The 116,771-nt window shown below is 41.3% G+C and overlaps 5 protein-coding genes and 1 non-coding gene across 21 annotated transcripts in view; 2 read left to right on the top strand and 4 right to left on the bottom strand.

Annotated features, from left to right (window-relative positions):
* The window catches only part of LOC120557854 (vitamin D3 receptor B), a 31,092-nt gene extending 1,623 nt beyond the window's left edge, over nt 1-29,469 (bottom strand). The window contains exons 1-10 of the mRNA XM_039798500.1: nt 28,994-29,469; nt 28,627-28,699; nt 17,920-18,067; nt 15,178-15,308; nt 13,729-13,925; nt 12,335-12,434; nt 10,072-10,252; nt 3,960-4,111; nt 1,947-2,063; nt 1-1,370 (exon numbers count right to left, since the gene is read on the bottom strand). The exon at nt 1-1,370 is cut by the window's left edge and continues 1,623 nt beyond it. Coding sequence (XP_039654434.1) covers nt 1,117-1,370; nt 1,947-2,063; nt 3,960-4,111; nt 10,072-10,252; nt 12,335-12,434; nt 13,729-13,925; nt 15,178-15,308; nt 17,920-18,065 — 1,278 coding nt within the window. The 5' untranslated portion in view covers nt 18,066-18,067; nt 28,627-28,699; nt 28,994-29,469 and the 3' untranslated portion in view covers nt 1-1,116. The remainder of the gene's footprint in view (nt 1,371-1,946; nt 2,064-3,959; nt 4,112-10,071; nt 10,253-12,334; nt 12,435-13,728; nt 13,926-15,177; nt 15,309-17,919; nt 18,068-28,626; nt 28,700-28,993) is intronic.
* Nucleotides 29,470-36,925: 7,456 nt separating this feature from the next.
* trnaq-uug lies at nt 36,926-36,997 on the top strand. The gene has a single exon. It is a non-coding gene; the product is annotated as a tRNA-Gln (tRNA).
* A 252-nt stretch (nt 36,998-37,249) lies between these two features.
* On the bottom strand, nt 37,250-61,663 carry LOC120557853 (tensin-2-like). Of its 7 annotated transcripts, none has more exons than XM_039798498.1 (26): nt 61,552-61,663; nt 61,373-61,410; nt 49,132-49,164; nt 48,992-49,041; nt 48,640-48,823; nt 48,229-48,279; nt 48,005-48,127; nt 47,848-47,912; nt 47,420-47,503; nt 47,184-47,296; nt 46,960-47,020; nt 46,493-46,568; nt 45,680-45,809; nt 44,852-44,917; nt 44,647-44,763; nt 43,160-44,560; nt 42,879-43,026; nt 41,597-42,462; nt 41,376-41,507; nt 40,410-40,502; nt 40,120-40,197; nt 39,843-39,920; nt 39,466-39,634; nt 39,214-39,282; nt 38,878-38,907; nt 37,250-38,681 (listed from the first exon to the last, which is right to left on the bottom strand). In XM_039798498.1, the coding sequence occupies exons 5-26, from the start codon at nt 48,799-48,801 to the stop codon at nt 38,537-38,539; spliced, it is 4,257 nt and encodes a 1,418-aa protein (XP_039654432.1). In that variant the 5' UTR covers nt 48,802-48,823; nt 48,992-49,041; nt 49,132-49,164; nt 61,373-61,410; nt 61,552-61,663; the 3' UTR covers nt 37,250-38,536. The 7 variants fall into 7 exon arrangements, with proteins under 7 accessions (XP_039654432.1, XP_039654433.1, XP_039654431.1 ...); XM_039798499.1 differs by having other exon boundaries at nt 42,879-43,023; XM_039798497.1 differs by lacking the exons at nt 61,373-61,410; nt 61,552-61,663 and adding an exon at nt 57,555-57,669.
* Nucleotides 61,664-71,988: 10,325 nt separating this feature from the next.
* On the bottom strand, nt 71,989-87,347 carry eif4ba (eukaryotic translation initiation factor 4Ba). Of its 9 annotated transcripts, none has more exons than XM_039798482.1 (15): nt 85,792-85,903; nt 85,115-85,255; nt 82,190-82,395; nt 81,596-81,712; nt 81,284-81,338; nt 80,987-81,133; nt 80,425-80,556; nt 80,050-80,223; nt 77,967-78,252; nt 77,238-77,326; nt 76,635-76,896; nt 75,447-75,484; nt 73,823-73,952; nt 73,234-73,306; nt 71,989-72,952 (listed from the first exon to the last, which is right to left on the bottom strand). In XM_039798482.1, exons 1-15 carry the CDS (start codon nt 85,886-85,888, stop codon nt 72,875-72,877), a joined length of 2,025 nt encoding a protein of 674 aa, XP_039654416.1. In that variant the 5' UTR covers nt 85,889-85,903; the 3' UTR covers nt 71,989-72,874. The 9 variants fall into 9 exon arrangements, with proteins under 9 accessions (XP_039654416.1, XP_039654417.1, XP_039654418.1 ...); XM_039798483.1 differs by having other exon boundaries at nt 77,967-78,249; XM_039798484.1 differs by having other exon boundaries at nt 80,056-80,223.
* Nucleotides 87,348-90,399: 3,052 nt separating this feature from the next.
* LOC120557851 (keratin, type I cytoskeletal 18-like) lies at nt 90,400-94,264 on the bottom strand. 2 transcript variants are annotated; one of them, XR_005639029.1, is made up of 7 exons: nt 93,704-94,264; nt 92,301-92,383; nt 91,835-91,991; nt 91,557-91,721; nt 91,341-91,466; nt 90,826-91,104; nt 90,400-90,689 (listed from the first exon to the last, which is right to left on the bottom strand). XR_005639029.1 is itself a non-coding variant. In XM_039798481.1 (7 exons), the coding sequence occupies exons 1-7, from the start codon at nt 94,166-94,168 to the stop codon at nt 90,650-90,652; spliced, it is 1,257 nt and encodes a 418-aa protein (XP_039654415.1). In that variant the 5' UTR covers nt 94,169-94,263; the 3' UTR covers nt 90,400-90,649. The 2 variants fall into 2 exon arrangements, 1 of the variants encoding a protein (XP_039654415.1); XM_039798481.1 differs by having other exon boundaries at nt 90,884-91,104; nt 93,704-94,263.
* Nucleotides 94,265-108,239: 13,975 nt separating this feature from the next.
* Nucleotides 108,240-115,953, top strand: LOC120558156 (keratin, type II cytoskeletal 8-like). Its single transcript, XM_039799080.1, has 9 exons — nt 108,240-108,778; nt 111,235-111,443; nt 112,251-112,311; nt 112,424-112,519; nt 112,661-112,825; nt 112,964-113,089; nt 113,705-113,925; nt 114,048-114,088; nt 115,108-115,953. The coding sequence occupies exons 1-9, from the start codon at nt 108,329-108,331 to the stop codon at nt 115,398-115,400; spliced, it is 1,662 nt and encodes a 553-aa protein (XP_039655014.1). The 5' UTR covers nt 108,240-108,328; the 3' UTR covers nt 115,401-115,953.
* The last annotated feature ends 818 nt before the right edge of the window (nt 115,954-116,771 follow it).

Below are 116,771 nucleotides of genomic sequence, written 5' to 3'. Positions count from 1 at the left end.
TCAATACATAGGCTTGAGTAAAATGTGGTAAAACAGTGCGTAGGATACATGTGGTAGTAATTAACTATTTACATGGAAACAAACAAAACGAGAAGAATAATGAAAAACATTTTTAAGAGCGTAACAAGCCATAATGCCGGCTTGGTTTGATTGACAGTTAGCAGTGTAAAAGTAGCTAACACATTTAGTGGCTAATTCTCATCTCAAAACCAGGCACCCCAAAGTCCTATCAAAACCTCACTATATTACAGACCGTTCTGTACTCTGCAGTATAAACCTAAATAATGACAGTTTAGTTTTCATAGGCTGTGAGGCTAGTCAGACAACTTGCTAGCATGTCGAGTGGCTGCATGCGTGAAACGAGCCATCAAGCAGCAAGGCTATTTTTAGGTACTGGAAGCTTTTTGAGAAAGTAGTTGACCATACCTTTGGTGAAAGGTATGTGTTTTGAATGGTATACACAGTCATATAGACGCTGCCTTGGAGAGAAGCAGATGAAAAAAAAAAAATATGAAATTTTGAAACATCAAAAAGTCAAAGTAATGTGCAGGCACTGCTTTTGCACTGAAAAATACTGAACTGTCAGTATAGTATAGTAGACTGTATCTAAATTGTCCGTGTAAAGGTTACTGTTTTACATAGGTGATGTAAAACAACCCCAGTAAAACAAAGAGGTAGCTCAACTGAATGGCTAAATGAATAACTGAGTATGCTTGTTGTGTTGGTGTGTGCACGTCACGTACACACACAAAATGTCCAGGCATTTAAAGCAGCTGCTTGTTGATTTAAATAGACAAAAACACTGTATATAAGCAGAAGTTGTATGTATAGTTGATTTGTATTATATGAAGTTTCCTTGTTTAGTCTCTTAACATCTGCTTGCTCTCCATCACACACACACACACACACACACACACACACACACACACACACACACACACACACACACACACACACACACACACACACACACACACACACACACACACACACACACACACACACACACACACACACACACACACACACACACACACACACACCTCCATTTAGTCCCATCCAGCGCATCCTCAACTCCCTCCCTCCATTTTGCCTCACTGAGGTGGTTCAGAGGTTCTAGGAGACCTCGCTGCCAAACACCTCCAACACGAGCGGAGTGAGCTGCATGCTGTGCTCCGGCTGGAAGGAGAGCGAGCGGTACTGTTTGGAGTGCTCCTCGTTGAGGCTGCGCAGGTCGGCCAGCTTCTGGATCATCTTGGCATAAAGCAGCTGTCCCCCTGGGTGGCGAAGCTGGATGTAGGCCTGCAGGGTCTCTGACAGACGGTCTTGGAGGGCTTCGATCCGTGCATGATCCTGCACACCTGGGCGGTCTGCAGGAGGGGGAGAGGAGACTCTTAAGATATTTATGGTTGTTACACAAGCTAAAAAGCAACCAAAATTAACTGTAAAATTGAAACGACATTGAGCAAAACTGAGCATCAAAATGTTTGTGTTTATTGTAGAATAGTATTTATCCCACAAAACAATCATAGAAGTTCAAATGTAAATAAACATAATTGCGTGTTCTTTGTGTTTGTATTTCTACTGTTCGGGTCAGGTGGCTTGCTAGGGAGAGCTCTCTCTCTCTCTCTCTCTCTCTCTCTCTCTCTCTCTCTCTCTCTCTCTCTCTCTCTCTCTCTCTCTCTCTCTCTCTCTCTCTCTCTCTCTCTCTCTCTCTCTCTCTCTCTCTCTCTCTCTCTCTCTCTCTCTCTCTCTCTCTCTCTCTCTCTCTCTCTCTCTCTCTCTCTCTCTCATTATTATTATTAACTAAAATAGAATATTATTATTTGTTTTTGCTATAATGAATGTATTCTCAATTAGAAAAAAGAGGCAAACAAGATCACCCATAAACAATTCATCTTGACCCTCTATAGGTTCCTTCCTCCACACAGTCAGACCTGTGGTACCTGGAGAAAGCAAGCAGATGGCCATCAGCAGCACATGTTCCTCCTCCTGCAGGTTGAGCTTCTTCAAGCCCACCTGGAACTTCACCAGTGGCTCCAACAGCTCCAGAGTGTGGCCCGCTACAGAGAATGCAACACATCATTACCGTCCGTGCAGCACATAGAATCAGCTCCATACCATATCATAGAAGAAAGGCCCTCCAGGTCCCACTTACTCATTTTTCACTTTGTCTTGCATGCTGTGCATTCTCAAGAGGGGGGGGGGGGCCTTATGTAGATACATAAATAAGAAACCCTACAAATACTGATTACATGTTTTCATTGATTATCACGACTGTATCTTCATTTCCTTATTTCATGCCAGGGGCTGTGAATTAAACCTTAATGTTTTCTGAGTATTGACTAAATTGTATCTGTAGCATGGAATATTTGAGAGACATATGTTTTTTAGAGGATTTAATTTTTTGTAATTCCTTTTTTTTTTTCAAATCCCAACCCCAGATTCTATCTCGCTTTGGAAGGAGCTTTTTCCGCTTGGCATTTCGCCTCACTATATTTGCGTATTTCCAGAGGCTGTGTCCATCATTTTCATAGCTTCCTATTGGATGTGTGCTTATGATAGGTTTATTCCTTTTTTTTTGGAGTACAGCCTTCACACCCTGTGCACTGTGGCTGGCGGCTATACACCAGTTCCCAAAAGCCTGACACCCAGAAACGTCGAACACACCAAAATGAAATTTTCTATTATAATTATAATTAAAAAATATATATATATATATTTTTTTTATTGTTTTTAAGAAAATCCTACTCATGCTGCCTTTAAAGATTTTTTTTTTTTAAAGTTGAGTTTAAAATGTTTTTTGGAAAAAATGTGTTTACCAAGTATTGAAAAGTATCACTTTGATAGGTATGGAAAAAAGGTTGTATTGGACATTTTTAATGATACACAGCAGTAGCTATGACTATGTTACACTACAAAATTACTAATGAACTGCAACTGTGAAACAAGGGGATTAATTAAATTAATTAACAGAATTAATTTGAAGTACCATGTAGAAGAGAGTTAAAACTTTTTTTTAATACTTGTATAGGCCTGTCACGATAACAAATTTTGCTGGACGATAAATTGTCCCAGAAATTATTGTGATAAACGATAATATTGTCGTTCTGAGACCATTTTCATCCAATATAATGATACTGGCATAATAATGCAGGTACACCTTTTCAAAATCAATAAACTTTTATTTCTAAAGAATATTTAACACTGGAAGTGGAAGACATTTTAAATATCCACAATAAATGAACAAAACAACCAAAAACAATAAATAAAATGGACTCTTAGTCTCGGTTAACAAAAATGCACTGGAATAAAAACCAAACACAATCAAAAATAATAAATAAAATGGAAATGTTTCCAGCCACGATAATTTTCATTTAAAAATGATCAAGCTCATTTTTATTTATCATGATTACATTTTTTTTTTATCATGATTAATTGATTTATTGCATATTGCGACAGGCCTATACTTGTATACTATTAATTACTGCATAAGAAGAAGAAAAAAAACATTTCTAGTCATGTTCATGTCAACTATTTAGTGATATTTTAAGAAGAGCACAACAGAGCTGCTTCTCCTGGCCCAGACAGGGGTCGTTTTGTTTGGTGAGCAGGTCAGGAGTGACATTCTTTGGTTAATCCCAGAGAGAGGGGTCTTGTGTGAAAGGCAAATGAAAGCCTTGCCCCCAGGAGCCTCTGTGAATATGTAAGACTGGTGTTGCAGAAAAATGTGTATTAGCATCCTTTTCCTGTGGGGTATGTAGAGAGGCGACCGTCCGCAACCTTTTCTGTACTCCCACGCTAATGATCCTGTCACTATCCTACTGCCAGACTGCTTCCTTCGAGCTCTGAATAGAAGTATTTAGCTGAGCAAAATGGGTTGATGAGCATGCACATGCATACGCACTAGCTAATTTTCACGGCAGTCAGACGGTACACGTGGCAGAGTTGACACTGACCTTTGGTGACATCACTGATCTGGTATTTAAAGTCAGGCCCACCACAGCTCCAGGACATGTCTTCCAGGTTGAAGCTCTGATTTGAGCGCAGCATGATCACCTCAATGGCGCTGGACTTAAGCAGGGCAATCTGGTCCTCTGCCGTCAGCTCCCTGCAGGGAAAGATATCACTTACTAAGTTAGTGAACCACATTCATGTTTAATTTGAAAGCAAAGTGATACAGCAACAGGTAACCAAGTAAAGATCCAAACCAAGTACATTCCCTTTCGGTGTAGTTTATGTCAGTTCATCAGTTGTATAATTCATGTCAAAAGGATTTTGTTTATCAATGGTTTACTGACTACAGGTTCGACATCAGTCACATTCTTCAAAGTTTATCAGAAGCATGCTGTGCAGGAAGACAAAAACATCCACAATATGGCTTTCGGTTTGCTTCCTCCTGCTGTGATGGGTCCCTGTGTACGGATAACCCATTTGATAAACCTAAATCGTACTGATGCCGTTTTAAACGCCGTGACTGTCACAGTAAATGTAGCCATGTTATGAAAGTTCTTTAAATGTTTATTAAATGAAACTACTGAACTAGCAGGAGACATGAGCTGAAAGCTGCAGATCTTCAGGGGAGGCCTGGGGTGTTTTTCAGGGCTTAGCGAGCAGATCATAAGTGGACAAACATTCCAAAGGTAATCCGACCGCATCCATCACTCGCTGCCAGTGGGAACAACAACTTTCAGGAAAAACAGGCCCCGACTCGTTTTAGAATTGACTTTGGGGTGACCCCCGAGACCCTGAGTGTATGTCCCTTGTCAACACGCTGAGAGACAAACGCGCTGAAAGGCCGCAATTGCAATGTGAGGAAGGTAGGAAAGAAACAATGAAAAAGCCTTGGGCAGCTATTCTGCCCTGCAAAGGCAAAAGACCTTAACTCACTAGAGTGTGAAACTGAGAAAAATGACTTTAAAGTTTCTGTTTTGTCCAGACAAAAGTATTATAGGTAGAACTCCCAAAATTTGACAACTAGTTGTTATAATGAAGAAATGTTTGTATGAAAAAAATCTTGAGTTCAAAATTGACCTTTGACCCTTGTTTGGCAGTTACTGTACTCTGCCTTTGTATCATGTGCCAAAAACAAGGAGTCATGCAAAGGCAAAAGGCAGTAACTGACATATAATAAATATTTGCTTGCTGTTCACCATACTTACATCCATTATAAGAACACCTAACCAAGGTCTAGTCATCATGGTATTTGTTTTAAATTATATAGAAGACTTTTGGTTGTTCCTATTTACTGCTATAATGATCAGGATAGTGTGGCAACACTAACACAGTTGAACAGTATGACAGATAAGTTACTTTGCAGTACAGTATACAGTATGAATAAATACAAGAAATATTTTCTCAATAAAGATAATTTAATTATAATTGAATACAAAGGTATTTTTATTGTTTAACAATAAATATATAATGTTTAACACTTTTGCAAGGCACTGTATCTGTGTCATATTTTCATTAGGGGCTGAGCCCCCCTAAAGGTCTGATCCTAGAATCGCCCCTGGTTAAGGGTTAAGGGCCACCAAACTGCTCAAGATGCACAGTCAACTAACTCGACTTGGATTACTACTTTTTAATTCTGAGATAACATTTAGGTTAGCATACTTTGTACGGACGTTAGCAATAACTAGCTTAGTGCTTTTATGGATTTGTGTAAGATTTGACATGAACACCTGCAAGAAGGAAATATGGCTTCAACACGTATGGATTGTTGTGGATACAGCAGATGACGTGCATTTCTATGGATTATATCTTCCATGGATTATATCGGATTGCTTGGAAAGGTAGGATGCCTGTGTATTTAATGATTCGTTTTCGGCGTCTGATGTGAGGCTCCGCAAAGTGAGGTGGTGTGTCAGCATCACCGTTAGCGCTACGTGATAAAGTTAGCTAGCTCCGGGCTGTCACTGACACTGACAGAATAGGAATCATCGCCACTGTATTTGAAAGATATGTCGTGTGTATGTTACGTGGTTTGGTGACAATTAAAAGCGGCAAACTTTGACAGTATGATGAGGCCAGAGTACAGTAACCTCACGGTGTCACAGTAACCTCTCTCTTGATGCCTGGCTAAACAAAGTCAGAACACCTTAACTCAACTTCAGCGTGCCCGGAACAAAGGCAAAGAGCCCTAACAGCTGTTACGGCGTTCTGCTGTGGTTTCTCGTATGGTTTTGGATGTTACGGTTGTCATAGCGCTTTATTTTCTCGTTAAAACAATCAAATTGACTCACGATATTTATTCACACGATAAAGGAGGTCTCAAATACCCCAAAAGTGACATTAACTCATTTTTGCCCAAACATGTTACAGCGTTTTGCCTTTGTAGGGCAGTATTGTTATTTTGCCTTTACAGTTACAAATAATGTGCTGGCTTGTGTCTTCCAAAGGTATTTTATTCTATTCTATTTTCAAGGTGATACTGCATTCTCCTTTTGTATCTCTTAAGGATCGACCTTGTGCCATTCAAACTTTCTTCCTCTAAAGCCAAGGCCACTTACAGGCAGATTGTGGTCCGGACCCAGATGCCATCTGGTTTGGACCCAGAACTATAACCGATAAATTGAGATTCATCACATTTTTGGCGGAGCGTTTCTTTTCCAACCAGCGCAGCTTTTCCAGCCTTTACTGCACTGGTTTAGCAGCCCAGGAAACTCACAGTCTACTTCTCTCACTGAACAAGAGAATTTGGAGGAGTGGGATATCGCGATTAATTGCATGATCCCCAACTGACTGCCTGCAGCAGTGCTGCTGCGCAAGAGGACAGAGGGGGAGAGAGCAGCGCTGTTTAGTGTTTAACCAAGGATCTGTGGACTGCATGCATTGGAATGAATTACAATAGAAATATATATTGAAAAGTCTGAAAAGTCACGAAATCTAGCTAGAAGTTGGCAACACTGTTCACAATGTTACCGCTGCAGCTTCCTGAGTTCCCAAACTAGGGATGGGCGATATGGCCTAAAATCCATATTGCGATATACAATGCAGCCTCTTACGATAACGATATATATTGCGATATATAAATTATAATAGAACCATTTCAGACCAGGTTACATAGACCCTAAGGAAAACCAAACTGCTAAATATATTTTTTAAAGAGAAAGAAACATAGTATGTAGTTTTGAGAACATTTATTGTTCAAAACTGTAATTATACAACATAATGTTGCAGATGAATAAAATTCAAGTACACTAGTTGCAGAGACTTAGACAAAGAAAAAGCTTAAAGTATTGGGTGTCTTCTCTTTAGTGCAAACCATTCTAAAAGGCACTACACTTAGTTAGTTTAATACACTTAGTAAGTTTAAGTCCTTGGTTCTTAAATGCCACCCAAGATGCAGAGAACAGGACAAACTGGTGTCTGTTTAGTTAAGGAACAGACACTATACTGGAAATACTTTCAGTATTAGGCAAAGATGCACAGATACTTTAAATAAAAACATATTTCAAACAAAGTTTCTTACCTGCAGCCTAATGTAACGCATTTGAGCGCGCGCACACACACACACACACACACACACACACACACACACACACACACACACACACACACACACACACACACACACACACACACACACACACACACACACACACACACACACACACACACACACACACACACACACACACGTACGTTATATAGTGAATGGTCAGGCTGGTGAAAGGCTCCGTGAGTGCGGCTCGACCACAGCTCCGTTGTAGCGGCTTTAATCCAAACCAAGTCCAAATAATGGATGTTGCACCGGTCTTTTTCACCAGCTCCTTGTTTCGCTTTTAGTCATGTTTACTCAAGATGACGATGACGCGTTGCAGCTCGTGGCTCTAAACTTTGCGGGAAGATTGCGTCATCAACATGATTTATCACGATAGTGCAATATAATTAAAATCTCTATCGTAGGCCAATTTTGTATCGTTTATATTGCATATCGTCTATATCGCCCATCCCTATCCCAAACTATGGAGTAAATCATAGAACGTCCGTGCGTATTAAAAAAATTGTGGCGTTAAAAGGAATTTGCGTTAACTTGATAATTTTGACAGCCCTAGCTGAGGTCGTTACTTCTGCCACGGAGGTTATGTTTTCGGTTCGGTGTGTCCGTTTGTTTGTCTATCAGCAGAATTACAGAGAAACTATTGGCCCGATTTTCATGAACCTTGGTGCGAGGGTGTAGCATGGGAGGAGTTCCAAGGAGATACTGTAGGACATGCCTTGGCGGAGGTCTGTGCTGTCCAGATGCCCTTCTAGTTTATTATAAATTTTGGTTGAGACTGTTAAAATGTGAAATGGAGTTAACAAAAAAGAAGAAAAAGGGGATCTTTTATTTCATTTTTGTAAATGAAATACAAAAATGAAATAAAAAGCTCTACATATTTTTTTTTTTTTTTTTTTTTTTTTTAAAAAGGCAGCCCATATTTTACTTTAAATGACAAATTAACAATCCCTGCAGTTCAATGTAAAAACTGACAATACATATTGTTGAAATATTATTGAATTGTTTGTTTTCTTTTTTAGTCAGTTATTGACTACATCACACGTTGATAGAACTTACTAGGCTACTTTGATATTTAAGGAACTAAATCGTAACGCTATTTAGACATATGATGTTCTGGATCTTTGCTTGAGGAGATTTTCTCTAACTAGACCTCTTTGAATTTGAATTAAATACTCTTGCTGTAGTTAGACAATCACCTACTAACACACTTAAAAGGGCTGAACTTCACCCCAACATGATCTGGCAAATATATAACCTCATTCAGTGAACGAACACCAACATAAAAATATTTTCCACAATATGTTAGCCATCCGTAATATACAGTCTCAGTAATCTATGGCCTTTAGACCACAGCCATCACTGTGACACAATATCGACTAATCAGGCAGAAAAACAAGTAGGTGTACAAAGTCTTCGACGCACATTTAGGTAAAAAGTCACTCAATACAAAATACATGAGGTCTGAAAATGGTGTTGTTGAATAGCACGATAACAATGTATTTATAAAAAAATATATATATATATATATATATATATATATATATATATATATATATATAAACATTCTAAAAGCTAAAATGAAAGATATTTAGATTTTTGTTTTCATATACAATTAATAACTGTTGTGATTTAGTTTCATGGCATAACTCGTTTCAACTCAATTCAATACAAATCTGACAAACGATTATTCAAATTAAAATTTGTTTGTAATTACTGTTACAGAGCTGAGATAAATCCTGCCCTGACTTTGGCTTTTGTGTGATGGAACATGTGGCTAATCATCCTGAGTTGTATAAATTATAAAGTAGTCCTGCCTTTCTGCTGCTTTCATTATACTGCTAAAATACAACAAATTGCTTGTTGAATTAAAAAACTGATGAATGAATGAATAAATATCTATCTATCTATCTATCTATCTATCTATCTATCTATATCTATATCTATATCTATATATATATATATATATATATATATATATATATATATATATATATATATAAAGAAAGAAAGAAAGAAAGAAAGAATGAAAGTCAAATTTTAAAGTGCCGTTTTCTACAGAGACTCAACTATCTTAAAAATTCCCTGAGCGTTTTTGGCAATGTGTTTTTTGCGCAAGTTGACATTACGATGACGATATAAAAACAATATATTGTGCAGCCCTACCATACGTCTTTATTCAGGCTATTACCTTTGCCAGACAACAATATGTGTTTACTTGAGCAGTCTATTCTATATGCAAACAGAAAATCAACAAAGAAAATCAGATCAACAGAAAGTCCAAAGACCCTCTCCTCTAGCTTTATGTCACAGTAAATATGCAAAACAGTACAGCCCAAGACTAAATTAGCAACATGTCATTATTCTAAAGTAATTATTTTCGCTAACATGTTTTCTTGCCATCTTATATTGGCCATTGTGAATTTGGAAAGACTATATTTTTTGCCAACTTAGGAATCACATTTTCTAGATGATGCATGTGTTTTTAACATCAGTTGTTAACCTTTCCCAATTGGTTGAAGCCCTCTTACGACCAACCTGTGAGTGACACACACACATACGCATACCTGAACCCAGGGATCATCTTGGCAAAGCCAATGACTTTCTGGATGCTATAGGAGACCAGGTCAGCCAGGTGGGGCAGCATGGAGAAGCTGGAGCCCTCCTCCTCGCTGGAGTCAGGGCTGTTGCCCTGCTCATGGTACATCATCAGCAGGTTGTTGAAGTTCATTTTTGTGTCGACCGACTCTGAAGTGAGCAAGAAGAAGACAGCAAAGCAGAGAGGAAGCAAGAAGAGACAAGAGGAGAGAGAGAGAAGGGAGAGAAAAGTGGTCACACACAAAGCATGACAATGTCACACTATTCCTCCATGCATAGACACACTGTCTGCTGACCCACTCTGTGCTGAGTGAATCGAAAGAAATCATGGAAAAGAGAGGGCCTTGTTGATGGAAAGGATCATCTGAAAATACACAAGCGTCAGGTCAGCAGGAGTGAGATGACAGCTATGACAACATGTGAAGCATGCAGAGCTTGCTGGGGTTGTTTTGAGTCATTTGTCTCTGCTGAGTGTTGGCGGTGGGCCATGGCACCGTGTTCCTCGCTGTGTTCGCTCCATTAGTGGCGGATGCATTAATGAACTGATGTTTACTAGTAGGAGTCAGGTGTCTGGGGGGGGGAACAGGTCATTCACAGAATTTCCACTGGATTCTCAGTAAAGGGGCGTAAGAGATTATATACGCCAACATGCAAACAGCTGAACTGGAAGAAATTGCTATCTTACGTCAAGTATTAACTCTTTTGATAATATTTTTACAAAACACTAGGCCTCTTAGAATTCCAAATTTTGCTGGTGGATTGTCTCAGAAATAATTGCGCTAAACAATACAATTGTCTATTTCCGTTAAATAATACATTCTTTATTTATTTATTTCCTTTTCAAACTAATTCAAGTTTAAATGAATCCCAAGATACATCTTTTGTTATGTGACCCAGATACGTAGGTTCACAGCCTACAAAGTAAACCACGCCTCTTTATTATCATAAAACATTGTAATTTTGCTTAAATTAACAAAAAAAATGTAAATAGAACATTTATTCCCTTCAATAAAAAAAAAAAACAGAACGTGTTTAATTTCTCTGGCATAGCTAACAGTCAACAGTCATACCCCTTAGGACCTTAGCAAAAGTTAACAAACAAGTTGTTCTGTCCAGATTAGAAAAATAAAAGCACAAATCCCCGTGGAACTACGTTAGCATAATGTTAAAGGTCCCATGACATGTTGCTTTTTGGATGCTTTTATATAGGCCTTAGTGGTCCCTTAATACTGTATCTGAAGTCTCTTTCCTGAAATTCAGCCTTGGTGCAGAATTACAGCCACTAGAGCCAGTCCCACAATGAGCTTTCCTTAGGACATTCCATTTTTGTGTCTGTAGCTTTAAATGCTATTGAGGAGGAGAGAGGGCGGGCAAGGTGGAGGGTGGGGGTGTGGCCTTGACCAGCTTGCAGCCACGGTTGTAGCTCTATTTCCTAATGGGGCGGCAGCTCCTGTGGGCGGCAGGGTAAAGCAGAGAAAGGGGAGGTAACCTTGCTCCTTATGACCTCATAAGGAGAAGATTCCAGATCGGCCCATCTGAGCTTTCATTTTCTCAAAAGGCAGATCCGGATACCCAGGGCTCAGTTTACACCTATCACCATTTCTAGCCACTGGGGGACAATGGGCGGGCCAGGGGAACTCATATGAATGTTAAAAAAAACATCATAAAGTGAAATTTTCATGCCATGGGACCTTTAATGAATGATGGCCATTTCCGCTACAGCGTCATCATTTACGGTAATGTTACTAATTAAACAAAGCACCATAGAAGATTAAACACCACAGACGGACTAACTACATTACTTAAACACATGTAAAAGGTGCTTCGGTGGATTTTTAACGTTTGAATGCCGACTGGACTTGCAACTGCGGGTGGGGCGTCCTCTGGTAGGAATCCATAGCATCAGAGGCTAGCTAACGTTACTGTTAGGTGATGCTACGCCAGTATTGCAAACGCGTATGATGGATCCAAACAATGGTGTGACCAATCTCATGAAAAAAAAGAAAAAAAAAAAGAAATGCGCTAATGCTTTAATTGCGGATGGACAATTATTTAATAATTGTCACAGGCCTACAAAACACACCTTATCCCACCTTTTTTCAATGTAAAATTTGTTTCTAGATGATTCCTACACAAGGGCAAGTGTGCAGGACAAACTAGTTTCATTGTAACCCATGACTGTCAGTGTTTTCACTTGATGTGACTGAAGTCTCCATAGTGTGTGTCTCTTACCTGGAGAGTGACTGAAGGAGTCAGAGGAGGCATCAGACAGAGAGTGGAGAGAGGCCGCTCTACTGGCGCTACGCGTCACTGGGCCCTCGCGAACAGGAGGCTAGACAGCAGAAAAAGACACCGGAGGATTTTTAAATAAGTCTAGTCACCAAAAATAAAAATGTGTCTTCTTTCACAATCTTCATTAACACACAGCCAACAATTTTGTGTTCATAATTCTGACTCTCATTCAAAAATACAGAATATGCAGTTTTGTTGAATATCTGCTGAAAACAATAGGCTTAAAATTACTGGACTTGAGTATGTACTGTAAGTATATTTTGTGTGGGATGAACTACAGGTTAGATGTCTGAAAGGACAGAGGTGTTTAAGGGGGATTCAACACAGTTTTGGAGGAGAAATGGACCACTGGGTTTAAGATTTATGTGTAAACAATACAAAGCATGACTTTTGTTGACAGGTGGTAGAGCAAGGCTGAAGCAGAAGGAAATTCTGATGTGAGGAATCAACAACACTGAAATGCTGGTTAATGCAGGAAATGTAAAGATGCTTCTAAAGCAGCATAATACTGGTCTAACAGAGCTAGAACTGTTCCGTCAATTTAAAACTATCATAATGGGCCCTATCTAGTGCCCTGCGCAAGTGTCTTTGCTAGTTTAAGATTGACGCAGTTTTCAATTTCCCGTCCAGCGCCCACGTTGTTTAAATAGCAAATGTACCTGCGCCCATCTGTGCGCCCATGGGTGTGTTGGTAGGCAGCAATTTGTCACGCCATTGACCAACAAAAAACCTGGTCTAAAGTCAATAACGCAGCATTTCATTGTTATTTTAACAGTGCATTAGTAAAATGCGCACAGCGCGCACACTATGCTTGTTACACACACACAAACACGCAAAAGATTAAAAAAATAAAAATATTACAATGTGAAATAGTATTATGATATAATCTGCTCGCAAGCTTTCACTTCACGCACGAGCAGATCAGTTTCTTCTCCTGAAAATCTCTCCTTCCTGCTTAGCAAATCTGCCATCATAATAGCAATACAAGCGCGCCTGGCTTTTAAAAGGGAATGGGAGATGACACTCTCGTTTACTGCATGTTACTCCCAAAACACACCTATGATTAATTAAGACACTAAGTACAACCCTTTTGAACCACGTGCCCGGCGCACTGACCCTTTTTCCCGTCGTTACACTAGCAAAAGCGGATTCGTACACGCCCCAAACGCACCTGCGCCAGGCGCTTCACAGCGTACGCTTAGATTGTTAAAATAGGGCTCAATATCAGAAAGATTTCTATTCAGTTTGAAGTCCCACGAAATGTGTGAATTGAAATAAATCTGACTGCAAAATGTTGACATTGATGATGAAGATAAGTGTATAAAGACACAAACCCTGAAGCGGCAGAAGTCAGAGTAGGAGTCGTCATATGTTTTGTGGTGCGCTTCCACCAGCGTGGCGATGACCTGACTCTGTTCGTCACTGAGCCGGGGCCGTCGCGCCTCCTTCTCCGCTTCACGCTGTGCTTCCTCATCCTTCCTCCTTTGAATCAGGTCCTTCTTCCTCTGCACTTCCTCATCTGTCAGAATGACTGAGGATGCAAGTATCAAAAAGGGAGAGCGAAAGTGTTTTTATATACAAATTTATATATGATATAACCATATATGACATGAACTATATAAGCACAAAAAAGGTAAACTAAACATTGGAAAACACACGCATGGCGGGGAAGAATGAGTTTAAGATATAACTGAACACAGGTACTGTATATCATCAAAACTGCTTGAAGGTACGCCACTTTTAAAGCTTTTCAGTATGTACTTGTGTTTTACATTGTGATGACAGCTATGCCAATGTGGTTTTGGGTGGTGGAGGGGGGGGATGGGGGAGTTGTTATTCTCTGGAGGAAGAGAATGGGAGGGGACAGGTCCATATGGAGACCCCTGCTGCAATGAACAAGTGAATGCATTGTCTTTGTTCCGTTTGCTCCTTGTTGTTCTAACCACTGAATTAGCTCACAGAGACAGAGAGAGCGAACTAGCGAGAGAGAGAAAGAGAGAGCGAGAGAGAGAAAAAGAGAGCGAGAGAGAGAGGCGGGGTCACAACAACATGCTGCTGTTTTTGCAACAGCAATGCCACTGGCTCCTCTCCACGTACAGTAAATCGCAGTGTCTCCCACAACCACTCAGGGAAAGAACATTCAGCTGGAAGTGAGAGGCCTGGGGACAATATCCGGATATATTGGGAGAAAACAAGATAAAAAAAAAAAAGAAAATGTACCTGCTATTTACAGACCATGAAAATAAACAAGACTGTGTGGAAAGAAGAGGCCTCGTTAGATTGAACATAACAGCAGGTTTTTAAACTTCAGATGGAGTATACTTACTCTATACACAATGTGGGGAGGCTCACTATTTCAAACAGAACATGTCAACACTCTAATGGGGGCAAAGACCCAGAGATATCTGACCCCAGTAAATATTACATAACATACAAGAGGAACAGTAGGCCCCCAAAACTGCAATCAGAAGTTGTGTCAATTTTACTATAAATTCAAAAAAGATTAACAGATTGAATGTAATTTATATGCAGTATTTTATATTAATGTCTAATTTGTCTACGTGGGAGGGTTGTCACATAGTTTTGATCCACTTTCAACAGTGTTGGGCAACCACAAAACCGTCAATAACGTTAAACTAATAAATACAATCACTTTTGTATTGTTAGTACCATGCATTTAACCCAAAAGGGTTACTCCCTATTTGAATACATGCAGTAAATCACAAGGTGTAATGTTAAAGAATATTGCCTTGAAGACATATGGGTCACCTGTCAATACTTACACTCTTTCATCATGCCAATGTCCACACAGCGTTTGAGTCGGCATGCCTGGCAGTGGCGCCTGTTGTCCTTGGTGATGGTGCAACTGCCGTTAAAGGGACATGTGAAGGCGGCCTTGCGCTTCATACTGCGCCTAAATAAATTGTATACATTTCAGTCTATTAAAATACACACACAGTTATCAATGTATAAACACACACACACACACGTAGAATTCAAAAGAACTCACTGAAGTTACTGAGAATTTGAATCTGAATGTTGATACGAGGGCAAATCAATTGAATTGAATAAATCTACCACTGTGGCACCTTTGACAGTACTGTGCACAAATAATAGTCATGATAGCACTGGATGAATATTTTTGTACTTCAAGACAGCATAAATATGGATGAGTGCCAAGGAAACACGGGGTAAAAGAGTCTTGCCAAACAGTGACGCAAAGCATAGTGATTTAGTCAGTGACGGAGAATACATATGATCATTTATACACAGATGTGTGCAAAAACACACAGATAAGCATGCTTGGTAAGAGTTCAAACAAGGGCCAGCTGAGAGACGAGGAAGGAGATTAAACATCCTTCTTTTTCATCCTCTCCCTTTAAACATCAACACTGCCGAGAGGAACAGGCGTAAATGGGCGGATACATCTCACACACACACACACACACACACACACACACACACACACACACACACACACACACACACACACACACACACACACACACACACACACACACACACACACACACACACACACACACACACACACACACACACACACACACACACACACACGACTTGCTCTAGTTTTGTCTTTAATTAAATTGGAAACTCATGTGTGTATCAATGGGCAGGCATCAGCCAAGTCATTAGGAATAGGAAGGAGCTCATTTGTATTATCTACCTGCTGCTGGGCATTACTCTGATGTTGTCAGTGGTTTTGTGTGTGTTCTTATGTAACTGTGGGTGGTAATTATAGTGTGTGTGTGTGTGTGTGTGTGTGTGTGTGTGTGTGTGTAATTTTTACATATTTCTTTTTTTAAGCACAGGTTTCTATGCCATTTTTAGACTAGACTTTTATGCAATATAATATCTGACCTTTGTTCACAAGTTACCACACTACACTGTCAAATTTAAAACATTTATCAACAACATAATGTAACAATAACTTACATCTTCAGTCAATTGGAAACAAACAAAATAACCTGCCATCTAGTTTCTCTTTTGTAACTGCAGTCTTCTTCCCAGAAGATGACATTCAAGTTCACAACATAACAAACAAAAACAATTAAACAGCCACATCCATAGTCTTCTCTGAACAATTAAGTGTCTGAACAAATTATTTCCGAACAGTTGAACATATACTACTCCCTGTGTCTTCCATTTCTACATCACCGAGGCAAGCGTAGTGGAATTGGACAGTGACTGTAGCGATCGCCACTTTTTGGTCCTACACGTCCTGTGTCGCAGACACACACCCCCAGTCCGCCTCGATAATTACGCCGGCAATTGCAAACTAAAATGGCGCAAACGCTCACCCGTTGATGAGGCCAATTCCATCCAATGAGTGGCTCCGTAGCTTTCCAGCCCTCCAGGACGAGTAAAAGGTCCCATTTTTTTTAGTCTCATTCTAAGCGGATTACTCCTCTTCCTTTCTTCCTCTGTGATTCTACCGGAAAACCCCAACCTAGGGTGACCAGATTTCCCAGAGCTACAACCGGGACACTTTGCGCGTGACCGTAGTGCTTGTGCACGCACACACTTTTTAACGTGAACATGTGCCAGCCCAGGTCAGACGTATACACAGACAGTATATGTCTGACAGTATATAAATTAACAAAATTGCAGCAATAGCCTTTTTCAGGTTAGTGTGAGATTTATGTTGAGATTTGTGTTGAGATCGTGTCATTTATTCCAATAACAGCAAAAAAACCTGGCTTTCACAGCTTTCCTCACGGAGAGACGGTTGCTAGGTGATAGCAACAAATACAGCATGGTCGGACCCCGCACGTAGCTGCCTGTTCTATTCGTCTCGGAAAAATAAACTGGACAAAGTTACATTTGGGGCTACACTCAAAACATTCGGGGCTGAAGACCCGGCAAAATCGGCTGACGCCGCTCCTGGTGTAAACCGGGACATTTTAGCGTCCCAACAGGCTTTTGTCAGGACTCGGGACAAGCACTTCAAAATCGGGACTGTCCCGGTCAAACCGGGACGTCTGGTCACCCTACCCCAACCCCACGCTCACAGCTGAATGAAGAGAACGGCTGCAGCATTTCAACACGTGCTTTTTTTCCGCTTGGCAAGCCGACCAGACGTGACATCGGGGCGTGGCAGCATCAGCGATTCCATTTTTTTATTCAAAGTTCGAGATTGTGACTTAATTTCGGTCAATTTTGAATTAAAATCGAAATCGTGACGCCCTCTGTGTGTGGCCATTATATATATATATATATATATATATATATATATATATATATATATATATATATATAGTTAGAGTTCAGACCTGTGTTTGTAGGCCGCTGTCAATATGCATCACTTTGTTTTCATCGGGGTGATATGAGCAATTGTGCTGCAACACAATGCCTCTAGAGTGTTGTGTGTGTGTGTGTGTGTGTGTGTGTGTGTGTGTGTGTGTGTGTGTGTGTGTGTGTGTGTGTGTGTGTTTGTACATTGAAATTGTCAATTTGTGTGTGCTTTACAACAGAACTGTGACCTCACATTTGCAATTGTGTACCTGAAAAAACCTTTGCAACCTTCACAGGTCATGGCATTGAAGTGGAAGCCGGTGGCTTTGTCACCACACACGCCGCAGATCCGCGGCACGTTTCTATCAAACTCATCAGGGGCCAGAGTGGACGTACTCACAACTGTTGACTCCATCACTAAACAAAGAGAGGGCAAATGGAGAAAAATAAGAGAGAGAGGAAAAAGACAAACAAAATCAGCTCCTGGTTAAACAAACTGTTCACTTGCTCAATAACTCAATAAGAAAAACATTAGCCGTTAACCTCTAACATCTGTAGTGAATTTAAGAATATTTCCTTAAAATTATAATCTGTTCAATCAGTGTTGCACTTCATGGAAAATATGTGAAAACAAAACAAGTCATTTAAAATAACTTGTCATATTTTTAATGAGATAATGTTTTAACGGTCATGTTTTTTCTTACAAAGTTGCTGTAAAAACAACTCTACAACAGGTGAGATACATCTCTTTTCACCATGCCGACCAAACAGTGTCCCTTCCTTCAGGACATATTCAAGTCCCCAGTCTCCCCTTTGGAGGTGAACTCAAACTCAAAGACTTTTGTCCAGGGGTAAGGAACTGGAGCCATATCAATCAAGTGGAAAAACTCTTGTTCCACTCCAAAATGCTGGCTCTGGGTTACATTTGATTACATAGTGCTCCAAGTATCTATTTCACTGAACGGCCTCATGAGAGGAAGAAAAAAAAAGGCATGTCACCGCAAGGCTAGAATCCTCATAAACAAACAATCACTGTCCTTTTCACAAAGCTCCTTTCTTATTCTCTTCCTTGCTTCGACTGCAGAATGAAAGCGAAGCAAATGACGGAAGTAGATGGAGGGCCAACGGAGGGTGGGGGTAACTAAACAATACGATACAATCTCACCAATCAACATCCAATACGGTAAGGGCCTAACTAAATAATTCAAAATGTTTTGACATGTCTAATTAAAACCACTAGTTTGCTTAAAAGGTCTTACATACTCCTGTAAATGTAACAACTGTATTCTTATTTATGTTTATTTATATTTAGTAAAAGTGAATATGAACCGTAGGACTTTAAACTAATGTCTGCTCACGTCCAATTATATTAAATCAGACATGCAGTCCTTATTAAATCCAAAGAAGAAAGGAAACAAGAGGATCTTTTCAATTCCTCACTGCTGCAGGCATCATGGACAGCGGTGACTCAAGCCTCTCTACAGTATGTTGACATCTTGTATCCCAACCGTAAATATGCACGTGACTGGAAGGAACAGCAACTGACAGCAACGATTTGTGGAGGGAACTGACCAGACAGGTTGAACTGAACTCTGATCAACAACAGATCACAGAGAAACTTATAGGTTGATGGGAAATCACTTCAAACGATTAGTCTCATCACTGAGCTCCGGGAAACAGTGGGCTGTGGCCAACTGATGTAAAGAAAGCTGAAAACTGAGGAGGTAATTTCACAAATTGTACAGAAACAAAGATAAACAGATGTAGTGGGTTAAATCTACGCTGCCTGACAAATTTTAACATTTTATTTGCTCTCAGTTTACTGTCTCTCTGCATGTTTTGTTACAGTAATCAACTAGTCTACAGTGACCGAATAGACAAGGGTGTCCTAAACTCTCCTGTTTTTCCCAATTGTCTCAGTGCACAACTTGTTTCCTTCTCCCACCAACCGTCTCACACATCAGCTGTGCAGAGGTAAGGTACACGAGTCAAAGGTCTCTCAGAACGACATACCAGGCTATGACGGCTGCAGTAATCAAGATAAGCCCTCTCTACTATTTACTATACAATAACACTTGTCATTAAGGTGATGTAATATGAATGGCCACAGGTGTTACATTTCAAACATTCACACTCTATGTAGCCTACAAAATGTAAGTAACCCTGCTGGCCAAGCCTCTGACGCTAATTGGAGTTTGTATAAAAGCACTGAAAATGAAGTGCAGCACACCTGGGGCCCGTTTCAGAAAGCAGGTTTGGTGAAAACTCTTGAGTTTGTTAACCCTGAGATGAGGGAAACTGGGTTTTCTGTTTCAGCTCCCTCTCTCCATTCACTCTCTAGCATGCTCGACCACCGCTGTGCTCTCTCTCTTTTTGTCTCTGGCACTTAGGATGAGGAGCCAACTTTGAATGCTGTGTTTACAAAAAGTAAGCTCTATCTCCTACATATTATACCTTTTAATAAAAACAGATTTCATGGGAAAACACAACTTCTATGTAAGACCAAACACAGAAATCATAGTAAGGGTCTCCAGGGGGAAAGGTCTGGTGTTCATTTTTTAAACAAGACCTTCTGGAGTCCTGCCGACATTTGGTGAGGTTACACATACCAACATACGGTACAGAGTACATCTACAGTATGACCCAACAGGTCACAGCTACAACATCGTTATTGCTATAGTGTAATGTAATGTTACATAATACTGACCAGTATAAATGACACAGCCCTTTGTAAAACATCAAATCTGTTCTACTGCATGTAGGCAAACTAATCCCACCAGGCATTCACACTCATCACTCACTGTGAACCAACAGGGAAAACACCCATTTATTTTACCATATCATCAACTGGTCAGTGATGTCAGTCCTATGTGACTGCATTCAGCGCTGACAGGCCATTACACTAAATGCACAGTAGTATCGAGAGAGCGCTAAATAATGCACGAGGTTATTAGACCAGATCTGTACTCATTCCTGTGACCGGGCTCGCAAAGCCAGGGAACAGGTTTTGAGCTTTAGGCTTCTACTGAATGTCTCACTCTTAACTGATTTACATATTGTGTCTCCTTTGTAATAATGTGAGAATATTACTCATGTCTCATATGTTGGCATAAAGCCTAAGGATAAAACAGTAGCACTGATTTCTGATAAGCTTACAGGGTCGAGTCCTGATCCATTACAGGCAATTAAGTATGCATTTTTCACCTCCAGGTATAATTAGTGTGCTTGTAGATTTTAACAAGTAGGGCTGCAACTATTTTCTTGATTATGCGATCAGTTGTTTGGTCTATAAAAATATGTAAGAAACGGAAAGAAAATATCGATCAGTGTTTTCAAAATCCCATGCTGTCGTTCTCAAATGTCTTGTTTTGTCCACAACTCAAATATATTGGGCCCTATCGTGCACCCGGCGCAGCGCAGAGCCCCACGCAAGTGTCTTTACTAGTTTAAGACCGACACAGTTGTCAATTTCCCCGTCCAGCGCCCACGTTGCTTAAATAGCAAATGCACCTGCGCTCATCTTTGCACCCATGGGCGTGCTGGTCTTACAGCAAGGTGCGTTCAGGTGAATTCTTGGTGTATTGCTATCTTGAGGCAGCGGGAAGTGATCGCACCATTGACCAACAAAAACCTGGTCTAAAGTCAATAGCACAGCATTTCATTGTTATTTTAACAGCGAATTAGTAAAATGTGCACAGCGCGTGCACACTATTCTTGTTACACCCACTCACACACACACACACACACACAAGATTACAAATAAAAATTTTACGGGGCAAATCATAATCATAATAGCAACGCGCCAAGGTACAAACGCGCCTGGCTTTTAAAGGGAATGGGAGATGACACTCTGATTGGTTTATTGCATGTTACGCCCAAAACACACCTACGAATTAATGAAGACACTAAGTACAACCCTTTTGAACCATGCGCATGGCGCACGGACCCTTTTTCCCGCCGTCAAATCAGCAAAAGTGGATTTGGACGCCCTAAACGCACCGGCGCCATGCGCTTCACACCGTGCGCTTAGATGGTTAAAATAGGACCCATTCAGTTTATGGTCATAGAGGAGTGAATAAACCAGAAAATATTTCACATTTAAGAAGCTAGAACAAGAGAATATTTTTCATAAAAATTACTCAAACCAATTAATCGATTATCAAAATAGGTGGTGATTAATTTATTAGTTGACAACTAACTGATTTATCTTTGCAGTCTCTGGTAAATGGACTACTTTACCAATTAGAGAATCACTGCCATGTGTTTTTCAATAGTGCATTGAAATAGGATAGACATTTTTATATATTGCCACTGACTGCATTAGTTTAACAACTTCCAGAGTCCAGCAACTTCTGAAGCAAATGTTGAACACCAACCTGTTGGATCTAAAAACTTCTCAGGTGGTTAACAGATTTGTTGCTCCCTGCAAAAAGGAGCAGCATATTTTTGGCAGAAATATGTTAAGAACACGCTGAGCATACAGAGAGACAGTGAGACTATGCTGCAGAAGGGGTTTGACACGTTTAAATGGATATTTTGATATTCCGGGTCATCAAATTTACTTTTTCTCCTTCAAACCAAATTCCACATTCCACAACTTGAAGAAAGCACGAAAAAACTGTAATGCTGGAAATTAAATAGAATTGTATAATTGCTTCAGGATCTCGTTTATTTTCAGTCGTTTTGACAAAAAAAAAAACTTTTGGCTGGGAGTTAACATTGGAAAAAAAAAAAAAATCAACCTGATTATAATAAAAGTACTGAAACTAGGGAAACGAGGCAAAAGTAATTTGAGAGTCCACTTCATCTAATTAATTTAAAAAGGGACTGACACATTAGGAGTTGCTATTAATTGTAACATATACAGTATCTGTGTCAAAAGGCTATATTTAAAAAGGATAAGAAAGATAAAACATGGACAATTATAGTTGCACGTATACATGGGAGGCGTGGAGAGCAACTGAGGGTTGATTAAGATAGCTCAGCTACGTGACTAGTATGAGTAGGAATAAGCTTACACCAGCTGAAGGAAACAAATCACCTGAACAACTTCTAATTCAGCATTATGGCCGCCACATTAGTTTAGGTAAAATACTTTGAACCTCTTACGTTGTTTGGGGTGTTTATTAAATGTGTTATCTCTCTCTCTCTCTCTCTCGCTCCTTCAAAGCAGTGGTACCATTGTACATGAGTGATTTGATAGCTTTGTGTATTTATCAATTTAACATCAGAGTCTGAAATCTTCTCACCATGTTATTGAGGGGGTCATGTGAAGGGCACGTTTTTAACTCTGCTTCTTATGTGTCCATTACACCTCACTACACAGTTCAGATGAGCTCTCACCTATTTCCCTCTGAATGGCTGTTTGCAATCAGAGAGAGGAAGTGCTAGGCCGTTACAGTAGGGTAGGAGGAGAGAGGGATGCACGGCAGAAGCATGCTAGAGAGGGGTGGGGTGAAGGGGATGCTGGAGAGATGGAGTAAAAACAGATATGGATATATACATAGATACAGCGAGTAGGGGAGGGGTGACCTCTTTGTCCCAGTGGCTTTCTGTGTCACAAGGCATACCCTGCTGGCTGTTGTGGATGTGACAAAAGGGATAGTATGAGGAGCGGCACTCAGCCGTGGCCCAGAAAGAAGCAATCAACACAAAGATTTTGTTATCTAAAAAGATGGCTAAAAATACACAGTTATAAGCACTTCAATTACTGGCTAAATATAAATAAATGTCTTATTTCTGACAGCCTCTCATCTTGAGAAGTTACAGAGGAAAAAGGTTTGCTATTCATGTAAGAATCACATTTTTAGTATGATTTATCTCTGTTTTTTTTTTAAATCAAGGAGCAGATTTTGTGTGCGTTTGTACACTTGTCCATGTGACAATGAAAAATCGGTTGGTTGGCCAACTACATTGTACTGTATGATAATGACTGGTATTAATACATTTCATCTTAATGCAAATCTATTTAAGGTTCAAGCCACAGAAAGGATCGACAGCCACCACACCCCCCTGCTCACCCAATGAGCATTGGCAATGAAAACCAGGACAGTTATTCCGTTTTGGGGGTTTATAAGGATGTTGGATTAATCTGATGATAACTTCCTCCTTTGAACCTTACAATGGCACAAAAATAGGGGGAAATTACTATTCCCTGAAACCCAAATGTCTTGTTTTGTCCGGCCAACAATGATACCAAACTGAAAAAGACAGCAAATCCCCACAAGTGAGAAGCTGATACTAGGAAATGTTTGGCATATTTGACTTTGCTTTAAAGTATTGACAATATCAAAATTCTTAAGAGATAGAATAATTGATCAGGTAGTGTAAAATAAGCACCATTTGCTCCACAACTAAAGATAACCCTTACATAAGAAGTAATTGATGAACTCTGCTAAATCAAGGGGTAAAAAGAAGGAAAAGCGGTGTGTACTGGAAGCCTGGGGTTTAGGAGTCTGAGTTGCACAGCGGCAGTGGTCGATGAGCAAGAGATGAGGCCTGCTGTAATTATGCGCAGTACCGCAGACCTGACTCTGGCGTGTCATTTCAACTGGGTGGTGAAAGCTGCAAAATAAAGACATTACCCTAATTTTGGTGGCGTAGCTGGAGGAAAGTCTAGGGAGTTTCCTTTTCTTTTTACCCAACAAAATAGCGGAGGCAGAACAAGTGCTACTTAGCATGCAGTGAAGCAGTGACTCATCTTTTCCTCCTTTGATTTATTCACATCATGGCCGAAATGACACGCGTGTGTCTCATAATCCAGGGACTGACGGGTCCCAGGTTGGATTTAAAGACACAACACTGTCTGCAGAAGCATTAAACATTTCATAGGTCATCAATTCTAAAGACTAATGGTCTAGTGCTCCTGGTGGTCTGGACTAAATTAAGATCAACGTGTCTGAAAAAACACCCTTTTCATATAAAAGAATATCTTTTAAAACCTGCGCATAACCTACACTACAAGTCCAGTGATTAAATATTTATTACTGAACATCTGGCCAACTTTTAACTCGTAAGGTGGAGTTGAAGGAATACCCCACCAATTTTTGCATGAAATGACACAACCTGTGTCACATTTATCAGTGTAAATTGTTTGCACCATCTGCATCCCAGTGTCCCAAATGGATACGTCTAACTTGCACCTTCTAATTAGTTGACATTAGATGTCAATCAGTGGGTAATTAAGTCTCAACTACAGATGGTGTGAACCTGAGGGACAGAGAGTAGAAACTTGCTAATATAAGAAATAGTAACATTTCATGCCGACGACATTGCACAATGAGTGCATTCGTTAGAATATGGTCATATGTGAATTTGAGTATTACTGCTACAGTTTTAGTTGCTGTGAGATATTCATACAGGGAGGGGCCAAGGTGGACCATGGCAGAAGTCCAATACCACTCATAAGGTAGCTTATCTCCTTCTGGTCTACTCGCCATTTCATTTTGAGCTCCTCCATTGTCAGATTATGTGATTACCAAACAGGAAATACAGGCCATTGGTTTTCTTTCTGTCAGGTGCCCTGCTATTTACAGAAAAGACACAAGTGAAAACTCAGCTGTAAAAAAAGATTTGGACCGCAGCCTAGGTGTTAGCTTAACTTTCATCAAAGTCAATATTAAGTGATCATAAAAACCCACCGTCCACCAACACCCACCATCTAACAAAACTAATTAAGTGGTGCTATTAGTGCCTGGGCGTTGAAATGAAATGTGATTGAGGAAAGGGCAAGATATAACAAAGTGGGTAAAGAGAAGGATCCAGACAGCATTTCAAAGAGGGATCATTTTAACGACACACAGACGTGCAGAAGAGAAAGGGGAAAGAGGGAAATAAAAAACCTCTGGCATCACGTTCCAAGAATGTCAGCAATGAGCTTACAGACCACAACACAACACAAAGAGTCAGAGTCGGAATCACATCCAGACTTATAACAGCACTGGAGGAAAGAGAGGGATTGCTGTGGAACGCCTGAGTGGGAGAAGGAGGCCCTGTCTGACAGTCCAATAAGCATCCTCCATCTACATCACATGACGCAATCCCACAAATGGTTCTGAAATTGTTCCATGCTGCCAAAAGTTTCTCTTAAAGGGAAAAATAGAGAAAGAGAAAGAGAAAGAGAAAGAGAGAGAGAGAGAGAGAGAGAGAGAGAGAGAGAGAGAGAGAGAAATATGATGGAGAAATGTAGAGAGGCTTGGAGGGAGAAGGGAGATAACATTAGGAGATGTGTTTTACTGCATACCTCGGACTGGGTCACTACGAGTACAGAAGAGACAAAACAAATCAGATCTGGAATGACCCGGGCTGCAGAGAGAGCTGGGCTACAATGGAAATACATGGACTTGTGATTGACACATAGAAGTACATTATGGCCCACAATAATGGCAAAAAAGGGTGGGTGCAAAATGGAAATTTAAGAGGAGGAAGGTGGGAGTGAAGAAAAAAAAAAAAAAAAAAAAGCAAAAAAAAGAAAACATGATCTGGGATTTGTGACAGAAGTGTAATTCAAATATGCTTTGTGTTTAGAAATTGCCTAAGAAAAAAAAAAAAAAAAAAAACATGGGGAGAACAGAAAGAGAACAATGGACAAAAAGAGACAATGTGGACCTAACAACAACAAAGCAGACAAACTGAGTCTGTAATGCAGCTAAACAACTGGCTGAGCAGACTAGTCCAGTCCTGTACCTTCCCTTCGCTTCCCTCTCTCTCATTCTACCTCACGCAGCCTCCACGGGTCTATCTCATGCTCTTTTCCTACGATCACAGGGAGCATGTTACAGCAGCAGTAATAGCACATGACAAGGTGACCTGTGCCCCACACAGGATGGGCTAAACTGGGGTGGAAGAGATGGGGGGGTCACATGTCCCGTGTACAAACGCTATAGTCTCTGCACCACCTCCCCCCTGCCCAGGCCCCAGTGCTGGCCTGCAAGGCAAGAGAGAGGCAGTGGCGGCAGCCTGCCCCCTTATGCTGGGCCCCTTGCTGGACTCTGGAGAGTGGAAAGAGACGAAGCAGGGAGAGGGCCTCTCCAACACACACCGAAAGTCCTGTTTATGTCTATGCCGAATTTGACAGAGAATGCACATTCTCAAGCACACAGAGCCAACTGGACAGAACCGGACAGCAAAAGACATGTGGGTGATGTGGGTACAAATGCAGTTAGCCCACAAGTCAAAGTTAAATAACCTCCATAAAATGCAGAAAGCTTTTGAAAAGGTGAAAACAATTATACTAAAATTTCATCCATAATCCAGTTATACACTGAGATTTTTAATTTTAAAAAGAAATCTGGATATATATCCACCGTACTGGATATCATATAGTAACTTATATTTTGCTTTGCAGGAAGATATTTTTCTGCATGGCTTGTGCTGCACATACAATAAATATTGCCTGTGTGATGTGTTTGGCCTAGAAACCATTAACCAAGGGAGGTAATTGAGGATCTAAAGACATTAGGGGGAACTTAACACTTCATTAGTCTCAAAGGCAACTGAACATATGCGGCAAACAGCACGCATGTACAGAGGTACATACAGGAGGGTCTTTACAGTTAAGTACAGCAGCCTCTTTCTATAGGGTTACATGTGAGAGGAAGCAACCAATTACTGTAGTCACGAAAGGGGGGTGGGGGCAGGGTATTTCACTGTACAGGAGACCTAATGGACTGTACCATCACTACAGCACACAGTTCCATGAACAACCTGCTACAGTTAAAGTCAATAAAGACACCAACCATGCCCATTTTGTATCTTTTTAATCACATGTGCACACTTAGTTCTACTTACAAATGAATTGAAAATGTATTCAATAGCTGAAGCATATGTGGTCCTCATTGGGGTAGAGTCTCCCATTCCGGCCCAAATAATATGGTTATCTCGTATATTTCCACATGATATAAATTCGGAACATGTGTGACCGTTGATCTCAAGTGCAGTGCACTGTGTTGTTGATATTTTTTTCCAAAACAGGCGATGCAGCAGCTGACATAAAAACCACATCCTATCTGCTACTTTTTTCAGGCGTCCAACTTCATTATAGCACGAAGCTCATTGGGAAAATAGGTAGGAATACATCAATGTACTAATTGCCATTAGATGTATTTGGTCCACCTCAGATTTACTTTGAAGTGATGAGCAGCAGAGAGAGAAGAGCTGGAGGCGGTTTACATTTCAGATGCAAGAAAGACAAGAAGCTTGTAGTAATTAATTATAATCAGTATTAGCCAGTGGCTCAGTTCTCTACAACTAGGAAGTGAGTGGTTAAGTTGTAAAAATAAAAATAATTGTAGATATATAAATAATTCTTAGAAAAAAAGGATTGCTTTATGTGGTTTAAATGTATGTTACCAGAGAAGAGGGTATAATTCTGCAGTGATTAGTTCAGATCACTGCAGCTTATCCTTTCTTTTTTTTTTATCATGTACTAACACAATAAAAATGTGAGTTGATACTTCACGGATATTAAAAATGGCTAACTAGCTAATAGTAATATTAATAATTTATGGGGGGAATGTTCACTCTGTAGCTGTAAGATATAATGTTCTCATTGGGACAGAAAAACACCCTATACCTAAATGGACTGTATTGATAAATTAATATTATGTTGTGCATTTTTCATTACACAGCCCTTTGAGTCAAATGGACAGGTCACTTTAAATGAACCTGACATTTTCAATTTCATTTCATTCTTCAATATACCGATATTACAGTCTTATTCCTTATATTCTAGTTCATGGATTATACTACCTTAATCTTAGAGAGATTTATTTTGTATGATTAGAGTGAGTGTATGTCTAGTGTATGTAGTATTATAGATGTGAAATCAAGAGACTGCAACAATCCCATGAAATCTGTGCAAAAATGTGTAACTTCAAAAGCAACATACATTATATATATCTTTTTTTAAAAGACAGCAAGCTATCAATATAACATTACACGGGGAATGACTTAAAAGCAAAAGAAAAATATCTCACCTGAGGTTTTTGCATGCCCTTATACAATAGTAAGACTTGAAACCGTTCTTCAGTTTATCCCAAGTTGTTAATCCTGTTCAAAACAAAAGCAAAATGGCATGTCGCAAGTCACTGAGTGGGCCTATAACGTCGTAGCTGACCTGCAGCTGCTCTGTTTATGTAACACTGCATTACTTTCAACAGCAACATACACACTCAATGGCAATCATCACATATATATAGCAGTAAGGCAAGTATGTAGGCAAATACATTGATAAAACATACTTAAAACTATGATAAAGCTGTTTCTATGTGGTCTTGAGCAACAGAAATCACAATAACTCAAATCCCGACTCTAGCATTCCTGCTGTGCATGCGAGTTTCATACCTCAACTCAACTTTTCCCCATCAAGACCGAGTTGCTTTTAATCCTCTTTAGTCGCCGTTTGTCGTCGTGTTCATGCTCTTGCAAAGTGTGTCCCCTCCATGTTGACTGGGTGGGTTAGCTTTGAGGAGAGAGGACCGCGTTGTACTAAACTCAAAAATGTGAGGAGACTTGGGGAGAAAACGTCAAACTCGTACGCCCTTCCAGACGTTGGCTCACACAGCAGCGCTTGTAGTAGCTAACGTTAGCAACGTGGCTAGCTGGTTGCTTTAACCCTTAAACGCGGCACCAAGTTCAGCCAGCTTATTAACCGATCTGCGACCGCGGCCAACGAACATCCAACGAAAAAATGGCTGAGACGCAACTGTATTTCACTGACGGGCAAACGTACACACGAACATGAAGAAAACTCAATAGTCCGACGTGAAATACCCCTCCTTCTTCAGGACCCAAATAGATGGTCTTTACTTTTTGTTATGCACCGCCCCCTCTACAGGACCTCTACGGAAAAGAGGGATTTCCCCCCCAGCCCCTCCGGTAACCAATCACAGGTGGGCTCGTCATGTCTCCCGTGTTGTGGTTGGTGACATTTCGGCCCCGACCGGCTTTGTTTGGTCGGCTGCGGTGTCCATAAGGCGGAGAGCCGCCCCCTCAAACAGGGGTGTGTCGTTACGTCAGAGGTAAGGAAGAGGTAAACAACTTTGACCGCGTGAGGTTTAAAGCAACATCGTTTGCCTCTAATCTCTGAATCAATGGACACCGTGTGGGGGGTTACCGCATTAACATTAGATACGTGTGGTGTCTCAATAGGTGGAAATAATCCAGTTGAGGTCCTCCTATGTCTTTTGCAGCGGAGTGTCTTTGTTTTGCTGCTACAGGCTTTGAGCCCTATATTTGAAATACGCCACAACACCATCACCGTCGATATCACTCAGTTGAAATAATAACATGAGCTATGTCTGGTCCTAAATCTTTAATTTAATGCATTTTGCTCCATTTTTTCTTTGACTGATTATTTCTCTTTCAGATGTGTGCAGTGAGGCGTGTGTATTGGAGGGGTGTGTCTACTCTGCAGTACAGTGGTAGGCTGGAAAGCAATGCCGCTGCATGGCGATCTTGCCATACATTTGCAATGCATGAGAGATGGCCGAGCTTATGCTAAAAATAGACGATTAAACAAATCCTCTACACGATCAAACTGGGCAAACGCTGCTGCTCTTCACCAAGATAAGATCTCTTGTTTTTAGGTGACATTTGTTCATTCACGGTTGTGTGCACAAGGAGCTCTGGTATGTGGTATAAATGGTGGGTTGTTTGTGTGTCTGTGTCTGTGCGAGCATGTGTGTGGGGGGGCAGCGGAGGGGGCCTGGGTGAAGGTCAGGGGTGTGTCTATAATGTAAACAGTAAAGGCGACAGATACGAAGGGGAGAGGGGGAAAAAAGAGAGGAGGCCCCATCCGGTTTCATATATCCTCTTCCACCTAATCGTTCTTTACTTCTGCGGCAGCCTGAAAACAAGAGATAGGCCTAGATAGGGTGCAGATTGTAAAGAGAATACAGCTCTTTACAAATTACAGAGATTGTCATATGATATAGAATCTGCCTTTCAAGCACATTCATTTTCACGTTTTTTTTTGTTTTTTTTTTAAATAGCATCTTTTACTATGGTAAAATTATACTATTTCTATCCCATTTTCTGTTTGTGCTTTTAATTTGAATTGATCTTTATTTTGGTCTTTAAGTTTGAATAAAATATTAAATAGGCTACTGGAAACAGCTTCAACTCATACCTGCCAATGGGCTACACTTGGTTTTCAAAATCCGGGAGATTTGTGCGGGGGCATGGCGGCGCGACCGGGGGGAGGGGAGGTGCTGCTAAGTGTACTGTAAGTGTTAGTGTTAAGTGAGGTCAGCTTGCATCACGGCCTCTGTCTGTCCTTTCGTGATGAGGGATAAAATCGTGTGCCCTTATGTGCCTCTTCTGCGCGATGGTGCCAGTGTGTTTTAATGTGCTGGGTAATGACATTTTTTTTCCGCCGTGCGCTACATTAAAATCAATGCGACACACCTTACAAAAAGCGTGGAGATTGTCGATATGACTAGGTAAGATGCATGTAAATTGATGTGCCGTACACAGCTATATTTCGATTTCTTTGCGTGAACACCGCCTTCACCTGTCATTTTATCCGCTCGCTTTCGGGTCTGACCATAGACAGTATATAAGGGTCTGACTCTGAATTTTCCGCGAAGCTTGCGCAGAGATCAACTGCGCAACTGGGTTGCCAGGTTGAGGTGACAAACGGGTTGAAAATTGTATATGGTGTGTGGATTGTGTGAATAGGATGCGTTTCATAAAAGATCTGGCAACTGGTCAACATTAGACAAATATTGGTCCGATTATTTATAAAGGAGTTTTGGCCATGCAAATTACGGGAGTTTTCCGGGAGAAATAACAAACCGGGAGAGGTCCGGGAGATAGGGCTAAAAAACGGGAGAAACCCGGGAAAAACTGCAACAGATAGCCTAAGTCAATGAGTCAATGTCAACAAATGAGTCGATGTCAAAAACAGATTATAGGCTACCCAAAAAATGGAGGCTAAAACTAGCTATATTATTGTGCCTATATCCTTACCCCTCTTACAATTTAGAAAATGTATGAATAAGCTAAGTCGCCTCTGTTGTGTTTATCAAATGTGTATCAGACATGTATCCCCTACATCCCCTGATCTATCAGTCATCATTGTGCTTAGAGCTACAGTGTGTTGTACACTGCTTTTATACTTTCTAAATCCATTGCCAGCACTGCCTTGTCTCCAAAATGAAAAACAAAAAACATTCATGACAAATACAAGTCAAGAATAATAACCTTAGAATTAGCATATCCTGAGCCCTCCAGCACCTTAGACATGTGTAAACTTGTTGGTCAGTGTAACGCTTATCAGTTCAATTTTCTAAGCACAAACGGACATTTGGAAAAACAGAAAAATGGGTTCAAATATCAAATATTTCATTTTTTTCCACCTTGACAAATAAAAAAATTGGATGTTTAACCTGTTTTTCCAATTTTCTGTTTTTTATTCAGAGGATCAGAAATTGAGAAAATTACAAAATTGTGTCTGAGCTCCAATTATTCAATACTGCAATGATATTCTCTTCCTCTACTTTGCAGAATATGCAAGTCATTAACTGCATATGGACCAAAAAAAAAGAAAAACTGATAGACTTTGGGGTCAGAGGTGCTTGCAACTGATGGTTTCGAGTGGGGGGTGGGGCGTAGCTAGGCGGAACGAGGGAGGGAATACCATTGCAGTATTGAATAATTGGAGCCCAGATACAATTTTGTAATTTTCTGATTCTCTGAATAAAAACAGAAAATTGGAAAAAACTATTTTTTAATTTGTCAAGGCAGAAATTTTTTTTTAAATTGGATATTGGAACCCATTTTTCCAAATGTCCGTTTGTGCTTAGAAAATTTAACTGATAAGCGTTACACTGACCCTTGTTGACTGTTGATTCATGTAGAGTAACTGGTGGTAAAGTGTGTGGGTGTTAGGTTCATGCTCATGGAGAGTTGATCCTTGTCCTGCGACTTGGGTGGTCTCCAAGTGTGCCACCAGCTCTGGATCAAGCCGTTCTGCTAACAGGGATTTATTTGGCTCCACAGCACCCATGTCAGGCATGTATCCTTGTCCAGCCATTTTGTGTCATCACATGCGCCAGCCCTTAACAGTACACTGGCTTGCTGTTTGGAAATCAGTGGAAATCATAAATCAGTAACATCCACTGAAACTATGTGAATATGTATTCATGGCACTGGAGCAGGGACATAAATAACTTGCATAGTAACAGCACATACTGGAACATGCCTAACAGACAGAGTTAACTTTAGGCTGTTCTATAGTGCAAAGTACAGGACAGGTAAACATCAGTTGAACATACATATTGGAGAGATGCTTTATTTGTAAAGTGGAACATTGGTCCATTATGGTCAATTATGGTGCATTATGACGTTGTCATTAACGCCCCAATAAGATGAATTAAAACATTAAAGATTAAAAGCATCATTTTCTGAAGTGGTGGACTATGCAGAGTGAAATTACACAGGACTACAGGTGTGAGTTGTGTGCAAAATACTGTTCATGTATTGTAAAACTAAATAGTAAGGTCATAAACAGTAGCAGGGTAACAGACATTGAACAAATAACATCAGTGAAAATAGATTGTCAGGGTACAAAACTGTCATGTTGCAAGGAAGCAAATCAGATTTTACGATTTTGTAGAGAAAAGCTGACATACACATGCACACACGTACACACATTTACAGTAGCTACAGCTGCAGGTGCATGCACATCTGATAAGATGAGAAATATAACAGTAACCTTTTTTATCTTCAATATATACATGAAAGCGTGACCAAACATCATGTGCAAAAAAGCTTTCTTGACTTTGTCAATCCTCCATTACTTACTTACTGAGAAAAGACACAGAGCCACAGAGGGAAGCCTAGTTAAGCGTCACATACCTCCCTCCCAAATAAGCCAAACACATCCTACACATGTTTTGATAATTACAGGATGACCCAGTATGTGGGCAGATCACTCAGGTGCACCAACCCCCTTACAGCACCTGAAAGCATCTCTGGCAGAAAGCATGTGCTGATCAGCTGGTAGCTGTCCTGTGGATACACTCAGTCTTTGCCCTTTGCTCCAGTTTGTAACGTTTCAGTGCAACATGCACGGTGTGCCTATGAAACCTAGGATATCCTGCCTGAGGGACTCCTACCCTATTGCACTTATGTCTGTCATCGGGCTGCTGGTCAAAACCCACAACCCGGGCAATCTACACAGTCTGAAGCTAGCCTAGAGCAAATAGATCAACTGCCATCACCGTCACCCCACACTGCTCTTTCACATTTAGTCATGGAGAGCATATATGTGAGAATATTGTTGATTACAGCACAGTCTTCAATACAATTCTCTTCATTCTCAGGGACTATGTGTGAGCACCATCGTGTGCGACTGAATCTCGGACTTGCTGAAAGGCAGATGAAGATTTGACACTTCCTCCACTCATTCTCAGCACTGCAGACACCCAAGACTGTATGCTAAGCTCATCATGCCATTACTCCCTAAACACATATAACTGAGGCACAGCACGGCCCCACTGTCATCATTTTGAGAATGACACCACAGCCATCAGCATTTAGTCGCTTACCAAGTTTTCATGAAAGAAGAAAGAAAATTTGATTCTTTTTTGGCTTTCAGCAATAGCCTGATTTCTGAACCATCATCTTCTAATTAGTAGGTGTAATATTCAGAATCATGTACATAACAAAATAAGGAATAACAGGTTTCTTAAACAACATAATATTCGGAATGCACTTGCCACGACTAGGTTTAAGTCAGATGAATGAGGAGGAAACAAGGAGGAAACTCCTGCATTCTCATCAAGCCCTAAGTGTAGACAGTCAGCAGTTTCAAGTCCTTTAGAACAGCAATACCGCGGGATGTTGAATCCTTCTCCAGTACACTGGGAGTATCTGTAGCAGCTGCATCACTGTGTGGTGTTCAAGCTGCACCACCCTGGACTGTAAAGCTGTACAGCAGGTGATGTAAACAGCATAGTTTCTCACAGACAATAAACAACCAACCCTCCAGGACATTTACCACAGGAGACGCTTGATGGAGGCCCACAGAATCATCAAAGACACAAACTATGAAGTATTTTACCTTCTGGGAAACATCATCAGAGTATTATTTCCAGAGCCGACAGTTTCAGGACAGCATAGTCCTCAATGCCATCAGACCGTTAAATGTGTAGCCAAATATCACTCGCTAATATATCTTTTTTTCAGTTTGTTCTGTTTTTGATTGCTCGGTAGTTTGTAATACAGATTTGTACTTGTAGTGTCCCGTACTGTTCTTTAGTTGAAGGTACAATTAAATTAAATTAAATTCTATTTTATGTTATTGTAATGCTGTAGCCAGTATCACATAAATTATTTAATATTCACCTGGATTATTTATTTTTAATTGGCCACAGTTAAAAATAGTGCAGTTTAGTATCATCTGAAATGTAGTGACGTTAAATTATTAAGATTCACAAAACATTGAAATATTGAAATAAAGCAAGTACCTCAAAACTGTAAAGTACTTGAGTAAATGTACTTAATGTTCACCCTTGATGCTAGGCTTAATAATATACAATAAAATAACCACAGCCAATAAAGTTTTTTATTATTACAATAATAAAGGTGAATGATACACACATTTACAGAAGTTGTTTAAATGTGTGACATATAGTTTAGTATTAGTATTGTGTGAGTTCATGTGTTTTTTCTTTTCTTCAAAGTTTTGTATTGCAGCAAATACAGAGCATTATTAGAATTCATTTTTTCTTTTTCAAATATTGACTGGAGGAACCAAAGGTTATTTTTCTTTTTAATAATTCCTCAGAAGGTAGCTACGAGGGGGTGGAAGCTATTCCTAGACTCCCACAGTTCTTTAACTTCATAAAGCACAAAAACAACAGGGCTTATTGAAAACAGGTATTAGTTGCTACATGAGCCAGCTCTCCTCCAGAGTTTAGACGGGAGCTGCAATATGGAGATCTGACTACGCAAGAGGATTACCATGGTCTATTAAAGTCCCTCTAGTCCCCTCTTCTGGGAGGATGTGGGACAACATATGGACACAGTGATCATCCATTAATATGTACTATCATGGGTCCCTGGGCTTTAACAAACAACATCAGTACAGTGCTAAATCTTAATGTTGCATTTTGTCAAAATGGCACAGAGGACATCAGCCATGAATCCCAGAGTGACTGCCATTAAACTGTGCTGCTATGCAAGCGGTTGAGCAGCTGCTTCCAAGCTATCGCACCAAAGTGGGCCTTAATTGTTCCTCAACAACACAGGAAAAATAAACAAGATGTTATGCTATTGTAGTATTCAAGATGCAATAACTTTATTGTCAACATGCAAGCCCAATGTAATTGCAAATAATATATTAGTGACTACCCCTAACTCATTATATCTCCCAACCCAGTCAACTGGATCAATTGTTCAGAGTATTGCTGGATTGAGAACCTGCAAAACGACTTGAAATGGGCTTTGGTGGGTGTATACATTGTGATCAGCATGAGTCTGTGCAGGATGTGCTGCTGGAGTGTAGGGGTTATGAAAAGGAAACTGAGATGAGCATTAAAAGAAGCTAAGATAAGCTTTACAGTAGAAAATGTACTTGGAGATGCTGCATGGGGAATGCATGCTCACATCATGGTTCACATTATTCAATATTTGAAAGAAACAGGGTTGTTCGAGAGAATTTAGTTTAGTTCATCCTAATTTAGTTTGGTTGGTTTGTTCGTTTTTGTTTTATTTAGTTTTTGTTATATTTTATTATTTATTTTTCCTGCTAATCTACTGTTCCGCATTCCAGTCCGGTAGGTGGCGGTAATGCACCTTAAAATGGTTGCCAACCGTCAATTAAAAATCTGAAGAAAAAGAAGAAGAAGAAGAAGAAGGAGAAAACAGAGCTTTTATTTAGAGGAGCCCAAATCGGTTAAAGAGTAGCTAGCTAGCAGCATGGCTTGCAGACATTATTGAAAATAATTGACGTGACCCTCAAACCTTAAGTAATTTATTTAAAAACACATATTGCTAGGATCGGTTAGACAAACGTGCTCGAATGTCTGCACCTGCCTGATTTCACACTCCGTTGCTGCAGCAGTCTCTCACCACACAGCGATGTTCGTTAGGTTTTCAGAGTTAACGTTAGCTAGGTTAGCTTTCGTTAGCTAACTTACGTTATTATTGCCGAAAACACGGGATAGTTGACTTTAAGATTAACAGTAACAACTCACCAATGATACATACTACAGATCAGAAAGCTGGAACTACAAGTACGGTCCTGTGGCTTTCGTTGGCGGAGATGGTCCCATGGTGTAATGGTTAGCACTCTGGACTTTGAATCCAGCGATCCGAGTTCAAATCTCGGTGGGACCTCATCCTTTTACCTGTCACTCACCGTTAAATTGTTATGAACGAATGCTTGTCATGAATCCTGTTGTTTCAAGGGGATAGGTAACCCTGAGAAGATGCGTAAAATGATACAAGACTCTAATGAGATGTAGGCCTACATTTCCATGCGCTTAGCTAGTAACAACAGAAGGTAACAACATATCTTATTTGGTCCGCAAATACAACATCTTAAAATATATTTTAGATAAAGCCTTTGAATGATGAAGCATACACTTGCATTTTATTCAATTTTATTACTTAAATGTCCTGTCAAATATGACAGATATACCATTCTTCATATGGGCCTAAAATATATTACTTCTTTTACATAAAAATCCATTATGAAAAATAATAATTGTGCTGAAGTCATCTAAAAACGGTATCAATTTATAGAAAACACACAAAAAACAAAAGCGTATAGATAAAAAAATCAAACATTCAAAATATCTTTACACAATAATGAAGTCTTTGGAGTATCTGTTGCCATGAATATTGGTTACTTAAATAAGGACATAGACAGGCCAAGACTAATCTGTGATATGGAGAGACTTTTCTATAGGGCCTACTGGCTCTTTTTATAATGTCATCACTAAAATTGCAGAGATTGTCATATGAGAATGTCCTTTGGTTCCATCACATTTTTAACTTAACAAAGTAAGGCTTTTTCTTATTTAGCTGTAGAAATGTTGAAAATATTTAGGTCCTGTCCACAATCTTTTAAATTACATTTGTTAACTCTGTTTTAAGGCTGACCCCCCTTTTACTTGCTTATGTAGTTAGTATCCACATAACATTTTGTTAAATCATCTATCTGTCTGTGTTTTAATTTGGAGGCAGGTTTAGCATAATACACTACTACATCTGTTGTTATCACTTCAACAAAAATACACTATAGTTGCATCAAGAACAAAGTTGATTGTTACAAATGTATGTAGTAGTTAAAATGTAGCCAAAGACGATTTCTTCCCGATAATCCAAATACATGATCTCTTCCATATTGAATTACTTCATTTACTCTTTCTAACATTTCTAATGACCACAATTTCATCTGGTCACGTTACACATTAAAGATGACTCTTACATTTTACTACTTGTTAAAGACTTCTTAGCTATATTTCCTTTAGCTCTAACTTTAATACAAATAGCAATGTGGTACTTTGTTATACAACATTTGAACTGTTTGAAACAGGATTACAAATTAAATAACTTTATCAACAGCAAAAAACAAAAACAAAAAAAAAGACCAAAACTCTCATTTCAATCTCATTTGGCAAAGGTTACCAAAGTTAGGTCAGTCTTTGGCTTATCAAACTTTTCCTCTCAAGGTTATGCACGGTGTGCTTTGTAAACTGACATGTAAAAAATACTTTGCCCTACAGAGCAGTGATCTGTCAGAACTGGATTATGTTATAAAAACAGCCACAGTCGAGCACAGTCATGCCACCTGTACAAATGCAAGTACAAATGTAGTCACACACACACTTCATTAAAATTCATATTAACATCTCCCCCAGATCCCCTCTCTCATCTGCGTAGTTGTGGTCCCAGCATGACTTTGTTGATAAAGTTGACAATGGCCACAGCTGGCTGCTCGGGGTCCATCTCTGCAAACAGGTGACACACGTTCTCTGTAGCGCTGCCTGTCCTCCTCGCAACAAAGCCAAACATCCTGCAGCAAAAAGGAGACGTAAGAGGTAAAAGAAAACGGGAGAGCTATTAATAATTGACACTGAAAGAAACCCAGTTTTGTCTCATGAAGTCAAAGTGACAAATTGTATTGTGATTAACTGCCATGCAAAGTAGCACATTGTACCAGTCGGTAATATCACTCGCCAAGAAAGACACACAGTGAAGCAAGCACTTACTTGCTTGACGTGCTATCAGAATTAGTCCACCTGAAGCACGAGCACACAAATAGAGACACAGAGACAAAACGTAGGGAAACATGAATAACAAAGACATGAAGACAATGACTAGCAATCTACATTCACCTCTTAGAGTAAAAAAAGCAGACAAATCATAAATATCTTATATTTATAAAATATAAGTCAATACAGGAAGTATTTGTACAGCAGCAGCAGGCACACAGATGTTACTGCCTGTACTAAAGATAATCAGCGGTAACACGTACAAGCACAAATAGTTTTTTTATTCAATTATACTGTGAATGTCTGTTTTATCAATATTTCTCAGTGACCCACCTCTGGTCTTGGGGGTTGAGACTGCTGAAAGTCACACTGTTGATTGGGTAGTGTCTCCTGAAAAATAACCTTTGTACACACAAACAATATGATGACTCATTTGTCTTTGGCGTTGGTTTTAAGTATCCTATCTGGAAAGTTTTCTATGAAACATTGTACATACTGTGTCAGACCACTTTTACTTACGTAAAATGACCAGTTACATCGACCGAATTGAAAATGTTAATAATGTTGTCAAGAGGTAAGATGTACCTTCTTTTGCTGTCGGTTAGAGTGATGCCCTGAGCAGACACTTTGAAGTGGACCACTGTTGCCACTGGACGTGGACTCAGGGCCAAAGTACACTTGGTTGCCTTTGAGATTGCCTCAGGGCCCGTCAACGACTCGGTTTCCACAGAGTTCAGGTACAGCACGTTGCAAGCTTGTTCATGAGAGAGATGAGAAAATATAGATTAACATAAACATACAGTGTGTGTACTTTCAGCTCGGTACTATGAACATATGAGGCTTGAGCATTCTCTGCCGGTCGAAGGTAAGAACCGCAACTTTTGCACTGCATGTGATAGGTCCCGTATGGAGGTTCATGTAACAACGGAATCACCAAAAACAAAAACAAGCCCATGTACTACCTGCTCCTTGTTTGAGGAGGTTAGCTGCTGTGCTGGTGTTTGTTGCACTCTGCATCTCCTGAAGCTCCCCAACCAGATCTGAAACATCATAGTCTTCATCAGTTACATAACAACACTCTTACTTATTGAGGGTCCGGTCTGTAGCTGTTGTAATAACCTGTTATTCTTTGAGTGTTTCATTGTTGTCTCATAATAAATAGGTATTATTCAATTTTTTATATATATATATTTTTGGAATAAAATTCATGGCGTCTAAGTGTAATGGCACTGATTTGACCTTTTTCTGGGATGCGAAGGGCACATGGCAGAGAGATGGGAGTGATTGAATGCTGGTACACCAGGGCAGATAAACTTCCTGAGATGAAGACAGAAAGAGAAAATACGCAACACAGATTATGATAATGACAGTATAGAAGGCATTAAAAGGAAGATAACTGGGGACTTGAAAGGAGGCAAATAAAAGACACTTTCTTTAGGTTCACAGGTTAAAACGATCAGTTTCAGTGTCTCGTACGTAACAAAATTTGTTAAACATATTGCGGCAGTTGTGTCTCCCACGTAACTGACCGAAGTAGGACTCGTTCTGACAGCCCTTGATCTTCACTCCCCGTGGCCCTGTCTCGACGAGGAAGTGTCTAACCAGCTGTTCCAGAGGGTCCCCTGGGAGGGAGGAGAGGAGGGTGAGAAGGGAGGGAGTGAGGATGAAAAGTAAGTCTGTCTTGCTGAGAGCATATTCTATAAGGATGCATGAACAAACATACAAAAAAATGTAAGATTCTGATTACAATAGACTATCAAAACCATAATGTAACAGCGTTGGTTGGTCACGACAGTGCCTAATTTGTGTTTTTCATTTCATGAACAGAAAGCCTATCAATATTGCATGAAAAAATATGGTCTATCATCAACAAACACACAGGAATGCATAATAAAACATAAAAAAATCACTTATTATTTATTTTCGTACCTGTGCCATACATTTGATAGTACTAAAACTGTGCTTACACATTACATAATTGTTTTTCTTTTTCATTATGACAGAATACATGCAACTTAAGATAAAGGAAATCACACATTGGTTGGATCAGAAACTACTTAATAAGCACTTAAACTACTTGGATTGGATGTTTTCTGTGGTCTTATTTGTTGGCAAGTATCTTCCTCGCAAACCCAAAGGTAGTTCTCAAACCGTGGGTAGAGATACTCAGATTAGGGGGCGGTATATTCTAATGAGCCTGCATGTGACAAAGGAAGGGGAGCCAAATCTGAATGGTTAGGTTGAATCCCATGTTTTCTGATCTAGGCATTCTAGGCTTTCTATACATAGTTTGTTGAATGGGAATTGATGTGACTTGACTGGTGCCCAGAAAAACACCTACCATAAGCCTTTTTCACAGCAGGCATTAGGAACAGCATAGGTGTTGCTATTTACATTAACGATGGCTCTGTTTTGTATTCAAGAGTCAAGTGTGAGGCTTGGCAGTGTGACAGTGAGCCAACATGCACAATACCAGGACCCTGGATCATGGATACCTTTACTGCCAGTGACGTTGGCATTAGCAGGAGGAGTGGCCACCTTGAGGGCCAGGCCGTAGGCCCCCTGGAATGAGTTACTGTCTCTGATGAGGAAAGTTCCTGGTTGCTTGTCCTTCAAAACAGCTATGGCTACGGTAGAAAAGACACATTAGAGTATGGGTGTAAAATAAGAGACGCAGCAATGACAATATATCATCATCCTTTGTTTGAACGCTCACCTTGGTCTCTGGAGATGCCTGGCTTGTACCAGAACTTGGAGCTGTCCTGGACAAACTTAGCATTGACCCTGATGTCTGCCTCCTCCCTACAGCTGTGTTGTGAAGATCCCCATCTCTGTTCTCCCACAGAAGTGGAGAAGGTAACGTGGTGCATAGGGGAAGGAGCTGAGGAGGCCCTGAGTAGAGAGTTGTGTCCGTTTAAGGATCCTGGTGTGGACGAAAGCCGTTTCTTCTCGGGAAGCGGTGGCTGGATGGCGGGGATGGTGACTGCAGTGTACCCAGTGTACGGTATGTGAGGGACGTTTAGTAATGGGTAGTAATAAGACGCTAAGGGGAAGGTTGGTGTATGATATCCTTCGGGCACAGGTGATGGCGGTTTGGTGTCGGCTGAGCTGTCTCTTTCCGGACTCAGTCTTTGTCCCGCTATGTCTGTAGCTGATGTAGAGCGCTGAGGAGAAGACTGAAGGTCTGGGGAGCCAATAGGAGAATTTGGGGAAGTGGTGGAAGGGCTAGAACTAAGACTGACAGAAGGGTTCATGGATACACCTCTGCTGCTGTCAGATGTGGTATCACTAGGAAGGGCAGAGCCATTCAGTTGCACTTGGACTGGAGTGATGATGACAGTGGCATAGCTTGAAGTCTGTAATTGGTTAGATCCCTCTGCACTTCCTGTGATCTTGGCTGCTCCGAGCGTACCATCGGAGCTCGAACTCTGCTCGCTTGATGGTTGTGTGGAGTTTATGGATATGTTGGAACTTTGGGTTTGTGCTTCTCTTGGTACTGGTGTGATGGCTTTGCTGCTATTTGAGCTGGACTCCAGATGTGTAGAGGTTTCTTGGCTTTGAGAAGGACTATCAGCAGTTAGACTAAGGAAAAGGCAAAGTATGGAAAAAAATTGATAATTATCTACAAATATGTATAAATTAGGGCTGCACGATATGAGGAAAATGCGGTATGCAATAATGCTGTTTAATATTGCGATAATGATATTACTTGCGATAAAGAAACAGATATTAAAGTGTACTAATTTCTGCATTTCTGCTGCTTTCAGTATTGTGCTACCTTCCAACCTTCTTTTATTTAACAAATTGAACATTGAATTGAATATACAGTAAAAGGCAGCACTAAAAAAGAATGACAGTTACATTTTAAAGTGCACTTTTCTACTGATATTCTCTTTCAACTAACACAAAAAAATCTGTCTTTTGCAGCCAAAGAATAAATGCAATTTTATTTTCAGCTTTAGTATGTAGAGTTGTCAAAAAATTTAAGTTTCACCCACCTGTCTTCTGTGTGTGTGGGGCTGCTGCTTCCAATGATTGTGTAGTCAGGATCAGAGTCCAGCCCAGGGGTACTTGACTGTCCATTAGAGTCTGATTTACCCTCTGAACCCTGGGATTTGTCATCCTCCAAATCAGCCTTGGCCTCTTCCATATCGAGAAGTGAGATAAAACAAGATGAGATAAAGGTATTACAAGGAAATGAGAAAAGAAGTAACAAACATGTTATTTCAATGTTATAACAGCAACAATCCCTACTGTATCCATCCATCTATCCAGTCACCTTTGTGATGCTGAGCGTGCTGCTGGTCTCGAGATCCAGAGGGAGTCTCGGGCAGCCTGCCTCTCCCAGGAGAGGGGCTACTAGCAGGCAGAGGCGAGGCTGATCCAGAGTGGTACCCTGAGGCGTAACCCCGGCTCTCATGGCTCTCGGCTGGGGACGATTGATAAGGAGAGCAGGGACAGGAGTGACGGGGCTGTGGAGGGGTGTGGTAACCACTGCTGGCTCCATCCCGCACATCCATTAGAGACTGGGGGCTGGGGTAGCCCTGATGAGGTCCAATAGCATATCTAGGCTCCAAGTTTGGACTCTGATCCAAAGGGTGGACAACACGAAATGCCGGCATGGCGGATTTGCACTGCCAGAACTCTGCCTCTCTCGCCACCTCCCATGGATTTTCACTTTCCCATAGTGGAGGCGCCTCTCTTGTTCGTTGTACCCCTGCTCTTTGGGACCAGTGTGGATTTTCTGATTGGTCGGGGTGCAATGGGTGGAATGCTCTAACTGAGGCTGATTGGTGCTCTCGCCTGCTGGAGCAGTCCCGACAGTGGCAACCAGAGGACGGTGTTGGAGAGCTGAAGAACATTTCCCTGTAAGGGCTCGAGGGCAGTGATTGATGGGAGAGATGAGAGGCTGGATTGTGGCTGGAATAATGGAGGAGGTGACACTCTTCCCCAGTGCAGAGTCTGTTTAAGGCTGGGAGGGTGTGGCTGTGTGGGTGGTTGTGTTCAGCGGTGGAATAAGGGTAGCAAGGCCTGAGGAGACAGGGTAGGGGCGGGGCTGGACGTTCCCATGGTAACTCAGGTAAAGGATGGGCGCTATGTCGATGGCAGAGTTCCATATGAGTTGAATGAGGAGGCGGGGACACGGATTTGCATGGTAAGGCCGGCAGAGTTTGGCTTTTTGGATTCTTTTTAATGCTGTTGCAACGGCCAAGACAATGGCCGTCAGAGATGCAGGGCTCTCGTTCCCTCTCCCATCCGCCATCGCCACACTTTGCGCCTGCTCGACCGCAACACGAGTGCTCTTGCCTCAAACCCCCAGGACTTTGCGTATCTCCGTCATCCAAAATCGCTGTCTCTCTATCCTTCTCTTTCCCTCTTCTTTTCTCCTTTGCTCCATCTTCCCCGTCTCCTCGCATCACTGGACAGTCAGTGTTTTCTTTTTCTGGGCGGTTTATGGACGGAGAGGCGTCTTCCAGGTGATCGGACGGGACTGAGGAGCGGCTAGAGTCAGATGTGTAGGTGAGAGACTGGGGCTGGCTGGGAGTTTGAGGCTTGACTGTTGGGCTGCTAGTGAGGCATCCGTTGGGCGACGCTGCTGAGGCAGTCGAGCCCGGCCCACGGCGCTTCCTCACCTGGGCGTAGAGGCTGCCGTCCAGAGGGCCCCTCGTATGACAGATATCTGGTAGAAACAAGAAGAGAGTTTGATGAGATGTTTGACCCTAGCGTAAAGCTTACTCATTACACCTGTGTGTGCACGTTTCTTACTTTCAATGCTGTCTTGGTGGTGCAGGTTAAAGTTCTCATAAGAATCCCATCTGACCACAGGGTCTGAGGTGTTGTAGTCCACTTTGATGGAGGCATCATTCTTGCGGTATTCACGACCTTGGAAAGCAGACATTTTTGATATGAAGCATATGAAAATGTAAAATGACAGAAATGCAGCGACAGACAGACAGACGATAATATTCACCTTTCATTTTTTCTGGCCCATTGGAGAAGATAAACTCGACTGTAGCATCTGGAGGGAACCTGTCATCTACAGGAAGACGAGCATAAAGGCAGTGACTAAAATATCCAGGCCGTAACTACAGAGACTTATAAAAACATTCACAAGAAAGTGCGATCTGTGAAGTGGAAACACCAAAGTTAATAAATAAAGATACTTGCTTTCACTCCTCATCATGGAAACAGAATAACACTTCAGATAAATCTATCTGAAACGAGTTCTCGTTTTACATTCAGGCATGCGGCAGTATGGAGCACTAAGAGCAACTGTCATGCGACTGCTGCTTACTGAGCCATGGACATGCATTTCTGTTTCATCTCAACAGACATTGTCATTTGATATTTGTCTCAAAATACACACAAACACCACAATGGACTGAAAATGAGTGGATCTTAAATTATACTACCATGTAAATAGTCAAGGAAGCAATAGAAATATACTGTACAAAAGAGGAGTTCCCTTTGTTTATTCATATGTTTACAAAATATTCAAATTATGTGTAGAAAAGTAAGTTATATATGCAATATATTATAAAAATATTAAATTTCTAAGTGACCTCAAACTTTTGACTGGTACATATATATATATATATATATATATATATATATATATATATATATATATATATCATCCTCCCAGCAGTGATAGTTTTCCTTATGCAAATGTCGCATAAATACCCATCACTCAACTCTCTTCTGCAATGCTTTCATGACTGTCCAAAACCTGAACATTGCCCCTACTTTCTATTCCATGTATTTCCTTAGAAACTGTTGAACCTCTGTTTTTTTATACCCGTGCAGGCCAAGTCCAGTTCAGTCTTGCCAAACCATAGCTGGGCTCCGTGGACAGTGCAGGTGTGGAACTGGACTCTGAACACCACCTCCCTCTCTGCTGCTCGACACCGCCGGTGGTAGCACTTCACCTGCAGAGGAGGATGCAGGTAAGAGAGCGATGTACTAATATAAAGGGTCATTTCACATAGACTGTTTCAAAAAGTTAATATATATATATTAAGTGTGACAAAATAGTGAATCAAATTTTACTTTGCTTTGTTGTAGTGTTATTTTTAGGCAGATCATATGTCTTTGGTGCCTGTTGCTGCTGTGGCAACTGATTACTCTCCGAGACAAGAACAGTACTTGTCTTTTTAGGTCGCTAAGGGCTCCGAATGTTTTATACCCTCTCAAAGAGACATGCAATACGGTGGCCGGTTAGCTCAGTTGGTAGAGCAGGTGCACATATATAGAGGAGGTTTATTCCTCGATGCAGAAGTCGAGTCCGACCTGTGATTGTTTTCCTGCGTGTCTACCCCTCTCTCTCTCCCCTTTCATGTCTGAGCTGTCCTATCATTAAAGGTGGAAATGCCCATAAAAAAAATCTTTAAAAAAGAAGAAGAAAAAAAAGAGACAACGTAAGAAAATAATTAAGCATGCATGTTCATAGTCTAAAGAGGATTTGTAGCTTAAGAGATAATAATCAGGCACTTTTTAAAAGCAACGTTACAAAAGTTCATCAGTTATTGCAGTGATGTACTATATGAGTGGATATGGATAGGATTTAAATCAAAGTAAGGTTTTCAAATTAACATGATAACCTCTGGCTCACCATAATATCCCCCTTTAATAATAGCGCTGGCTCCATAGTCACACACAGCTTCCTTGCCCTTGAGCTCTGGGGATCACTGGACACACACACACACACACACACACACACACAGACACGCACACACACACACACACACACACACACACACACACACACACACACACACACACACACACACACACACACACACACACACACACACACACACACATATAACCACACACACACACACAGACACACACACACACCAGCTTAGAACACACATTAAAGCAGTCAAAACATGTCTCAGTTGGGTAAAACAGTGGTAAACAACATGAACTTCAACATAAGCACAGAACAGCCTACACCTAAACATAGACAGCAGCCTGTATAGACAACATCTGTCAGTTGGACAGGGGATGGAAAGGAGTCTGTCTGCAGGTGGTGAGCTGACGACGCAGTAACTTGACAACTGGCCATGTACTTACTAGAGGCCTGAAGTGTACACAAGCTGTAGAGATTGGTAGATTTTTAGGAATGGATAGAAACCTGCAGATACAGAAAAAAGGAGGAGAAGAAAAACTGTAAAAAGGGGGGGAGTTTGCAGACAATGGCTTTATTGTGTTTCCCCTTTTTTTTCACTATTCAAAGCTAATAATTACCGTAACTGCACTGCAAGCTATTATACAACCTTAATTTGTGTGAAACTTACCTCCTCCCGCCTGGAAGTTTGGTAGTGATGGAATGAGGATCTGGTGGAGGAACAGAGGACTGCTGTTCATTTTGATGGTACCTGACAGCAACCCACCAAAGTAGTAAATGTACCTGAAGAAGCGAGGTGAGGAAATATGAGAGCAGGGAACGACTGAGGCGATGACAGCAGCAGCACAAGAAGTGATATAGTATGTTGCAGAGGAAGAAATACAAAGATATATGAGCGTGTCCCACCTGTTCTGAGAGGGCTGTAGGGAAGAGGAGACTTTGTCTTCACAGAACTTTCTCATAGCTAGAGTGGTGAGAGCCTGGTCCGCTCTGTGGACACAACCAGAGGTGTGTTAACAAAGGCTTTAGTACAGCCAACAAAAATAATCGTTAGTTGCAGCCCTACAGTAATGACATTGACCTAACTATCACTGAAGGTGAGCAAACAGGTTTTGAATAAAGTTTTTTAAGTAGTTGTACAGTTCATTTGATTTCAGCAAATAACAAATGTATCGCTCTGGTTATGCACTTTGGCAATTTAAGAGCTAGGTATCTGATTTTTCTGGATTTAAATGCAGCTTTGATGGCAGATGTAAATTCAAAACAGATAATTGATTATCTGCACATGCTGTTAATAACGAGTGCCTTGTGAGATTAATAATGATGCAGATTACCCAGCTGATATCTTGCTGTAGTGCATGTAGGCTGCCACAATGACCCCCGTCTTCCCTTTGTGTCCCTGTCAGAACACAGATCAAAGTGACCATTAAATAGCTTGCTAGCATTTTTCACAGCAAAGCATAAGCAGATGTGGATTCAGGTTACGCTGACCTTGCAGTGGAGGACCACCACATTGTGGGGGTCAGAGGTCAGCCAGGTCTCCATGGCTTTACAAACAGCACAAATCCTGTCCAAAGGGGGGGCGTGAACATCAGGCCAGCCGTAGTCCTGCACCTGAACCGCAGAGGAGGAAAGGTGTTTGAAATTCTGGTTTTCGAATGAGTCAAACCTGTCCAAGTGTGATCTGTCATCTTTTAAGATGTAAATACTTGTACCTTTGGGTTAAGTCTGGTGATGTCATGTCTCTTCTCTGATAAATTCAGTAACTAGAAAAGGCAGAGACACATAAGAAAGTAATCACAAATCTATTTTTACATATCAACCACAAACTGAGCAAGAAATATAGCAAAGATACAATGAAAGGAAACAGTAGAGGAAAAGGAGAGGCAGTTATAACAGTCCCTATCAATGCCAAATAAGGACTTTTCTAGATAGTTACACAAATATGCAAATTAAACCTGTTTAATTTATTTTAATAAAACTAACTTTTAATAGCAGCCATGCCCTCATTATTCAGTCCTTTTAGGAGACCAATTACAACATTAGTTGCCTTATGAAAGTGTAGGAGAATGACTTGTTGTTCAGACAAGAAGTGGTTTCATAATGTTTTCAGTTTTACGACTAACCAAGAACTTGTCTTGGTGTTTGGATTTCAGCATGGAGGCCACTTCCTGTAGGTTTCTGCGGTACCGCTGCTCCTCCAGGTCCAGCGGGAAGAAGACAGAGATGATCCTCTCCGTGATGTAGGTGAGGTCAAAGTCATAGTGACGCTCCATCACATGCTCCATCACTTGTTCCACACTTTTACTCCTGTACATTATGAGAGTTCATTGTTTTAATGCAGCCAAAACAGCCATTAGGCGATTAAGATTAAGCTCCTTAATGTTTTTTTTACTGTGCATTTTATTTCTGTGTATCCATTTCACATATCAAATATCATTTTCTTTTGTTTGATGTGTGATTCAGGCTTCTTGGTACCTCAGTATAGAGCCTCTCTTCTTCTGTGGTGTAGATTTTGTGGAGCCGTGCTAAGAAAGAATCAGAAAAGAGTAACGCTACTGCAATGATTCATTGCATTTCTTAATATAAAACTGAAAAAAATGTTAACATTCACTTACCAGGTCTGATGTTGAGGTACAGGTGGGAGTCACCTGAAAGGAAATTAGCACATCATATTGTTGGTTTTAGCAGCAGTCACATAGCCATATGCACATACACACGCACGCACACGCACACACACACACACACACACACACACACATGCGCACGCACGCACACACGCACGCACGCACGCACGCACGCACGCATTGGGAATAAAATAACACATGCCAAGTCATGTGTTTGATTTAACACTCTTGGTCCTGCTCCAGCAGCGCAGATGAAGGAATGAAAGGATGGAGGGATAAGGAGGTAGAATGGTAAGATTCATTGTCACTTTCTTTCTGTCATCTGCTGCAGCTCGTTTAAAGAAGAGGCTGTCAGCACAGATCTGTCTGTTCCACATGATGGGTTAGTGATGCAAGATGTCTGACACACACACACACACACACACACACACACACACACACACACACACACACACACACACACACACACACACACACACACACACACACACACACACACACACACACACAGAGACTGGTGCACACCAACCATTAGAGACATACAGATAAAGACAAAAAAGCTCCTGCACACATGTCTACAGAAATGTAAAGAACTTGAGGACATTGTATTGACTTCTTTGAATTTTTTTTTCGCACACTGTATACCTGATTAGTGTTTATTGTGCTGACCAGGCAGTTGTAAAAAAGAAGAGCTCAGTTTAAAGAGAGATACGCAATAAATATGATTAATTGTGGTGTTGTTTTTGCCTGGTAAAGAAGAAGGAGAGGAGTGAGAGGGATAATATTTACTGGAGGAAGTCTCTACATGTGGCGTGCAGTCCTTGTAATCTGGTGGTGAGCCAAAAGTAAATTGCCAAAACCAAAAAACACAGAGAGAGAGGGAGGGAGGAAGCTGAGGTCATTTATTGTTTATTATGAGGATAACAGTTGACCCTGAAGTGACAAGCTAGTAGAAACGGGTATGTCAGTGCATGTGTTAGGGTCTGTGTCATATAGCATATTTTTTCTGAGCGCTAGTGTCTTCTTTCAATTGTTCCAAATTGGAAGAGAGCGTATGAAGCGCTGCACACAGCGTCTGTTTTCAGAGCGCGCCATATTTTTTTGCAGCCGCTCCAATCGCTTCTAGTTGAAAAGCTATAAACTTTTCAGAAAAGCGCTGGTGTCGACAAAGACAGAAAAGCCCATTTGTGGAAGCAGATCGGCCTGACACCGAATGTTACTGGTGAGTGTTGTGCTTTTACCACCATACACGTTGTAAGCTTGTTGTTAGCTATGTAGTCAACCCCCTGTAATTAATGTAGCATTAAGTTAGCTACCTAGTAGTCTATATCCACGACTTCCAGGATTGCTACGTTGCCACTGGAAATTCCGCCGGATTTCACTCTTTTCAGCCGGTTGTCCGTTACCTTCTGCTACGGTCTACGGTTGATTTATGAGGACTATGGTTAACTGCTCCTCAGATCTCTGCGGGGTTAATCCAGACAGCTAGCTAGACTATCTGTCCAATCTGAGTTTTCTGTTGCACGACTAAAACAAATTTTGAACGTACACGTTCCACCAAAACAAGTTCCTTCCCGAGGCTATTTTGCAGAGGCGCTTAGCGCCGCCCATGGCGATTGTGATTGGTTTAAAGAAATGCCAATAAACCAGAGCATGTTTTTCTCCCATTCTGGAATGCTGTGTGGACTAGCCAGACCCTCCTTCGCAACGCTGTGGAGGAAGGTCTGGCAAAGCGAGACAAGCTACCTAAGCTAACGTTAATGTCGTCACAGAAACAAAAACCAACGGGCAGCGTTTTGAAGCGCTGGAATGAAGCGCTCCCCCAGCGCCGTGCCAGCGCTTTTCTGCCAGAGAAAACGGCTATATGGACACACAGACCTTTACTTTACTCTCATGAGATGAAGTCATTTACAATGCAAATCACATCAAGTGATTAAAAACAACAAGACATGCATTAATAACATGACCTAATGAATGGAAAATGACGGAAATGAGCTGATAAATGGAATCTTTATAGCAGCACAATGACGGGCTCCAACTGTAAACCTTGACAGGTGACACCCTTTTAACCTTTGACCTTTGAACTATTCCTTGAGATTGATTGACAGCTGAGTTGCCCTCTGTGGCTGAGTACTGACAGGTGTCAGGCAACAGGTTAACAAGTCAAATGCCTGCTATTACAATGATCTACAACTTCAGAAAAACAACAGCGACCGTGCGGAAATACACTCACTACAAGTTTTATGTTGACAGAAAAAGCAGAGTTTCGATCAATACTGTCGGCCATTTTTAATGCTACATTTTTAATTACAATTTTTTTTTTCAATTGATGTCACAACTTCCAGGTATTTGTTGGGTTTAAGGACTAATTTGTAAACCATCCCTGCTCTAACTTTGCCAAAACAAAGGCACCTAATACTCACGAGTGATTGTCAAGCCAGTTTTGATCTAAGCTCCAGATACATTTATTTATGAGGGTATTTCATTTCAGTCCCTGACAGTCGAGGTTGTATTTGTTTTTGTCTTTGTTCTTGTAGGCACATCATGTCATCACGTCAACAACAACAGCATTACATTGTCGAAATAACATAAACTGAGGCAACCATTGATACATTCATTTTACTATTGTAAGGACTTATGCATCAGTATCCTTATAGCAAAAAATGGCAGCTCATTTGATTTGACAAGTCAGGAGGAGTCTGGGCCAACCCAGTAGTACTGTACTGTATTTTTATTAACCCAAGACCAATGTCTGTGTGGAAGGTTAAAAATAGATTTTTTGCTAATTGGCTTTAGTGTTTGAGCATTTCCAGAATAGAGCAAAAGCACCCTGGATTTGTTTTTTTTAATAGTTCAAAAAGATTTGTCATGAAGATGGGGTTTTCTATTACATGGCATGGCAGCACAAATGATAGCTTTCTTATTTCATGGCACACACACAAGGAATCTGTGTGGAGATGGCAAACGCCATTACAGAGGACACAGAGAAAGTCTGACAGAGAGTTTAGGAGAGTGTGATGGGGAAAGGGAAGCATAAACAGACATGTGATCCAGGGAGGAATGAGTAAAAGGAGGACTGAAAGGGCATGCTGTAATTGGTTACTTCATGGCAGAGAATATGCAACTGCTGAACTGACAAGATAATATCATTACATAATTATCGTCATGCAGGTCTCACACAGACTGACAGCCGATATACTAAATACTCTGTATTTGTTTTTAGTTCATATTTTTTCAAATGTATTGGTCTTTAGGCAATCAGTTCTTTTCACATTCCACCCCAACACAAGCATAATCTGTACTTTCCAGTGTGTTAATGTACAACAACAGATCACAAACATGTTATTAAACCTACAGTAGGAAATTAAAGAACACAGAGATTCAGCCATAGGGGATAACTCCTCTCTTAATAGGTTTAATAATGGTAGTAAAGTGGATAAAGTGGTCAGCTTCAGGAAGGAACAGTAGGAGACAGACACAACATGCACATGTGTACCTATGTGTAAACACAAACACACACACACACACACACACACACACACACACACACACACACACACACACACACACACACACACACACACACACACACACACACACACACACACACACAGGTCAACAGGAAGCAATTTGCAACAGGATGTCAGTGCTGGTCAACATAGGTTCATTCGCACATGCACATGCACAAAGACATACACACACATGCAAAATGTATACACATGTTTTTTGGTGGCTCTGCCAGCCTCAGGATCTTCATTAATGCATGTGGGCTGTATGCTGGATCCAATGGGAGCATAGCCATCTGGTTCATTTTGTTTGTCCTGTTCACCAGCTAGCATTTATTAAGGTGCTAATGACAGAACTCAATCCCATCCTCAGGGACTGACTGACTGTAGTGGACTGGATAACTATTAAGTGGTTCAGATTGCCTTGTTCTTTAAATAACACTTTGTACTCATTTATTAAAGCACAAATGGCAAACATTGTCTATTTTCAGCTTCTCAAATATGAGATTGTGCTGCGTTATCTTTTGATTATTCGCCAGGGGTGGGATGGATATGAAGCTATTGCCAGCAGCCAGCTGTCTAGCTTTGCACAAAGACTGGAAACGAGGAAGCAACTGGTGTTACTTTGTTGAAGTTTAAATAATCCTCCTTCCAGAACCTCTAAAACTCACTTATTAACATGTTATAGCTTTTAAAGGTGTTGGTAGGTGGCTTTTGTTACCTTCAGACAGAGCCAGGCTAGCAGTTTCACCCTGTTTCTTCATGTTAAGCTAAGCTAACTAGCTTCTGGCTCCAGCTTAATATTGAACCGACAGATTTGAGAGTGGTATTGATTCTCTCATCTAACGCTGAAAACAAAAGCACATACATATATTCCACACGAAAAAATATTGTTAGTTGGGCTCTGGTAAATTATGATGGGCATTTTTCATTATTATCTGACATTTACAGCTCATCTACAAATTTGATCGATTAGTCATATCAGAATTATTCTACATTGAGGATTCAGAGTGTAAGTGGATCTGTAAGTGTGTTCACAGAGTGTCAGTGGATCTTGATTAAGAGTTTCCTGGCAGCTCCACAACAGAGTGACTGTGGCACAAATCTTAAAAGTTGTCACTGCCACATCTGAAATCATCACTCCTTTTCCACTGAGAGAAAATCTAACACAGAGATCTGCCGGAGTAGCTGAGTCAGTTACGGAGAAGCGGGACATAATGTGTTCAGAGTGTTTGAGACACGGGCGTCGCTATGCCGTCCAGGAGGAGCGAGTTTCATTCTGACAGTCGACTCAGAGCTGACGTCACACTCTGGAGAGGGAGAAGTGAGTAAGCCATCCCGTTTGAAAGTGGAAAAGCAAAAATAACCATGGCTTATTCCAAGTTCCATCATCTCACAAAAAGACACTGAAGTCCACTGAGAGCTAAATAAAACTCTGAGGGTTTTTATTTTTTTTGCACAGACTGTTAACATTTTACTGAGGGTACCAGAGGGCACATTTAGGAGTGGCTGGGATTTAGGAGGCTTCACATGAAAGTATGGCATCCCCTCTCTTTCTTCTGATTATTACACTGCCTTTCTTGTTTTCTCTCATCTTTGATCCCTCATTTCTGCATTTCCTAACCCCTGCAGTCTGTGTCACTCCACTTCCCCCCCGCCTCTCTACTTTTAGTGCCTGGGGACAGGATACAATCATCCCTGCCGTGAGATACAAGTATGTGCTCCCCCTGAATAAACATCAGATGACCAAGGACACCTCGATAAGCATCACGCATAGCAGGGGCATGTCGCTATGTAACTGGCCCCGGAGAAGGAGGGAACAAGAGGAAGCACGAATGAGGGCTCAAAGCAATAAAAAAAAAAAACTGTCCGGGGAGTGGAGATATAGATGGAGCTTAGAGGGAGAAAAAAAGGCACCAGGAAGACAGAAAGGAAGAAAGAGGAGAGGCAAACAGAAAGCGAGAGCAAGCGCTGGATGGGAGAGAGAGGTCAACAGCTGAACATGCTGACCACTGACACACATCAGAGAGATTTCACAGAGCTATTTTGATAGAGCTCCTTATTTTAGACCATATGTCCCTCAGAACACTTAAAGGCTCATTTTGTCTATTTGTCCATCAGTTGTCTCGCAAATCCACTTGCCTTTCTGGCAGCAGCAGTGACATTTCCATCAGATCTGCCAATGGATCTGTACTACAACTCTATCTGACTGCATCATGGCAACATACATGTATTTGGTCCTTTCTGCTTTGCCTAACAACATTTAACATCCAGTAATTGAAAAAAAACACATTTATCACAACCTACTGTCTATATCCATCCAACACATGGCTATCAAAAGAACTATATTATAAAGGCTCAAAGAAGCTCAGATTGTTTAAAATGCCATCCCAAAAAATAGGAACTGTATAATTCCTGGAATATTGAACAGGTCTTGCTGTGCACCTATCACTTGGCTTGGGCTCTCAGGAAATGAAAGCAATGTGTAAATATAAACACTGTGCATGCATCCGTGTGTGTGTGTGTGTGTGTGTGTGTATGCGTGCACTGTCCCTGTAACACTTAATTTATGACGAGTAAAGCAGTAAAATGAAATTAACCATGATAATTATTTGTCCACAGTGCATAGTGCTTTCACCACCTGAGTTCTCCATCTCTATTGACTTAAAGCAGTTTCTACCTTCCCACTGATGTGCCATGGCACGTAGAGCTATCACAAGACGGCATGTCCACCCGTTCTCCCGTGGTGATACACGAACACAACAGAAGAGGTTGAAAAACATGACACTTGTTACCATGTTGCTCAAGACACCTGATAGGAGAGCCGCCACAAAAATTCACAACATCTGGATAAAAGCTAGACCAATACATGGGCCGATATGAGCATAGTGCAGATACATAGGTATCGGCATAAATTGCAGCCGATAATTAACAAGAAATGCCAGTTTGAGTTATTTTAGAAACTGTTCCAGCTCCACTAGCACTAATTAGGACTAGAGGAAACTCTACAACACTTGCTTCTTACACAAGCACACATTCCATAAAGCATCATAGTTGCTATATCAATTCATAAATCAGCATGAAACATTATCAGAACAGCTGGTGTGTATGAGCAGACACTGCAACCATCTGTATGTCACTACACAACATTAGGATTCATCAGATGATGTTAGGACAGCTGACTGTGTCTGGGATACAGCCATTTGTCTCTGTCAGGTGCCCTTTGGGTGTAGATAAGTGTCTATACACAATAAACTACATAGACATGTATACACAGTGTTGAAGTAGATAGATACAGTAGATAGAAACGGTGGGAAATTGCATTCTTATCAGAATCAGAATCAGACATCAGAATAAGCAGCAGCATACACAAAGTAGATAGTATAAATGTTGATAAAATTAAAAGCAGGAAAAGTTGTGCATACAAATAGATGCACGCTGGTGTATGCAGACAAGTCCTGCAAATGCCCACACAAGCAAACAGATGTATGCCCAGAAACACATCTAATCTATCTCCTAAACAGTCTGGCACAGCTTTAACAGTTTTACAACATTTTACACTTAAAGGCATGTGTAGTAGCATATAGAAAAGTGTCTAGGTAGTTTCCATAATTTCTAGACCTGCACATATATGGACAACTATCTCATTAAAAAGTAAATCTTTCACTCTCTAGTATTAAAAATTAATATCTGTGTATTTTTTGTAGGTCACAGCAGGAGTTCTCTGCTGCTTTTCTGCACTTTCCTTAATCACAGTAAATGAAATCCTCTTTCTGGGCAAAGCAAGAGCTCTCAGGCTACAGCTTTAATGGAATAATATGCACAATCACATGCCGCATTATCAGAGCAAACGCTGTGAAGAGGCTTCAAGGTTGGTAGATTGCAACTGAATAGAAAAGAAAAATACACAAAGTACATAAAAAGTCAAAACTGATGTGCTGAATACATCTGAATAAACTAAACCCAAAGCTTTACTCAGTAAAAACAGAGCATGTTTTACCTCTCAACAAGCAGCTTCAGTCTTTCCCTCTGCCTCTGTGCAGTCCTGTCTGTAGAGTGGGAAATACTAGCTCCCTCTCTCTCTCTCTCTCTCTCTCTCTCTCTCTCTCTCACCAACTCCCTTTGCCTCCCTCCCTCTCTCTCTCACAATAACACACACACACACACACACACTAACACTGTGTCAGCAGCACATCCAACATAGCTTTCCCCTCTCGCTCTGCCTGTGTCATCCGCACAGAGACAGTAAAGCACGTTGACTGTGCGAGTGCCTTCCCCTTCGAGTGCACTTACACACACATCAATACACCACATGCAGACACTGGGCAGCCCTCCACAGTACTTCTGTCCAGTGACCTCTCCAGTGGCCTGAGGCTGACAGAGAGATGACAAGTGGCAGAATTAGATGGACTGCACAACCCTCTGGATGCAAAAAAAACAAACAAAACTAGTGGTGACTGTTATGGAGATGGTACTAAGCTGGCATAACACACTGATAAAAGCATTTAAGACTTGAAAAGAAGACAAAGAATTCCAAGTAGAAGGTGGGAGAAGCTTTAACTGTGACTATAAAACATCAGGAAAGAAAGGTAACGTAGATGAAAGGTACAAAAAAAGATGATGACAGTAAGACGCAAGAGATGAAAGAGGTAAAAAAAAATGCAATATGTTGACATATGAGCAGCACATAGAAACATACAGTGAGTGCATAGCGTGACATGAAGCAGACAGCAATTTGCAGCCTTGACCCAATGTTCCCCTTTATTTATGAATACCCCCAAATGGGACTGATTACATACACAAAGTCTGCCTCCCCAGCTGCCTCTCACTTATTTGTGTCCCCCCCACAACACCAATGATCACTCACTGGCAGGCATCTACGGCACTCTTGTTATTTTCTATATTTACCCGCTTAGACTTCTCCTATCCAGATTGATCATCGTCCCGTGTGACGATGTCCACTCTCGGCGCCTGCTTCTCCTGCAGCCACCAAGAGTTGTTTTTGGCTATCGCCGTGGTGACCAGAGGGACGAGTATGACAAAAATAACAATCCTTATTTAATACATGCTGCCAAGGCACAACAGCTGGTAGTGCCCAGTTGTACACCATTGCAGTGTTTGGAGGAGGAGGGGGCAGGAAGGCAAAGTCCGCCCCATGTCATAAATCACAGGATTTAAACTGAGCAGAAGAGCTGAGAAATAAAGCATGGGTCCAAGTGCTAATGTGCTGGGGTTTTTTTCTCTCTGTGTTTGTGTTGTTGGGCAGTGAGGCACAACAGCACAGTTAAAGCAAGGTGATGAGCTCACAGCGGTGTGTGACACTGAGCTGCTGTGAGCGGGGTCACAGGGGAGCAGAGGAGAGCTACTGCCAATGGTTTGACATAATCTGTCGCCGAAAAGAGCGCTTCTCTCTTTCACAGAGCAAACATGTCCTCTCATAATAAAAGAATCCACTCAAAAATAACAAAGGCTTTTGTCAGGCTGCTCTCTCAAAACACAGTCTTTTGCATGACAGATCTATTAAAAATGTGTCCCTACCTCCTCTATGATGGATTTTACCTTGTGTGATTGTTTAATGGTGACAGGATCTATTTTTCTTTGATTCTAAAGGGACTGACAACAACACCTCACATTTACCACTGATATAAGGCATGAAAAAGTTCCGCAATTGAGCTCCATTGTAGCGGCACATTGTTTTCAGGTCAATTTTTTTCTCTTTGGTATCTTTAACTCTATCATATACTTTTTTTTAGGCAATAAGCTAAAGCTTACATTATTTTGTAAACATTGAGATGTACAGTGGCTGCAATATGAAAAATATGATTTATTTCACAAACCTCGTATTATATATGAATAGTATGGAGTGTCAAGCCATCATGCCCTGACAATATTGCTGCTAATACAGAGAAGTGAGATAAACAGAAAGAACAGGGGGAAAGAGACATATATCTTGTCCTCACTAGTAGTAGAGAGTTTTTTTCAGGGCTGCCAGGGAAACTGTGGGGAAATTCAATGAACTAAAATGCCTCTATAACTCAAAACAGTGATTGAAAGCAGTTCAGTCCTCCACTTGACTTTATTTAATACAGTAAACAGCACAGCTAATCCATTACAGCCTAGTCTACATCCTTGACGTTCCACTTCCGGGATTGCTCTGTTGCCGCCGGAAAATCTGCCAGATTTCACTCATTTAGGCCTGATATCCGTTGCCTTGGGCTTCCTTTGTGTTGGCATTTTAAACTCCAGGCAATTTATCAGGACTATGGTTAAAGTGATGGTTCGGAGTAATTTCACCCTAGGGTCCTTTGCACCATGACCTCGAGCCAAACACCCCCCCAGAAGCTTTTTTCACCTGGGTCTAACATTGGGAGAGTTAGCGTAGAGTAGTGTTAGCCGCTGAATAGCTTAGCGCAGAGGCTAATGGATCCGAAGTGTCTCTTAACATTACCCCACTAATAATGCCCGAAATGATACCAAAGGTCTACACTAGTACATATAGGTTATGTAGCCTACTCATAAAACGATGGATTGGAAAGTTTGTAAGTACACCAGAAGTTTATGTAAATAACACTTGCCTGCTGGCTTCTGCTCTCTGCTGTTGTTGTTGCTGCTGTAAGACGAGTGCTTAGGGACATCTACAAATTACAACACCGAAAAGAGATGCAACAAAAATATTTTTTAATTTAACTTATTTTTTAAAGTAAGTGCTGTAGTATAACTAGCAGGAGACAAGTAATAATTGAGGTAAGTTTGGAGACATTACCTTATTTAATCATTAAATTAATAAATATTTTTGTTGCATCTCTTTTCGGTGTTGTAATTTGTAGATGTCCCTAAGCACTCTTACTGCCCGGTAGTAACAGCAGCAGCAGCAGAGAGCAGAAGCCAGCAGGCAAGTGTTATTTACATAAACTTCTGGTGTACTTACAAATTTTACAATCCATCGTTTTATGAGTGCATAACCTATTTGTACTACTGTAGACGTTTGGTATCATTTCGGGCATTATTAGTGGGGTAATGTTAAGAGACACTTCGGATCCATTAGCCTCTGCGCTAAGCTATTCAGCTGATAACGCTACGCTACGCTAACGCTCCCAATGTTCGACCCAGGTGAAAAAAGCTTCTGGGGGGGTGTTTGGCTCAAGGTCATGGTGCAAAGGACCCTAGGGTGAAATTACTCCGAACCATCACTTTAACCTTTTCTCAGATCTCTGCAAGGTAAATCAGCTAGACTATCTGTCCAATCTGAGTTTTCTGTTGCACGACTAAAACAACTTTTACACATACACGTTCCACCAAAACAAGTTCCTTCCGAGCCTATTTTGCAGCGGCACTGCGCCTTTTCTCAGGTGCTTAGAACCGCCCAAGACGATTGTGATTGGTTTAAAGAAATGCCAATAAACCAGAGCACGTTTTCCTTCCATCCCCGAATGCTATGTGGAGTAGCCAGACTCTCATCCACATCATACAGCCTGACAGATAGGTACACAGACAGTTTCCCTCTGCAAGCTGCCATCTCCCTAAACTGTGCTGCCTCTTGTGCTTTCTCCCCCACTGACCCCCACCAAACAGCTCACCAGGGCTGTAGTACTAGTAGACTCAAGGCGCTTTTCTGTTGTCTCGGACTTGTCTTGGACTCGTTGGTATTTGACTCGGACTTGGCCACTGGACTTGCCAAATATTCTAGTTGGTCTCGAGCGAGTCCAGCACTATATGATTTTGTTCTAAAGTAACTTCCTCCTTCAAAACAAAACCATTGATGAAGAGCGCTCGTTCAGAAAACAGGTATTAGTTTAATTCAAAATCCATCTAGAACTGGCATCGAGATTGGTTGCCTGGTATACACCTGGCTGCATCATACACCTCAATCATCAGGTATCAGTCGTTTTCATTTTGGCCACAGACACAATGTCAGCGGGCACTTTGTACTATGAATTCTTCAGGACAAGTCATAAGTTCAAGAATGGGAACTTTTCCATTTTATATTTTAAGTAAATAATATGGCCTAATCTGATCCTATAGTGTGTTACTCTGCACTTGCTTTTTGATCATTACAATTAATAAAGCAAATTATCATCTTAAAGTAGAAGATTTACTGTCTCTCACATCACATAAATTATAAACAGGTAAGTAAGTGGTCTTAAAGAGGATTCTTTTTTTTCTGTCTCGGTATTGACTGTCTCTCATTTGGACTCGGTCTTGACTTGGACTCAAACTGTTTTGGACTTGTGCTTGACTTGGACTTGAACCTCTTTGGACTTGGTCTTGACTCGGTTTTCACTAGTCCTGGTCTTGGACTAGACAAAGGTGGACTTGACTACGTACAGCCCTGCAGCTCACGACTGCCCCCTTCGGATCAGCCTAAGAGCACTTCTCACAGACAATGCTAATAAGTATCAGAATGTTTTGTAAATGACTGTTCTTTAATAAGCACAAATGCTTCATAAAAAGCTATATTAGAGAGCAACTGACTTCCCGGGTGTTCGAGGACTCTCCGGATCTCCTGTTATGCCACATTAACACATGACTGAATTGCTCATAGCAACCTGGCTGGTTGCAGTTCGGTGGGTGGGCTTCTTTAACCAGACATCTAGGTCAGTGCACACGGCTTACTCCACTTAAGAATCACAACATATTAACATCTGAACCTCTGACTCAGGAGCACAATTTGCTCAGGACAGGAGGAAGGTAGAGTGGTGGATTCAGTGAGGAAACGTACGGCTTACCTTGGCTTCACATGTCTTGTGAACTGCAACCTTGCACTCTGCACACAGAAAAGAGAGTACATGTTTTATTGACAGAGAGACAGAGGGCACTCAGAGTGAGCTCATCTATGTCAGGTCTAGGTGTGCATCCATGCTGGTCAGTTGTGTATCTGCCTGACCTGACTGAGACGTGGACTCACCCTTGCAGAAAGCCCCAGGGTTGTCGATGTTCTGCTTGCACACATCACACACCCGTTTCCTCTTGAAGCTCTTCTCCGTAAAGGCGTGGCTCCCTGCTTTGGCGAGCTGCAGGCACACACAAAATATGTAATTAATCAAGAGGTGAAAACAATAAATGCTACTGAAACCATATGAATGCGTATGCGGTTGTGACATGTTCAGCTTAAGCAGTTTCCCCATGCATCTCAAGGCATGCGTCTCAGCATTAACTGTCACTGTCCCCTGTCTGGCTGCTGTCAGTACAGATGTGCGCTGCTTCCGTGACACACCAGCATGAGCACTGATGCCCTACCTGCTGTACATTTAGCGTCCTCTAAAAACTCCTGTCATATCATGCTGTGTTTAAGGGACCATGTTGTCTCGTCTTTTAACTTGTCCTCATTCTGTCTCAGTCTGTGGGGCAGCTAAGATGATGAAAAACAAGCAGGTTTCTGATCTGCCATGCTCATCTCATGTGCTGTGTGATCACATATAAGCTAAATGTAATTGAATAGATGGACATGATGTTCATTGTTTTAGTGGTGTCCTTTGTGATGCTGTTAGCTTTCTTCAGGTCCCCAGTTGTGTTTGTCCAGACTGAAATATCTCAACAACTTTTACATGGTTTAACGTTACCATTAAATTTGGTACAGACATTCATGTTCCCCAGAGGATCAATTGTAAAAACGTTGGTGACCCCCTGACTTTTCCTGTAAACGTCAGGTCAACATTTTAATTTGTCCAATACTTTTAGGTTTATGACCAAACAATTGCAATCCTTAGCCATATTTTGTGTTTAATGCTAATTGTTAAATGCTAAATGTTAGCATGCTAACACTCTAAACTAAGACGGTGAACATAGTAAGCATTATACTTGATAAACATCAACATGTTAGCATTGTCATTGTGAATGCTAACATGTTGCTATGCTAAAGTTAGCCTATGCGTAGCTAAGAACAGTCTACAACTAGCATAGAATCTTGTTAAAATTGTGTTGTTCTGCGCTGTTATATTTTTCATACACCTTCCCATATTAGCCAATCAAAAGGCCTTTTGCTTCTCCTCAAGCCATTAAAATAAATGTAAAAATATTGTTTAAATAAACACTGGGTTAAAATATGCCTAGACTACATGGCAATAATACAGATAAACAATTTACCTTGAAGACAAATCTTTTGCCACATACCTACAGAGAGACTGAGCATTCAAGCAAACCTAAACCAGGTTTGTAACCAAAACTATTAGACAAATACTGTGACTTTTATTTTCCTTTGTGATGACAGGCTTACCCTCTTGTCAACACAGCAAGGTGGTAGCACACTGGACTAGCCAGCTGTGTAAACACGAGACATGAGCTTCTGTGGGCAAAGCAAAGAAAGAGACAAACCGTAGACAGACCCACTGTTTGCTGTCTTTCTCAAAATGTTGAACTCATATCTCTGATACTATTATTAATATTATTGCCGGAAAGGTTTACAGTAATATACTATAAAAATACTTTATATACTATAAGAGTAAGAATACCCTAAGTTAACTGAATGCTACTCAATAACATTTAAATTAAAATGATAAAGAAAAGAAGACTGTATAAAACACACACACACACACACACACACACACACACACACACACACACACACACACACACACAGTGTCCTAAAAGCAAATAAATGTAGTGTCCTGATTCATAATGCATGAGTCTTTCTTTTTATAAACCAATACATTTTCCAATACTACAATAGGAAAGTGTTTATATAAAACTATGGTAATGCTCTCCCAAAGCAATGCTTTCTGACAGCATGCGAAGCACATTAAACCATTAAATATTTCCTTTAGTAGAGAAGGAGGTGCCTGGAAACATCAGGAGGGAGAGTGTGTGTGTGTGTGTGTGTGTGTGTGTGCGCGCGCGTGTGTGCGTGTGCATGTGTGTGAGGCAATGTGAGAGGTGGACGGCCACAAACAGTGTACCTGACCTGCACACACGGGTGTTTCTCTTCCTGTTAAATGACTCGATGCATTTCTCTGGCCTTGAAAAAAAAGCTCAGGCATTTTTTTACTTTTTCCGATGCCTGGGTTTTTCCAAACAGGAGGGACATTGAATTTAACTCTGAGAGGTGAAGGGGCATGTAGGCTACTCCGGGTTGGACTAACACTCTCACAAACATTTTTTATTGACTATGCGACACCAGAGTCTCACTTCTCCTCCCACCATCTTGAATTATGAGGGGAAGGAAACTCAATCTATTAACCACAATGTATAATAAAACAGCCATGTCTCTCAAGAGGAGAGTGCACAGTCTAAATCCTTTATGACTAGAAATGTATAATTCATGTTTTACGTAGCCCTACCCTGAGCTTTGTTTGGTTACATAATGTGAACATAAAGGCTGCTGATTTGCTACGACTTCCCAACCCTCAAGAAAACAAAATCCACAGAATAAACACTTTGAATGTTTGTTTTTTTCATTAAAGGGGGAACTATGCCGTTTTCTTTTAGCTTAATTTACCTTAACTGAACAGCTTCGGAGTCATTGGAATGGTTATATGACTTGTTTCGGGTTGAATGGTGGTTGGCTCGCTTCCCCCTAGCGCCTGTGAGCAGAAAAACCACCCTTGCAACTTTGGGCGGGCATTATGCTGCATGTATTGATCTTATAATCACACCAGCAGTAACATTGGACTATTGACATACTATGGACTCTGCTGTTATGATGAATTGAAGCTGCTCTAAACCATGGCATCCACTGAATGTGTTGAATCTAGGTCTCTCTGTGTGGGTGCTAGTGTGTGTTTGTATATGGGATTTAGGAAGAGAGACGATAGGCCTGGGAACCTGACAAAAAGAGGGCATGTGAGGGCAAAGGAGGATCATCATCCCCTCCAGTCTTTTACATTGTATATGTTATTACATAACTTGTGAATTGTGGAGCTTGAATCGATTGGACTTATGTCATGACCCACTGAGTTGCTGTACGTGTAACTGTGTCCCTTTATAAAACAGACATGAGATCTAATCCCATACCCTAGCAGGATAAAATAGTAGAGGACAACATTGAGGAGTTAGTTGGACCAGACTCGCAGTAAAGGTAAGTTACAACTTTTATCAGAGTCACTATTTTTCCACAGTAGGGTATTCCACAATATGCTGAATAAACAAAAACAAAAAATCTACTGAATTCTGCTACAAGAGAGAAGTTTAATAATGCTATAATATTTCTCAAAGGCTAGGCTATATATAATATTATCTGGATATATCAATATCAAGACATAAAATATCAACATTAAACCATCTCAATATTAAGAATCTTATAGTAAGTATTATAAGTAACGTTGTGATATTACAGAAGTTAAAAATACCAAAATAACATCAATAACTCAATGTGACTGGACACTGAATTGATTTTTCTTTCGCCATTTGCTTGGGGCCAACTCAATTACATATGTTTATACAAGTTTATAGTATTTTTGTTTTGTGGCTGCACATCTGAGCCAAGTTGTACAGTTGCATTAAATTCGCTAAAAACATAACGAGTGCATTGGTGTATTGCAGAATCAGGTGAAGCTGACATTGGCCAGGTTAATGACTTGGAGTTCAGTGTCTTATCCTTCTTAAAGGTCCACGAACTCTTTCAAAAGACAAACATCTGAGATGATTTCATTTTGGATGAACATTATTTCATCAGTTCCGTGTTTAAACCTCACTGCCATTCATCTTTTGATGCCAGTGACAGTTTGAAGTTCAAACTAGAAACGCAGGACGAGTCAATAGCACCGCATGGTGGACAAACAGTAGTATAGCTTCTTTTTAATGAAGCAGAGCTAGTGGTATCTAGCCTATGTTGCAAATGTCCCTTAAATTAAGTGAATCATATCTTAATCTACAAACCCTTTATTCCATATCCCTTATTTTGGAAGTTTAGGGGACAGGCTGCTTGAATTATATACTTCAAATTAAGTAGTTAACCTCCTGATGCAACTAATGACATTTAGTTTTTTTAGTAAATTATTTCCTGTTAAATGCATACTCATTATATACACATTTTAACTTAAGTTAAATATTAAAGGTTTTCAGGTGCATGCGTATAGGATTCTGTTTCCTCTGCTAACATCAGCATGATGAAAAGTTGTTCTACAAATTAAAGCATGTTACCAGAGATGTTGGCAGTAGGTTGGTGAGTTAGCACATAAGTTGAAGAAAATTGTGTTGTAATCATCTGTCATATAATGACAAATGGGATGAAAGAGCAGTTTTTAAATATAGAACTGACAAATGAAATGACTCATGAATCTCACAGCGTGGGGGTGGCTCATTACTAAATTGGCGTAGCCTTTACACTTTTCTCCCAGTTGTTGTTCTTTCCCTCCATTTCTCCCTATCAGTACATTAGCGGACAGTAGAAGGAGGATGCCACAGTAAGGGTGTATACTACTTTAGGAGCATGTGCCACATAATACAATCCAATGACAATGATAGTATTTGTTTAATGCTTTATAATGTTGAGCATTTTACTAATAATAATAATTGTAAAAATAAAAAGTGCTTTACAATAAAAGACAGAGGTAAATAAGATCCAGAACTTAAGATATAAAAATATACAATAATAAAAATAGTTACAACAAATACTATTAGCATTGGACTGTACAGGTGTTTTTGACACGTATGTATTTTTGATACCAGTAAAAGAGAACTTCAGATGCGTGGACATTCAGTCTCCGGAGGCTCCAGTGACTATCAGCAGTGTTGCAGTATTGCATTGCAGCATTAAAGAACCCCACCCCATTTGGAATTTTGCAGCCAAAGCCTATGTCATTCTACAAGCATCTCTGACCACTGCGGAGAGCCCGGAGCACAGAAGCATAATGGAATTCATTATGACTATGGCTGCATGAGCTTTTTATTACCGTGAGGACGGCAGCAATAGTTTAATTTTATTATTCCTGAGTTGTTTTGGAATAACAACTTAGGACCGAACAACTTAGGACCTAACCTTAAACCAAGTCTTCAGACTAAAATGTAATGATTTACATTATGGGGACTTGCATTTTGTCCTCAAAAGGCAGGTAAGCCCCCACAATGTCCCTATTAGCCAAGGGGGATCCTAATAAACAAAACTAAAATGTGACAGTGTAAAATGATTTATGTCTTCACAACATGACACCCCCTCCCCCCCCCACACACACACACGCACACACACACACACACACACACACACACACTGTAAATTAATACAGAGTACAGTGACACACCCCCTCTGCACTAAATGCTTTGGTCTGTGTGAGTGTTTTTTTCAGTGACACCTAACTAGTGATGACATGCTGGAGAGCAGGAGCCACAACTTCTTACACACACACACACGCAAGCACACACGCACGCGACACACACACACACACACACACACACACACACACACATGATCCACTCAGGAAGGGACGGGAGCAGGTGGCGAGCCAGGGGTATGCTCTAGTTCTGGCAGGGTATTTATAACCTGCATGAGCAGGGGCTGTCACCTCTAAACAGCCATGAAAATGCTGAAAATAGGTGCGGGAAAGAGTGTGTGTGTGTGTGTGTGTGTGTGTGTGTGTGTGTGTGTGTGTGTGTGTGTGTGTGTGTGTGTGTGCGTGTGTGTGTGTGTGTGTGCGTTTGCGAGAGAGAGACAAAGGAAAAAAAGCAGACGCTACAAACAACATAAAGAACTCCTGGACTGGTTACGTATGACATATTTCATTCCTCTCCACTGCAGAGTCCACCCATTCAGTTGGGACTATGTTATCATAATTTGGCATGGTTAGACACACACGCAAAGAAATTCAGAAAGACACACACAATCAGGGCTTTAGGGATTTGAAGCCACATGTGATCTGAGTAATGTTTTTGTTCCAGTAAGATCCAGAAGTGTACTGTGAAGCACCTCGCAGCATTGTGTGAAAATACAGTGACATTACTTAAAATTACTTTTCTTTCTGTTTGTCCGTTTACTCTGACATGCGAGAATGCACACATTCTCGTGCATAGCCTCGGTACTAAACCCACAGACACTTTTTTATTATAAGTCTCTATAAAAGTCCTCCAGAGGCTTTACGGGGCTTGCGCCTAAATCCATACATGTTCCTAAATAGAGCCAGCAGCCAGGCAGACGGCGGGTCAGAACCGGACAGTAACTTAAACCACTTCCTCTTGAACCTTGACCTCGCCCCCCAAGAGGCATGATTAACAGAGATCAAGTGGATCGTCCATTACTGTCTGAATCTATTTTCCTCGTTTACTGCAACTGATCCCTTTGAGTGCAGTAGGAATGCCATATTTATAAACTTTTGACAAATCTCCTCTCTATTCATGCTTCTGATGCAGGTCTAAAATGGGACGTGCAAAACACACGTTCATCCTCTGGTATGCAAGCATGTGCAGCACAAGATGCTTCTGTTCTATTTGATCCTGGCAAGAATACAGAGGAGGAATATTATTATAAGAGAGAGAGAGAGAGAGAGCGATGTGCTTTGGATCTAATTTGGAAATATAGTGGTCGTTCTTTGGATTCCTTTGGTTGATGCCCATAAAGTAGTATGTGGTGAATGTAGTGTATAACAATTAAAGTTCAGCTACTTCTGCTGAGTCAAGGAACAAACGCTATCTATGGTTATCCATGGCTATTTGAAACAACTGCAACAACAATGTACATCCAAACATCCAGGACTTCTATCTTGATTACTTCCATCATGATCTTTTGCTCTGTTCCTCAAAATGCTCTTTGCCTTTAGCAACTAATAGACTTAACATACTGTATGACCATAAGAGAGACATTTCTGCCATGTACAACCAGAATGTTTACAGTTCCCTAAAAGAGCAGTTGTATACTTACCTCCAGCAAGCGAAACCCGAAAGCCCCCCCCGTTTCTCTTTTTTTGGGTTTTTTTTTTGCTGTTGGATTCCATTCCATGTCCATTCTCATCCTTCCGCGCTTCGTGCTGTGAATGCACCCCATACCTCCAGCAGACACCTCTTCTGCCTTGTGTCTTTAATTCCCTCAAATCTTATCCTGACTTCCACACAAGTGCTTTGCTCCAGAAGGTCCTCTTCTCCTCTCAGCGCTTCATGTTTTGAAGGGCCTCCTTATGTTTCTGCGACAGCTAACGTCTTCCTCTCCAACATGTTTCTTCTTCCCCAGTGACTCCTCACACCTCTGCCCTTCTCTCTGACAGCTTATCCTGCCTTGAAATCCACCCGATGACTTTTTTCTCCCCCACCTTCTTTCCCGCTCTCCTCTTACAACCCTCCAACAAGTGTCACCAAGCAAAGACCCTCCGCTCTTTCCCCCACCTCTCCTCTTACACTCTTCCCTGTCCCTTGCTATCCTCACCCTGAAAGCATACACTCACCACCTCTCTCTTCCCTTCCCCCTTTCCACTTGCCAATACCTTCGTCTCTTCTTTTCGCCTCTACAAACCCTCAAATGTCTCGTACGCTGCTCTCTTCTGCTCCACACTTACAGACCCTCCAGTCTTCCCCTCTCTCTCTCTCTCTCTCTCTCTCTCTCTCTCTCTCTCTCTCCATCAGGCTCCTCTCCATGGGGGAGAAGGGGGCAGCTGTTTTGGCTTGTTGATGTCAGGCCCTTCCCATTCCTTTGGCTTCACTTCAGCCCCTCTCACTCTCCTCTTCCTCATGGGGGAGTGATTAGATAGAGCTTCTTTCACACACGTCATCCCTCTAGACTCTGTAACTTTGCACATGAGAACATAGAACATAATGTAGGCTTGATCCCACTTCTTCCTCCTGTCAGCTTGCTGTGTGGAAGTGAAGGCTTTTTACTGCTTGTTTGGGTTTTCAGTAAACAGGATGAGCGCATATCTCTCTTAGATGTGAAAATGCTAGATGTAATGAATAATGAACTCCAGGACCGTGTTTGATAGGATGCATGACACCAACATTAATGTCCTCTCTTTTATTCCCTCAGTTGCTCTCCACTGAAATAAAAACAATGATAGGCTCTGTGCTTAAATCTTAGATCTGCTTTTCCCGTCGTTGAATTCCTACAGCACTCTCTCTGTCACACTGTCACACACACACACACATACACAGTATTTCTCCAAACTGGTTTCTCCAGACAAAATACTGCTTCAAGCTGGAGGTTTTAGGGTTGTGAGGGGAAAATCTGCAACAATAAGCTCTTTCTAAGACCATGTTTATGGCCTCCAGTTAGACCATACAAGCGGTCCTTGGTTTAAAGTGAGACAAATCAGTGGCTACAAGCTAAATTAGGCGACACAACATGTCATGAAGAAGTGCATTAGTAACATTTTCAGTATTTCAGTTCCAGTATTGACATCAGCAGACTCGGTGTAGTTGACCATGACAGATTTTATATTTAAAATGAGTACTGCGCAAACTTCACTTGATATACTGTACAATACGATACAACTTTATTGTCAGTTTACACTAAAATTCACTTTGTGTTCCCGAGCAGCTCCGCCCAAGAAGAAAAAAACCCCACACAGATACATCATCTAGGGACCTAGAATGATGCAAACCCGAGTCATGTTGTTGCTTGAAGTGGAAGGAAAGACCCTCCTGTGTGTACCAGCTGCTGATTCACATGGCAACACGGGTGGGGGTTAATGGTGGTGGGTGGGTGGCTATAGGGTGCACATACACACAGGTTGAAACTTCAGGATGCGGCCCTATTTTTACTGACACACACAGTAGAGGATAAATATTTTGATCTTTAAGTAAAAGTAGCAATACTACAAAGTAAAAATAGCATGCGTTAATGTGTAAGATAGAGCACTAGATGGTAGACTTTAATAACTAATACACAAATGAGCTGTTGCTAATCCATTTTAGAATTTTTGTTGTTGTAGAACATATGCACTTACTACTTTGTATATGTGCATATCTTTACATATGTATAGGCATTTGTGTTATTAGGAGTTAGTTGCAACACTTTTTAAAAATGTGTTACAACCATCTCCATCCTTCTGTCATTAGGCTATTTAGCTAGCTGTGGCTGCAAGGTGGTTTGAAATTAGCATTGATGAAATACCTCACATTTTCTAATCTAATAAAGGTTACATATTTCTCATTTACTTAATTCTAACTAACAACAAAATCTGTACTAATCAAAATATAGAGTTGGTCCAACTATTTTTTACTTTCATACCTAAAAATCTACACACAGCTATGATATTTTACATGCAAGGTCAGAAGGAGGTGGCCATACATTAAATTGATCTCATGACCCTTTCTTGGTAAAAGTGGTGCTGTTGCAACCAGGACTGGTCTTACCTACAAAGTGTGCATGATTACAGTACTTGAGTAGGCTAATATACTTCGTTATTCCACCGACACACACACTTTGCAACCTCACGATGAAGAGGAAAACTTATACAGAACTTCCTCTTCGAATGACACCCGAATTCAGGTTTACATTTGACAGATTTCCCTTAATAGGGCCACCATTTACAAAGACGTAGAATAAAATAAGCAAAAGTCTTTTGTAGCTTTCAGACAATTGACGTCATAGTCAATCAGCATCTCTCCGTATCACACCTGACACACTTGAACTATGCTCCCTGAGTAGCTACTTTAATATAACCAATTTACTTTAAAATGATTGAACTCTGTAAACAAACACAGGGCCGATTTGTTTGTAACTGTGATAAAAGAAGGCAACTTTGATGTTCATTCACCAAGCTTTGACATACACAAACTCCTTCCTAATTATTTCTTATGATATATTAAACATTTAAATCTATATTACCAGGCATTTTTGAGGCTACACTGACACATGCTTGTTCCATCACCAGCTCCACTGTTAGTGTCTAGTATGCTGATGACCATTAAAGAGTGACCTGCTGCTGAGCTGTCTGGAGGAGTCCTATCTTACTGCAGTGGGTGCCCTCTGTCTGTGTGGGATGTGAAGCTCAGCAGGATCTTAACCAGCTGCCACCACGAGTCCAGCCCTCAGCAGGGGGTTGAGACTGAAGAAATGTTCTGTCTCTCAGACCACACCAGGAGAACAGTGAGCAGAGGAAAATGATTTGTTGTTGCATATAAAAGGATGCATTTGAAGATGCAACTGACTCGGTTTCATGGTTCATTTAGAATGATACGCCGTCACAAAAGTGCGTAGAGGGTAGTTATGTTAATAGACACTTTTCTATTAGAGACGTGCACAAAATCTGCTTTAAATGCGCTTTTTTTTTTAATGGTCTTGGCCTAATCCCTACAGTAATGCATAGATAAATACACTTAACCACATACTATTTTAATGCACATTATGACTCCAATTTATTGCAAATTGGAAGACCGGTTCATGTAATCCCATGGAAATCCTCACATCCTGCTCTAGGCAAGTTCAGTTTCCCCAAATATTTGTATTACTCACTTCAGGAAGAGTGAATGATTTAGACAGCTGTGGAGACTCTTTAAGACGGCTGGAAACAAGCATTATAAGCCTTTAATTGATTCGATTATTTCATCAGAAGGTGTAGAAATAGAGAGACATTGGTACAATGATTGGGGATAATAATAATGGCACTTGATTGATTCTCTAGGAGTGAGAATCGTGGAGCGTCTGTTTTTCTTTCGACATACAAGTCACTCCTTCAATACTAGGTTCTATTACGGTCCTCTCTTGAAATACTGTGAACCAGTGAAAAACAAAAAATTTAAATCAGTGCTTTGTTGGAATAGTGCACATGACAAATCTTTGTAACCAGTCTCAACATTCATGACTCGTAGCATTGGAAGACAGGATTTTTGACAAATTCTCATGAATAAATTTAATCGATTTAAAATTATTCCACAATACCAAATTTACTAATAAATAAAAATGGCTTATAGTGAATAGTTATGCATTTAATTTGGAAATTATGTCCGTGTAAGTTAATAAGTCTGTTAAAACACTAGTTCCACTAAACAACTTCTGTCATATCCAACCTCACCATCCTTACCGTCCACAAATATACAAATTCATTTTTTCCCCACTTTTTCCATTTATTTATTACAATTAATTCAATGTTATCCATCACTTTTTCATGTGTCAGCTACTCATTGTTTCCCATTTAAAACAAGTCCAGTATGTCACTATCCTTAAGAAGATGAATAGTCCTGAAGGGGAGGGAGGATGGGTGTGTGTTTTGAAAGTAAAAGGACAGTTTTGTAGGAGGAAAGGAAGGAGGAAGTGATGTCCTCCCAGGAGCCTCTTCCATGTGAGGAGTTTTTTTTTCATAAGCTATGTGAGATTATTTTTTATTCTGCTGCTGTTTTTGTCCTCTTCTTGCGCTTTCGGGCCTGGTCTTATTTTCTCTCTATTCTATGTCCTCTGCGTCGTCTCCTTCGTCTCCGTCCATTAGCAAAGCGGCATACTTACTGGCTGAGCTGAACTTCTGAAGGCAAAACAAAACAGAACCCGGATCAGTACAGTTAGCCTTGGATGCTAAACAAATTAGAGCGTAGAGAGATTTTAAAGTTCACATTGAGGATGAAACATCATTAGGGACAATAACTGACTGATCAAGGGCGGTTTATTGCTGTAAAAATAAAATTTTTTTATTAAAAAGGGTATTGGGGAGCACTGGTAAAAACTTCAGGCTTTAGGGAAACCCTTTATGAAGAATAATTTAGGTGACGTCAATGTCTGACTAATCCTTGGCAGTGAAGGACTTACGGGGATTGGGGTTTCTTCAAATTTCTTTGGCTCTGGGGGTGGTCTGGAGTCTCGGTCTCTTCTGTTATCCTTTCTACAATCAGAGCGAACACTGAGGTTAAAATTTATTGGTAAACCTCAGTGCTGAAAAGTTGACCCTCGCTGTGAATTCTCAAACACACAGCTAAAAAGACAAACTAAAAAAGGAGCACACATTTTGCTCATTTGTATCGTCTGAAAACGTACATCTACAGCACTCCGTTCACACCGTGCTCAGTTCTCATGTTCAGAAGACTCATAAAATTCAGAAATGTCCCAAATTTCAGGCCAAATTTATGTTGTACTGTTGATGTTTTAGCGCTTAAATGGATAATTTCCCATGCTACAGCATGTGGATTACAACTATAACTATTTGAAGTAGAAAAGGTAAAGCATTTAATGTGCCCACCGTAAATCATGGTGTTCTTGTGTTCCTAGTGTCCACAACACTAGGGACAATGAATGCATCACCAGTTGTGTAACTGAGCATAGGCCATTCTTTACAGATGCCCAGTAAATGTCCTCCTTGTCTGATTAAGAACTTTGGAGTGGCTAGCTTTGGATGGCTGACCTGTCTGCCTCCTTCCTTCGGTCTCTGTTGGGCCCCTCTCCTCTGCCCCGCCCTGCTCCAGGCCCTGCTGGAACCCCTCGTGCCCGTGGGGGCCCCCGGTCCCGACGCACACCGTCAGCCTTGTTCTCATCTTAAAGGAGATGCCAGACAGTTGAGTGAAGGGAGGTTGTTGGACTTTATACAGTAGACTACACTCGACACACTGCAGCATAAAAAGCCACTGGGGTGAAATATAGTGTTCGTCACTGATATAGGGCCAAATGAGAGGTGTACAACTGCTTGAATGCAAGCTGAGCTCGTACGGTGTAACTCATTTCATTTAAATTTGATATTGGCTTAAAAGTTTTGCCAGAGGTTTACAAAACAGTAAAAAAAAAAAAAAAAATAGAAATCTGAAAATTTCTTATTCTGATACAGCACTGCAAACAACAATTGAATAGGTATTCAATGTTTTCACAATTGGTCAGATAGCTTGAGTAGGGTTGGGTATCATTTGGATTTTTACGATTCCGAACCGGTACTTGAAAAATTGAAAAATGACATCAAAGAAAGGCTCTTTTATAGAGTTTTTTTTAAATTGAAAATTATTTCAATTTAACACTATTTTAACGTTTTAAAGTACTTAAATATAAGTGTGATATGTTTGCGTCAGTTTCGGAGCGACAAAAGGGAAAATATTTCAGTCGGCACATTAAGTGGAACCGAAATGAGGAACCGAAATTTGCGTTCTAATCTGGTCCGATTCCTACCGGTTGCGTAGGAACCGGTTCTATAGTGGAACTGGGTTTCGGTACCCAACCCTAAGTTTGAGCGTGATATAATTTTTCCAAGTCAGAATTGTTGTGCATGTGCATATTATTCTGCACCATATAGGTCACTTTGACCATTTGTATACCAATGCAGACTAATAATGCGAGACATGTTTCAGTGCTCCCCTTGTTATGAATAAACTCAGCAGAAAGATGAGCTCATGACCTGCTCTGGTCAGAGACAACTCACTTTGCCAAATATGTCCACTATGATGAAGTAGTGTGAAATGTAAGCATAACAGCTGCTCTTGCACCTCAGTGTGTGCATGAGCCAGTCTTGATGAAGTTGCATTGTTTCAACAATGTTAAAAACATGTATGAAGGCTGAATATCATTGGGTTTAAGCTACGAGCTGAGGAACAAAAGGTAGCTAGCCGAGGCTAATTTATACAGTATAAACACTGCAGCGTTAGGTTGTCCATCTCAGCTAAAAATGTCTTGCTGAGTCGAGTGATAAACTAACTGACAACAAACTAACAAACTGGTGTTTAGAGTTCTGTAGAGTATCGGTATGCTAATTATATATTCTATAGAGATCAAGTTAACAACCTGGCGTTTCCACTGGTCCAAGACTTTGCATTTTTTGCCTCACCAGTAGTAGGGATCTAAGAGTGGCTGCCGACTTGAGTTTATTTCAAATTCAACACATTATTGCAGATGTGTGCAAGTGCTTTTTGTTTACATAAATGTCTCCCTTCAGTTTCCCTTGTTTTTGTTGAGTCCTTTTATAGTTGACATGGTTTGTTCAATTGTATTCAGTCTACACACTGAGGTTGGTTTTGGGTAAAATCCCCCACTCATCGGAATGGCCTTACCTTTTTCAGATCCTCTTTCATCTGCAGAACTTGGGGAGCTAAAGAGAAAGTAGGAACAGTCAGGAAAAGGCATACAACAATTTTTACTTTTCTACAAGCCTTTTAATAGCTAATTTGGGGTGTGAAAGGTTTTAAAATGGCTGTTTCTGAGTAGCACGTTCCTGAAAGTCTTCCTAACATGCAGTATAGGGGTTTTTCCATACACGTGCGGTTTTGGCTTGACTCAGTACGTCAGCCCAACACGGCAGGGATTTGCATTTCCATTTCAACAAGGCTGCCCGCTTTGCCAGTAGCGTGGCTTGACTTTTCTGGCTACGGCTCTATAGGTAGCTTTGTGTATTTTGGCCATTTTCATATTTGTAAACATTCTAATGTCACAGAAGAGCGAATCTTGCATCCGCGATGAGTCGTTTTTGTTGCGGTGCTCTACACAATGTGTCACCCACTCGCCTGCTGTTATTGCCGGCTCTCTGGAGCTTGTCTGGCAAAAGGCGCAGTTTTGGCAGCATGGAGGTCACCAGAAACCCCTGGTAGACAATAACCTTATAATGTAGTTCTTTTAGAAGCCATTCAGAAAGCATCACGCACGCAGCAGGCTGATCCATGGCTGTAGTGGTCAAAAGAAAAGACTTAAAACGGTACACATTTCACTTCCTATAAATGCTTCACAATAAAAATCTGCTGTTATTTTGTTATCTAAAATCTTTTATTTTATTATTTATTATTTTTATATTATTTTAGTTTTTATTAGCTGTAACATGATTCCTATATAGCCGAAAGCAAACATGAATCTGTGAAATAAAGCAGATATTTCTAAGTAAAAACAGGGACGCAGTAGAGAAACTAAAGTTCAAACCACTAAGATTCAGCTGGAAGCTACAAAAAAAAAAAAAAAGTACTTAGAGCTGAACACAGAATTTTAAAAAGGTCTCCCTCTCTCTCTCTCTCGCTGGTCTCCTGCACAGACATGAGTTGATTCTCGCAACATTTGAGGGGGAGGAGGGGGCTCGTTAGGTTTGGCTGTGGCTGGCGAGAGGTCACCGCAACTCTGGAGATGGTCTATCTCAGGCATAACTCTGAGCGCTAAAACTGATAATGAAAAACCGCAAATCAGCGCGCCATGGTTCGACTCAGTGTAGTCAAAAGTGCCAACAGAAACCCCCCCATACGTCTCACTTGAGTTCTCACCGGAGCTTGGGAGGAGCTGAACCACTTGGGGAAACAGGAGAGACTGGAGGTCGTCCATCACCCTCGCTAGAGCCTGTGCTGGCTGCACTTCTCTTGGCCCAGACGTTCTCCTTTGGAGGAGGTGCAGGCATCACCTTCAACGGCTCCTTGGAGGAGCTGCTAGGGGGGGGCTGCGGGGAGGTCCCGGGGGAGGAGGGCTCACCTTCTCTCCCACTGAAAACCTCATTCTCCCCAGAGCGCTCGCTATCTCGACACCGGGAGCCTGGTGGATAAAAAGAGCAGCACGTTGTTTTATGATTTTACGTCCCTGAAGACTGTCTTTATTGTAGAACACTTTTACCACTTGATCATTTTTAGTTTGCCTTGGTTGTTTTGTTTGAAGTACACGGAAACTATAATAACTAACTTCAAGTGGAAGGCAGCATTTTTTGAGACACAATACAAAGTCTAAAATGTACTAAAAATCTAAACTTTATTTGAATCATCTAACAGACTACAGACTTTATAATTATTCGTTTCATCTAACAGACTACAGACTTTAAAGGACGAAACCAGATTCCTGAAGGCAAGCTCTATCGAAAACGGAATGCAGAGGTATCTCACCTCTTCCAGAAGTACTTCCTTGCTGTGAAGACTCGCTTCCTGTGCGAGATCGCTCAGTATGAGGTTCTTCATTGCGCCAGCTCGGGTCCCTGAAAACAATAGAAAAGGCATACTGTATGGTTATACGGCAGTAGCCTATTTAATGAAGCCAGAAATAGTACTCTTGGTGAGGTGTGGCACTGGCTGGCTGAGTCCTGATCAGAAGCTTTGAATGTTCGCTATTGATTAGTACAGAAGCACAAAAAAGGGTATTCGGGACAGCCCTACTTTCTCGATTGCCTGTAATGTAACTTCCACTCAGGACGGTTTTACTACGTTAGAGCTAGCCAGCTAACCTTTGCTTGCTTGCTAACGTTACCGCTAGCAAAATACCATTTGAGTGGATATGTTAGTTGGCTTGCAAAATTAGGCCAATGGCCAGGCCAGTATTTAAAGAAACTACACACAAAATGTGTTTTTCATTGTACACATAAATCACGTCTTCATATGAGGTTAGATTTTTCTTAAGTGTAAATAACTGCTTTGTCTGTCTCTTAACTTAAGTGCAATGTAACTGCAGAGTATGCTGCTTTGTCACAAATCAATGTTCCTGAAATATATTTAAGCATAAACATCATCGACTCCTCCAAAAAACAGGAAGTATTTGAAAACAACACTTCATAAAAAACACATTGAGTTATCACCATCTCATCAAAAATTACGCGATGACCATCGGTGTCAACCCCTGACCTGTCTCGCATCTTTCTGTCGGGTCCCCGGCCTTTGTCCTCCTCCAGCTGCCTCTGCAGCCTCTCTTCCTCTTTCTTCAGCCTCTCTTCCACCTCCCTCTCCTTGGCTGCTGTATCAACCGGCTTGGCTGCACCAAAGATGGATGAGGCCCTGCTTCCGGAGCTCGGAGCTGCAGCTGGGGAAGTACCACCACCACCGCCGCCGCCACCCCCACCGCCGCTGCCTTCCTCCTCCTTCGGCACGCTACGGGGCTTAAGGTTCAACTTAGGTCTCTGCTGAGGACCTGCTGTGAGAATAGGAAAAAATTATATTAATATGGAGTATTGTGGCTGTGACTATCAGAAGATAGTTGACAAAAAAATAAACACGCTAAACTACAGATTCTGAAAGGAGTGTGAAAGCCTCTTACAATAATTGCTAACTTTAAAAAAAAAAATGTCTATTAGCGAAACACCAAATTTTCTGTTAAGAATAAGTTTAGCCAACCCAAACACTCAAATAGCCCTATTTGATAGGATCAGTTAAAGCAGACAAATCATGCTCATTTTCAGGTTCATACTTTTTAAATATTTCAGGGCTCCAGACTCTGACCAAATCGTTGCATTTTGCGAGTAATTTTTTGAGGTAGCGCGAGTATTTTTTATATAACATATAAGATAAGAACTTAGCCTTAGCCTAACATTAGCCCTCCTCTCTTTATCCCACTTTGTTTACGGTCTCAAACCAGCTTGCGTGCACTTCTGGTTGGCTGAGGTGTGTTCAGTCTCACCGTGTTGGTCCAAGAAGTGCCACAGAACACACCAAAAAGAGACGTAATACATCTCTATAACAACAGGCGGCGCTAATCTGTATTGTTGCCCAAGAAATGAAAACCGGCAGCTGATTGGGTTTGTTTTTTTCCGGAAAATTCAAAGCCAGACTGTCATGGCGGCCGTTCAGAATACGATCTCATATTGTACTAAAATAGTTCACTGAAACATGTTTCTGAAAACATTTTAAGTGAGAAATAGGCCGTGCAGTTGCTGAATCTGTCTTCATTTCAGCTCAACAAAGGTCAGTTTAAAAGATTTGTCAGATTTTGAGAGACTCTAGTCACCTCATTCCGCTCGCCATTTCCGGGTGAGTCCCGACTGCCCTGCCGAACAGATTTGCGTCACTGACCTCGCCAGACTGTCTAACGGCCGATAATCGGCTAAATGTGTCCCGGCTATTAGCCAACTCCTTCACCACTAACGGAGTGAGCTGGAAAATCTAACTTTTCCCGAACCCCGTGGGGAGGAGGGCCACCAACAAAACTCAGCAAAGATTGTTCTTGCTCGGGCTATAACTTCTGGATATTCGGCAGCGTTGACACAACGGACCGAATGGCTTCGCTCGCATCTTTCTTCGCCGCCATTACAACTAAAACTAGCGCATGACCTCAACGTCATCGTTCTTAACTCTGTTCGCTGATTGGACCGACAAAGATTTGGTCAGAGAAAACCCGCGAATATACCGCAAACCCAGATGGTGTACCCAAGGCAAATTAAAATTGAGCGGAAGTACGTATGAGGGCGGAGTCGGGCTAGGGGCTACAGTGCTCCTAGTAAAAAAACCTTATAGTCTGGAGCCCTGTATTTACATAGTTTGGGTTTCTACTAGAACATCTGTCTCATACTGTCTATCTGAATATACCTGTACTCACCCACTGTCTGAAACGCTCCATTTTAGCACTTGTCTCTTTAAGACCCCCACCCAAAAAGCCCAGTCTATTCTGATTGGCTTGACAGAAAAATATGGCACACCTTTGCAAAGGTAGTACTCAAGCTGTGGGTGGAGATACTCTGATGTGGGAGGTATATTCTAAATCAGCCTGTATGTGACATAGGGAGCCAAACCTAAATGGCTGAATCCCATGTTTTCTGATCTAGGCAGCCCACAAAGAAAGGACTGGATTGTCTTATCATTTAACAGTTTGTGGTATGGTAGGCACCCCAGAGACCCAAATGGATGTGCACAAGCACCGAAATTGTAAATCTTTCATGATATGTCCACTTTATTAAATAATGCTGATGAAAAGTAGTATTTGTAGATTCATACTCACTCTCACCTCTCTCCTCACGCCTCTCATCTGTACGTCTCTCGTACCGGTCCTCACGGTCGCCATAACGATCCCGTTCCCCATAACGATCACTGCTACCTCGACTGTCATCATAGTCACGACGGAAGCCACTGCCAAAGGCACGACGACTTCCCCCACCACCACGGGAGTCAAAACCTAGAAGGATGGCAGGAGAGAAAACGGTTAAAAGATGAAAATGGAAGTTTATAAACAAGTGTATACAAGTTTATTTAAAAAAGGTTGCAGCAGAGCAATCAGGTCATGTAAGCCAATGGATTGATTAAGATGTTATGATCAGGAAGCCAAAGAGCTGCTGATACAGCCAGGTGGATCTGAAGAACAAGAACAATGACACACCTCCTCTATCGAAGTCTCTACGATCCCTGTCATCATAGCGATCCCGGAAGCGGTCTCTTCCTCCATCATAGCGGTCATTGTCCCGCCGTGGCCCATCTCTGAAACGATCCGGCTCATAGCGGTCCCGTGATCCTGCAAGAATTGTAACAGAATAATTTGTTTTCACTTGTGGAATTCCTCTGCTAATGAACTGTTGGTCTGACTGGATTCTGATTGTAGATCAAATAGAGGTTGGAAGGAAGAAATGCATTTTTTTTGCAGTCAACATTTTGGATAAATACACGAAAAGCTGTTATCATAACCCTGAAGCAAAATTAGGGAAAACATTTTGCAGTGAGGGAATTTGAACAATTTTGAATAGTTAGCTTGATTTAACAAATTGTTTCAACTAATATTCTCCTAGGACATGACCGTAGTATCAGTTTTTTAAGCTAGTTAGAATGGGATTGACACCAGTGATACTAAGACACAGGTCCCTTCTGTCAAAAGCTGCCAACACAAATACTGGGATCAAGTGTGAAATAAGTATACATGTCAAAGAACAAAGCCAATTCTGACTCACTCTCTCCAAATGCCTCCTCTCTCTTGGGAGGTCCATCGTCGGCATCTGAACTGGGCCGAGCCCTCCAGTCACTGTCTGTCTTGTCAGGACCCATGTCTGACATCCGTCCACCTCTGTCTCGGCCTCCCATAGAACCATTGTCTCTTTCTGAGGTGTGAAGAAAAAGGAGGAGGAGATCTTTATATTTATATGTTTATTTATAGAATATAAAAAAGGTTGAGGGACATTTTCCTGTTTACTTTATCACTATAAATACTGGCCAGAAGAAGTTACAGCAAAGAAAAGTTAGCAATGTACCTTTATCATTAGACTGGTCTGCAATATCCACACGGATCCTTCGGTTTCCCAGGTTCTGTTGACATGAACAAAGAGGGGACTAATAGTCATTCTTCCTAATACATTTTGATGATGGAAAGAAACCGTCATTTACAGTACAACTATAGATCTTTGTCATTTTGTGCAGTGAGGGCAATAAATGAATCGTAACCCAAGATTTTATTGTGCAATACAACTATGGGGAAAGTCGTATGCTCCTGTTAGTTCAGATCCAGTGGTTAAAATAAAAAAAATGCAGAAATATAAAACCAAGTTCTTGTTGCATCCTCTCACCTCCTCGTTGAGACTGAGGGCCCTCAGGAGGGAGTCGACATCATCAAATTCAGCATAGCCAAAGCCCTTTAGCCTCTCTGGGTTACTGGGCTCTCGAGGCAGACGCACTGCACTGATCTGGTGATGAAGACAATGACAGAATTACATATCCAACAGAGAATGCACTGATCTGGGAGCACTGTACAGTTCAGCCGTACAAGATAAGAAGAAACAAAGTGCAGTATGCAAGTGAAAAAAAATGGAAGGAAAGGGTGGACTTTAAAATGGAGGAAGTGCCAGATGAGAATGTTAAGTCATTCATTTCTGCTCTAACCCAAAATAAAAAATGCACAGGTCAGGACTTTAGTGACAAATCAGCAAGGTTATTTCGCCAATATTTGTTGACCTGCAAGGTTGTGACCATTTTAAGTCCAACTCTTTGACTTGACAAGCCAGAGGCAGGCATCAGAGGACTTAAATTTAAAAAGAAAATGTATGTATGCAACTGAGACTTTAACTTGAGTTTCACTGTTTGTGTTTCCATGCAGTAGCTGTAACCACCGAGTGCTAGGTGTTTTACGCCCTACGCTGCATGTTTGTGCTTGCTATACGTACTGCCAAGCCGCGGAAGAAGTCTTTGATCGAGTCCTCAGTGACATCATAGGGAAGGTTGCCCAGGAAAGCCGTGTAAGGCGGGCTGCGGGGCAGTCGGGACCGGTCGACATTGGGTTCACGAGCTGAGCGAGGTGCTGTGGGTAGGATGGACCGGTCAATGGGTGGTGCCCGGAATGAATCCTCCTCCGTGTGCCATGAGGTCGAGACTGGAGGGATGAAAAAAAAAAAAAAATTTCAAACAAATACCTAAAACTTCCCTTCAGTTACTGAACAACTGATAATTTTCTCTTTGATACTTGGCCCTTTAATGGAAAAAAAATATATGCGCATTAGTCCCATTACATTCAAGAGACACTAGAACAAATGCCACCTTCCATTCAAATTGAGGCATTTTGTGGCAAATAGTTACCGTAAAATGTAAACCTTTATTGTCACACGCCCTTTTAGTTCAGCAGACACTTGAGTGTTATGAGACAAGTGTATAATCAGTATTAGGTCTGATGCTAGCCCCAAACCCTGGATCAAATAAAGTGGTAGCGTGTGATGGACTGAAGTTTGATACAAAAACTCTCTTTGATCATGAGGCAGATTATTACTGTAAAATTCTTATCACCTTGCACCTTCCATATCACCTTGCACGGCAGCTAGACTCTCGCGATATCACAAGATCACACCAAAATCCATCTTGTCGGGCTTGAAGTAATGTTAGGCAGCTACGGGCGTGGTTTAAGCGTGTGCGACAGCCGTGACTGTTCGTTCAAAAAAACAATGGCGGACGTGATAGACAGATGATTCATCCAATCACCTGCACCACAGGTATTTTTTATTTTATTTATTTTTTTAAAGTGCCTTTCTACAGGTTTCACCAAGTCAAATTTAAGACTTGTGAAGACCTTTTTAAAAAGACCATTATCAATGATATTTAAGACCTGTATCACAACATCAAAAACAAAGTCCAATGTCAGAGTGAAACAATTCCCTGAATTCCTCATTGGCATTATAGGACTGGTGTCTAGATAGGCTGCAATTGAAGTTGCATGTTGGTCTCATTTGTAGTCATAATACAGTGAATTTTATTGGACTAGCGACAGAAAGAACTACAACACCACAGAATTAAAAAAATATATATATTCTAAAGCGCTGCGGGAAGATTTCAATGAGCATTAGAGGTAGCGTTACATTGACAAAAAAATTAAAACCTGTTTGAAATTATTTAAGACCTAGAACACAATACTTTGTAAGGCCTAAAATTTAGATTTAGAAATTTTTGACTTTTTAAGACACAGCGGAAACCCTGCATAGAACTGAAGTCAAAGTTATGTCCAGTAACTACTGTTTTTCGGTGTCCAGGGCGGCCGCCACAACAGAACATTTCCAGCAAAAAACACTGTTACAAATACAGGTGTTTCTTTGCTGCTTGACAAAATACACAGCTGCGCAAATATTTAAAAATTTAGGCAAATGTGGAGCCGTGTCTCCCTCCATGTTACAGAAGAGCCTGTGAGCGAGTGGGGGCGGAGTTGCCCGGAGAGTGTGAGAGGAGAGATGCAAACACAGGCACGGCTTTATGGAAGAAATGGGTTATGTAACGCAACATCAAACTATATCGATAAACAGTAATGTCTCAGCTCATTATCTCGTTTGAAAATACCTCAATATACCTAAAAAAAAGTCAGTATACCGCCGAGCCCTAATACAAGCCACAAAGGGATATGGGCAAGGGCACATGAGAAACTCCATCCAATGAGCGATAGTTCATAGCTAATAGAAAAATCTATGAATTTATTCGGCCAACCTTAACGTTCGGTTCATGTTTTTTTTGTGATTAATGTAACAGCCAAGGCCTTAAGCTAGGGTTGTGTGATAGCTTCTATTTTGGTATAGTGCAATCGTGGTTATTCAAGATTGCCAATAGGTGATCCCATAGCCAGTCTGACAGGCAGGCTACACTGAACACGTAAGTATCGAAAAATGCCTCGTCATTCAATACTAAAATCCAATGCCTAAGGAGTAAATCTCATCAGCGCCAGTGAGCCAATAAGCATGCAGCATGGTTTTACCGAGATCTAATAATGTTTGTAATAGGCTGTCTCACGTTACAGAGGCAGGCGGGAAAAACTACGTTACACACGGAGACGGGGCTCACGTAGTAAGAGCTGAAAAATATGGTTTGTAATTAAGGATTTAAATTCACTGATCACTTGTGCTAATTAACGGGGCTCAGCGGGCAGATTTGCCGCTCCACTAGATACATCTCTAAATGCACAGTAGGGCGCACATTCTAGAGATCATTCTTTTATAACATCTTAGTTCTGATAGTACATTAGTTAAAATCATTTTAATACGAGCGTGGGAAAAACAAAATTGATCATCCCTTCAATCGCCAATATACAAACCCATCGGCAATTGGCAAAAGCCTACCTAGTTTTACATTGCAGAAATGTAAAACTTGCAAAAAATAAATAAAAAGCAGTTTAATAATAACCTGAGGTATTTAATTACTTTATTAAATAAACAATGTATGTATCATGGTTACAGACTGCTATCTTAGAGGAAAATAAGAAAAAGAAAAAGAGTATCACTCATGTCAGCAGAAACTCCATGTTGTGATATTTTAACAGAAACAATTATCTACATGGCTCACTAATTTCCTCTGCCTTTTTGTTACTGCACTATAACTTAATAAGACCTGGCAAGAAAAGACAAGTAACAGTCTGCCACAACACATTTACACATAAAAGAACACAGTTGCTCATTTTATGTTCAGCGACTGCATGCTTCGATGCATTTCTCCCCAACTCAACTACGAGACAACATGAGGAACAGAGTGATGAAATTAATCTTAATATTGTTAGATGGAAAAATGCAAGACAGACACAAGGTATGCTAGGTAAAGACATTTTTGGTATTTCAGTGTGCACTCACCATCTCCCTCCAGCTCATCAGTCTCATCGGCCCAGCTAGTGGACTTGGCTGGGTAGCTGGGGGGCGCATTGCTCCCTCCCTTGTCCTCTGCCAGGAAGTCAGTCAGAGTAAGGGTCTTCCCCTTCTTATTCTTCTTCTTAGCTGGAGAGGAGATGAACACAGAGTACATAGTCAGCCATGGAAGAAACATGCTAGGCCATGGGTTCGTTGTCTATATTGATGTGTGCAAGGACGTTTTTTTAAAGCCTTTATCCACCACCCCACCATTTTCTAAAAATGACCATTTGATACATTTAACCTATTTGTTTGGAAATGTACAGATGGCTGAAGAAAACACTGAGTTTGGGAGTAGCGGCAGAAGTGAAAGATGGTGTGTAAACCTCTGATAATTACAGTGTCAAAACAGTAATGTCAAATTGCTTCCCTGCCTTGTATTGTATGTCAACTGTTATTTTGAACAACTTAGTGTAGTATTACAAAATATAGCAGCTGAAGCAGTGAAATGCCACACAACAGATTTATTCTTCAAACAACAACAGTCTGAGTTTGTGTGTCTCTCGCTCTACTCATGGACAGCTGCATCTCTGTGTATACAAACACTATTTGTAGTGTGAAATGTTGTCCAGCTAAGCCAGATAAGTAGACTGCAATTTGTGAGTGACAACAATACCACTGACTTTTGATTTCCCTTTTGGAACGTAAACAAACAGGGAGTGGTCTGCCTGTCCAACCTCTCAGAAAAAGGCTTGCCTCCTTTTGATCAGCACCAAGCATACAACGCAATCATTGCGACAGGTTCAAACCACTGGACTGCATGTTTGAGGAATACACATTGGGGCCTGAATGCTCGATGAGTCACGTATCCATTGCAGAACCTTTCCTCAAAGTGTCTATTTGAATTGCAAACATTTGCCCATTGGGGCTTCACACAGCTCAGCTCATAGCAGGTCTGGTTTGTTTTGGTCTGAAGCAGAAAAAGGGGAGCGACAAAGCTGGCTATGAGCTTCATTGTAAAATCCCAGCTGTCAGGACATTCTTTACATACATCGTTACAAAACCTGCACACATACAGAGCAACACAGACGGTTAAGAGCTCTTTCCCAGTACATAATGCTCAGTCATTGTTTACAACAAACAGGCCTAGCTGGTCTTGACTGCTTGTACCCTGTAAAACCGAAGAATAATATACGGAGTGCTTAGTAGCTTTCTTAGCGCTCCGCACTAATGTGACATTAGCAAGCTAGGAGCTGCGTAACGTTAACTTGACAGTAACGTTACTGACTTTTGCTAAAACTAAGGGCGCCAACAGTTAACTGCCTGGCTACATTACAAACGCAGGTTGTTTGTTTGCTAGCTACACAGATCGCTTTTGTCTTTAGGTCTATGCGGGCTTAGTCAGCAAAGGAGTGCTGACGGGTAAAGTACCCCTGCTTAGCTGGCTAGGTTTTAGGGCCTAGTGCACGTCGCAGCGCCAGGATCCAAGTGCGCCATCATAGGAGCAAGACTTTGACCGGCCGGATGGGACGGCTCAAAGTTGTGAAGCTGCCAGGGAAGTATTCAGGATGCCATCTAACAGGCCCAGCTGCCCCGTTTAATCAAACACCGATACCAGGGAACCAGGCTGCACACGTGGGGAGACTCCTCGGGCAGCCCGGACTTCTCGGCCCAACCCCTCCTCCACGACACGCGCTTGCGCCCGATGCCTATCTGCTCTGAGCGCCACGGACATACAATGTGCCCGAGCTGCACGCAGTTAGCAGCATTTCATAACATGTCACACAATGTCCAATACATGTAATACTTCGCAAACTCAAAAGCGGACAACACAAACATAGCAATAACATTGTTCACAAAAAAATACGGCATGTAATCTCTAGGTTAAGTATTCAGATTGTGCAAGTCGTTGCTTCGTTCATTCGCCTTCCTTCAGCAGTTACGCCTTTACCGGGCCAAAACAACCGAGGAACCGAATTATACACGCAGGACAACTACGCCAATCAATAATACGAGGCATTAACAATCCAAAAACTTAATATGTTCAATTCTATCGAGGTAAAACCGGCTGAAATTACCCCCATCCGACCCAGATCGTTCACCCTCATAAACCTCACCTGACGCCGCCATGTTGGAGAACGAGTTCTTCGTAGTAGTTCCCGGATGAACGCGTCAGAGGTTTATTATCGGGAGCGCGCATCGCCGTTCACGGGCCTGTCTCCTCCCTTGGTTTGCTTACCCGCCATAGATGAATGTCACCCACATCTGTCATTTCTTCTTCCTTTTATGTCATATTTCAGCACAACACATTTAACACTTAATACATAAAAAATCCAAAGGCATAATACAATTTCATATAAAGTATCTAAAAAAAAAAAATATATATATATATATATATATATATATCAAAATAATAGGCTACAGCATCTACACTCTGAACAAAAAAGGCATTTGTTCCACTGTCTCCATATGTGAGACAGTCACGAACAGTACTGAATCTAATGTTGGATATGACAAAGATAATCTCACTCACGTGTCAAATCGGCAAATACATAAAAATAAATACATTTATACACAAGATTTCTCACTACAGCTTGAAGTGTATTAACTTGTGTAGACACAAATAATTCACTAGCACTACACCATCTAGGCCTTTTATTCTCAAAGCATCATTATGTATACCTGTAATCTTTTCATGCTTCCCTTCTTCTAATTGACCCACAATACACTTTAAACAAAGAAATTTCCACAGCATCAGAAAACATACCTACTAAACCTACGGGCAAGGATATTTGCTTGTGCATAAATCTTACATCACTGCCTACAAATCTCATCATCATCCGTAATTTTATCCGTAACAAAATGCTCTAGATATTTCACTCTGTTACAGACATTGAGATCTGAAATCTGGAAATTTGGAAAATACAATTTCAGTGAAATTGTAATATTCATAATTAATCTGAAAAATGAGTGGTGAAATTAAAAATTATGTGATTTAAAATCTTATATGGTTAAGCCTAGAACTTGGTGTGTGTGCATTGAGTCATATTCATACATGAATTATTTTAAAGACACTCTTTCACACTGTTATATCAATATATCTTATATTATTGGACTAATGCATTTAAATGTGAGCAGCATTTTGTTATTGCTGCGAAAAGTGATTTTAATTCTATATACCGTTGCATAGTTGATCTACAACAAAGCATCATATTTTATAAGTTCAATGTATTTTATGTCAAATCTTTATCTGGAAACAAGGAACTAGCATACTGCTGTCAACTAAATGCAGTGGAGTAAAAAGATACAATTCTTTTTTTAATAACTAAAATAAGAACATCCTACCATCTGGGGTACCGGCAGAGGTATACTTTTTGTCATATCTCACGGGTGATTTATTCTATCATTCAAATTTTTCATGACTTGATACTTGAGATGAGAGGTCAAGGAAAATGTTTGCATATGCCAGTGTTCCCTCGTCAAAATATAGCCTAACTTTGGAACCTTATTTAGCCCACCTCCTGAAAAGCTAGCATGACATGGTTTGTACCAATGCATTCCTGATGTCGTCTTGTTTCATATGATATCTCTACTCTAGCTTTAGATCCCAGCGCAGTATAGCCTCCTAAAGACAATAACGTCGTCCGGGAGTGCTGGCGCTCCGGCAGGTCTCAGATGGTTTTCATGGAATTAGAAATGTTGTGACAGGGGTTCATACTGAAACCAAGGTCTCTGTCTACTTTTGTATTGAAAGACAAAATAAAATTAAAAAGTTGGAATGACCGTGGGTTAATTGCAATTATTTTATATTGGCGTCAAAATGACCCTGGTTGGTTTCACCATAAATATAACACAAATAATGTTTACTTGAAATTAGGCTCCTGAAAACTAAATTATACCAGAATCAAAGGTTGGGCTTTTAAGTAGGCTACATGTAAATCATACTTAGTATAAAAGCTGCAAGTTGTATTAAGGAAAAGTGTATAACGAAAAATATATTTTTGTTAGGTAGTCCTTGTATGTTAAATATGTTGGTAGGATGAGGGATAAAATGATAAAAATATTAAAATGTTAAATTTAGGATGGTATTAAAAGGGAGTTTACAAATTCTAGGTTTGTACCGTATTTCGAATTACATTCTTTATATTAAAAACCAGCGGTAAACAAGAGAAGTTGATGAAGACCAAACCAAAGCTCATATGTTACATTTGTGATTCGACCAGAAACTTAACTAGTGGAAAAATAATATAGCCCTGTGTTTGCTGCATGTGTTTGCTTGCACAATAAAAACAAAACAGATGTATAAAGTGTGTCTCCTGGCTTGTTTTGACAACTTTAAGCATCCTTAAGGTGTGCATGCTGAGTCCTCCATATATATATATATATATATATATATATATATATATATATATATATAATTACAGCAATAAAATCATGTAATTTGTCAGCCATTCGTTTTTTTGGGATGTGGTTATTTTGTCAACAGAGATTATATAATATGTCAGTTAAAATCATGTAATACCTTTAAGTGATGGTTCGGAGTAATTTACCCTAGGGTCCTTTGCACCACGACCTCGAGCAAACACTCTCAGAAACTTTTTACCTGGGGTCTAAATTGGGGGACGTTAAGAGAGTAGCGTTAGCCGCTGAATAGCGCAAGGGCTAATGGACCCACGTTTGTATCTCTTAAATGACTAATAATGCCCGAAATGATACCAAAGGTCTACACTAGTACATATAGGTTATGTACTCATAAAACGATGGATTGGAAAGTTTGTAAGTACACCAGAAGTTTATGTAAATAACACAATTGTTGCTGCTGTGAGTCTAACTGCAGGTAGCAGCAGCAGCAGCAGCAGAGAGCAGAAGAGAGCAGGCAAGTGTTCATAAACTTCTGGTGTACTTACAAACTTTCCAATCCATCGTTTTATGACTGCATAACCTATTTGTACTAGTGTAGACCTTTGGTATCATTTTGGGCATTATTAGTCATTTAAGAGATACAAACGTGGGTCCATTAGCCCCGCGCTAAGCTATTCAGCGGCTAACGCTACTCTACGCTAACTCGCCCAATGTTAGACCCAGGTGAAAAAAGCTTCTGGGGGGGTGTTTGGCTCGAGGTCGTGGTGCAAAGGACCCTAGGGTAAATTACTCCGAACCATCACTTTAAGCCTTTGTTTTTCAATCAACAAGGGCTATAATAGTGCAATTAATATGACAACAACGTATCACTAAAACATAATGTGCACATTCTACATCATGTAACAATAACAAATTCACAATGCCATGACTGTGGGTCAACAAGTGGTTTCATTTATTTTTATTTTGCTGTCAGTTCAGGCAATGGTTGCATTTCAAATGGCCCTGCCTGCTTTACTGTGGTCGAATGCCTTTATTCAGAATTGCTGAAATCCTTTACGGTTTACACAGAATGTGGTCTTGGTTCAAAATTGACTTTAGTTGATTGGACCAGAATGTATTTTTTTTTCCATAATGGATAGTTGTGGGTTGTTGGGATGGTCCCAGATTCTTTGTTCCAAATTAGCTTGCGTCCACCAGCTCATCCAGTGCATCCTGGAGCCTGTACAAAACACAAACAAAACATTTTGACTTTAAAAATATTCACGTTGAACTATGTGAACTGAATGGAACTACCTCACTTGATGTACTTGTACTTGACCATGCAAAACATGATAACAAGTGACTTTTGTATTCACCTCCACCACCATCAACACCTTGTCTGGATCTCTTTTTTCTCCTCCACCTAACTCTTACTTGAACGCTTCACCATCCAGCAGATTCTTGTAAGTGCCAATCTCAGCCTCCAGTTTCATCTTCATGTTGAGCAGCGCCTCATACTCTTGGGTCTGATGCTGGATGTTTGAACGCAAGTTGGTCAGCTCCTCTTCCAGACGGATAATAATGCTGTTGTACTTCTCCATTTCCATGTTGTTTCGTTGTTCTGTGTTGCGTAATGTATCCTCCAAGGAAGCTTTCTGATAAAAGATTGAAAAGGAGGAATCAAAAGTGTGCCAAAGATGTTTTTAGGCAAGCAAGTCTAATTTAGAAAAAAAAAACATGGGAAAGTTCCAACCTTTGTGAAAAAGAGAGTGTTATGTAAAGGTCATGGTATTTTAAAGAAAAAATTCAAATATTACAACAAGAATTTAGAATCTAATTAAAGGATTTGTTTAAATTATGATTGTGGATTAAATATGCAATGCATGCTCACTAAGCTCTGTTGAGATGCAAGTTCAATTTCCAGGGTCTGTATCTGTCTGGATAAGTCACCCCTCTCCATTTGGGCTCCTTGGAGAGCTTCTGTGTTCTGTGATACCTCCACCTGCACATCCGCAATCTGAAAAGGGGGGGGGGGATGTTAGCCCACCAACAAGATAGTTGCAGTAATTGTGTTTATAAATGATTTCCCTTTGCAACATTGCATCACCTGATTTTCATGCCATCGTTTAAGTTCTTCTGCGTTCTTCACGACAATCTTCTCATAACTGCCCCTCACGTCCTCCATGATCTGGGCCAAGTCGTTGCCTTTGGGAGCGTCAACATCCACTTGCACGCCTGACTGAGAAATCTGATTCCTCAGCTCCATCACTTCCTATCGGACCGACAGAAAGAGAGAAATGAACAAAAACTTTCAAGACTTGTGTGACTTGTGAGCCACTGTAATAGTGAAATGTGATGGATAATCTGGATGTACTGTAAACTCACATTTTCATGGTTCTTCTTAAGGAAGGCGAGCTCCTCCCTCACAGCTTCAATCTCGTTCTCGATGTTCATTCTGGTCATGTTGGTGTCATCTATGAGTTTCTTCAGCCCAGCGATGTCGGCCTCCACAGACTGGCGGATTGCCATCTCATTGTCGAACCTGAAGAAGTGCACAGACACACTCTTTATTACAGACATCGGATGTTAGATCAGCTCTTATTCACATCGTGTTGTACTGTATGAAGTTACAAAATGGCAAGACTGAAGTTTCATAAAGTGTTTCAGACACTATCCTGCAGTTTCTGAAATCCTATATTCTGTCAGATATTGTAGATATTAGACCACATAGACTGTATGAACTCTGCACAGGCTTTAATTAGCAATTTCTATCATTTTCTACACTGAAGCATGTCTGCCTTTGAACAAGATGTATGAGCTTAATATATAAATGACTGAGAAAACAACATACTTGACTTTGAAGTCGTCAGCAGCAAGACGGGCATTGTCGATCTGGAGCACAAAACGAGCGTTTTCCGCAATCTTATCAAAGATCTGGAGAAGAAAAAGAATTTAGGATAAAACATTTTTTTTCAACAATTTCAATTGTTTTCCAGAAGTTTCTTCTTTCAACGCTCCAGTCATTATGTGCTATGAGATAACAATGTTTGTCACAGCTACAGAATTAAACATACTAACTAAACTAAATCGGATTAGATTACACACTAGGGCCACAACATGATTGTATCCATAGTAACAGTCAGTGAAAAGAGGAACTACAACTGAAGGACAGGAAAAAAGGTAGTTCCCGTGCCAACACAGAATCTGGTTTGTTTTAGCATTGTTGAAAAATTGGGTTTCCTGTTTGAATAAACCATACAGCGAGGTTTTTCTTCTTTCCAATTCCCACCCAGCTGCACTGTATCTGTCTGTCATTTTCTTTGTAGATAGCACTGTATGTGTTTATGTGTGCAGAGATTGCAAAAGTTTTCTCTGTGCATGAGTGGGTTTGTGAGTTAATACTCTGTGTTGTGTCCGTGGTAAACTGCCTCAGAGTTGAAGGGAAAAATACTTGGGCCTTTATGTGTCGAGAAAGACAAAGTGCCACCATCAATGTGTCATTATGTGACACTGAAGATCTGGAGTCTGTAAAAGAATGTGACATTTGACCCTGCAGACCGGAGCTGATTGTTCTACAACCAGTGCACTCACACAAATCTGCGCACACACACACACACACACACACACACACACACACTCACTCATGCTGGCAGTCCAAGATCCTTTGTGTGTGTGTCATTACCACACATCTGTTTTACATTGAGGCCCTCCTACACCAGAGAATGCTTGTAGAATCCCCATTTGCGAGCAGGACCATTCAAAAATGCATATGTCTGCTAAAAGTTTGTCTGAGAGCTTTTCAGTCTGTCTCACATGATGATGCCCGCGTGTTGGTGATTCATCAGAGGAAGTTTTGGCCATTTTATGGCACAAACGAGTTTTATGGGGGAGGGTTAGAGCTTAGCAACCACACCCTTCATTCTCTATCGAGAAATTTGATAACCTACAAAGGAAATGTTGCCGGTCTCAGCATAACGGTAGGCATGAAATAAAGAATACATTCACTGATACAACTTACTGACACAAGTGGGTCTACATTTGAAACATTGTCTGTGATGATGAGTGCCATCACATGCACTTATTCTCAAACTAGAGGCCCCATCAAGCATTTCGAAAGCATCTATATCCCTCACCTCCCTCGTTGTCTGTCTCACCTTGCTGTATCAAACACATCAACCAACAACCGCAGCATTTCATACTCAACTTCCCCCTGTACATATGTACATTTACATCATTATTCATTGTCACGTTTACCTGTTTGCGTAGGTCATCTACGATGGGTTGATACTTGCTGTAGTCTCTCACGTCAGGCCCTCCCTTCTCCAGAGCCTCCATGATTTTCATCTCCAGCTCCTTGTTGGCCTGTTCCAGGTTTCTCACCGTCTCCAGGTAGTTAGCCAGGCGGTCGTTTAGGTTCTGCATGGCTCCCCTCTCGTTGCCCATGATCCCAGCACCGGCACCACCACCAGTCGACATAGACACACCGGCACTACCAAAACCTGAACCCATACCCCCACCCATTCCACTGCTCAGCTTGAAGGCAGATGAAGAAGAGGTCATTGGGGCACCAGACCGCAGGGAAGATGCGGAGACAGAGGAAATGCGGCTGCTATGTCCACCAGAACCTGCATACATGCTGGCAGCCCGCTGGGGTGTGGAGCGGGTCAAGGAGAGGCGGGAAGAAGGTATCTGCTGTGTGGTGGATCTTCCGAAGTTCATTTTGGAGAAGTTTAGGCACTGCAGAAAATGAAGTGAAAAATGAGATGTGGAGACTCACTGCTGGCTGGCTTAAAAAAAAGTGACGCTGGCAGTGGGAAGTTGAGAACTTATACTCCTGCTTCTCTCCCTCAATCACAGCTGGTCTCTCAGACCCTGCCCACTTTAACATCGCCCCAGTCTTCATTTCCTGCTCCCCCTCCCTGCTCTCTCATGCTCTCATTCACCCACGTTCCCTTTTTTTTAACAGACAATATATTTTCTGTCTCCAAGGAAACGTGTGAAGCATTTGTCCGTTGTGAAAACACTTAAAAAACATTCACATTTGAACAACCAGAGCAAGTGAGTTCACAACAAATGAAAGAAAGCAGTAACAGACATGTTGGCCCGGGTAAAGTACAGTACATGCTCCAATGGAGAAAGCTCTAATAGAATTAAAACTTAAAGTGTAACTAAAAGGGTAGAATATTCTTTTCAAAATAAGGTTAACTCTGTAAGCGTGCAACCAAATTCCTTTGGTTTGCCCATAAAAGGCATGTCTACCATTTGCTACATAGTTTCTAAGTTTGTGGTCAGCCATGCCCAAAAATAAAGTTTTGACTACCTACCTATCTAAACTAAACTGAAAAGGAGATACTGTGTAGCAGCTGCAGCACTGATTCTTTTAGTTGCAACTAAAACAGAGGGGGGGAGGGGTGTATAAGCTTAATACATAAAATAATGCTGTACTTTGAAGTCGTCAGCAGCAAGACAGACATTGTAAATCTAGAGCACAAAACCAGTGTTGTCCACAATCTTGTCCAAAATCTTTGCAGAAAAAAAGAATTTAGGAAAATAAAACGTTTTTGCTGGTTAGAAAGAACACAGTTGTTTTATCAGACGCCTCTTCTTTCAATGCTCCAATCATTGCATGCTATGAGAAAGCAATGTTTTACACAGCTACATAATTATCAGAAAGCTCTAACTAAAACTGATTTACTGAGTTGCAATCATTTCAACACAGACAATAGGGTGAACAGTATTAACAAGGAATACGCACTGCTGTAAAAGGAAACCCAAGGACACCCGAGCTTCAAATACAAAGAGGGCCGAGAAGAGATGAGATGCCTAAAGAACAAAAGTAAGCCAAAAGCACATTGTTCATAATACAATCAGAAGGGAAGAAAAGCTGCCCTCATTCATCAATCCTACTTTAGGCGATTATCTGCTCCAATCAGTTCTGTTGAGGATTTTGTACAATTATCTTTTGAAGCCTTTGATATCGCAATATGAAGTGCTCTTTTTTTCATCACCTCAACCTATGTCTCTCATCCTGTCTCGAGGTATTTTGTACTTTTCCACTGTCCCATACTGATGTAACCTGTCAATACCAGCTCATCATGTGTTAACAGTAAGGGTAATGATCTAATCAAGCTTACACACATATTGAAAAGAGCACCTTTGATTATCTAATCCATCTTACACACATATTGCACAGAGCACCATTGATTATCTACTCAAGCATACTCACACACGTTTGACATGAGCACAGTTACACTTTTTCCTTACCTACACCCACATTTCCTAAAAACATGTAATTTCTTAGTAATGTCCTTTGTCATATTAAGGCACTTTAGGATGTTAACTTTAATTATTTCTACACAGGAAACTGGCAAAGGCTCAAACACTCTCCTGAGCTTCATTCAACCTAGTTCTTTTCTCTCTTGATCTTACCTCACCTTCATGGTTAATCACATGTCAGTGTTTCTCACACTTCACAACTGCCCCTCGCTGTTCTTTTTAAAAAATAGTAATTTCTTTTGGCAGAACTCAATAAGAAGGGGAAAACAGCATATAGAGAGTAGCAAAAAGCAACAAAAAGACAAAGAAACACTGATGAGTCTAGGTCTGTGACGAGGACAGGATGATATAAAGAGGAACGATGAATTAAATCAGCATGACTCATACCTCATGACATTTTGCCTTGCCCGCAAGGACACAAAAAAATTGACAAATAGAAACAGGGATGTACCTTGACCAGTAGTTTTATATAACATATTGCATGTTTGTGGCACATATCCTTCCTACACCATGTGTCCATATGGTTTGATTTTCCAGATTAAGACAGGAATAAAGCAGAGGAAAAGAGGAGAAACAGGGCCCAGAGTATGTGAGTCATAGTAACACACAGCAGGAATCTGGAAACTACTGCAGAGGTTGTGCTTCACAAATCTTGGACAACTCTCACATTATTACCGCTCTGTTAAGCGTGGCCTTGAATGAACTTCACTTCCCTGCCTCTTTCTCTTAGATTTCCTTTCGACCCAGCTGCAGTGCAGAATGAGAGCTCTCACATCTTATATATACAAAGTCAAAAATATGTATTTGCATAGATGCATATGCATATTTATGCAGATGATTGTTTGCACCCTGATAGATGCCAGAAGGAATGCGGACATGCATGTGAGTGTGATTCACTCTTACACACTCACTTTCCTCCCTTTCTCTCTTGATCGCTCCCTTATTGACTCACACGTGATGTTCAAAAGGCATCAAAAGATGCAATTTGTTTATCTTTTTAATGTATATCTATATTTCAGTTTCATGGCGAGGATCGACAAGAAAGTGTAGGGGTCACACATCAGAGGTTAGTGAAATGTGTCGACTAAGAGAACATTTTCTCTGTGGGATGTCATGTCCATTTCTAGCGCAAAAACATTTCACAGGAAGACATAAAAGGAGCAGTGAGTTAGAACTGCTACAGCGGAGAGTCTCCAATAGTCTTGTTTCTCATGTAGTATGTATGTATGTATGTTTTTCATTTAAGGAAATAAAACAGTTTTTTGAAAGAGTAACTCTACTAGGCTACACAATAAACTGTCTTTTGAAAAAAATGTATGTAGATTTATCTTTTAAGAATAGTTAAAGCTACATTGTGTAAGAATTACTCCCATCTAGCGTTGAGATCATATATCGCAATCAACTCTCTCTCGCAACGCAGTATTGCAGCTACGGTAGCCTTCACGCTTCAAAAAGCGAAGGTGTACAAAAGGCCGTCTATCAGATGTCATTGCTGGAGTTCATGCATTCTCTTAATACATCTGTCGGTACACGATCCGTTCTGCCTGCACGATCCGTTCTGCACATGCGCAAAATGTTTGTGCATGCGCTGTTGTACGAGGATTTACAACACTGCACGATCTGTTCCACGCTTCCGGTCGACAGCCAAGCTAACGTTAGTTTAGCTAACAGCTAATTTGGCTAACCGCTAGCTGAGACAGCATGTAATAACTTTAAAAGATCCTCAAAATAAAACTTGAAAATAAACGTTAACATATATAACAGCTGTTACGTCAGTTCTACTTTACTTGTGGTCATTTAAAATACAATCACTCAATATTTGTCTTTATTGTTATTACTGTAAAGTCTTAATTTAGCGGTAGCCTGCTTTTCCCATTAAGTTTGACTTAACGTTATTTTAGACTGAATCTAGCTGTCAGCTAGCGGTTAGCTGAATTAGCTGTTAGCTAAACTAACGTTACCTTCACGATGAAGACTAGCCATAGGCTAGCGTGGAACAGATCGTGCAGGTCGTATCCTCCGTAAAACAGTATTATCTTGCGCATGGACAGAACGGATCGTGCAGGCAGAACGGATCGTGTACCGACAACATCCATGAGTTCATGTCGGAGAGTGGCGCGGATACCACAAGCGGGCATGCGCGCTACCCGACGGAAAGGAGAGCAAAAGAAAAGGAGACTGCAGCGGTCCAGAGGATAATTTTAACTAGTTGGGATTTGGTATGTGCCTCCAAAGCAGCTCCAATGTTCACTCTTTTTTCCGGTCTCTTGCTCTTTTTGTTATCCTTTTTCTTTTTCTGGGCGAAGAAGAAGACTCCTGTTCCTGAAATTTGGATTTTGAATACGTGTGGTCCTCCATGTTTCCTTCTTCAAACTTGCCGGGGCCGGGAAGCGACGATACCCTGCTGCTAGCTGTGAGTCGAAAACGCGAAAGGCAGAGTAGTATGTCCTGTATGTCCCTTACAGGCTAACGTATTTCAATATGCTGCATGAATATGGAGCGTCTACTAAAGAATTTCTAATATAGGAAGAAGTTCCACTCCCTTGTTACTTCCGGCTTCTGAACTGGTTGCAGTTCCACCAGAGTTCCATATAGGGGGTGCTCACAGGCCAGTGCAGAATGAATGGGACTCTATGGAGCTCTACCCCTCAAAATCCAATTTTCTCAGGATATAATTTTTTGTCTAGTAATTTGAATGTTGCATTCGAAAGGGGAGGCAAAGAAAATACACACTGCTGGGTGTTAGATTTTTTTAAAGTGGCTTTTTTGTTCTAAAAAGCCTTTTAAAATGTCAATGACGTCATACACATATACAGCCGGAGATACTGCTTTACGGCAAGCTCTGAGTCGCTTCCTTTTTTCTCTCGAGGCATCGACAACACAACTGACAGGTAAGGCTCTCCCTGTCAATACACGTGCTAGAAAGAGGTTTGCTAATGTTTTAAAGACCACGCGGAAATATTCACTCTGACATTCACGCTCTGCTTCAGATGCCGTCAAGCTGGATCTCCGATCGTAATCAGACCTTCACTGACCAATCAGCATTCATTAGCAGAATGCTAGCGTGTTATGGGCAGCAACGACTCACCCTGTAAGAAATCAAAAGGACATAAGTACTCGTTCATTCAACTTTCGACCTATAACCCATGTTGAACTTGCAAAAACTACATTCAAATCTGAGGTTTCTCAACGACAATCGACAATCAGGAAGTGGAGCGGCTTTCCGTAGACCGGCTTTGCGTCTACCCAAAGAATTTCTAATAAGGGAAGAAGTTTCACTCTCTCATTACTTCCGGCTTCTGAACTAGTTGCAGTTCCACCAGAGTTCCATATAGGAGGCGCTCACAGGCCAGTGCAGAATGAATGGGACTCTATGGAGCTCTACCCCTCAAAATCCACTTTTCTCAGGATATCATTTTTTTTTCTAGTAATTTGAATGTTCCATTCGAAAGGGAGAGATTTCTCATCGACATTCAGGCGAAAGAGACAAATTTAGCCGTCTAGCTCCATAGAGTCCCATTCATTTTGCACTGGACCACGATCACCCCCAGTGGAACTCTGGTGGAACTGCAACCAAATTCGGTACAATGGGGCTGAATAGAGGAAGGAATATTCAAGAAAAGGCAAGTTTATTTGAACGGGCAACACAGATTTTGATAATGAACAGCTACAAACGTTACACACTGGGGCTTTAAGTTAGGGACCGTGCAGTATTTATGGAATGGACCACCGGAGGAAAATAGGGGAGGGTCATGTCTTTTTATTCTTTGTTGAGAATAAGTCAAATGTGTGAAAAACTGAACAGCTCATGATATATTGTATCTTTCGACACCTTTGTTAAGTAAAAAGCACATTCAGTAAGGAACAGGAGCACAGAACATGGAAACTACAATAAGGATACAATCCAGGCACAGCAGTGTTTTGAGCTAAATGCACACATCGACATGCTAACATGCTTGTCACTACCAGGCGATCATGCCTGCACAAGGTACCGGTACCTGATTTGTTCAGGTCCTATCCCCTGACCAATGGCCTATCCTGACCTTAACCTCTTGAGGACAATGCCTAACCTCAACAAATCTGGCTGCTGTGCAGGGCGGGTCTTGCAATTAAATGCAGTGGGATTCATAATAACGCATCACTACCCAATCCATACAAGAAACCCAATTTGTGTTGATGGCACAGTGGATATACCACATGCCTTTGGTTTGGGAGATCTGGGTTCAATTCCCACTGTGATACATCAACCAATGTGTCCCTGAGCAAGACACGTAACCCCTAGTTGCTCCAGAGGCGTGCGGCCTCTGACATATATAGCAATTATAAGTCGCTTTGGATAAAAGTGTCAGCTAAATGTAATGTTCACATCCTGTCTTTATCCCATGACCAATTGGGCTTTTTCACTGTTTTTTAGAGGTACTTTGCATCCAAAATGTTTGATAGTTACGTTATTGTAACTCCAGATTCTATGAGTATTATAAGCGTAGCCCTCTAAGGCTACGCTATTGGGTTTATCATGAAGATTTTCTTTCCAGCCCTTGTGTACAGTACGGGCTTCAACTACGTCCGCAGATACTGTATATATACAGAGCGGACCCGTTGTTCATCTCCCAACATCAGCTTTTTCTTCAGCTAATGTAACAGGAGCAGGTGGCCCGAATCTTAGAGGGCTACGCCTATACTCATAGAATCTGGAGTTACAATAATGTAACTATCGTTCTATTTCGAATAGGCTTCGCCCTCTAAGGCTACGCTATTGGGTTAGGGCAAAGCTGATGTAGTCAATGCCACCTGCAACACAGGGTCCACAAGCAGAACATAGACTTTTATTTTTTTTCTCTCTCATGCACTGGCAGAAGATCGCATCAGAAGCGCTATTCTGGTAAAGAGCCTGCCATGGTAATGACTTGACCTAGCTGGCTGCAAAGCCCAAGCCATGAGTGTAGGCGTGCATGATAGTGAGAGTTGTAATTGATTGACAATTATGGGACGTCCATGTTCCTCTCAGCCACCCAGTGTAGGGGGGGTGAGGGTTTCAGACGAGTAACCTACACATGCAGCGGTACATATCATGATTGTAGGCGTGCATGGTTAGTGAGAGAGATAGTGACAACATATATATGAGGCACCGCTCTCCTCCCAGCACCCAGCGCAAAAAAGGGGGGGGGGGAGGAAGCAGGCAGGCAGAGCACACATACAACAGAGCATTATTCGACGTTGAGTGAGGATAGAACCGAGTGGGTCATAGAGGGCTGAGACATATCGCGCAGATAGAAACGGATGAAAGGGCATGGAGATGCCCAGGATGCTGCTGCGCCGATTTCGGCTACTTTCATGCCCTTGAACAGAGCTGCCGATGCCGACAGTGCCCTCGTAGAGTGTGCCCGGATGCCCGTGTTATAGGTCTGGGTGATAGCCTCGCACAGCCAGTGAGACAGACGCTGAAAGGGCCGCTCCTTGGGAGTTCCCTATAGTGTACAAGCTGCTGTGTCTGCCTTATGTCCGCCGTGCGTAAAACGTGCCGTGATAACGCACGCGCTGGGCATAACCAGTGGAAAACCTCCTCCGAGTCGTTGTCATGATGGAAAAACACCCTCGACCGAAAATAATTAGTTAGAATTTTTCGGTGTGAATGAGGGGTTTGGCTGCAAGGCGGCTGTGCTCCCGTCACCTCTAATGGAGAGGCAGGACAGTGAAACTGACAGCGCACATAAGTCGCTCACTCTCTTGGCTGACGTCAAGGCAAGGAGGAGCGCCGTTTTTAGTGACAGCAACCTGAGAGAGGCTTGTGCTAGGGGCTTGAAAGGAGGCTTCCCCAGAGCTCGAAGCACCAGTGCTATGTCCCATTGGGGTTTGAGAGGGTGCATGGCGGGTTTCTGTCGTCTGACCCCCTTCAAGAAAACACTTTACCAGGGGGTGCGCAAAAACCATCCTCTCTCCATAGCCTTCGTGGCAGGATGAGATGGTCGCTGCGTAGGCTTTGACTGTAGATGGAGCCAAATCATTATCCACTAATGTTTGGAGAGAAGCCAACACGAGAGGCAGGGGACACGATATGGGGTCTGCTGCCTTCTCCGTGCACCAGCGCTGGAAAGCAGACCAACATCCCGCGTAACACGCTGTAGTGGAAGGGGCTTTTGCATTTTGGATAGTGCGCACCACGGCAGGAGGCAAGCCTAATTTCTGCAAGCGTTCCCGCTCAGCAGCCAGCCCCGCAGCTGTCCAGCTGTCCAGCTGTGACAGAGCGTACTCGCGCCACGGCAGTTGCTCCTGGATGCGTTCCAGGAGGCGAGGGATAAGAGGGACCGGAGGAAAGCGTATAGGAGGGTTCTGGGCCAGGGTTGGTGGGAGAAAGCGTCTACGCCGAGGGGTGGATTGTCCCGTGTGCTCAAGGAAAACCACAGTGCGCACTGTGTGTTCTCTCCTGAGGCGAACAGATCCACTTCTGCTTTCCCGAACCTGCTCCGCAGCTCCTGAACAATAGAGGGATTCAATTTCCACTCGTTGTGAGAAGGCCCCCCCTTCCACATTAGTCTCCGCCCCCGGTTCAAAACCCCGGGGATGTAAACAGCTTTGAGGGACCACAGATGACTGTGGGCCCACAGCAGGAGGCTCCTGGCCATTTCCAATAGCCGGGCCGAGCGCACGCCGCCCTGGCGGTTTATGAACGCTGCTGCTGTAATGTTGTCTGTCCGTATGACAAGATGTTTCCCTGCTACCACTGGGTGAAGTGTTTAAGACCTTCAGCACCGTGGACAGCTCCAGGCAGTTTATGTGGGGGGGCGTTCTCCTCCCAACACCTGACCACCTGTGACTCGCACATTCCTCCCCAGCTAGTAAGGGACGCGTCACGTGTGACGTCACTTTGCCCAGGGGAACCCCGGTTGAGAGGGTCCGGGGGTTTCCTCAATATGCCAGGTCTGACTGAAGAGAGGGAGGAATGGTCAGCATTCGCCACTTGTGGCGTATAGGGTCGAGGCGCTGGTGGTGAGACCACCTCTGGATTTTCCTCATGTGGAGGACTCCCAGTGACCCGCAGACATCGTGCCCCAGAAAAAGCATCACAGACAACGCTGACACTGCCGCGTATGGCGTGGTGCGCGACAATAGAGAGATCGGTGCGTCTCGTCTTGGCGTTGACAGCCTGGCCCTCATGACAATCGAGTTTATGTCCACACCCAGATAAACTATCGATTGTGCGGAGTGCAGTGAGCTTTTTTGCCAGTTCATGGCGAAGCCAGTGTTTGCAGATGTCGCAAACTTTCATAGTTTGCAGCGCTGCTTTTCCCGGGAGGGGGCCAGAATGAGCAGATCGTCCAGATAAAACAGGACCCTGATGCCTTTTTTCCGCAACAGCTGAAGTGCCGTCTCCATGCACTTGGAAAAAGTGCGGGGGGGCAGTGAGTACCCGACCAGCAGTCGGTTGTACTGGAATGGGCCCCTTGGAAAAAGAAGCGCAGGAATTTCCTGTGTCTGGGAATAATTGGATGTGAAAGTATACGTCTTTCAGATCCACAGGCCGGGCGGAGGAACGGAGTTCGAAGCTTGGGAAGATGGCGGCGCAGCATTTTATGGCGGTTGTCATGGCGACGGCACTGCTCTGGAGGAACGAGCTTCCAAGAGCCGAGTATTCGGGGCCGCTCCGCGTCTTCGGCCGCTTGGTGAAGGAGGGACGTGGCTGTCTGATGATGGGGCCCAAATAGTCCATCGGGAGCTATGGTGCCGTACAGAAGCTGCGACATGTGGAGCCAGATGTTTCGCTGGGCCACAGTCTGCCACGCCATGACTCTGGACAACGCCACCGTGGACGCCATGGTCAGGGTGAGGGTGGCGGTCATGGCCTTGCTAATCTCCATGGCTAGCTCCGGAGGAAGAGCTTCTGGAGTGGTGGCCATAGCGGAGACGGCAGAGGTTAGCACATACCTGATCCTGGGAAAAAGGCGCGGGCTTCCGGTGGCCGAAAAAAGCAGCCTCCGGAAGCAGAATGGACCTAGGCCTTGCTCCAGGGGGGTTACCGAAGGGAAGCCCACTTCTGTGTCGCCTTGAACCTGAGTAGGGACAGCTGGTGATGGAGGTGTTATCTGAGGGAATCGAGCCATCGGGCTCGTGCTCGTCGATAAAGCCTTCCTCCAGCGGATCCAGGGTGTTGACGGATTGCCGTCTGTCTGCCCAGCTGCCATCCCCTTCCCCGCTAGCCTGACAAGCCAGTAAGCTTCCGCCCGCCGGTTAAGCTTTTTAGATGGCAGGCGGCGTCGGGGGTGAGCGCCGGGCCGGCGTGAGCGGTGCAGAGGCAGGTCTCGCAGCGGGGATGGAGGTCCGGCGGCAGGATGTAGCCGGTCCGGCAGACTGTGGGGCAGAGGCGAACACAGCTGGAAGTCGAGTTTGTCTTCATAATGCTAGCTTGAAGAAAAAGTGGGAGATGAACAACGGGTCCGCTCTGTATATATACAGTATCTGCGGACGTAGTTGAAGCCCGTACTGTACGCAAGGGCGGGAAAGAAAATCTTCACGACTGCGCATGCGTGAAGGGATAAACCCAATAGCGTAGCCTTAGAGGGCGAAGCCTATACAAAATAGAAGCATTATTACCTTTACTGGATTTAAATAGGACTCTCCTATCTAATCTAACTTCTAACTCTTACCATTGTGTAATAAAACCAGCCTTATCAAATAGGCTCAAACAGCCCCTTTACTTTGACCAATGGGCTTTCCTGACCCTGACCATTCAAGATCAATGCCAAACTTCAACTATCTTCGCATATGCGTACTGTAGAACAAATCCTGTTTTCGGTACACAATATTTTTTTTCCTAGGATGGCAAACCCATGACCTGCCTTACTCTGCCTCTGATTGGCTTACCCTGGTATTCTTACCCTAACCCTAACCTATCCCACTCCTCATGCCTAAACATCACCAACCCAACAAACGAAGGCAACAAGTACTAGCGAATCGGGGGCAGAGAAGGGAGGGTTATGCCTTTGCCGTCCAGGAAACACAAATTTGCTTCCGGTAAGTATTGGGCAGCCACAATGCTGATGCCAATTACAGTTACCATTTTTACCATCTTAGTATAGCCTGCTAGCATGCTAACATTTGTTAATTAGGACTAAATACAAAGTACAGCTGAGGCTGAAGGGAATGGTTGTTTTGCAAGTATTTGGTTATAATGCAAAGTTTTGGGAAAACTGACATTTAGATAAAAAAGTTAAAATATCACCCAATTTATCTGAATCTATTCTCTAGGTACCTCAAATATCAGTAGCAAATCTCATGGAATCGAACCAATAGTTATCAAGATATTCCACTGAAACATTAATGTCATCCTCATGGTGGTGCTAGAGCAGTTGTTGTGGAATTTCCATCATGCTATGTAAGTTGAAACAATGGTACCCAGGTGTCATTCAGGTCAGGGCCCAACATTACCTCATAACCTTTCCAGACAGAGGAATACTTAAACTTTGTGCCTCCATAGATGACGGGAGACTTAGCAGCTTTATGATTTATTCTCTAGGTACCTCAAAATTCAGTAGCAAATTTCACAAAGTCCATCCAAATGTCATCCTCATGTTGGTGCTAGAGCAGTGGTTCTCAAACTTAACTCAAACTCCATTAGAACATGGAACCCCATTTGATTTTGTCCTAAGGTCCCCAACCTAATTTCAGATGTTTTATTACAGAAAGAGTATGAAACATGACCAAAATAGTCATACGTAATGTCATTGTGTTACTTCTGGATGGAATTATAGTGAATATAAATGTTTTGCTAGGGAACCCCTGAAACCCCCTCAACCTCAAGGACCCCTGGACCCCACTTTGAGAACCACTGCTGTAGAGGAAACATCAGGGGCTTACCAACATCAGAAGGTTTCATCCATAAACTAACTAATTTCCTGGTCCATCCAACATCCAATAGTTGCTGAGATATTTCCATCTGGACCAAAGTGATGGACGGACTGACTAACATTGTCATCACTAGAGCCATACCTCTCGTGTGGTTAACAAATCAGCAACACCAAGTTTCATGCAGCAGATAATGAGAAACAGTAATAACATGTGACCACATGGGCCACTCCTGGGCTGAAAACATACACTTACAACCTTCAGACACTAGGGGGCATGGGACTCAAAGCCAACAAACTTTCTCTAGTGAGAGAAGAGTGGGGAAGACCACAGAACTGCATGTTCTATAACGTTCTCCCTGGCTTGTTACAATAAGGCTACATGTGTGCTCCATTGTTTAACTCAATGCACCGTGCTTCGGTGTAGATTTTCTTCATGACTGTGCCGGAGGCTCTCTGTGTGAATAGGCATCACAGGGCGAAGCAGGAAGTGAGTTTTATAACTGATTTTACAGATAGTTTGGAAGGCTTGGCAAGATCCTTCTAAACACTGCAAAGTCCAACTTTAAGACCACAGCTTACAGACAGGGTTTCATAGTATTTGTCTTCCCTTTTTAATTCATTTTCTGCATCCATCAAGTTCATTATAACTACATAATAATGTAAAGATGTGCATACAGCGATGTCATCACCTTTGCTATAGAATTCAGCCTATCATGGATCCCAGCCCATTCTCACTGAACATCTCAGTCAACCTGTCATTCGTTGTGAAATAGGTATGTTTCTTATCTTTGCTAATTGTCTTCTCATACCCCCCACTTGCTCATCTTTTCTCTTCCCCCCTCCTCTCTGTCTTGTAGCATGTACGTGTTTCTCTCAGCACATTCCTGACTTGATGTGTCATACTGCAGCTTTATACAAACCAAAACATCACTGGCCTCTTAAGAGATTTAAGGTCAGAGGGTTAGCTTTTTGAATTACCTTCTTACTTTCCTCATGCAGAAAGAATGAGGAATTATTTCATTCATTTTTCATTTCATTCATAATTGAATCATGTTTAATCATGTTTACTGTAAGTAGTCAAGCGTGAAATAAATAAAGCTCTGTTAATCGGTTGGTGTATTTGTCAGAGAGACTGAGTTAATGAAACAACAAACACTGGTTGACTTGTACTTATATGGTTGCCTCCAAGTTTAGCACAGCAGCTCCATTGTGAAGAGTCACGTCACTGTTTCAGACGAGCCAAGCAAAACATGCATTTTTTGATCAGTCCAAAGCCTGAATGTCCCTTTCAGGTTGTTAAGATGTACTTTCCACAACATGTGCCAACTTTGCTATATTAAAGGCTAGTAAATAGGTGTTTTTTTGAATAATATAAAACCTTGAAAACAAAAGAGGAGGGGTGTGGTAAAAATGTTCGGCGAGGGAGCAAGGGGTTTATTCTGGGAAAAATTAGGCAAGAGTCATCAAACTGCTCAGAAAAGATCATGAGTCAAAAATCTGTCCAGTGACAAATGAATCATGATTTCCACAGTTTCAGATTATGCTTGGGGCTCATGTTTTAAATAAAACTGTCATGAAATGATAAGGCCTTATCAAAAATGTGTTTTGATCTTTAATATTTGCAACCATGGAATCTATCCACCCAACCCCCACCCACACATCCATCCATCCATAGTATTTTTATATTGTGTTTGTATGGGTGGGGAAAGCTGTTCAAGACAAGGTAGGGTTCAGGGTTAAATAAAAAGACAAACTCTGCTCTCTTCAATTTGCTCTTTATCTGGATGATATCGAAGGAATGTGTGTGTGTGTGTGTGTGTGTGTGTGTGTGTGTGTGTGCGTATGCTTGCATTGCTTTGCAATTTTTGTCCATTGATCACAGCTGATAATGGAAACATCCTGTACAAACGTGCAGACTACAAACACAGGCTTTTACATTGAAGTTTTAGATGGTACCACCTCTAAAAGTCTACTTACACTTTTTGCTATATCAATCATATTTGTTACATAATAAGTGTTTCATGCAAGGATTTGTTGCTACAAAATCAAAAATCGGTCAAAAATCAAGATTATAGATAGCTGAACATATTCAGTCGGTATGTAGTTCTTTCACAATTATGATACATACAGTCACAGCCCACAAACACATAAAGCACATAACACTGGGCAACCACAATTTACTTTGCAATATATCACGTATATGAGAACTGTTGTAAAGTGGAAGAGGAGGTCATAAAATGATGTGCCTGTTCATTATACCCAAGGTTTGACTTTATATTCTGGTGTTGCATGTGTCTGTGTGTGTGTGTGTGTGTGTGTGTGTGTGTGCCTGTACGCATGTTTGTGTACAGATGATACGAGATGTAGACTCTGTTTGCAGCGCAGTATAATTTTATGGACGCAAACAAGTTTGTTACTATGATGTAAAGCAATGTAATGTTTGAAGTGTGGAGAATGCTGTTTTTTTTTTTTTTATAAAAAGGGTGGTAAGAGTCTTCCAGTGTTTGTGCAGTAGTTTTATAGAAACTGGCAAAGTGACTATTATGTAATCCTTGTGCTCTTTCTTCCCTGATTTCAACCCCCCGCCCCATCATCCTACACTCCCCTGCTGAGAGCACCAGCCAATCGCACCTCAGCAGGGGCCCTCCCTTGCTCTGATAAATAGCAGCGGGGACCAGGGAGGGTCTATCTGCCTGACTCTCCTTCCCTCAGCAGTCTCTCCTCACACATCACCTCAGTGCTACAGACTCCCTCTGTGACCATGTCTGTCAGAGCTTTGAAGACCTCCACCTTCTCCACTGTGTCCTCCAGGGGCCCATCCCAGGGCTACAGCAGCCGCTCCTTCTCGGGGTACGGCGACCGTGGTGTGGGTAGTGGCAGGCAGAGCTACGCGGTGCGCAGCTCCTATGGGGGAGTGGGCAGCAGTGGTGCCGCTGTGGGCGCTGGGGGGTTTAAAGTGACCGGTGGGTATATTGCTGGGGGGTCTGGACAAAGAGGAGGTGGAGTAGAGTGTGGCTATCTGGGCTTCGGTGGAGGTATGGGAGGTGGCATGGCCAACGAAGGGGTGGCCCCCATAACAGCGGTGACCGTGAACAAGAGCCTACTGGCCCCGCTGAATCTGGAGATTGACCCCAACATCCAGGTGGTCCGCACCCAGGAGAAGGATCAGATCAAGACCCTCAACAACCGCTTTGCTTCCTTCATTGACAAGGTCAGTCAACTTATAGATGAGATATTACTGTGAAGATAAACACCACTGTCCTAAGGACATTTAGTCTTTTATGACATAAAATGTTACATGGAGAAAATTGCAACAATAGCCACAAACAGCCAATACAGTCTGTTGCTTTTTTGTTTTTGTTTTGACGTTGTGAGTTTTGGGATAAAGCTTTTAAATGCCACACAAAGTCGAAAATAACTCAGGAACCTCAGAGGAAATTAGTGTATTGCAAGCCAAAATAGCTCAAGGTGAAAGTGGTCTGATTTCACAATGATTTCATCCTTTAGACAATCCCTGTGAAAACAGTGTAACAAAAGGCAGTCTGCTTAAGGCCATGCACAATGATACTGCGGAGGCTGCAAGTTGTTTTCACTAATGGCAAAGCTTCCTTACATTTTTTCACTCTCAAGCTAGATCATAGAGCTCAGATAAGAGGATCAACCTGGATACAAAGCATACAGTACAGCGCTGGGATGAAGAGCAGCACAATTTTGCTTGAAGGGTTGCATCCCAGTGTGAGCAATATCCTGCAAAAAGAGATTTAGTGGTTATGACAGTAGATAAAGTTCCAGGTGTCCTCTTGCATTCCTGTTTTGCAAAATCTTATGTGGTGTGTTATTTTCAAATAATTTCCTGAATAATAACAGCCTTTACAAACACTTTCAGGAGACAAAAAGAGTGGGCGTGGTCAAGGAAAGCTTTGCATGTAAGACAAGCTTGTTACTGTAAATACTGAGTGGAGTAGATCCCCAAGGCAAAAAATATCAACCAAACACTATCAGTAATCTGATTCTCAATACTCACTTTATGAGACTGCATAATAGTCAATAAAGCAATTTCTTGAGAGTAGTATAAATGACTGTTATGCACCCACTATCAAAAAGCTAGATAGATAAATAGATACAGTAGATAGACAGATAGATAGATAGATACAGTATATATATATATATATATATATATATATATATGTATAGATAGATACAGTTGAGAGATAGATATATAGATAGATAGGCACATACATACAGTAGATAGATAGATAGATAGATAGATAGATAGATAGATAGATAGATAGATAGATAGATAGGTACATATATACAGTAGATACAATAGATAGATAGATAGATACAAGATAGATAGATAGATAGGTACATAGATACAGTAGATAGATAGATAGATAGATAGATAGATAGGTACATATATACAGTAGATACAATAGATAGATAGAGATAGATAGATAGATAGATAGATAGATAGATAGATAGATAGATAGATAGATAGATAGATAGATAGATAGATACGTAGATAGGTAGATAGATAGATAGATAGATAGGTACATAGATACAGTAGATAGATAGATAGATAGATAGATAGATAGATAGATAGATAGATAGATAGATAGATACAGATATATATATATATATATATATATATATATATATATATATAGATAGATACAGTTGAGAGATAGATATATAGATAGATAGGCACATACATACAGTAGATAGATAGATAGATAGATAGATAGATAGATAGATAGATAGGTACATATATACAGTAGATACAATAGATAAATAGATAGATAGATACGTAGATAGATAGATAGGTACATAGATACAGTAGATAGATAGATAGATAGATAGATAGGTACATATATACAGTAGATACAATAGATAGATAGAGATAGATAGATAGATAGATAGATAGATAGATACGTAGATAGATAGATAGATAGATAGGTACATAGATACAGTAGATAGATAGATAGATAGATAGATAGATAGATAGATAGATAGATAGATAGATAGATAGATAGATAGATGGATAGAACATTATGGTTTAAGGAGGCACCCTGGAGCAATGTAGGACAGAAGTTAAGCTGTAAATCAATCACGCTGAGACTAATTCTTCAGATCGTAAAACAAAGCTTGCATACCATTGTGATATGGCACACACTGAAGCAGAGCTGTGTCTCTCTCATCATGTTTGCCAAGACCCCACCCAGGGTCAACTCAATAGAAGAGTTGTAAAGAGGGAATTGGGAAACAGTGCCTCTTTGTGTTGAAATGTGGCACTTGAGAATTGAGTAAGGGGAAATTGATGTGACATTTAGAGTGAGTTAGAGGTGGGAGAAGCTCAATTAGTCATTTTTGTTCAAGTCAATCTTCATGCGGTTCTTTGTCCATCAGCAAACAAAGTGAATCAATTCATGTTGTTTGAGTCACGCCCACCTTCTTTTTACATGCATTCTTTGTCTGACCACACCACATATGTCTCACTGACCACCCTGTCCATACATTATAGAGTTATTCATTTTGTTTTGCCATGAGAAAACAAGGAATGCACTATTATCTTCCCATTATTTTACTATCAATCCACTCACAGTCTGTATGTATGTATGATTCACAAAAGTATTCATTAATGTTGATTATTCAATGTTCTGTCTGCAGGTACGCTTCCTTGAACAGCAGAACAAAATGCTTGAGACCAAGTGGAAACTTGTGCAGGAACAGACTACGTCTTGCTCCAACATCGATGCCATGTTCGAAGCCTACATTGCCAACTTGCGTAAGCAGCTAAACAACTTGGGTCACGAAAAAGCCAAACTTGAGTCTGACCTGCATCACATGACAGGCCTGGTTGAGGACTTCAAAATCAAGTGAGTGGAGTCGAGAATTTAAACCTTCAGTTTTACCCAAACTCCTTAATGCAGCTATAATCAAAATTGTTATATTAAACATTGATCAAATGACTACTTGCACATAAAAGGAGTCGCTCGTAGTCAGTCGCATCAGGCAGATGTTTTCAACAAACAGCTGTCTGTACATTTATTCAGATCTCAGTTTAAATTCCACTGACAGAAATCTTCTCATTTAGAATGCAGATTGCTACAGAGGAAATTACATCTATTTCATATTATTTCATTTTGTTTGAAAGCTGTCCTAATCCAAATTGTTATATTAACAATGGAAACAATGAATACATGCAATGTGAAAGGTTTACCTCTCAGCACTACAGAGCAATTATAGCTTATTTCAGTTCTTTGCTTTGATTGTACCAGTTATAAAAACTCACTGTACACTACCTGCCCAGCGCCAAACAGATAGAGTTAGCGACCATCTGGTTGAAAATAGTGTCATCGTAGCAGGTGAAGAGACAGATATTTCCCTCAGCAGTTAGCATAGACCATAAGGGAGCTAAAAGGAGAGTGAATATTGAACTTACGTTTGCCACATAGCCAGAAACATGGCTCCAAATGAATTCTAATGTTGCTCCATATCTCTGGATGTGTAACTAGGCTACTATTTGCTAACAACTCAACTTTGTTTCACTGTGTGCATAATATACTGCATATGTTCTGCATGTTGATCAGAAGAAATTGAAAATATTAAAATACAAATTTGTAAAGAATTAAGAATTAGAATTGGGATATTAATTAATTCAGATTCAAATGACTTTTTTCCAGGTATGAGGATGAGATCAACAAGCGCAATGAGTGTGAGAACAGCTTTGTCCTCATAAAGAAGGTCTGTTTATAGGTTTTCCAACATATCCTTGATCTTGAAAGGCCTTTGAGTAGAGTGAGCTTTAAAGAACTTTAACAATGAATATTCTCAATGTTGTTTTTTTCCTGCGCAGGACACTGATGCAGCCTATATGATCAAAGTGGAGCTGGAAGCCAAACTGGATGGGCTCTCTGATGAAATTGAGTTCCTAAGGCAGATATATGATACAGTAATAACCTTATTTCACTTTTTAGTAACACACAAATAAATATTTGATGTAGCTACATGTCATCTTAAAAGAAAGACCATTTTAAAAATGGTCTTTTCCATCTCCATTTCCTCTGTTATGTTCATGTATTATCCTGCGTAGGAAATCCAAGAGCTGCAGAGCCAGATCAAGGACACCTCTGTTGTGGTAGAGATGGACAACAGCCGTAATCTGGACATGGACGCCATTGTCGCTGAAGTGCGTGCCCAATATGAAGACATTGCCAACCGGAGCAGAGCCGAGGCTGAGTCATGGTACCAGACGAAGGTGAGACCAATATTCATGTCAAATTACAATTAAAAAAATGTCAAAAATGTGACTAAATACAAACATTGGCAACACCTGGTTTGACAACTAAAACCTGCATTTTAATGCGTGAGTCTGACTTGTCCCTGTCTGTACCAGTACGAAGAGATGCAGCAGTCAGCAGGTAGATATGGTGACGACCTGAAGTCAACCAAGGCTGAGATCGCTGACATGAACCGCAGGATAATGAGGCTCCAGTCTGAAATTGACATGGTGAAAGCACAGGTGAGCCTTACAGATTTCCGTTTTATATATTTAGACATATTTGACTATAATAGGATTTAGTCTTTAAAGGTCTATTTTATTTGAATAGCACCTTTTATTGAAAGTAAACACAAAGTGCTTTCCCTTTAAAACAGCATACACGTTAAAACAAAGCATGGATAGAAATAAGAATACAATAAAAGCATCAACACAACAAGACAATCGACAAAAACAAACAAAAACATACAAGTGCAACCACACACACACACACACACACAAAAGGTTTTGATTTTGATGTTAAATAGGGGTTTTTGATCAGTGAGCAAGTCAGAGATGTACTGAGGAGCTAAACCGTCAAGTGTTTTATAGACTATTAGTAGGATTTTGAAAGTGATTTTGTATTGTACCGGGAACCAATGAAGTGATTTGAGTACTGGAGTAATGTGTTCAAATTTACATGTGTGTGTAAGGACTCTGGCTGCTACATTTTGAATAAGTTAGAAGTACAGTATTTCATTTGATGACTTCTTTATTCCTTAATATTCCACAGTAATTCAGGAAACTGTGCTAGTAGTTATTGGCCTTATACTGACTATGCACTACACTTCACCTTTGCTGTACCTTCTCTACTCTTAGCGAACCAATTTGGAAGGTCAAATCGCAGAGGCTGAGGAGCGTGGTGAGCTGGCAGTGAAGGACGCTAAACTTCGCATCAGAGACCTGGAGGAAGCGCTCCAGAGAGCCAAGCAGGATATGACCCTTCAAGTCCGCCAGTACCAAGAACTGATGAATGTGAAGCTTGCTCTGGACATTGAGATTGCTACCTACAGGAAGCTGCTGGAAGGAGAGGAGTACAGGTAAGATGTTGCTGTGACAGCACCGCCATGTGGAGGTGATGAGTAATATCTTTGCAGGAATATTTGTGCGTATATCTCATTATGTTTAGCTTGCTCATGTTTTTTTCTGCTTTTCTCTATAGGTTAGCAACTGGAATCAAGACCAATATATCCAAGCACACTTGTAAGTTCAAGTTCTACCTTGGTACAAACATTTTGTGTTTTTTTGCCATTTTACAGTATAAATCCACATACACTATATAAGAACGCAGTCCAGTCTTATTTACAATAAGACTGGACAGGATAATTCTTGGGCAATAAAATAGCAGCTCCCCTTGACTGTAGTGGGTCTGTGGGAATTGGTTGTTAGGGCTGATAGTGGATGAATACACTATCAGCCCTAACAACCAATTCCCACAGACACACTACAGTCAAGGGGAGCTGCTGCTTCTATTCATTGTTTTGATGCATTGTTATAAACAGAAGCCAGGTTTAGAGACAAGGTGACTACCAAAACTGTGTTTCCATTTGCAAAACACCAAATGCAAGCTTCAAAAGGCATTTCATTCTTCAAACTCTTCACAAAATCATCAAAATTGCATATTGGTGTCTAAAAGGAGAAAAACAAATGTGACAAACTGCCTATCATTTACATCAGATCTTCCACATCACACCTACTGCAATATTCTCTCTGGTCAGACGCCTTTCATAAAATTGGTTGTGTGACAATTACACACCCAACTTTGCCATGGCTGCATTGATGCTACTATAGGTGACGTGTTGGACAACGGTTTTCCCTCATTAGATTTCCGCACCTTTCAACCACACATCACTTCATTACACCTGCAAAACTGCTCTCAGTGACTGCACTAAATGTTCAGCAAACCGTGTTGCGATGGGTGTGTGAAAACGAAAGAGAATTGCATTTGCTGTCATAGACCACAGTTATACTGATAATTGAATGCAAGTTAATTTGGATAGAATTAAATCACATACCACATTTCAATTGGCTTTTTGAGCCCACATCAGCTCCTGAGATCTCTAAGAATATGAGTGAAACCTCCCCCAAAGCCTTTGCAGATAAAAAAAATATCTTAAGATTATTATAGATATGTGTACATCCAAATGTCTCCTCTTTTACCACCCTTTCCCCCACTACTGTATGTCCATGTTAACGATTGCCTTTTACTTATGAATGTGCAGCTGTAAACTATAATGCCTACGGCCTGGAGAGCTCCCGAACCCCGTCCTACGTCAGCTGCTCCTTCGGGGGAGACAGGGCCAGCAGTGGTTCTGTCGCTGTCCTCGAGGGAGCAACAGTGAAGAGCGCCACAGTCACCAAGACAGAAACAGTGGTGATCAAGACGGAGGAGAAGAAGGAGGAGGAGAAGAAGGAGCAGGAGGAGCAGCAGCAGCAGACAGCAACCGAGGAGCCAGCTGCTGAAGAGAAGGAGGAGCAGGAGCAGGCGGAGGCAGAAGTTGTGGCTGAGGAGTGATGTGTTTGTTCCTGTTTTGTCGGATGTATGATTGAAGATTTTGATCTCGGAAGTTAAGGAAAAGGACCCAGACTTTGCTTTTATTATCAAGTTCTTGAATGATTCCATCACCAAGGTGCCTTCACCAAATACTTTTCTGCTGTAAGAGGTCTATTCGTTCAGGTATCCTTAATAAAGAGGTGCTAATGGATGAGTCTTTGTTCAGGTTTCTGAAAACTTTTACTGTAATACATTCTTTACTGTCAGCTGTAGGCTTTGTCACTGCCCATGATTCCCTGCATCACACTTGTTTAGCCAGCAGGTGGCAGTGTTGTATTATGTTTTCCTCTGCTGCTCTATGTTGTTGTTTGAGGAACTCAAAGCACTAATGTCACATCAACTTAATATCATACTGCTGATAGGGGTAATGTGGGGAAAACAAATCTTATGCTAAACCTGCTGTACTTAAACAGTTAAATAAAATGAAAAATCTGTCACAAAAGTCTTCACGACTTCTGCAACTGTTGTCAATACCTGGAGTCCTGTTTGCTCGACAATAAATCTTCAAACTGTATTTTACTAATGCTCTGTTGTGTTTTGTTGGAGTGTAAGGTTCCATCAGACAGTGTTGGTGAAAGTGTTTCTAATCGTCTTGAGGGACTTGCTATGTTATTCTGGTGTGTCACACACACACACACACACACACACACACACACACACACACACACACACACACACACACACACACACACACACACACACACACACTCCCACCCTGCCTCAGTCCTGTATTGCGCTAACTGCAGTGGTTTCTTTTTAACAAAATGAGTTGAAGGTCATGCATTCCCATAAAATGTCAGCAAATGTCATAATTCCAACACCTTTACATCACTAACTGTAAAAAATGATGTGTCTAAAGTTCACACAAAGCACACACAAAACAAATGAATCCGTCCAGTATTTCAGTAAATGCTTACTTAAGATTTCGAGTAATCTAAAGGCTTCTTTGCACATGACCTCGAAGCGAACATTCCCAGAAGCTTTTTTCACCTGGGTCGAACATTGGGAGAGTTAGCTAGAGTAGCGTTATCAGCTGAATAGCTTAGCGCAGGGGCTAACGGACCCACGTTATGTACAAGTAGTACAAATAGGTTATGCTCTCATAAAACGATGGATTGGAAAGTTTGTAAGTACACCAGAAGTTTATGAACACTTGCCTGCTCTCTTCAGCTCTCTGTTGCTGCTGCTGCTACCTGCAGTTAGACGAGTGCTTAGGGCCATCTACAAATTACTACACCGAAAAGAGTTACAACAAAAATATTTATTAATTCAATGATTAAATAACATAAAGTCTCCAAACTTACCTCAATTATTACTTGTCTCCTGCTAGTT

The sequence above is a fragment of the Perca fluviatilis genome, chromosome 4 (genome assembly GCF_010015445.1).
Source record: "Perca fluviatilis chromosome 4, GENO_Pfluv_1.0, whole genome shotgun sequence".
Taxonomy (NCBI): Eukaryota; Metazoa; Chordata; class Actinopteri; order Perciformes; family Percidae; genus Perca; species Perca fluviatilis.
The sequence above is the reverse complement of the archived record's forward strand: the minus strand, read 5'-3'. Positions and strand labels throughout refer to the sequence as shown.

What these genes read in the sequence shown, in the direction of transcription:
- eif4ba (XM_039798482.1), bottom strand. Translation starts at nt 85,888, where the DNA reads ATGCTTGGTGCTGATCAAAAGGAGGCAAGCCTTTTTCTGAGAGGTTGG. An exon ending in CCCTCAGTCTCAACGAGGAG is followed by an intron (nt 81,339 to 81,595) that starts GTGAGAGGATGC and finishes TCATGTCAACAG; the next exon opens with AACCTGGGAAACCGAAGGAT. An exon ending in TGAAAGAGGATCTGAAAAAG is followed by an intron (nt 73,953 to 75,446) that starts GTAAGGCCATTC and finishes ATCTCCTTTAAG; the next exon opens with ATGAGAACAAGGCTGACGGT.
- LOC120558156 (XM_039799080.1), top strand. Translation starts at nt 108,329, where the DNA reads ATGTCTGTCAGAGCTTTGAAGACCTCCACCTTCTCCACTGTGTCCTCC. An exon ending in GTTGAGGACTTCAAAATCAA is followed by an intron (nt 111,444 to 112,250) that starts GTGAGTGGAGTC and finishes ACTTTTTTCCAG; the next exon opens with GTATGAGGATGAGATCAACA. An exon ending in AGTCATGGTACCAGACGAAG is followed by an intron (nt 112,826 to 112,963) that starts GTGAGACCAATA and finishes TGTCTGTACCAG; the next exon opens with TACGAAGAGATGCAGCAGTC.
- LOC120557853 (XM_039798492.1), bottom strand. Translation starts at nt 56,960, where the DNA reads ATGTGGTGTATTGATGTGTGT. An exon ending in AAGAGAGGCTCTATACTGAG is followed by an intron (nt 48,824 to 48,991) that starts GTACCAAGAAGC and finishes CATAATGTACAG; the next exon opens with GAGTAAAAGTGTGGAACAAG. An exon ending in TCACCAGACTTAACCCAAAG is followed by an intron (nt 48,128 to 48,228) that starts GTACAAGTATTT and finishes TCTGCGGTTCAG; the next exon opens with GTGCAGGACTACGGCTGGCC.
- LOC120557851 (XM_039798481.1), bottom strand. Translation starts at nt 94,168, where the DNA reads ATGAACTTCGGAAGATCCACCACACAGCAGATACCTTCTTCCCGCCTC. An exon ending in TAGATGACCTACGCAAACAG is followed by an intron (nt 92,384 to 93,703) that starts GTAAACGTGACA and finishes TTTCTTCTCCAG; the next exon opens with ATCTTTGATAAGATTGCGGA. An exon ending in CTGGATGGTGAAGCGTTCAA is followed by an intron (nt 90,690 to 90,883) that starts GTAAGAGTTAGG and finishes TGTTTTGTACAG; the next exon opens with GCTCCAGGATGCACTGGATG.